This window comes from Anguilla rostrata, chromosome 7, assembly GCF_018555375.3.
Source record: "Anguilla rostrata isolate EN2019 chromosome 7, ASM1855537v3, whole genome shotgun sequence".
NCBI classification, from domain to species: domain Eukaryota; kingdom Metazoa; phylum Chordata; class Actinopteri; order Anguilliformes; family Anguillidae; genus Anguilla; species Anguilla rostrata.
In genome coordinates, this window is record NC_057939.1 from 45,162,084 (window position 1) to 45,264,721 (window position 102,638).

The window sequence follows — 102,638 nt, forward strand, 5'->3', positions numbered from 1 at the left end:
AGCTACTCTGCAGAAAAGAAATCATACCAGCAAATTGACATAAATTACTGCAGTGGGGTATAGGTAGGAGTCATTACCACACCACACACACACACAGTGAGATGTAGGCATAATATATACCACACACACACACACACATAGACACACATGCACGAAAATACACACACACAGTGAAATGTGGACACAATATATACCACCACACACACACACACAAAGTGTAGTGAGATACGGCAACTATTTACAGTATACACCTGTACAGGATTGTCGAATGTGGAATTGTGTAAGATGCACTTAAAAATTCTTCTGAAGAACATTGTAGGCCTTCAAATAACATCCTCAGCATTCCCAATAAAGTCACTTTCAGCTTTTTTCTTTTTTTCATCACTAATTAGCAAAAAAACTGAGCCTCACATAAGCCTTCCTTATGGACAAATTATAGGAAATAAGTAGCCAATGGCTGCCAGCACATCGCACACTCACACACGTACCGTATTATTGTGACACATCCGTGTTAAAGAAACCTTAAATACGAACTGCAGTCATTTAAACTGGTCACTGCCTGCACGATGCAATCTGTTTTATTTACTGTGTGTTGAATTAGCTTGGGTGCTAATTTTAGCTTTTCCTGCTGCAGTGTTGATGTTCTTCTTGTTAGGCAGGTCACTTACTTATAAATTATATCTTCACAGTTTTCAAAAAGTTAATTAAATAATGTTTGTGACACAGAATATTAGTTAGTGGACAAAATAATGTAGTAGCTGCTTTACTGTAAATGTTTATATTTAAATAAATCTAATCTTGCATTTCTTCCATGCTCAGAAAACCTTCATATTAACAAGCAATATTTAGAATTCTGAGGGATTGAACAGTCTGTCAGGCAGTAGTGGTACTGAATGAATAGTAGCTTTGGAACAGTACAAATTTTACCTAGCCTTCCTATTCTCACGTCATAGCAAAAATACCACAGTGATTGATTAATTTTTTTCTGTCACCTGTCAAATATTTTGACAGATGACTAGAAGCATTGAGATTGTTTAATTGGACATACCTCCACTGCCCCCCGCCCCCCCAACCTTCCACCCCGTTCCAGAATAAAAGTCCCCAATTGAAATTGTTTTGCACTCTCAAGTGAAAAAAACCCAAGTCCTTCTCTCAACCTTCAGCCTCATTGCTTGTAGTTCTGAAAAATGTTCATTCACAGAGTAAAATTCAAAGCCTGCTGTGACAAATTAAAAACTATGGTTAAAAATAGGCAGTGTCGTTTTTTTTGGTTCCACTGATGTTGAAACGAATTCTACGAGGAGGAGTGGGATTCTGAGGGACATCTGCTTCAGCACATTGCTTTCCCTGCTGTTAAAGGCAGGATCTCATCAGCGTGCTAATAATACATTTTTACTTAAAATGGAAGCTCAGTCGCACTTCTGTTACACAACCAGCTCATGAATTACAAATGAAAATACCATCTAAATGCTACATTTGGCACAGAATAAATACAATTACAAGACCTCACCACTTCTCCATCTGTTGTTGACTACTCCAATGAAGTTGAAAAATCCCAACATTTATCACTAATTATGGTGCCCTGAAATGGGTGGACAATAATGTGTAAAATCGAGAATTGTGGAGTACAGAAACCAAATCAAGAAAAAAAAGTCTTCATCCCAAATATTATGGAGGGCACAGTATATAGTGTTTGTTTGTTTTTCGTCTGATGGGCTTTTTGCCTTGAAAATGTCTCACATTGCATCACAGGAGTCATGAGCTTATCTCCCCTTCTAACAAGGAGGAGTGTTGCATGTCCTGCTTAACAAGACAAAAAAGCAAAACACTTCTGTCTGTCTTCTGTGGCTTTTCCTGAAAAACTGCAACCGGTGATAAATATGTGGAACGGGAATTTGACTGTGTTAGTGAGGGCAATCACAGTAAGTGCTGGCAGGGCTCAGTAGGCAGCACATCACAGGCTCAAGCTACAGCTACATCATTAGCTCGCTGTGACTGTGAATCTGAAGCAGCAGGATATAGTTAGCTTCATCCCTCCCCCCGCCCCCCCACCCAATGCTCCAGTAAGCCAGTGTCGGATACCGCCGCATTAGTTCCTTACAACAAACACAGGGCTCCCATAAACCACTATTGTCAAGTCAACAAGTAGAGATATGCCTACCCATCAACACTGCAGACTCTCCCATAATCCTTTGCGGCATGTGTTCTGGAAGGCCCTCTGCTGTGGAAGAGAGCCTGCTTCAAAGAGCAGTTGACCCTTGCGAGGAGCAAGAGGGATAATCGGCAATTAAAGCGAGCACAACAAAAGAGGAACAAAGAATTATTTCCCCAAAACTTTTAATGGAGAGACAATAACAAAGGAAATAATGAGTATTGCAGTAGCAACTGTACCACTCTTGGAGCACAGAACACTCAGTGTAACATAACTAAGCTGTTTGCAAAGCACACGATCCTCAAAAATGTGACGATGCCTTCAGTGTCAGCCATATTCTGACAGAGTTAGCTTTAGGAAGGCCTGCAGGTAGAAAGGAACAGTATAACAGTGAGTGGGTGTCCTTAGCATTGGCACTTTTGTCTTCGCCTCCACATCAAAAGTCACTGGTGCATTGTAGCATGAAACTAAGAGTGGTTCAGTCGGAAAAGCCTGAAACATTTTGCGAGGGGTCAGTACATGGTGCTTAGGGGTGCATGGGATGATGGAACTAATAGGGTACCCCGGCTGCCACCGTAAGCCATTATTCCCCCCAGAGATCCGGCTGCCGGGTCCCGGTCTTCCCCCAAATTTGCTTCGGTGTGCCTGACCCAAACCCACTCCCTGCGCATGATATTTCAGTCCTGAGCCCGCCGAGCGGACTTAGCCCTGTCCTGTCATCGTGGCTGCGCACGGTAATTAGACAGATGCAGCTCAGAAGCGAGTACCGGTCACTCCTCGCCGATACAACATCCTGACGCGTGCGACTGCCGAACATCTCGCGCTCCGCTAGAGTTAAGAGTATTAGTCGATGCAAATTGGGGACATTTTGTGCGACGTGCCCAGACAAGGGGGACGCTAAGAAACACATGACAGGTGTCAATCAATTCACGGTGGCTCGGAGAAGGCGAGATAACGATGTTCGGTGGCTGGGCCCCGGCCTATTGTCACAGAGGGGGTTTAATGGGCCGCTAATGGGGTTTTAATTGAAGGGGGTGTAGGCTTATCCCCCCACCCCCTCCACCCCATATACACCAGCAGCCAATGCCGCAATTAGCTCTAAGTGTAATCAGGCCGTTCCCCGCTGATTGGTAAGTCAATTACACAGGGCTTGGCTCTGCCTCAAGAGGAGAATGCAGCTAACGGGTTGCGCAGATGCCGCAGAGCGCAGTCCAGTCGCCACACGCTGGGCATGCAGATGCCTGTGTGCATTAATGCGCCGTTGTAGCCCCAGGGGGGCGAGGGAGGCGAGGGGGGGTTGGGGGGGGGGGGGACTAAGTGCCAGTGATCTGAGAGCCAAGTGGATAAGAGAACACGAAAGGACAGCACATCAAAGGATCTATCAAAGGAAAATAAATTAGCCATGCGAAAACACAAGCAGGACCAGAAAAATGCTAATTGGGCTGTGTATACTGTATGTACGAGATTAAAAAAGAAAGGACCTCATGCTGGTAATGTTTTCAAATCTTCAAAAAGATAACAAGTATACAAGTGTATGGTCTATTATAGATACAACTCACATTTCACTCAAAGCATATTATCCTCAAGCCTTAAACAGATAAACAGCTAAGCTGGGCATCAAAGCATAGCATCAATCAATATAATTAATATGTCATAGCATTTATTATAAACAATTGTCCTCTAATACATACGGTAACATGTGTTTACAAAAACGCAAAAATTGTATTCTGAATATATATGGGTTCTAGTATGACTGTTTTTCTCTGGAAGAATTACAGTAATATGCCTTTGATTATGAGTGAATCACACCAGAATCTCCTGAAAATTTTTTTTTTACTTTTTCTTTTTGTTCTCAACACATTATTTTTACATGCAACAGGGACATTGAGTATACATACTGTACGTTGGCAAATGGAAAAAAATGTACTGTACATTTTATACAGCTTGGCCATTTGTAATCCTTTCTCACGTTATACATCAAATTGCCAGCAAATTCATGGTCGTAGCTCTGAACCCACTCTATCAGGCAGAGCTTGCAGCTGTGGGTAAAATATAGCGGTTTTCACACGGCCTGTGAGTCGGACGCGGCTGTTTGGCTGGAAGCGGCTTCAGTAAACGCAGCTCTTTGGCGGCTTCCCCCTCTGCAGCGGCGGGAAGAGCTTCCGGCGCTCTGACACGCGGTGATCCCCTGAGCTGAGTGGTACTGCTCTACCTCCGCCTCGGCGTGTCCATCTCGCTCGCTCCCTCTTCCAGTGCACAGGACTGTTTCCCACGGTGGACAGAAACAGCCAGATGCAGCCCAGGACTGATGCGCTGCTTCGGTAACGGACTGAATTCTCCTCCCTCACACTCGTGGTTCAGTCCATCAGGGCTGTTTTCATATTTATTGAATATAGAAACGTTCTTATCTAGAGCAAGTTACACAGATCATTACAAACAATATTTTTATGGAGCTAGATATCTACTGGAGCAATTTGGGTTGAGGACCTTGCTCAAGAGTACAGCTGTGCCCCACCTGGGAATTAAACCTGCAACCTCGGAGTTTCAAGCTTACATCCCAAACCACTGTGCTACAGTCCATGCCACCGCATGGGCACACACCGAAGACAACAGTATAAATGTACTCAATCCCAATGTCAAGCCAGGGAGGACAGCAGATGCACCTATGCTGCTTCTAAAAGCAGATTTATAAAACAAGCAAAAAAATCAATTGCCAGGTCAACTGGAGGTCGCTTCTTTCAAGTGAACCATCTTCTGTATAAAGCATTGTGCTGGTCTCCACTCTCTTCATTGGCTGAAACAACATGGTCTTGTAGCCAGAGAAAATAATGTCCTTTGGGGACGTGTTAGGTTTGGTGGATTGCACGTTGTGTAATATACGGACCAAGAAGGAGCAGGTGCGGGGTGGGGTGGGGTGGGGTGTCAAGCTCTGTTTTCAATTTAGGCTCAGTGTTACAATGTACATGTCATCAATAAGGGTTTTTGTCATGGCATTGTCTGCTGGCCCAGTGTGTTTCTCCACATTGTAAAACGCAATCATTTTTTCCAGTTTAATCAAGGATGCTTGTGGTTGCAGTGTATATCCTGACACCTCTATGACCAGAGGCAGGACTTGCACCAAACATTTTGATGTGCATCAGCAATTCATGATATTCCATGAAATTCACAGGTCGGCATTTTCTCTTTACCCAGCCACAAGATGTCATTGACAATAATATGTAGTCCATAAAAATGTTAATTAATGACCCTGACTTATGGTCACTAGAATGAGGGGTTGGTGAGATGTGACAAATGTGATTCTTGGATCACGTAGCCGCACTCCATCAAACGTCACGGGAGATAAATCCGGAAAATTTTACTGTAACTTATACTCAGCAGATGAAATACATGAGCCGTAAAACAGGACCCTTGTTCGAAATTGAGATCGCAGACTGAAGCAAAAATCGCGAGCAGGTGGGAGTGGCTTAGCTGTTTTTTACCTCAGCTCGTTAGTCACAAACATTTTCGCTACAATTGAAAACAAAGTACCAGGAATATAATTGTATACCTTCTAATTCTGTTGATGTACGCCGCACCGAAAGCAGAATTATGTGCTAATGTGCGCTGAAGCGGGGCTAATTGTTAAGGATGCATTAGAGCATTTTACAATGCGTGCGAAAAGAAGCCAAGCCAAAAAAAACGATGCATTCTGTACCCGTCAGGAATAGTAATGTGCATCTGAGTGCTGGCGTGCACCGCACAGCATGGCAGGGTGTTGGAGTGATTAGTGAACCCACCTCCCGCACCTCCTAGGCTAAAATCCCTCAGGGGGCATGGCTGTTGCCCTCATGAATAAGGCCGCTTAACCTGAATTCCTTCAGCAAAACACCTCTGGATTCACCAGCGGTATGTTCATTTTCTGCTCTGCAGGTTGCCGTGGATACGGTTGTCTGGTAAGCAAATAATCACTGCTAAGTGGGATTTCTGCTGTCCCAGAGTTTGGGGGGGGGGGACTGGGGGGTGAACGGAGCCTGATTAATCAGCCTGGCGGGGCGTCCTGACGGGTCGCTCCCTCTCAAACGACCGTGGGCGGCAAGGCGTCTCCAAAAACCCGAACCCAGGGGAGGCAGATCACTGACTCACTCCAGAACGCTCCCGGGCCATCCATCTCCCGCCTCTCAGGGCCAGGTGGCAGCCTCTCTCTCTCCGAACGCCTGACACCTCGGCAGGAGCATTAGTCACGTCAGGCCTGGTCTTTTTAGCCGCCCGCCGAAACCGCCCTAAAAAATAGTTTGAGTGATACCGAGACATAAATCATCGGCCAAAGTGTTTAAGTACACTGTATGTTTCCAATTTTTTTTTGGCCAGCTCAGGACCAATGCATCACAACTAGGGTCTGGTTATTAAAATGTCGCCTTTGCTTCTGAGACATTTTCATGTCCTACTGTGATCCAGCAGAAAAAAAAGTTTGAGTATCTTGAAGGACAAAATCATGTTACAGTGAAAATATTTGGAAAAATATTATTCATTTTTATTGAATGTTCCTTGTAGTGTAGGTTTCTGCATTGTAGAACATATCGTTCTTGAGACTAAGAGCAGAGATTCATGCCCCCTACAGGGGACAAAAATTAATTGCTGGGCCTATGGATTTTCCACAACATACATTCAGGTTGGGTGGTGGGATATGAAACTGGTTTGTCTACTCAGATACTTATTACATAATCGATATGGTTTGCTGTTAATTGGCTTAGAAGCGGGTAAATTAATTATGCAATTCATTTGTTTGTACTACTACGGAACATTTTTCACACAATGGTTACAGTTTGTTTTTAATTCTAAAATATGGAAATGTAATGCTAATTTGCCAAATCAAAAAATGTATCTGCTTCGTCTAATTCACAAAACATGTTGGTCTATTCTTAGCATGCTACGGTTCAGGCTGCAGTAATGGCTCTGGAATTTACAATTCTATCATTCTACAATTCTTATGGGATGGGGAGAGGGAAAATCAATTGGAATCCCGTTGTGAACAGGTAGAATCTTGTGTAAATTAGGCCTGTCTTATTAAGCACCTATCCAACACAAGTTTTCCATTCCTTTCACTGCAATGCACATATGACTGAGGCGCCTCTAACGAACAGATAGGGGGTCTTGCGATCGATCCTGGAGCCCCTTTACACTTCAGTGATTCGCTCACTATCGGATAAAGAGCCCGGAGCTCCCTGTCTCTTACCTGCCCCGTAAATCATTGACATCTTTCCCCATCATCGTGAGATGATTCCACAACCAGGCCTCTGGATGGATTTAGTTCCAACCAGCAGACTCTGTGTTAAGGGCCTGGTGTGTGAGGGAACTTCATGTTTCACTGTGACGTGGAGCCTATCTCTTCTATCCCAGATACCCAAGCCGGGAAATAAGAACAGCTTCTGAAACAGGGTAAAACCATTCATTAAGACATTGAGGAAAAAGGAGAAATCAGCCAATGGGGATCATCAAATACAGAATCACACTCCCTGTCCTTACAAACTGCATGGTTCCCTTATTCCCTTACTTCTTATCATCGGATGTTGCATTTGAGCAAATATTCTTTCTCGAGACACACTTAGCACATTAACATGACAATTCCAAATGGTGTACAAAGTGTACAAATGTGTAGAGTTGGATAATAGAATAAAACTGTGGGTTGATCATTCAGTTGCAATGTTCCAGGTGTGGAATATATGTACACAGTTGGGGTACATGTGCTATGGGGCTTATGGGAGTGCTAATGCCTCTAAACTAGCCAACAGGCCTATGCACTGGGCTGCATACCTGTTGAGCTGTCAGTGTGCTCATACTGTACAATAACACACTGCTATGCTCCAGTGGAGGAAGGTGAGGAAAAATAATGTAATTGTAACCAGCTTGTAGATAATTAGATTATATAGAGATAATTAGCTGTAGTAAGTCAGTGTGGCTTGGGGGTAGGGGTTGAGGGTGGAGGTGGACAGTAAAGTGGGTTTAGTACTTTATTAATACTGACAGACCATTAGCATTAGTAATTATTTGCAGCAAGCGTACTTTAATTTCTTCTTGGGATGTATCGCACCACATCGTAACGTATGGTGAATGCAGCCAGTTAAAAAATCTAGTTCCTGGTTGTGTGATCATTTCTAGTTCCAGAATGTGCAGACAGGTTTACTGCCACTTCCTGTCCTTACATGAACCAGAGTCTCTCAGCGATTTAAAAAAATAAAAATAAAAAAAAACAGCTGTGAAGTGATGAAAAACCGAATGTAATCCAAAAGCAATGCCTTCTGTTAACAGGTGTGGTTGTGTATATGGTTCGGGCAGCTTATGTTGTCCTAGCGGAACCACTAGACTCTGGGTCTGCAGGAAGTGGACTTTGAATCCTGAATGAGACATGGCGTACCCCTAAGGAAAGTGCTTTACCTGAACTGACCCAGTGTAAATCCAGCTGCATGTATGTATTGCATAACTCAAATTAGGCCCTGGATAAGCCTACTGAGAAACTAGATAATGTAAATGGCATTGAGCATGCACTGGCAACTTTAAGATGTAAAAACATTGTGTAAAAACAATATATAACATTGGGATAAGGAGAAGTGTAAATCTTGTTGCAATATTTACCTCTAAGGTCATGTCTAGGAGTACAACCATTGAAATGTTTACTGTAACTCTGATAAGGTGATGTGTAGATGTAAAGCCGGTGAAATATTTGACTTTAAGGTGATGTCTAGGTATAAACCTGGTGAAATATTTTACTTTAAGGTGATTTCTAGGTGTTAACTCGTTGGAATATTTAACGCTGGTAAGGTGTTGTCTAGGTGTAAAGCCGTTAGAATATTTAACTCTAAGGTGATGACGTCTCAGCGTAAAGATGTTAGAATATTTAGCTCTAAGGTGATGTCTAGGTGTAAATCCGCTGGAATATTTCATTCTGATAAGGCAAAATCTCGGCGTAAAGCCATTAAGAACGTCCTTGTCCTCTCGTGTCAGTCCTTTGTCAGCGGGCCAGGTAACTGCACAGCACAACATAATTTAACGCCGTCATTTCCTCTAATTAGCGCTTTTTAATTAAGGCTGGAGAATGGATGGCGTTCTGGGGACCGCGCGAGACCACGCCCGCATCCGCTATAAATCAGCGCCGGGCGAAAGCAGCGAGCCGCGGCGTAAACATCGAGACGAAGTCCACTTATTCAGTCCGGTCACACCTCCCGCCAAAATCACATCCCTTATTAGAGCTGGGCCCTGTGTCCGCAGCTTAAATCAGCCCGGGCTGTGGGTGTGCAGCTTCCTCGCCAGCTGACTATGATCTGCCAGCAGGAGAAAAGGACCCCAGCAGGGGGTGGCTTCCTCAAACGCCCGAAACCCTCTTCTCACTCCCCACCGACAAGCACGCCATGCAAAGATGACGATGGTGATGGTGATGGTGATGATGATGATGAATTGGAGGTTATATATCACCTTTAATTTCTTTCAGGGATTTCAACTCATGTCACCATGAAGGGAGATTCATTAGTTATCTGGAATTAAACCAATTGCAAGGAAAAGGGGGATAATTAGCCAACTGAGGATTTCACCATTACACAAAAGAACACCCAGAATTCTTAAATATACTATCTGTGTCGTGTTTAATAACCAGAGGAAATCACTTTATTAACATTCTCATTCATAAGACCATTTCTCCCATAGCACTGTGTCCCCAACATTGCACTGGGGTGATGAATAGTTTCCCCGAATTGGATATGAACCCTCCGTCCTAACTTCATTTTCCTGGGAAGTCTCCCAAGTATCCAATTGCTAATGAAGTTCATTCATATATTTGGCAGGACTATGTTGCCATACAGAGCAGTGTGGCAGCTGTCAAGTAAATCTTTCACTTTTGCAAATTGAGTAGCAAACTGTGCTACAAGACACAAAACAGGTGGCGGTGTCACAGCAAAAGTAATTAGCAAACGACTTGTCAATGTCTCTTCTGACTCCTCTAATGACAGCTGGAAAAATCTGTGTAGCAGTCACCTGTCCTATGGCACTTGCTAGTTTCCTTCAGTGCATCTTTTCATTTCCACTTAGTTTGATTATTTTCTCTCGATTTCGAAATTTCGATTTCGTAATTCACTCAGTTTGAGATCCCTTTGACTCAGCACTTGATTATAGGGCTATGTGGATCAGCTGTTGATCAGCGTCTTGGAGGCTTGCAGTTAATTGGTCATTGAGAGCAGCTGTGGTGCATTTTCACTTGTCCAATGAGGGTGTGACAAAACACTTCCTGTCGGCATCAAAAGAGGCAGGAAATGTGTGCTCGGGTTCATTTTCTGATCCTTCAAACTTTAACTATATTCTACATGTCTGCAGTGCTTTTGACATTTAGCTTGACATTGGTTTTTTAAGGATATTTTAGGTGTAATTTTCATTGTGTTTGTTGTCAGAATAATGGAAGATAGTCTGTTACAGAAGCCCAGCTGCTTTCAAGTATGCTGGGTTGCCTGCACTAGGGTGGCTAGCAGATCTAGACATTGCTAATCATTGCAAGTCTATAGTTCTTGCCTAAATGATTGTCTGGCCCTGCAGGGTTTACGATTCACTTTGTTATTAAATTTAAGCTCTAAAAAAACCCACTCCTATCCACACAATTCCTTTTGGTATTTCCAATTCTATTAAACTGAAGAGGTTGGAAAATGAAATTTGTGCATTGAAGAGGTATTTGTGTATTATAGTACATTGAAGAGGCTTTTTTCATTAATGTATAGTGAAGGAGCATTACTTTTTATACATGCATTTTTACTCTATAAAGTTATTCCTCCTTTCTTTTGTGTGTGTTTGGAACTGGTACTCCAGCTCGAACTTCCTGATAATCTGGGGTTTGGGGATAACTACCACCTCAGTCGAATCTTCTCCTCTGCTTGTGACTCAATAGGCATTGATTGACGGGCGGAAGACCCAAATCCTTCACCAGTCTCTTTAGTTTCTGGTGTAAAAGTACAACAACACCCTAGCCTGATTTAAAAACACATTATTATTCATTGGTATTGCCTCAAATTCATTTTCTGAGAAGTCAGTAGTGGCCTACCTGCCAGACTGGTGTGAATTTCTCAGAATTGTTTTACCGAATCGAACAAAGTAAATAGATGGGTGATTACGCTTTGTGTGATTACACATTTTGACTAGAATCTAGTGTGGCAGAATATTCTGTCTGCCAGCATTAGGGACTGAATTCAGCACAGATATACCTACTTTTTATTTTTTGTCACGTAAATGCATAATAAATGGTATTATTTTTCTTCATCAGGATTTCATCAAGACATAATTCATTATTTGCCATACCACCATAATTTATCTGAATAAGATTGAATTATGGTTAATAATGCTGTTAATGTACTGTAAAACAGTTATATTTTACAGCTGATCTACATGAGAGATGTTCATGTTGTGTTTAAAAAATGTGAGACGCAGTAGCAGTAATTTCACCAAGAAATAACTGCTTTATACATATTTAACATTACGGCAAAGTAGGAGTGGGGTTGTATCCAGAAGACAATCTATAAAAAATTCTTATATATGCCTATGCAGTGTAGAACTTACTATACTCAAGCACAGTGTGGTATGCAGTAATAAAACACATTTTCTGTCAGATTTAAAAATTGAGATTGAACTTGTTTGTTGGTTCTACTCCCGGGGAGATTTCGCCAGTTTCCCTTCCATTCCCCCACGATATTCCCCGTTCAAGGATTTACTTTCTCTAAAATGCACGCCATAAAAATCTGTACTTCTCCAGCCAAAGCATCTTAGCTTAAACTAAAGGCTTAGGGCTTAATATTTACTTCTGTAGTTAAATACTAACAGAGCTCCCTCAATCAAACGACAGAGATTTATATAATACTCGTTATACATTATCCTGCAAGGTGACGTTATGTTTCATTTCCAGAACAGCAAGAGGCAAGGAGCTTGAAGGCTACAGTGAATTAAAGGTGTACCTCCTTGTCCTGTGTCTTTCTGTGCATTAGCCTGTACACAGTTCCATGGCGGTTAAACGCCTTACGTAGTCCCATTTATCCTGCAACATCTCTTGATGGGAATACTTCAATGACACGTATATCCTCTGAATAATTTTCAGGAAAACTGTCAGCGGTCCTCTAAAGGATGTCAGCCCATGCATCACAACTCACTACCACCAACACATGCGCTACCCATTTATCCTTCATACTGTATATTGGATATGAGAAAAGAGTGTTCTATGAGTCCACTATGAGAGGCTTGTGCACATACTGTACAGTTGAAGAGCAGACGGTGTCAAGAGCTTCAGTAAATATTACACACAACCCAGCCCTACAGTGGCTCTTTATCAACCCGTGTTTGGCAGCCAGGCCCATGGAGTCCCTTTCTTAGCCCTACAGTTGGCACACTCATTCCACTGTCATCCGCCCTCCTGAAACAATTAAGTTCTGTGCATTCCACAGCCTGCGCGGGTCCCCGGGGACTTTGCAGATGCCAATCATAAGGTAGCATTAGCATGAAAGTGCATTTCAGTCCTATTCCAAAAAGCACATTGTAGGGTTCCTGCAGTGCATTCCAGTTTGGCCGTGCAGTATGTGCATCTCATTAAATGAGTCCCTGTGTTTGTTTGGATCACCCTGAGTCTCTGCCAGACATGGGAAATAACCTCTTCAGAGATGTGTTTTGTGGCAAGCACACGGGTCATGATAAAATTTTTGGCGAGCTAACGACTCAGGATGAAGTAACCATCGGGTGGCACTGTCGCCTCACAGCAAGAAGGTCCAGGGTTCGAGTCCCAACCTGGGCCTTTCTGTGTGGACTTTGTTTATACTCCCTGTGTCCACATGGGTTTCCTCCGGGTACTCCAGTTTCCTCCCACAGTCCAAAGACATGCAGGTAGGCCAATTAGAGACTCTAAATTGCCCCTAGGTATGAGTGTGTGAGTGAACGGTGTGTGCGATAGATTGGTGGCCTGTTCAGGGTGTAGTCCTGCCCCTCTCACCCAATGCATGTTGGGATAGGCTCCAGCACCCCCTGAGACCCTGCCCAGGATAAGCGGGTATAGATAACGGATGGATGGATGGATGGATGACACGTGTTTTGGGCTAGCTAGCAGATCAGGATTCATTTTTGGGCAAGCTCATGACTCTGAATACCAAGCTACTCAATGAAATGAAGAGACTATTTTCAGACCTGCTTTTCACAGCACGATTTAGTCTGGGGACTTGATTGAACACGATAAATCGCCAAAACAGGAGTTGCTCTCACATTTAGTGTGGATATGCTTCAGTTGCAAAGTGGAAGTCGTCCATGGCTTTTCTCGCCATAAATAATTATGCCTCTGGCAATATTGGCCTTGGCAGGCATTTTGCGATACTTAGACATAATGTACATTTTATCACAAAGAACTTTTTCTTTTCTGACATTAAACTGTGGAATACTTTTAAACACAATACTGAGTGAACACATTGTGCACTCACCTGTTATTTGATGAATCAATATCCATTAAATATAATTGCTAGGATAACAGAGAGAGAGAAATGGCATAGAAATTAAAAGTAATTGCAGAAATGGCAAAAGTGAATGTAGCAGACTTCCTAACTCAAACCTCTTAGAAGTCACTCTTAGAAGAATGGACTGCGTCTGTGAATTAAAGGAATATTAATGTGTTTCTGATGGGTCTGTAATAACGTGGCATACCTTATCTTGGCTGGGTTGGGTGCAATCATGCTTCCGGAAGGCCAGGTTGACATTAGTCATTGCTTAGTGGTGGCGAATGGTTTTGAGGATCTCCAGTGGTTTGAGGATCGTAAAATGGATGTTAGCTATTTGTCATCGTCTTTTCAGTCACTAGAGCTGAGCCCAATCTGGTTTTTATGGGACATTCAGGAACAACGGCTGAGACAGCCTTTCCACTTTCCTTCAGCATCGCTTTCCTCCAAAATAACAAAAGGTTGTGGATTCTAGCAGGTGGCATTGGCCAGTACTGAGTATTGGCCCTATTAAGTTACTTTAGTGTTTCCATTTTTTGTTTACCTTCATGCGTACACACCATTTTAGAAAAAGAACTCATGCATTTTTGAGCAGTAGAAAATTTGACAGGCCTGACACTTAATTAAATTCAGCTGAACGTAGACCATTTTGAAACAGACAAACAAGAAATAATTTGAAGAATAATTGCAAAAATAACTCAGGCCATCACCAAACTGCAAAAGAAATCACGCTTTTTTTCCTCTCTTTTCCCCTCCTTCTGTGAATAGAGATGGGAACACCAAACATTTTTCCCATAATTATATTCAGTGCTTTGTTTCAAGGAGTGCTGGCAACATGAATCTTACCATCATGTCTGTGGCTTTCGCTCATGTTTCCAGAAGCTACATGCATCATGTCTGGCATGAGGCAGTCCAGGCTTTTTAACGTTCTAGAGCACTGAAGTCTTTGCTTGTGACAGAGGAAATTGCATGGGCAACGTCTTTTACGACACCATTTCAAACCGGGACACAATATTTATGTCGCTGATTGGCCCCTTGGCTCTCCTTGGTATTATTTCTGTTATTTGGCAGAGCCCTTTATCCTTGGAAAAATGATAGCGCGATTCACTGTACGAAAAGCTACGGACTAAAGCACTGATATAAATTCCAAGGGGCGAGTGCAGAAAACATAATAGTATGAATTACTTTTATGGTCGCGATTATGATTTCTACATACGGTTTATCGTAAAAGCCGGCGCGTGACAGGATTACAGCGGAGGAGTGCTCCTTGCCGAACGTTTTTTCGCGGTCGAGAGTCGTGCAATTTCACGAGAGGCTGCCTCCGGCGCATCTCAGTCGAGGTGACCCTTCCGGGAGACCGGCGGAGGAATTTAATGACTGCCAATCTGATGGCGGTGGGAGTGCTGTTATGCCGCCGAGGGACTAGGGACCGGGATCTCTGGCCTTGCCTTGAGGCAGTGTTTCACAGAGACGGGAGGCGGCGTTTTAGTGATGGGGAAGCGGAGAGTTCCCCGGTGGTGGAAATCTTTGGGTGCCGACCTTTGACCCCAGTATCCTGGAATGAGAGCATGTTGATGTGACCCTGGCTCTCTGTTGCCTGGGAGAAAGGTGAACGTGGTGGAGCCCGGGAGGAGGGAAGCCATTGTGAATACGGAGCCAAAATGGAGACCGAAGCAGCCGGAAATTAGCTGGTGCGTAGCCGTGCGAGAGGAGAGCTCCACCAAACTCAGTGCATATTTGAGGGAGAGAGAAAATCGAATAATCTTCCTGACAGTGTTACAACAAACAATGAGAGGCTATGGCTTTTAGCAGTCCCAGTTACAGACTGAATGCTTAATGGTCATGTGAGCCAAGACATAATTACAGTTCAAGTCCCCTTACATGTGACGAGGTTTGGGATCTGTTCTGTCCACGTTCCAAATACACCCAGGGCCTTTGTTTGTTTGCTGAGCAGCATAACAGCCAATGCTGTAATTTCTATTATAATTTGCCAGATATTTAATTGCAGCATGAAATGAATTTTACGCTTGATGGAAAAAGTCAATAAATATTCACAAATTGAATCCAAGCAAAGCGCACAAGAAGGACTTGGTCCATGGGTCACATTTGCAAACTCCTCCCACTAGGAGAGCGTGCTGAGAGCACTGATCTCTGATCAGTCAAAGTCAGATCAGTGAGTGCTGATCGGATTTAAAGCATATGCTCCATATGCTAAATATTAATATGCTATGTATACTATTTAGTCATACTATACTATGTGTGTGTGTGTGTGTGTGTGTGCGCATTTATATATTTATACATAGACTTATTCACACCATTGATAAATATGAGCGAAGTCTGCATAAAATATTCAATATAGGCAATGAGCTATATTCAACTATATATTTTTTTCAAACAGCCATATTACAATACAGAATATCCTATAAAGTCATATGGAGAATGTAAACCAATTATAATTTGCAAAGACATAAATGTCATTAACTAGCTCTAGTGAGGGCAGCCATCCCACCACTGGCAGAAAAAATTGAATAATTGTGTGATTTCTCAGGCAAGGTTCTTGAGTGCCAAAGTAATTCTTGGCACTATCATCATTATGGAGGATGATTTTTCCCCCTAAAATACTCAAAAAGCTTTTAGCCAAGCACTGAAATTAATGGAAAGGGATGTCAGAAAGGTTTGAATAGTTGAAGTGAAAGTCTTCTCTTGACTTTTTAAAACGAGGGTGGAGGTGGGTGTGGGTTAAAATGACTCTGATGGTTTTAAAGCTCTGTAATTATAAAGGGCCAGTTTATAATTATAATTATATCAAATGCTGCCTTGGATTCCTGCCTGGTTTGGACACCATTTCAGCTTTATCCACAGTAGAGTGTTCTGAGCACGCTCTATGCAAAATCTACACCATATTTCCTTGTGCCAGCTCGTGTTGCATTGCACGTGTGTAATAATTCATAAAGTTTATTAGCCAGCAGCCCCTATTGTACCTTGAAAGCATCTGTTTCTTTTTATCTCCTTGTATTCTATCTGAAACACTTCAGTCTTTTATATGCACATCAGACAGATTTAGGTTGCGCCTGAGGACGGAATATTATCTGAAAGCTTTTACCGGGCTAAAGGTGACGATTGCTCAAAATTTATTTGGACGCTCCCATTGACACTAATGAAAACGAGCAGCCAAAAAGAGCCAGATATTAGTCTGCAGGAGCAGCTGTCAGACCCTGGGTTCTTTTCTCTATGGCGCCCCTCACCGTACTCTCTCTGACACTTGTTTTCGATTCACGTTTAATTTGAGCAGCAAATGCTGGTTCTTTGGAGAATATTACTGTCAGACAAATCCATAATTTATCATCATGTCTGAGCACAGGAGTGGATAGCACAGTCAGTCTCGTTGAATGATTGGCAGATGATAGCTCTGCCCAATTCACAATTGAGACCAACAGCCCTTCCCCTTGACCTCCCTACGGCAGTGGTAACCAGCCCTGTTCCTGCAGATCAGCTGTTCTATTTTCACTCTAACCCGGCCAAAGCACTCCTCATTTAACAGCTAGAGATCTCTCTGAGATTCTAATTAGTAGAATCAAGTGTGCCAAATCAGGGTTGAAATGAAAACCTACAGGAGGGTAGATTTGGTTACCACTGCTCTACAGGAACCTTGTAGTGTTTCTTTTTCTCTCAGACAATGTTGCATGTTCATCCATCAAATTTCCGAAGAATTTTTCAGCAATGCAACAGGCCTACAAGTACAATCTGGCATTCCAAAATGAGAAAACGATAAGAAACAGGATGGGGAAAATGGGAACTATAGCGTATGTGTATTTTCAACCTCCACGAGGAAAAAAAAACCTCCCAAACTCTTCAACCTCAAATTAACTGGCTGCAGAGGATTTAAGATGGAACAACAAGCCATGGATAATGGCCTTTGTCTCGAGAGACTTTTGGAAGAGTTGCAAGGAGAAGCATTGTGTTTTGATCACCAGCAAGAGACCTGAAAATATACAGCAGATCTAGGTGGCATTAGCTGTTGAGATTGACAGACTGGCTTTTTACTGTCCTCGGTGAGAGAGTGAAAGCTGATCATAGTTATTAAACTCTCCACGCTCGAGCCATTTAACGCCTGACACAGGTGTTCTTCGTGGAGTGTAAATGATGAGTAAAGATGAATTTCTCTTCCTCGTGTGCCACTTTCCGCTCTCTGCAATGGAGCCGGTACTTTCCAAACACTCAACGAGAACATTATTGGCATAGTAGGACTTTCTGACGTGTCAGCATGGATTCCCTGATTTGACGCAGTTGTTTTTTTTTTTTTTTTTGAGTGGTGTTTTTAGTTATGAGGACATTGGGATGAATTGGCAGTTGTATTCAGAATGTCCCAATTTTGACTGGAACCCACATTAAATCTTTCATCTGAAAATATTTCATCACCTTAAATATATTCTTTCAAGCCATACTGTGCACAGGTCATACCATTATAATTAACTGATGACAGATACTTAATGTATAAAATATGTCATGTGGAAACTGGGCCTCTGACATATGGTGCAGATCACGTAGGTCCTCTTTGTTAGTCAGTCCTATTCACAAGGAAAATTACGCAACTGCATTCAAACAACCTCTAATCAGCCATAGACAAAGCCAGGCACTTGCTGAAGCAGTCAAGTACCTTGCACACCAGGTGCTTAAGGATCACACTTAATCCTCTGAAGAGTCGTTTTTTATAGAATTTCTTCTTTTAATATTCTATGTCAGTGTTCTAGAACTCTATTGCTTCCAATTGCCTGTAGTGATTGTTACATCAGCATTAGAATGTTCAGTTAAGAACAATCTAATTACATATGCGAGACCCATAAATGGTTATCGATTCCGCCTGGCTGTACTGAGAGTAAGTTGGATGAAAATTCTTGTCAGTTAACTTGGGCTGGGCAGGTGAGTGCGTTTCTGCATTGACTCTACGTTGCGATCTGTGTCCTGTGCACCTAAGCAACCTCTTCTCAAAGTGGCGCATATGAATTCAACAACCAGCTTTTATGTACGGAGTAACGTCTGGAAGCCTTTGAAGCGAGCAGAAGGAAAGATCCATTTTGTAATTCAAAAAGAGCAAGCATTACAGGTAAATGCAGTACTTTAAATAGAAGTGGAACGGGGGTTGATTGTCGCAGGACTTGGGGAATTGAGAAGATGTTTTGTATAATTCATTCCGCTGAGCCGCTTCGAGGATCCGGTCTCCATGGCTCCCTTGGACCGAAACAGCGAAGTAACGGCTAAGCCCTTGGCTGAGGGCAGTGGGGGCCGGACCTCGTTGTGTGTTGGACTCGTTTGTGCGCTCACTCGGTATCTACGCCAAATCAATCTACCTACGGCCAATCCCAAGTCCCCCTGTAAGCATCTGAGCCGGCCGGTTCGGCCCCACTCTCCTCCGCTTTATTTCATGGGGAATTTTCAAGTGGGAAAAGAACTCCCACCAGCTCCGTCTTCTCTCCCTCCTCCCTCCTCCCTCTTCTTCTCTCCCTCCTCCCTCCTCCTCTCTCCCGCTTCCCTCCTCTTCTCTTGCCAGCGATCCCCGTGGCGAGGCTGTCAGACGCACGCGTCTGTGGCTTGTGGTTTCCGTCGGTCGAATACTGATCGCTGTCTCCTTACGCTTGGCTGGAATTAACACCCCCCATAGCCCCCCCTACACCCCACACACACACACACACATGCACCCCTGACTGTGCTCCTGACAGATCTCTCATTAGATGTAAGGGAGTCGCAGAGCGGTGCACTCGACACCTCGGATTAGGGGGAGGGAGGCGAGGGGGAAGGTAAGGGAGTGAGGGAGAGTGGTGTGGGCCACTCAGACCAGGTCAGGTAAGTGGGTGAGCAGTGTCTTCAGTGGAACTCCACTGGGTTCCAATTAACTGAGCAAGGAAAGCAGAGAAAGAGACACACACACACACACACAGAAATGGCTTTTTGTTACTGACTGCAAATTGTGTTGCTACAAACGCCACGCAGGTAGAGAAACACAGGAAGAGGCGAAGAACTGCAGCACACAGACATGCAACGGCCCTACTCCCACATGTCATGAACAAAGCGTTAAACATCAATGGTGTATTCATGTTCAAAGATGAATAACTTTAAAGAGATGATCTCTTTAAAAATTAAACATTGATTTAAAATGTACACAGCCTAGCAGCAGAATATTTGAATGGGATCAGGGGCACTACACATTGCTGAGATACTGTAAGGAAAACATGAATTAAGATGCATTGATAGTATTTTGGCTGTCCTCGGTAAACAGATTGTGATTCCAATGCCTTTCAGTTGTTAAGATACAGTATGATCTGATTGGCTGTTTCCCACATTCTTGTTTGTGTCATGCCTTCTGTTACACTAATTGCCACAATGATCAAAATTGCTTCTCAGACACAGCCCAATACAAAGAGACATTCAACTCTTGAATAGTGTGTCCTTCAACCTCAGCTGGCAAATAGTAGAGTAATATTTTTTGCACTCCATCTAAGAGAGTATTGTACAAAAGAACTGGGGAAAAAAATCAAGATGACTTGTTCCACCTCGTTGTTTGCTTGTCAGAGTGAACACATGAGACTCCTTCAGTCTAGTAAAATTGGCCAGATTTTCCTCATGGCACAGATACCAACATCAATATTGTTGTGATTGATTGATTCAGAATATCAGTGTAAACACACAGGCAGTATTCATCAATGCATCTGTATCATTACAAGCTCACACTTCTGGGATCCAGGTAAATGTCATACTGCCTGTCTCTCAGGGCACAGATATCATATATAAAATGAATGTTCGCACGCATTAACCAAGCGACTCTGTCCGGATTTGAGTAGAGGCAATCAGGGTTTCCTGAGCACAAAGGTAGCCTTGTATCACCTATATTCACTGGGTGTGAAAGCACCACTGGAGAGATACTGGAGCAGCACAGAAGACTCCGGAAAATCATCTCCACATTTTCACTGCACGTCGAAGGGCTGGACAACCAATGATCTTTCCTTACACAAAAAACTACAGGTGGACTGTCAATGAGCAAATGGCACTTTTTGAAATCTTGTGTGGGCATCATCACTGATTCTCATAGTGTTATTAATGCCAGGTAAGGCATAGGAAACCCAGGTTTGAGCTTGCCCCATTTGTAAGTCGTAGGTGTGGCTAGCTGTTGGCCTGGAGGGATGCAATCCAGCAGGTTGTTTGCCACCCCATTTAAAAATGCTCTCAAGGCTACAGGGAGAAGCAAATTTAGTTCAACCAAGACTGTGCTTATTGGCATTGAGTTATTTAAAGCCCAGAAGAAGGAAGGGAGCTGACACACTCTGCAGTCAACTTCCAATGCAAAGCATGAACTATAACCAATATAAGAGGACGGAGTGTAGCACAGTGGGTAAGGAACTGGGCTTGTAACCGAAACGTTGCAGGTTTGATTCCCGGGTAGGACACTGCCGTTGTACCCTTGAGCAACGTATTTAACCGAAATTGCTTCAGTATATATCCCGCTGTATAAATGGATACAATGTAAAAATGCTATGTAAAAGTTGTATAAGTCGCTCTGGATAAGAGCGTCTGCTAAATGCCTGTAATGTAATATATTCTGCTGTACATTTACATTTTAGGCTTTTAGCAGACGCTCTTATTAAGAGCAACTTACACAGCTCATATTCTTCGCATACAGTCCATTTATACAGCTATATTTACTGAAGCAGTCCAGACTAAGTACCTTGCTCAAGGTGCAACTCCATTCTCACCCCTGGGGACTGAACATAGTTATGAGTGGTGATCCCAGGCCCCATACCATTATGGTGTCCTGTACATCCCACACAGCACTGACAGGCACAATAAAGTGACTGTGGGAAGAATCACAACACCATCATCAGAAGTTCTGCTTCCTTCAGAATGCAGTAAGACTGATTCACCTGCATCAAGTCCTTATTATCCTACCCCTGGCCTGAACTTGTACCTCTAACCATATGGGAATATTCAGTATAAATTATACTGTTTTATAATGTTATTCGTTATCAATTTTATATATTTAAAAAAAAAAGATTTGACTCATTCCAGTAAGCACATCCTGATTCTGAACAAGGTTCTTCCCATTCTTTGAAAAGAGTACATAGAACTTGACTGAATCTAGGCCAGACCAAAGGATTCATTAGGCAGTATTTTTGGATTCGGATCATTATGCGTTTCCACAGATGGCATGCCCTTGTCAAAAAAGCAGGGTTTTAATGAAGCGTTGCTGAAGTTAGCATTAATACATTGTTTTCTTTGTTCGTTTATTTGTTTGGCTGATTGTCATGGCAGCTTAATCCAGTTTGCACATATTAGCACAATTAGAAGAAATATGTAACCAGAAATAATGATGCAGAATTAAACAAATTTCACTTTTTTTCAGATGGCGTCATAAACCAAACGCTGAATTATTTCATTGCTCTCATGCTCATCCATTATCTCCCTCTCTCCCTCTCCTTTAATCACTTTAACTTTTCAACTAAAAAACCGTATGCGCGTTCATGCGCGCATGTGCATTTGTGCATGTGAGACCGCAAGTGAGGGCTCCCCCTGGTGGCAAAGCATTTCAAATTAAAGTCACAGCTCTCTTGGCAGACGTGGTTTCCACAGCAACGGCAGTACATAGCAACAACATCCTTGAACACTCCATTGAGAATGGTCTGCTCCTAACTGAAAAGAGACACAATCAATGGCTTTGTCCCAGATGAACGAAATGTAAAAAATCGGGACAGAAAATTGAAAATCTAAGAGTAATTCTTCACGCTCTACCACAGAGCATCCACAATACAACATTTAACTTATACTGCACGCCTAAGCCCTTCTCCAAAGAAGTCAAGGCCAAAACAGAGTACTGACAACTTAACACATTGTTTGGTGAGGAGGGAAATCTCTTAAAGTCACCCTCACAATATTACACAGTATCTTTTATTAATATCTTGTGGAACCAAATGATTATGCTTTTTGTCCCATAGATAATAAGTTGCTAAAAAAAAAATAGAATTTATTTTAATCTGATGCAACAGATCTGAATTTCCACTCTAAAATGTGATTAAATTCCAGGCATAAATATGCAATAATAAATAAATAAATAATAAAGATTGTCAGTGCTGTTCTTCTGTTTCCCATTTTCAAGATGTCTCATTTTACTTCAGGCTTCAACATGAGAGTACTTTTCCTATTAATCCAATTATGCACCCAGCATGAAATCCTGATTCCCATCAGTGTAATCTGCAGTGTTTAAGTATGACATTGTCGCACTGCCCTTGAGCAGAGCTTGGCTGTCGTCTTTAGAGAAGAATGTGCTGTTCTTGGTGCATGTGCGTCGGAACACTAAGCTTCAGACCCCGTGGTATCTTGCATAGCCCTCTCCTGCAATCTTGTACTTCCAGAGTATGAGGGGGGTCAGTGTTCATTCTCATTTCTGTTACATAGATGATGCTCAATGTTCAGTGCATGCATCCCAGTGTCAAACCATCTCTGCAAGCTGACACTTTTGAATGTCCACTCCAGATTGTGCCTGACATGGACGATGGAGACAAATAACATGTAAATAAAAACTAATTGTGAAATAAATGTTTGAAACCTGCATTTCTGCAAAGTAAAAAAAAAGGCTTGGGAGAATGAGAAACAACCTATATAAATACATATTGCAGCAAATCAAACCTGCATAAATAAATAAAAAATCCTCACCTTGTCTGCATTAAAAAATCAATTTTCACCTGCAACTACTTTACAAACTGTAATACACGGGGCGAATAGCTGATATTACTTTTTCCTAGAAAAGGGGGGGAGGAAGGAAATTTGGTGTCTTAGTGGATGTTTTGTGCTCAAATAGACGTTCCTTTCTTTAACATTCAAAAGTCATTGCGAGTGTCGAATGACAACAGAGCAACAGAGATCTGTTTTACAAGAATGAGCCCAACCTCAGAACATCCAAACCTGCAGAACATCTCAAACTGTAGGATACCACCTCCCCAAAAGCAAATACTGGGGAGATAAATGGCCAATTCGATACGTCCTGCTGTCCTTCAATTTACAATTTGTAGGGCTCACTCCAAGCCCCCCCACCCCCCCAAAAAAAACACACCCCGAGAGAGCCAGTCCCTGTTTGCTGTGTTTATTAATCTGGAAATGACACCGTCAAAGGTCAGTGATTCAGACCACGTCCGATCTTTACCGGGTCGATTATGGCATTAAGCCTGTTTCCTTCACGGATCAAGCAGAAAGTTTGAAACTGTCAGTCACACACATACGCAAAACACAAAGACCAGCAGATAAATAATGGCTGTTTGTCACCAGATGTTACTACTATTACACCAGATATAAGAGGATATAAATCAGAAGAAACATTATGAGTACCAGTACTTCTCCAGTTTGATTAGTATTTTAGTTCTGAAGAAGTTGAGACAAAGTTGCAGAGTTTCAGGTAGTGCTTTGCAATCAACCTTATTTCTAAAGTGTATAATTAATTTGTAGTCTTACTTGTGTCTTTTTTGTTTCTTTTCTCTCTGAATTGACTGTAGCTTTTTTAAAAACTTTGCTCACAAAAAAAATTAAAGGAGGAGAACTTCAGAGTCTGCAGGTCAGCCAGCCCCAGGGGCCATGCCTAATCAGGCTTCTCTCTCTCCGGTGTTCTGCTTTACATTCTGCTGTGCTAATAGCACATGACCCACACAGGAGCTTCTCTTCCTAGAATTCCTATTACCAATTTCAAATAAAAGTGTATACCCCATGTATTCCCCACTTTGAATTGGACCCTGTAACTTTCTATCTACAGGTATTCCCCACTTTGGATTGGACCGTGTAACTTTGGCTCTCCGATCCACCCTGTTGCCCATCTGTGAAGCACATGGCAGTTGGGTTCACAGTCACTAGAAAAGGTTGCAGTTAGTTTGTGCTTAAGACCTACCAAGCAGAATCTTACTCTCTTTTTTTTTACAGTGAAATAGAAGAGAAGCAAAGCAGCTACATGCTTTCTGTGTTATAGACCAAGGCTGCTGCCACTGCTGTACTATGGAAGGCATTGGGGCAGAGCATGTTCAAATGATTTTGACGCTCACTGCACTACACAACTTCTCAAATTCTGTTTGTCCAGGTAGTGCTGTAAGGCATGGTAGATTTTTTTTGATTAGGCAGCTGTGAGGAAATCAATACACATCATGGCTGTGGGATTGAATGTAGTTGTATTCAAATAAAACTCAGCAATGCCCCAATTAAGTCTTTCTCACTAAGGCTCTTCAGCGTGCAACGCTGAAGTATAGATGGGTGCCCTGCTAAATCTGCCTGGCAGCCTGCCAGGTCAGCACTGGTTATCCTGTGGAATTAAAAAGTGTGTGCTTGTTCATCTGCGTATTGGCAGGTTGTGTTTTTGTCTTGTTTCTTTGTGATGGAAACAGGCCAAAATTGTTATCCCAGCCCACAAATGTAACAGTGTCCTGTACGTCAGTTCAGTACAACGCACAACACGCAACGCGCAACACGCAACACAAGTCATGTCACCTGGTCTGCATTACATTAGAATTCTTGAAAGAGTTTTGTCCTTGTTATGTTGGTTTTGATATTTAGATGAACTGAGCCCTGATTGGCCTGGAGGCGGTCCAGGGCTCTGGAACGGAGCGAGGCCACAGCAGGTGTCTCCTGAATGCACGCCCATCACCGCGCTGGCACCATGTCCCAATAAGAATGGCAAATGCCTCCAAACAAACACACACACACACACACAAAAAAGATTCATTATAGACAGAGATCTCACAGCAGGAACTTAATCTGATTTCCAACGTCTCCCGGAGAGTTTCTCACTAATCTGCATCATCCTCTAATGAAAACCAGCCTCTGCTTCCTTTCTCTCGCAGGAAGACATGTTATTGGATTCAATTAAAGATTCAAATTAGCATTCTAAAAAAAAACCTGATTTGCAGTGGGTGGGTTCGTAAATTAAGTGAAAGCTTAAATCCTCTTTAAGTGTTTTTGTTTTTTTTTTCTTTGAGCTTTTGGCATCCATTTATGTGGTCATCTGATTCAAAGGGAGGTGTCCAGTACGTGGCATTACACCAAAAAGATATACACACTAGAGTTTAAAGCATTCTCCCTGAACCAAAGTTGCATCCAATCAGATGTTACTCTGGTTTCAACATGTCATGCCTTTTGACAATCAACTCCGGACATTTACAGGGCACAGTGGTGCATTTTCAAAAGGGAGTCATTATCGTGACCACGCTTCGAATTTGACATCCCGCCGGAGAGTTCATCCCGTCAGCTGAAATAAACATGTGAATGATTGATTTAAAAAATCAATCTGCAATCACAGACTCCTGAAAAGATATGTGAACTGAATATATCCGCTCAATCACCGAGTGTACACACAACATCCATTATGCAGCAGAACATTTCCTTCAGAACATTTATGTTGTGCCAAAGTATTCATCAAAGGTTAAATGAATTTCCTTTAATTGTAAATGAATTTAACTTAATTTGGGTTGCCACTACAGAGGAAAATGTTTAGTACAGTATTAACGTTTAATCTCTTTCATTCTCAAATAAACTTCAGCAGAGGAGAATTAACATTGAACATTTTGCCATGTATGAACAGAAATGAAGATTATTTGGTCACAGAACACTGCTTTTGAATCTAGCAATTATTCCATACAGCAATAAAAGATTCCTGATGACCTCCTGGGATATTTCCAACCATGTTGTCTATACATAAGACCGGGAACGTGTTTTCCAAACATGAGTAATACTGCCCATCCCATTTGAAATGTACAACATAATGCAATCAAGAGCCTGTTATATGATCAGTGCTTTGGATGGCTTTTAAAAATGATAATGAAAAAGAAAACTGACCATAGCCTTGTGTTGTACAGTGTGCTATATCCATTACAGAGCTGGTCATACTCCAAATACTGTTGATAATGTGAAGTTTTCAATTAAGAAAATGACTTTTAAATAAAATTAGCTTCCACAATATTGCAAAATGCTGCTCAGCAATATTGCAATTATAATTACCGAAGTTATATCTATATTTCACAGATGGTAAAGCAATCCTGGCCTTTGGTTCATCTGTATTCCCAGAGCGCATGGCAATGCTTCCTATAAAAACTTGCTGAAGCTCAAACTTTGATAAGACACAGCGGCTATTATTAGTGTCTCTGCAAGTACAATGAATGCAAGTACATACTGCTGATGACTTCTGCATGACCGCTGCAGAGATTTCTGTTTCTAAGGGCATACCCTTCTCACTGGTCACAGGTGCACTTGGCTACAAATTGATGCTGTTCACAAACCTAAAGGCCCAAAACCCCAGAACCCAGGCATTTCAGTGCTAATTCAGCTTTACACAGGGAAGTAAAGCTGCCTCTAGACCTGAGGGAGACGCAGATAAACCAGGTCAGGTTTTCAGTGGGGGTCAGCACTTTATTCAGCGCCGTGGCCTGTTTACGATCTCTTTGTAATAGCGCCCTTTGCGTGAGCTGGACCGAGCCCCGATTCAGGGTTGGCTCCTTTTAAAGAAGTGGTTCGGGTGTCCTTGAATTGATTGGCTGTGGCGAGCCACTGTCCGGTGGCACTTGGGACGGCGTGATGGGCAGTGATCGTGTCATCAGAACTCTGGGCACATATCTCACCCTGCTCCTGTTGAAAATGCATGTGCACTCCCCACCTCACCTCCCCAGCTCCAGTGACCGCCCTTCAATATTCTCTTTCACCGTACGCCCCCCCCACCCCACCCGGGGCACCCTCCACACCAAGAGCCCCGGGGCGTCCCCCCCAGGCTGGTCACCCGGATCAGAGGTCATTTCCTGGGCAGACGCAGGCCCATGAGTGTCCGAGTGAGCCCGCTAGTGTCGCTAATAGGCAGCCTCAAGTTCCCAGGCCCACCTGCAGAAGCTGCTCTGTGAAGCTCTGTGCACAAACAGAGATGGAGATGGATGGACGGTGATCGAGCATTAGCTTGAGGCCGATGCCATCTGCAGCCGCAGCTGTTGCCAAGGGCAGGTGTTAGCTGAAGGTTTGTCGTGATGAAGACCGAAAGGCTACGCCTTCTCTATGCTCTGCTGTCCGTCAGGTATGCTGCACAGGAGTTTGCACCCTGGTGCGCTCGGAGTTAACCTCATGTTCCGCTTCCACAGGCAGACTGCGGTTGCTTTGGCGACCGGAAGATTCCACCAGAAGAACCCCACTGACAGGAACCCTCCATCCGTGGGCTAAGCTACAAGAAATCCTACACCCTCCGTGCGGCGGCTGTGTCACAGTCCACAGACAGTCAACGTTAAATAACAGGACACTGAAAGCCAGAGCATTAGCATTGGATGGGTTACCCAGCAGTCCAAGAAGAGAGTTTTATTCAGCCCCTACGGGGCTGGTGACTGCTGGCTTTTGAAATCTGCAAAGCCTGCTCAACAGTGTTATCTAACAAGAGACCGCAATCCCACTGAGCTGCCTATGGTTGTCCTTGCTTCTGGCCAATGTCTGCGTTATCATTTGAGGGAAAGCGCAGCTTTCTCTGGTGCAGCGCCACGCACACAAAGGGTCAAAGCTGACTCCGTGAAGCAGTAACGCAGACAGACTCTGGAGCCTTCTGGTAAAATAGATCACTTTGACTGGGGTACTTTAAAAAATCTTTTAAACACCAGCAAGAATATTCTGAAGAGTACCGCAATTCACACAGCTCATAAATGCTTTGTGGGGATGTTAGTCTAGGAATATTTCATCACAGAGAGAAAAGAAAAACATTTTATCAATCACATATTTTTTATTCCTTTTCTTTTTTAATTCATCGGTGTTGCATGTAAATGTTTGAGGGCTGGAAAAAGAAAGCTAAAACTACATGTCTTCATTGCACATGAGTTGGAGCATGAAGCTACTCCAAACATTGCTCTCTCTCCCTCTCTCCAACCCTCTCTCTCCCATTCTTTCTCTCTTGCTCTCTCTCTCTCTCACTCTCTCAGCAGGATAACCCTCACAATGTCAGCAGCCTCTTTAGGCTGTTTACTGCATCATCACATAAATGGCACGCACACCTTCAGCTAGCTCAGAAACTCTTCTTATGGGTATATATTTATATACTCGCTGCTGCTCCTCGACAGGTTCACTAACACAGTTATACTTTTCCAAAGGCTGTAGATTAAATCCTAGTACGTTCGTATGTTTCGCTGTTCTGTTGCCTCAAGCTGTTTGTTTGACAAATATTGCAGTGTTTCTGCTTCAGCGCAACTGAGATGGGTCTTCTGCAGGTATCTCTATCTACACAAAGCACTGCAGATTAAAGTGAATCACCAGCCAAGGTCCAATATTGAAGACAATAAGTTTATTCTTGCTCTGAGTATAGGCGGTGCTGCACCCACAAACTCCAGAGTATAGCTGAATTTGCAAAGGTGACTGCCGCATTCATTGTCAAGAATTAGGTATCTTTTGCTCCTCAGAGATTCTATTGAAGTCACAGCTACAAACAAAGATTATTCACTGCACTAGACGTTCACAGACCTTTCATTCACTAGGCTTTTGCTAATCACTATTTCCTGTGAACCACTCCTTATTAAGATGCAGACTGACATTATGTTATTACAGAATGACAAAATAACTGCACAAACAGGTTTTGTTTGAGTATGACTGTTTGTGGATTGGGTGTAACGTGTTGTGATACACATATGCATAACACTTGCATGTACATCACATCTCCTCTGATTCCTCTTACAATCCACAGTTTGAGATGAGAACCAATGCCTTACTGCAATGCTTGCTCACTGTGTGGTCTCCATATGGTGACTAGAGGATGTATAGGATTCACAGGTGATCAGAAATCATGTTTGGGTTTACTGTAATGGGTCAAGAAAACAGCTGTTTTGTCTATAACTTTCTGGGCTTTTCCTTTTTGGAATGTTGAGAGCAGCCCTTTCTGTAGGCCACGGTTTTGGTTTCTCTGACAGATAGATGGTGTTACACTGGCTTAGGAATTTGAAATATTCCTGGTGTAACCCTGTAATGTGAAGTCAGACAAGGTTGGTGGTTAGTGGAGTGTGTAGCACGGTATAATTCCATACGATATTGGCATGCTAACATTTAATTCAGTGGCTTCACAGCATATTAAGTATGCTGTAAAGTTAACACTGGAAGTTCAGAAGGTGAATTTTCCCCCTTCTGAATTTACCAAACATAAAAATGAATGAATATAATTACAAACACAATAAGGTATAATATGCTAATGAAGGAATTTCACTGTGAATGCACAGTTTCACTTGCAGAATATAGCTAAGGCATATGTACAGCTTCCTGTGAGTCCAGAGAAATGACTCCTGTGCCGGATTCTGTCTGTTATTGTGCAGATAATTAATTTGTTGATCAGGCAAAACACACAGATGGTTACGGTTAATTGCTTACTTTTTCATATTTTCTCTTTGCCTCGTGCCAATAACTCTGATTAATGCTCCGGTTCTTCTGGCGTGATCGCCATGGCAACGCATGAAGTGCCGGGGCGCTTTGAGCGGCTCTCGCAAATTTGAGATGATTAAATATTTATCAGCTTCCCTTTCGCTGTTTTTGAACTTCGGACAAAGTGTCAATACTCCGAGGGTGGATTAATTACCGCGAGTGCCATACCTGTAGGCTGTCCCAGCGCGCTCCCTGAATGAGAAGCATTAAACGTAGATCAATTCTATTTCATTACACTTCCCATTACACAGTGGAGCTGGAAGGCTCAGAGGAGCTGCTTAGCAAGTCGCACCGAAGAAACCGTGCCTGAAATATATGTAAAACAGAAATGAAAAGGAATTCCGCTGCCAATCTCAGCCTGCGCGTTCCGTTATTTCCTTTCATTTTATTTGACTGCTGTATCTCTTCTGTTAGCCACTTTATTAATTCTGGGACCGCTACTCAATCAGCTCAGAATGTGTTTTTCTCTTTCAGCCGCCGCTTAAACAAACACATCTTTCATGTTCATTTTTATGCAGCTTTTCCCCCATAATTTCTGTGATCATCGGAATCGTAGCAGATTGCATGAAAAAGGCATTTATTCGTTACTCTAAGTGAAGGACAACGTGCACATGTCACACAGAAGGGCCACAGGACATGGAAGCCTGTTATTTACGGCCTACTTTGGCTCAAGTCCTCCACACATTATCTGAGATTCTGCTATACAGGGGTTAAAGAAAGAGGACAAGCTAATCCAAGCATAAATAGTATATATACATATATATATATAGAGAGAGAGTATATAAATGCAGGCATGGTCTTTTATTGATCTGCGAGTGGGTTTCACAGAAACTTCAGCAGATGCAGAAGTCTGATTGGCTGATGCCTGGCGTGTAGCCAAACCTCAGCAGAGAGAGACCTGCCTGCCAGTGTCCAACGGAAGCCCTGCAGCGAGACGCTGCTCCCCGCTTATCTCCCCCCAGCTGATAGGGCTACCTCATTTTCCTTCTCCCCTGCGCATACAAGTTAGCGGGTAAACCCACCGTTCCCTGATGGCAGTTTACAGCAGGGGGGGCCATTTATCCCCAGAAGGTGGTTGTCAACGATTGGGGAGAGGCTGCTAAATGTGACAGGACCACTCCTTGTAGTCTGAGGTACGGGTGCAAATATTTCTACTTGTTGTTGCCCTGGGTGTCCTTTCAGCATGGTGGGATACAAAACAAAATGGCTGCTGGAAGCGGAATGTCCTGTCATTTATGGAAAATTTTCCAGCAATGTTTAACCCCCTGATTTATGTTTTTCCCCCAATTTGGAACGCACAGTTGTGTTCATGCGGCTTTCTCATCACTGTACCGTCCTTCGTCAGCTTGGAAGAGCGCAGACGAGTACACACTCTCCCCGAAGCATATGAGCCAGCCCACCAGCTGAGCTGCATAATTAGTGCATCAAAGAAGTAAAGGAGCTAGAGAACGATGTATAGCACAGTATGTGACGGAAAGAACGAGGAAAATCCCACCCACTCCTGCTCCTCTCTCAGCAGTGCCCTTAATGGTGCGCTGTGTGGGGCAGGAGGTCCATGTTCAAATTTTAGGGGATTCTCTTTCAGTTTTGGAGCTTTGGACTGTCCCTGTTCATGATTAGTTCTGATCTGGTGCTATTTCATTGATTGACAGCAAGTGGGTCTCAGAACTGACTTGATCAACCGGTCATTAACTTTTTTTCGTAATGGAAGCTGAATACTTGAAATGGACTGAACTGCTTTTAACTGCTATTCATTGTTTCAGTAAGAATAATGGAATGTAAATGGCACTGCTTTAGATTCCTTTCTGAATAAGAATTACATTTGATCTCTTAATTGGACCTCTAAAGCTATGATTCACATGTTGCCTGAAAAGGCAATTCAAGGACCACATTAGAGGGCACTTAAAATTGACTAACTTGAACACAGATTTAGTGATGGTTGTTAGTCTGCACACAGTGATTTTGACCGGAACCTTGTTTGAACATAATTTGTGGGCATGACGAATTGGCAAATGTGACCGCGATAAAGCTTGTGGCAGAGCTCCCAAGTGGCACAGTTAGGAAAGGCACTCACCTCAGTTTCGGGTATAATAGCTTAGATATCGCAGTTTGAGCCTGGTCTATGTCATTAGCATCTTGATCCTCTAGCACTTTCATATTAACACTTGTTTCTTTATCCAGCGCTTACATTGCACTTGTATCGTTATCTTGAAGTCGTAGATCTATCATCTTGTCTTTGTGCTTCATTTTAGTTTGACTTGTCATAACCTTCTGGCCGAGCCTTACTGTGCTTACTGTGTGAACTGGAATTGATGTCCAGGGCTATGGATAACTAGCTTATCGGATTCGTTTTGTAGGTACTCAGTTTACGTTACCTTTTAAAGCCATTTAATTTCCTCAAAAGTAATGTGGTATTAAGAACGTAGCGCCCTCTTGGCATTATATGATGACATGATCTGTAAGTCACATATGTCTTACATTTTACAATGGCTGCGATCTCCACCATGTAAACGTGGTTTTGATCTCATTGTTAATCAGGATCAGTTTTGTTTGTGTGTCTACACATGTGCAGAAGGCTTGTTTTCTCCACAGACATATAATTGAAATTCGTCCAAAGAATCCTAACTAGAATTGAGCATGCAGTTTAATTCATCTGACACAATGAGGCTTCAGGAATCAGCAGGTTGCATCCATAATCAATCAAATGTTGGTGAGGAGCAAGCCCAACTCAGTGGTGCTACAATTCGCAATGTGTCCTTTTGCATCATTTCCATGTCACTGCACTTCAGCTTCTGGTCAGCAGAGGGCACTCAATCGCAAACAAGCACTTAACTTCATAATTACAGTAATAAAGATTCCTGGGCCCTGTTTTATGAAGCAGGATTACTGAAGTTACCTGGATAACTGGTATTGAGTAAAACCCAGAACCCTCTCAAATCTGGAACATGGACTGAGGTAAAAAGAGCTGTTCAGGGTTTAACTAAGCGCAGTTATCTGGCTATTTCAGTAGTCAAGCCCTACGCACAATCAGCAGCATTACTTTGAAGGCCCAGATCTCGGGAGGAGTAGAGAGGTTCGAACATGGATGTGTCAGCCTGTGACAGAAAGATGGCAGGATCATTTAAGGCTACTGGCTGGGTGATGATGGACCTGTACAGGCCGCCTGTCAGCCAGAGAAGTCTCCCACTCACTGGATAAAAGACCGGCCTCTAAACTACTGTATGAGCCAATCAAAATACAGAGCAAGGTCAATGAGTCAATCAAAATACTGCTCAAGGTCATTCAAACATGTCTGTGAAGGACAAATAAACTCACTTACGACAGTCACACATGTTCAACAGCATAACCCCATCTCATATTAGTTTTTGACAGCACGAATCAAAGGAAATGTTTTATTTAACATTTGTGACACCCGTTCTCAATTTAGGACTGTTCTCTTTTTCTTGGTGACTGCTGCTTTTGCAGAGAAATTTTCAGCAGCAGGAAGTGCTTCGCTTTTTTTAACGTTTAACACAAAGGAGCTGGAACAAAGGGTTATTTTTGTTGTGGACTGGGGTAGTTGTTTGCTTTGTCCTTTTTAAGTGAATTGCATATTGACTGTGTGTGTGTGTGTGTGTTTGGGTGGCAGTTTGGGGGGGCAGTTAGTGCTGGGGGTGCCTGACTCACTGAGCCGAGACAGCTCTGATTATCACTGTTTTACTCCTCCGCGCGCTGACATTGAGGTGCTCTGCCAAATTGCCTCTCATTATTTGGGAGAGGTGTTCAGCAGCCAGCTGAAGGCCTTAATGAGTTGTCCATTGCATTGTCTTTCGGGCACTCTCTCCATCCACGCACACTCTGGCCACAGTATTTTCTCCTGATGCTGAGAGACAGTGGGAGAGAGAGAGACAGAGCGAGAGATAGAGAGAAAGTGAGGCAGAAGGAGAAAGAGACAGAGAGAGAGAGAGAGGGGCGGGATTAAGAGACTGAGAGACAGAGGGAGAGAAACAGAGAAAGAGAGCAGGGAGTCACCAGGCAGAAATGGGTGAGGCTCTTTGTCTTCATTTTTTTACTGAGTTGTTTTACTGCGCACAAGTGCATTTTGTCACTTATATCTCACTCATTCCACCTCTAACTCACCCTCAGTTACACCTCGCTCCTGTCTGCATTTAAACGCCTCTCACTCTCACAACCCAATTTTCACTCGCTCACTCCACATCACGCCCTTTGCCTTCCCCCAGTGAGCGTGTAATCCAAACACTTATTGGCTGTCCAACTTCTGGAGTAGTTCCTTTCACCCTCCTGCAGGGGGCAGACATGACACACGGATAAGCCCATTGCACAGTGACTCTCAGTGATGTCCATGTTGATTTACATACATGAACAAGCATAGAAGAAAACCTTATTGAAAGTGGTGTTTAGAAAGCATGCAGGCCTTTGAAATGCAGCGTGGGTATTCTTCCTTTTTTACTTCATTGTTGCATGTGGTAAAATATAAATTTTGACTTTAAAAAAGGAAATACTGGGGTAGAGAGATGCTTCGTGTGAGGGCATTCAGTGAACTGACAGTAAAATAGCAGGTTACTGTTCCTGCCAAAGAAGCAAAACTGTTGTTGAAATGCATCTCCTGCTTTTGTAAAGAACACAGGGATGGAAGAAAACAATCTTGACAATAAATGTTTGCTTCAAGCAACCCTTGTCACCTCTGTTCCCTTCAATAGCTTCTGTTAGTTTAGAGTTGATTTCAAAGAGCCTCGCCTATTTCTGCCTGGTGAGTCCCTGCTCTCTCTCTCCCCCCACCCCAATCCCTCTCTCTCTCTCCCTCCCTCTCTTTCTCCCTCTGTCTCCCCCATCCTCCCCCCCGCCACCCCCACCCCCTCCCTCTCTCTCTGAGAACTGGATTGAAACAAATCAGGACTGGTGGCCCCAAGTGAGCTCCCTCAGTCCAAAAAAGAAGGGAGATTTTTCCCAACATGATTTCCAATTTGCTTTCTTACTGAGCAGATATATACACCATAATTTCTTTAGGTACACTACAACCCATCACAAGGGCACATAGCTCAAAAAATGAACTGATCTTTATCTGCTCAATGGAGTAATTACTGTCCTCATTTCGCTGCTTTGTTGTGCCAGGGGTGCGAGAAAGGGATCCATAACAGAATCCTTATTTCTTCGGCGCTCTGTCATTGTTTGTCATTGTGGAGGAGCAGTTCTGCTGGCGGGCTCCCAATAGCATTGCGGCTACGCCTTCTCCATCATCGCTAATTAGAGTTTTCAGATAAGCCCCAGCTGTCTTCCGCAGTTCATACTCCACAGAACGGAGCATAACACAAACACAGATATTATTTCTTGTTTTGGGACGTTGCAGCACACAGATCAAGCAAATTATCACTCAATGCAGACTGCACGCACATGACATTGATTGCAGCAAGAATGGAACTGGTTGCAGAGCACCACCTTGTGGCCAAGATATGTACATACTGCAGTACAACCATGAATAACATAGGAGGCAAGTATGTTGCACTTTGATTTCCAGGGCCTGTATAATTTTCTGTTGTCATGTTGCAGGCATGAATTACATGGTATGAATTACAACAGTTTTATGTACCCATAATTCCCCAACACATACAGTTATCCAATAGCTAACATACATTTGACCATGTAGTATACACAGGGCTATTTGTATCTTCGAGTCCAATGAAGAGTCTACAGGCCATAAGGATGTAAAACATAAAATAACTTTATTGATCAAGAAATCACTCACTATGCAAGCACCTGTGCCAAGTTACAAACTAGGAACATTAGGAACATGAAAAAGGAATCCGAGGAGTTCTCGGTTTATCACTGTCAAAAATACGTATTTGTGAGACTGCAGAGGAGAGAGGAAGTAGAACTCTTTGGGAGGAATCTCGTCCGCTTCCGTTAAGTCCTCAGAAACTTTGTTTCAAGGCGAACACTGCCATTTGCTTGCGGAAGCATCCATTTTCAAATGAGCAGACAGGCATGTACAGGAAGTGATCTCACTGTTCACCACAAACAGAGAAAAGAATGAAAGACACCTTGTCAAAGGAGCACAGGACAACATGCACCACGTAAGCAGTCTTCTCTTTCTCCAGCCCCTGGTTTATGTACTCTACTTTCCTGGGTGGCTGGAAGTTGTACAGAAACCAACCTGACTGCAACAAACTTCATCCTCAGGAGAGAGTGGACAGTAGGCAGCAAGAGGAAATAAGTTCACCCAAATTTAGGCACAACTTTCATCATTAAAATTGTGATAACGATGCCCTACCAATCAATTCAATAGCGGCACGCCCTTGTAGTTGCAAAGTATATCTTCTTCAATTATGAAATTGACATTAAAGATAATACAGTTATAAATATATATTTCCATTATAATCAAGGCAACAAATTTGACCCAATCAGGGCATCTCCGTTGATAGCCATGTGTGGGGTGTACTGGTAGAAGCTGGACACCTGTTGCTCTGGCCTGGGGTAAGTTCATCAGGCACAGCACTACAGAGAAACTGATGGACAGAGAAGTACAGAGTTATTGCAATATTATCCCCTGACCCGCAGTACACCTCTACCTCTGAACTCCATCTCCCATAAACACCGCTGCTGAAAATATTTCTGTGTGTTTGTTGGAATTCCCAAGTTTCGTCAGGGGTCCTCTTTCCCAACAGAATTCTTACATGCTTATGCGTGACAAACGTAGAGGAAGAAGGAAATCAAACATTTTCATAGTGCAAATTCCATGTAAAAACACACATAAAAATATTATTGCTCTCAAGGAAAATAAAAATACCATTTTACCCCCTCCCCATCTGAGAAAATGTTCATTTTTCATATTTATTCTAACTTGCATAGAATCTTTTCCTTCAAACTAATATACACAAGTGCAAGCGGCACTGAATTAAGGCTTTAAAATATAGTATGACACCGCAGAGGCAAAAACAAGAGAAGACGTTTTAACTTTTCTTTAAAAAAAAAAAAATCGCCATTTTCCAAAGCTCAACTTGCGCAGCTTTCCCGAGGTTACCCGAGCCACTCTGACAGACTGACTGAGCCCTCTCCCCCCACCCCCACCCTCACCCCAATTTTTTTTACAGCTGGCAGAATGAAAGGGTGGGGTGAAAGGCGGCTGCTCGCTCCATGCACAGGAAAGCGCCACCTTTGGTAGACATGGAGACGGAGCCCTTCGCTAGCCTGGTGCAACTCACATTCAGCCATTGAGAGCTACGCTAGATATCAAGGAGCACAGAAAATAGCTCCCTGTGGTGAAACGACAAAGTAGAGCTTCAGATAACGGACAACAGGGTTGTTCAAACATTTACACGGTATTTATAAATCCCACCAATTACAATGCCGATTTTGGAGTTTGAAACCTGATCACAAACCCTTTTTCTGACATGAAATCGAACACTTATTATAAGCAGTAGCCTTTGAACCCATAGGATATTAAAGATAAATTTTGTCTTTGAGGTTTTCAGGGATAATGACAACCTTGATTTACTAGTTACAAGTTTTGACAGGGGACACACATTTGAATATTATGTACACTTCTTCAGGACACCCTCAGGAGTGAAAGCTTCATTGCAGTACTGGGTACATTCACCTCATTCACGAAACATGCATACAATCACATTTGATCGTAAACTGTGTGTAAGAACATTTCCAAGAACATTTCGTCATTCATCATTGTTTTTCTGTAACTGTATTTGCTCAAGGCTGTTTCCTTATGCAAATCACATAAACAGGATTGCACATAGAATTAACAGTCAGCATTTATCGTCTCATACACCTGGGATACGCACAAAAACAAAGGTCTGCACATGTGTCATGAATCCCATATTGGTTTTTCATTGGAACATCGTTAAAAACAAAAATAAGAATCATTTAAGAAAAGTTTTGTGAATGAGGCCCATTGTCTCAATAAAGTTCCAGTCTGCTGTATTAAAGCAATTCCCAAATTATTTTAAGTTCCTAAGATCCAACAACACTCTGAAAGGTGAAGGTGTGACTCTTGGCTAAAAATACAATTCCCAGCTTTCTCAACTTGGCTATGAACAGACTGACAAGTTCTACTACCCTTCCCCAGTTTCCCAGGCTATGACTGTGAATGACACAAGGATTCTCACACGACCACGACAGCCACGAAACCGTTGTGCAATAGTTGCCCCCTGGCGAATTCCAGACCAGTTAGTCCACATTGAGTAAATCCAGCAATCCGGAAGAAAGATACCGGTAAACAAAACAGTCAGGGCATCCCACGGGTCTTAAGGGTTAAACGTGAGTTAAGAGAGCGCTTGTTCCACGTTTGAATCATACCGCACAAAGACATGCCTTTGATCGCGTTACCGTCATCGATTACTTAGGATTATACAATCGATGCTCAGGGGGCTAGGCGCTGCTGTTCATACGCTGTGCTGGATAAATATGTTATCAACCTTGACCTTGAGCATGTGAGCGCCACCGCTCAAAAAGTGTAAGGCCACAGATTTATAGCAGAATCTAAAAATGAGTCTGTTTCGTGTCAATCGTAGCATAACAAGCTTCACGTTCCCGGCATTGACAATCAGGAAGATTTCACGTATAACTAAGTGATTAAAGAGATTACTTTAATTAAATACTGAGGCCTCAGACCTTTAACCACTTCTTTGGTCATCAAACCTGTGGTATTACTAACAAATACAGATTTGCTGAAAAAAAAACTGAAAGCATGTGATCAGATTAATTGCAATAAAGGGATTCTTTGCAGGAGGATTGTTGACTATTTCACTGTTCCGTAACATTTTAAAGGGCTTTCCAAAGTCATTGTAGAGCACTGAGCATTTAACCCTGTGTAACAGGGGGCATTGTTGACAACACAGATCACTTTGACCTACTACTGCTGCACAGTGAATATTCTGGAAATCAAAAACTTTGAGGATTTGCAGCAGTTATTACCCTACGGAAGGCTCTGAATTTTTTTGTAAACGCGCTTTATTACTAGTTGTGAAAATACTAACAGAAGTGATCTTGAGAAACAGTATTTTCATTAGGTTGAGATCACATTCTCAACAGGATTTATTTTGATGCAACCTGCCTTATCCCCTGGCTCATCTGTAGTGAATAAGAAGCAATACATTGACACTTGTGCTCTTGTGCTTGTATAATGCATAATAATTAAATGCACTCAAAAAATGAGGAAAAACCCGAAACAGTTTTAAGGGTAGTGTTGAATAATGGCTTTTCCTGACCTGGTGCATTTGGACAGGAGTGGTCTAGACAGTTCAAGGAAGGACATTCACCCAATATAAATCCCTTTTTAAAATCTGAAAACCCGCATGAACTATGTAATGTGTGATACGGAATGATACCTTAAACATTGTCTTCCATTTGCCATAGATAACTGAATTTTATATATTGTGTTTAAAAATCTTTTAGTTCCTCCCCACTTGCCTTGCCTTGTTCCTTTATGTGCTGAGGAACTGAACACAACTGCTGGTCTACAGTGATCTTATTTTAACCTTGTGAAAATCAAATAAAAATATAATTGAAAAAAAACTTTTTGAAGACAGAAAATAGAAGTTCACCAAAGAGGTATCTTTGTAATCAAGTAGTGCCAGGAACATGAGATAAAAAATATATATTTCAAAAGTCTTTTAAAAAATATTCAGATATCCAGAGATTAAAAAGTAAAAGTAACAGAGACACACACGCACGCACACACACACACACACACACACACACACACACACGGATTAGAGCTCTAGTCCTCCTGGTGCGTGTGTGTGAGTATAGAGTGCTCCTGAGCAAAGGCTGCCAGCTCTTTGAGGAACTCCGCGAAGAGGACCGTGGCGAACACCCCGTTCCGGAGCTGGGGAGGGATCTTGGGAGGGGGAGGCAGGTTTTTCGTGACCCTGCTGCCGACGAGTGGCGTCCTGTCCTCCGGTCCGTTGGGAAGCCAGTCTCCGTTCGAGAGCAGCACCTCTGCAAATAAAAAAACAACAGATCACAGAACATTCTAGAAACATGTACAGTGTTCTAATGCCCTAGAGCTTCCTTTGGAAATGAACAAAGTCAGTTTTCCACTAAAATAAAAAACATTTAGGGCCGGTTTTCCAGCCACAGATTGAGCTTAGTCCTGGACTAAGTTTAGTCCTGGAGAATCTCCATTCAAAATCATATTTAGTCCAGGACTAGGCTTGAATCTGTCTCTTCAAAACTGGCCCTTGATAGCTCATTTAAGAAACGGATGAGCTACTCTCTTGGTGGTTCTGGTGGCTGTGAGCCCCAGCCCCCACAGTAAGGTTCCTGGCCCAAGGTTCGAGTAGCGCTAGCTCACCTCGGCTGCGGAGGGCATCGTCTCGGGCCAGCATGTGCTGCCGCACACCCCTCACCAGCTCTGGGAAGTCTTTCTTCGCTGCAGCCCTCTGCTCGATCTGGTTCTTCACAGACGCAAGAACCTACGCAGGGAATCCCATTGAGCTACACCCACACCAGCGTCCTCACATTTTAAAAAATCATTTCCATAAATGGGCCACATGAGCCTATGACTATGCTGGCAGATTCAGCTCATAACCTGGAAGATGAAGCAGTCATCTTTTTTTTGTTAATTTGTTTGTTTTTTAAACATTTAGAGCAAAGGTGTGCTGAAAATGACTTTTTAGCTTGAACGTACTTGTGTTCTAACAGCTAATTGGGTTGATGTGTGCTTCTCTTATGTAAACAGACAGCCTGTGTGACTGAAACCATTTATCATAACAGCAGGTTTTGAGGGCCCACCTCCGATGTGCCAATCATGTCTCTACATTCTCTCTACTGGTGTGTTCATTTGACAGGCATCTGCTGAAATAACACACCCTGTTAATGACAGGGGTCAGGGGGACCAATCAGTGCCTGCTGGGGAAATCTGTGCTCTGGCAGCTGCGAGCACATGCAGAACACACACGCACACGCACGCACGCACACACACACACATAAACACAAATACACACACAATCCAACACGCACACGTACACGTACATGGACACACACTCACACAGTCACAAACACACACACACACACACGCACACACACACATATTAGGAGGCAGCTCAGTACCTGGTAGAGCGAGCGAACGCTCGGCTGCAGCACCATGTTGGTGTTGAGCAGGTAGGAGTGCAGCAGAGGCTGGGGGTACGCGGCTAGCTGCGCCAGGATGCCCGTCAGAAGCAGGTTCACGTGGATGGAGTTTTCCAGCATGTTCTCTAGCCGGGACAGCAGCACGCTGATGAACGGCCCTGTAGGGGAAGAGGACACAAATATCTGTCTCAGTTTTTTTTACTCCAGAGAGCTGAGAAAATGTTACATTGAGCAATATTTCCCACATTTATATTCGCACCATCTCCCGGCGACAGTAATTCATCATAGTTTTACAGCTCAGGCTGTATAAATATGATTCATAAGTGTACTGGTGAATGCTTGTGGAATAGAGGGAAGGTCAACGGAGGACCCACTTCTCACCTGTGAAAGGTACGCCCTGAATCCAGGTCCCGCTCTGGTTTTTTGACCCAAATGGCGAGGGAGTTTTCTCTAGCTCTGGCGAGTCGATGTCGAACGATGTAAAGTCCACCTCGTCCTCTTCCGCAGGGCTGACTGGCTTACGGAACTGCCTCTCTCCTTTCACCGGGCTGGTTGGGTCTGCCCCCAAAGCGCGGATGAGCTCGTAGTACTGGGACATGAAGTCATCTCTGGTCTGGCTTGCCCGAATGTGCAGCTTGGAATTGTGGTCAAAGGCATTGTTGTTCTGCTCTTTCGCCACTGGGGGGTGCTGTGGAGAGCTCAGACCATTGCTTAGCGGCTGGGTGGGCTGATCCTGAGTCAGCCGCTCGTCCTGCTGGTGGTCTTTAACTGGCCCTGTGCTCTGGGCCTTTGGCAGGCTGCGTTCCACTAAATCCCTGGTGTCCTTTTGTGCGATGAGGTTGTAGACCAGTACATCATCCTGGAAGTCGGATTCCTCAATGTAGGAGCCCTTGATGAGCATGATGGCGTTCTTCCTCATCTCCTGGATGTGTTTTGGGGGCTCAGCAGGAACTGGGGGCCTGGTCTCCTCATCGGGGGGCAGGACGGCATCGTAACTGTCGTCCCACTCCAGCTCCAGGTGGTTGACCTGCTCCCCGGAGGAGCCCAGGTCCGAGGAGGGGCGGGCTCTCTGCGTCCTCCTGGACGGCTTTCCCGACTCGTCCAGGGGGTTGCCCTGGCAAAGTTCGGGGGGAGGGTCCACGCCGTCGTACGGGGCTGACCACACGTGACACGCCTTGACGCAGACGGTGATGCAGATACGGGCATCATGCAGATACCGAAGGTAGCTAACGTCCGTGAGAATCTCAGGCCCAATGACACAGGAGAACCCAGAGCCATCCTCATCTGAGTGCAGCTTCTCCGTGCCTGAAATATAAATATAATTATCTCACACTGAATGCCACACCTGGGAACCCAGAGAAACAAATTCACGGTGCAATAATACCAGTGTCCATAACCACCCAAAGGATACTCCACACAAAACAGTGCTGTTTAACCGTAATAAACATTTAAATAACTGCTCTAATTATGTAAATACAGAGGCTTTACAACCAGCAGAAGACATTATAAGTAGATTATCATTTTGCATAATCCCCATCAGCCTATAGAAATAAAAAAGCATATCCACTGTGGACAAAACCCTTTCGAATGTGATTAAAAATGAAAGCACAATCGTTGACTTTGAAGTGTAGCGTAACTGTTACAGAAGCAAAATATAAAATATTACCCCAATTAGAGAAAATAGTGTGCAAAGGTTATTGCAAACTATCATGGACGCAACACATGGATTTGCGGTGACACCCTTACAACCGGGCCTGCCTCACATTTGGATCAGTCCGGTCACCATGACGGAGAACCAACTCCTCTCTCTCGAAGAATTACACTCAAATCAAATTACAACTATATTTATACAGCGCACTTTACAAAGAATTTGTCGCAACGTGCTTCATAGCATAGTTTGTTCAATCAAGTCAATACTGGTTGCATGAAAGAATTTTGAGATGACAACCCAGGAGTCTGATGGACTACCACCTTCAAATGCCCTCATGCAACCAGTACCCCACACAACACTCCACTGTATAGCTACGGTACTTCAGCTAGCTTTATCCTATGAGGTATAATCAAAGCAGCTTAAAGTGTCAGCCATTTAAATGTGTAACCACTACCAACAGGTAATTAGCTAGGGAGCTAAAACAGATTGCACGAATTGTCCCAGCTCTTTGCTCAGCTAAACTGCAACATCCATTAGATTCACGCAGACAGGTGAGTGTGACTTTAATTAGATCGCAGCGCTTTAATTACACCTCATTTTGTTCTCCTGAATGTGCATATGTTTTATAGCATGGTCAACCGTGACCGTTGCTAAGGGAGCGTGTTTTTTTGCGGGGAAACCCTATCCGAAATGCACCCTTTGAACAGAGTGTGTTGCGTATTGGAACAGTGAGGGGCGTACCCGTATTTCCTGGGAGGGGGCCATCCGGGCTTTTCGACCAGTGGATGCGGTCCAGCTGGAGTTCCGGGGCGCAGCAGGAGGGGGAGAGGCTCAGGATTTTGGCGGCGGACGTGGAGTAGCAGTCCCTCTCCTGCAGCACCCGGCGCTGGCTCAGCATCATGTGACTGCAGGGGATCAGGTACCTGGAGGACCAGAGCTTATCCCATTAGTCACGTACCCAAGAGAACCTGGCCCAGATGGCTTTGTTAGGAGGGGAAAGTTCAGCTGAACAGGTGTAGAGACAAACAGCACACTGTAAATCACAATCCCTGTCTTCCTAAAATAATTCCACACACCATGTATGATGTCATAAAGACATTCTGGTCCTCCAGCTCTTGCAAGAGACTGACCCTTTTGGAAACAGAATATCCCTTAGTAAAATATTACAAGATCTGAAGCATAAAACAGTGTATATTTGCCCACATATTGTAAAGAGTGGTGATATATTGATAAAATATTTTATTTCAATATATTTCCATATTCCATGACTTTTCCTTTTCTTCTCAGCAATTGTGAGAAAAAGAAAATTCTCACCTCAAGACAAGCTGCAGCATCACGTCCTCGCAGTTTAAACCAATCAGAGTGCGGAACAGGGCCAATGACACGGTGCCCAGCTGTAATAAGCAGACCCACATTCACATTTCACCTTCATGCAACAACACCATTCACAGCACGTCCATGCAAGATGGAGTATTGTCATCAATAATTAACTGACAACCTTAATTTGTTCATTTTATGATGTGTGGACAGCTTTGATGTACCTTTGCATATTCTTTTAACAACATAAGCCAAACAACTCATAAAATTACGACTCATTTAATTCCAATGTTTCAGTTCTGGGGACTCACGATCCAACATGTTTTTTTGTTTCAGTTGAGCCGTCATTTAATTAGGTTTTAATTAACTGTCAAAAAAGTCCTTAAAACTAAGTCCCGAAGGAACAGCAGCTGGAGAGGGGTTTGCAATAATATAAAAGCAAATAATGTTGTTGAATCAATCTTTTTGTGTTAATATCTGGCCTTTAAACACATTTGGTAGAGCTGCCTGAAGCTTGTTCATCGTTCAATAAATTTTCCCAAGCCCATCTTAAACATTAAAACTCGATGCCAAATCATCAGCTGCTGAATTATTTAAAGGGCTAAATTATTAATGACACCTTTACTTGAGTCATTCAGTAATACTAAATCCCTATCTCTACCCAGGAATAGTGCAAGTGTATTAGATGGGTATGCTATGACTGCAATGTTCTTTGCAGCGATAGTCATGAACACTGGCGTCATGGCTACCGGACCCCTCCCCTTGGCGACCGACCTGGAAGGGGGTGTTGATGCGGCTGACCAGCGTGTCCAGGATGTGCACGTTCTCGTGCCGGTGCAGCAGGACGAAGCTGAGGAAGGTCTGCAGCAGGGCGGGCTCGGTCACGCTGCGCAGGAAGAGGTCCAGGTACGCCGTGGTGGTCATTACCTCCTCCACCGTCAGCTGGGGCACATGAGGGCACGGGCGGTGAGCGGTCAGCAGAACAGAGCACAGCGCTCTGGAGCTTAGCTAATGAAGCTAGCTTACTCAGCACATTGTACACTCGCTTGCATTGCTGACTGAACCGCAATGGACCCAGCTTCTTTGCTTGCTCAGAAAAGCTTTTCACTGCCAATACATTATTCTGCTCCTACTAACGGGTAAGCAGGCTGTTTTAGTTTAATGCATGAAAAAGATACCGTATGTCCTGAGCTTAGTAAATGTGCAAATGCTGTTTTTCCCAGCACCATAGTGTGATAAGTGTGCCACTGTGTGTGCGTGCGTGTACGTGTGTGTGTGTGTATAGAAACTTATAGTCTGATTGTCCATTCGGGTCCATCATCGTTTTGAGCTTTTTGGGCCTAATCAGCAGCTGAGACCAGCGATTGCAGACTGACCTTGTGCAGAGCCGGGGCCAGTACAGGCACAAGGAATCCGTTATAAATGTACCCCACCAGCTGGTTTTTGATCGAGGAATGGGCTACCTGGGAACACACGGAAGGGTTGTGAATCTCTACACACCGGTGAATGCGGCATCCATAAGCATAACCAGGCGATTTCAGATTCTCTTTCTGTGGTGATAAAAGAAAATCCTTTTTTATGAGAAAACTGGGACATGCTCTGATAGCTGTTACAACTTTTTCCGGCCCTCTAGTGGTAAAAAGTGGTAAACCGTTTCTGCTGCATTAAACTGCAGATGGACCCAGGGAAGGCAGCCAAAGGCTCCTGAAAGGGGGAGCTTTAGGAGCCACTCGGGTCTGGAGGATGAGGCCTGGAGCCCGTGCTGATTGGTCGATCCTCACCTGGATGACAGTGCTGCAGAACTCCAGGGAGTTGAGGAACTGCACCAGAGCGGGAATCTGCTGCCAGTCTTCCACCTGGAGGCAGTGCCAGTCCTCACCCCGCACTGCCAGCCTGGTGGGCAGGGACGAGTACAGACCGCTCAGCCCTGTCGCCAGCACCTGGACACACACACACACACACACACACACACACAACACACACACACACACACACACAGACAGGGACACACATACACACACACACACACACACACACACACACACAGACAGGGACATACATACACACACACAGAGACACAGAATCAAACCAGCATTGATCACTGTGACCATGCTGACCCATGTATGGGTCATTGACATGCACAGGTATATTGACAACAGAGCACACAGCCGATTTTATTGAATGTCCCCTGCAGTGTAGATTTCATCACAGTAGAATATATGGTTCTTGAGATTAAGACCAGAGACACGTGTCCTCTACAGGGGACAAAAATGAATTGCTGGGTGGCTTAGGAGGAAATGAAAACCACTTCTACTGTTGATGACACTACTTTGGAAGTACTTCTACATTGACAGTGGATTAATCTGCTATTAGCCTCCCCGAAGCTACATACAGGAATCTAGTGGGAGCAGGAAGCATTTGAACATAACACACTGTCAGTGTGTATCCTGTAGAAAAAAATGATACAGGGAAGAACATGGATCAACGGGCGAGAAACAGAGAAGCAGGCAATCACATGACCTGCTGCTGCAGAACAGTGCCCCTTTCCTAAATCTCTCAGTTTGCAATTCCCCCCCAACCACTGCCGGTCACACAGGAGACCTACAGCTACTACCACACTACCCTCCCCTGATTATGTAAGAGGCGGCCGCCATTACCGCCAAAACAACGAGAACAACAGCATTGTGGGACGAGCAGGGAGCTCGGCGCCGAAGCGTTTTCCAATCAGCGAACATCTCTCCTTAATCCGCCTCGCTCGAATGAGGTCAGCTCCGCTCCTGCCTGGCCTGGATTTACACTGAGGCCTGTCGCGAAATATCTGACCAAGGACGGGGGAAGGGGGAGGAAAGGATACCCCCAGGAGGGAAATACATTGGCCAAATATATTTAGAAAATCATGTTAGGTCAAAGTGGTTTTTTTTTCAAGCCCACAACCTGGGAATATACTGTAAAAACCTGTAAATAATGTAAGCTGCCCGTGTTAAGCCTTAATACTATGGAGGGAGATATAATGGTACTCTCGCACTGGTTACTGTAGCGTCCACTGGACCTTATGTGATTTCTTTCTTGGTTTCACTGGTATTCAGTGACGAGCTGAGATAAGGTATTAAATCAGCAACTAACCTGGAGAGCTACTTTCTCTCAGCATACTGAAATCCTCGAGCTAACAAAATGAAATGCTCAATCTGATTGCACTGAAATGCTCAGCACAAGTAGAAATATTCTCTCCGGACAGCCTGCTAAAAGCCCTCATACCGCTTTAGCCCCGATTTCAGCTGGGCTCTAATCTAATAATCTTTATTAACGCTGGAAGGGAGAAGATTGTAGAATCATATCAAACAGCAGAAACCCCTGCAGAAGTGCAGTACAGTGAAACCCAGACAGAGCTGAACTGCGGGGCTGAACTGGCTCTGCTTAAGGAGCTGGGCCTGTAACCCAAGCGTCAGATTTGATTAACACATTCAGTAAACAGCCTGCAGTGTAAATGGATCACATGCTTTGTAAATAATGCCGTCACAAGATCCTGAATTAGCATCTGCTCGGCAAGCAGTAAAATGCAAATAACATAACATAACACAGAAAGCAAGACGGAACGTGTGCGTTGGATTATTTTGGAAAACCAGAGAGTTGGGTGTGTCGGTAACTACCCTGAATAGAGGATACAAGGTGCTTTACCTGCACAGAGCTTTTACACCTGCAGTCACCTCTATTGCGGGAAACAGACACCAGGCCAGTAATTCTGCAGCGTTGGGCTGTTTTCTCCCATGTGGCTTAATCACATTAACGGCCATTACATAAGACATAATCAGCTAAGCCATATCTCCCTCACTCATCACGTTACAGGTAGTGGCCTCTCTAAATGATGATGTGTGAGGTCCCATCGGTACAATGTCTGTTTTCCCTTCAGCAGTACTAGATGTTGAGATGTTTCAGAGGAAGTGGCAAAACACATCACATAACTAATCCACATCAATGTACACATCTTCAGGTTGACCTTTTTGAAAAATAATGCACTGTTGCTTATTTTTAGAAGGCACACTCTCTCTTTTGCCTACCCTTTCAAATTAGCAAATGATGGGTTCGGAGGTTTGTTCTGCATGCATAGTTAAACATGGGTGTATCAATCAGTGATTTAGTATAGCAGGTGATGCCTGGTCATAGGTTGTAAATTGTGTGGCTGAAGGTCAGAGGGCAGGGTGAGATGGGTCTATGTCTGCAATGAGTGGACACTGGGGTGCCATAAGGTATCGGGCAAGACTAACAGCGTGTGCTGTTGATGAACAAATCGCGTCATTCTGGAACAAAGAGAGAGGCCATCACAGATAAGATGGACATGGGTGCCAAGTCAAGGCCTCAAAGGGTATTTAAGGCTGGTCAGACGACCAGTGTGTTGTAGGTTGCCCTACCGCAAAGGTGTTTGCTATGTTGGTGAGTTCCTGCATTGTCTTGACTTTGATTCCACAGAGGCAAGCTGGGTCTTAACCAATTCTGCTGAAGTTCCAAAACCAGAATTACTGGTGACACAATAAGTGCAAATTTCCAAGTATCTGCAGTTTGTACCAGGGAAGACGACTATGACTTATAGCTACAAACAAGTCCTTGGACAGACAAGCAGGCTAATTGTGTGAAGACACTCTCATATTGACAACAAGCAGGGCCTGATTAGATGAATTATGTCACAGTGGCAACCACTTACTGTAAGAACTATTGGCCTCCAGCAGTTTGTTTTTCACTGAAGTAATTTGGCCTCTTCATCAGCTCCCGTCCCATAAACAGAAAGCGAGTCCCTCCTTATGGTGCCAAGGAGACTAAATTTACCACGCCACATCAGAGTGGAATTTACTTTCACCTCTCTATTAGCAATTAACGCCAGATCCACGGCGAGACTTGAAATTTATTAACCGGTTGGTTCAATTATAAAGTGATATTTCAATGTCTGCACTCATTCTTCACGCTCCAAGCTGTGTTTTATTCCATTTTGCATTGCAGTAGTATTACTGTGTGTGAATTTCTCTTTCTCCACAAAGATCTGCATACAAATTTGATCGAGTACACAGGGAAAACACAGCCTTTATAACCAAACATATCATAACAATTAATTGTAAAATATAAGGAAAAATCAGTGAAGTAAATGTACAGATGAAAATGGGCACTTCTAACAACCAATTCAAACTGACGAAACTCAAAGAGAACTAGTGCGTTCCATACTTCCAGACTAGTGTGTGATCCAGTGCAGCAGATATTGATTTGTAATTATCAGTCAAGAGCATCACACTGAGAAGAGAACAGTGTGTTGCCATATTTCACGAGTAATTACTGAAGAATCTTAGAGTTCCCTGCTGCGAGACTCGCTTGACGATTGAAAGCAGTATTGTGAAAACACAGCAGAACCTGAAGGGTAACACATAAAGTGAAGATAACACTACGGGTGAGGCAATATGGATGACTTTTTTTTTTTTTTAACGCTCTTTGGTATTACAAAAGTGTTTAACTTAAAAAAGATTCCATTTGTAACATTTTGAGGTCATGTGACTGCATACGATGCAACTGAGTAAAAAAAAAAACGTTTCACAAAAAAAAAACTGAAAAACAACAGCAGAACTAGATCAATGCTTAATATCTTGCGGTGTTACAAAAGCAATTGTCCACAATGCAGTCCTCTGAACTGCAGAAACTGCTGCTGGGAGAGTGTTGACAGTAATGTACTTTAATACCAGTGTATTAACGTACTACCAGGGTAGCAATGTACGTTAAATCAGTGTTTTTCTTGTTAGAATGGAGGTTGAAACATTGACAGAGAGAGAGTGGGGGGGGGAGCAAGAGAGAGGAGAGAGTGGAGAGAAAAAGAGAGAGAGGGGGAGGAGAGGGTGAGAGAAGGGGGGACAGCGACAAAGAGGAAAAGAGACAGAAGGAAGGGGGAGACTGGAGAAAAGGGTTAGAGCAGGGGGGAGGGAGAGAGAGTGAAAGAACAGGGACTCACCGGGCAGAAGTAGGTGTTCTCCACGATGTGCTTGGCCACCACCTGGTTTTCGGCCGATAGGGCCATGATGAAGAGGAGGGCTTCTCGCGCCTGCCGCCCCACCCGGCCCTCGCGGTGGGTGAAGGGGATGAGCAGGGAGAAGATGAGGAAGTTGGCGGCGCCCTGGTCCTCGCTGGTGTGGAAGAAGAGCTCCAGGACCGAGGGGTCCTTGGCCAGGATGGAGCAGAGCTGGTTGAGCAGGAGCACCAGCTCGGCCTCCACGGCGGGGGCCCCGGCCCCGGCGCAGGAGCCCAGGAGCATCATGAGGGGCCGCAGGATGGGCTTGTGGTGCAGGAGGGGCTGCCGGGACTGGCCCACCAGCATCTCGTACATCTTGAGCTGCTCCACCTTCATGTCGTCGGTGAACTCCCGCCTCAGGCTCCAGAGGAAGAGCTGCTCCATCACGTTCTCCGTCACCACGAACTCCAGGATGGGGCCCATGGCGCCCGCCTGCCCGCTGTCCTCCTCCATCAGGAGGAAGAGCATGTGCTCCACGTAGTTCTGCACCGCGCTGGCCTCGTCGCCCGGGATGGGCCCGAAACGCATCCCCCCGCCGAACCCCATCCCGCTGCGCAGTGGGTCGTGCTTCTCCAGGATCTTCACCACCTGAGGAGAAGAACACTGAGCTAAACTCACTGCATAGAGAGCCCACAGATTCACTATACAGAGAGCACACTGATACTACAGACTCACTGTACAGAGGACACACTGATACCACAGACTCACTGTACAGCGAGCACACTGATACCAGAGACTCACTGCACACAGAGCACACTAATACCACAGACTCACTGTACAGAGAACACACTGATACTACAGACTCACTGCACACAGAGCACACTGATACCACAGACTCACTGTACAGAGAGCACACTGATACCAGACTCACTGTACAGAGAACACACTGATACCACAGACTCACTGTACAGAGAGCACACTGATACCAAAGACTCACTGTACAGGGAGCACACTGATACTACAGACTCACTGCACAGAGACTCACTGCACAGAAAGCACAGACAGAATTGCGACTGAGACCCAGATAAACACAAAAAGCACATCTCCAGGCTCCAAATGCACTTCTCTACTGCAACACAGTGCCACTTAAGTGGAGAGACACTTAGACACCTCAGCAATGTGACCTCCCAACAGAAAACTGAAGATTAAGTGGCTTTCTTAAGACTGGCTATCTTAAACAAATGATTGGCTAAATGTCAGTGACTAGCAGGTGGCCCCATTCCTTTTGAAATGTGATTTAGAGTGCTATGAAAAGCTGGATGGTAATTTTTAAGAAGGGAAGCGTTGAGAACACCACACTAATGTCTGTGATTTACTGATGGATTTAATGTAGGAAGTAGTCCATGAGAAAAACTATCAGTGACTGACAAGTGACAGAAATTTAGGTCCTCAAGAAGCACCCTGTTGTTTTTAATGAGGCAACACATAACCACAATATCCTAATTCATTTGGGAAAATATTGGTACAAAATCTTGCTCAGCAAACAAAGTTAGCCATGGTTGTGATTTCATATTGCTTATTTTCAGCTAAGTATGCTTTTCATTCTCTCTGTTTCAGTAATGCATTTGAGACAAACAGATGATAAATGTCAAACTCTTAATTTGTCTTTACAGTAAATATATCCAATTTTGATCAAACTGATTGTAATACATTTACAAAATGAAATGCTCTATTGCAGCAAGTGGAAACATAAATGTGCCACTTCGGAGCCATAAAAATCATACATTTTCTTGCTATCTTGCTGCATGGTCTTCTTCCCCTTCGCAAAAAGCACTCTCTCAAGCTCCCCTCCTGAACATTCTGGAATGTGGCATCCTCTCCACCCCCAACTGGACTAAAGGTCCCGTCCCACGGCAAGCAAAGGAATTTCCTTCAAAGCCGCCTCTACCCCCTTCACTACACATGCGGGATTTACCTCAAAACATCTGATTAAAGCACATCTGCACACCAGCAGAGAGCAGCCTTTTGCAAGGTGCCCAATCAGCAGTTCCACCCACACCTCTCTCCACACTTCAGCACTGCTAAACCTCAGAGAGCCCAGCAGTCCGCCTCCAAACTCAACCGTCCGGCTCGGCAAACAAAGCCCAAGTTTGTTCTTTCAGGAGCATGAAGAAAAGCTTTCAAACTGCTTGTGTTCCAAAGCCAACTGCTAGACAGTAGCCCTGTGAAAATTTGACAGTAGGCCTTCTGCCAATTATTATGAGAGTGAAAGATGGACGAACAGCACAGTCCAGAGAAATCAGAATATCTCTAAAAAGGCAAGGCTTAGTTACACAACCTCCACCCCTGGGTCAGCTGGAGTGGCCTGTGGTCTGACTGACAGGAAATCAGTTACCTGGGCCCAGTGGTTCTTGAACACGATCATGCAGGTCTCTGGATCCACCCCCCTCAGGATGGGCGACTGCCGGTCCCGGTTGCCGCCGGCGATGACGGAGGCCATCATCTTGACTGCGCTGCTTTCCGGCTACACCATGCTGCGGGGGAACGTGGGGTCGTCACTCTCGCCCCTGGCCCAGGGCGGCCGCGGGGGTGTGTTCGAGCTCCAAAGACCTGAGGACACCACAGACATCACACAACTTCAGATCCAAAAACAAGAGACTCTCATAACAGGAGTGGATATCACCTAAATCAAAAGGGCTATGTGGCTGAGTGACTCTGAAGTGCTCTAAAAAAGTTATTTTGCTCCCTCCCTCTTTCCCTCCCTCTCTCTCTGTTTTCCCTCCACCTTCTTTCCAAACACAGACCCAGGATGCAGGGTACTAAATATTATTACAATTCTGATGGCCTCAAGGCTGATCTTCATTGGCCTAATCATGTTCATTCAATTTCAAACCAATCACCCGTATGATAGTCTACTCTAGATTTAAAAAAAACTGTTTACCTTTTGAACTGACACATGCCCAGAAAAAAAAAACTTTACAATACTTAAACCATTTCATTTTTTTCCATTAACCTTATTACCACCACTGGGCAGAGAAATTCTCATCTCTGAATACTGACCGAGGATATAAAAGTTAAGGCAGACTTCCCACAGGATTTCAAAGTTCTACGAAGAGACATAAAATTCCCCAAAATCTTCTGTGCTTTTCCAGCTCAACTCACATGGTAAATCACCACAGCACTCTAAATGTATCAGTGAAACGATTTAAGAAACACAAGAATGGCTTTCTCCATTCTTAAAATGCTGCTGCATTCCAATGTCCTTCCTTTCAGATTTCAGTTTGTCCTTGCATACTATACAAAAACTTAAAATCTGGACCAGCCCAGCATGCCACGAGAACAGCATGCTGTTGCAGCTGCCAATGGCAGTCCAATGAGAATACACAGTCTTTGTGAGTCATGTGATTTACAGGGTAGTCCTTAGCCAATCAGACCAGTGCTTCTTCCGTGTGAAACGGTTCAAATTACTCACATTAAAGAGGACGCATGTAATTATGACTGCCAGGCAAGAGGACAAAAAAACGTTAGCTTAAAATATTGACATCTGTTTTACATTTGAAAACAGCCGACCTGAACAATCTCACGAGAATGGGCACGGCAGTTCTGGGACACCGTTTACGCATCATTAAAATTCCTACCTTTCCTGGACCATCGTCCAATCTAGACAGCGCTTCCTGACTCTGCGAGGTGTACCATCACAATGAGGTCTGCGTTCTCCGAGAGTCGGATGGACCAATCCCTGCGGAGAAAGAAAGTAAACTTTCAGATGAAGCTCACGGGGAAACACTCACTGAACCCTTTTCACAACGGCTGCTCCGTGACTTCTCTGACTTCTGGAACTGGGGGTGGAAATAAGCAGTGTGCCATTTCCAAACACAAACCACAGGCTCTCAGTGCGCTTTCAGCTGTAACATGAGTAAGAGGAAACCAGAGGCGAGCAAGAGAGCCTTTCTTATGGGTAAACCACTCAGACAGATATGAACAGTCTCTTATTAATCACACCTTTCCCACAATGGAGTGCAAATAGTGGCACTGCAAAGGGCAAGAACATTGCTGTCCACTCCAATTACTGAAGTCAGCGCAGTGGCTCTGTCAGCCTGAATAATTTCTGCTCAGAGTTCGCAGGTTCTCACGTACTTTTTATCCTGCAGAGTACCTCCAGGTGACAAGCTGAATAAATGTCCTACCGGTCAGAGCAGGACAACGTTCCACGGAGTGAGACATCATGTCGCCGAGAGACCAGAAAGTAACAGGTCCATTAGATTTCTCTCATCCTCTGTGAGTTCGGAGCTGTCTGTGACCCCCCCCCTCCCCCCCCGGGGGCCCTGTTTGGCACACTCTACCGCTGTAATGTTATTCATGGGCCTCTCTCTCCTGTCACGCCCCCCTGCCCTCTGACACCGCGCCGCACGGCACCATGGGAAACCCGTCAAACTCCATTACAGCAGAGGCACCGGAGAATCCCCTGTGTCCTCTCAGCTGAGAGGGGAATCCTCTAAGATCCTTCACAGAACGGAGTCTGAAGCTCACGGCCGTTAATTAACAATGACATGTACAGCATGCCTATGTTTCTCTATGGACAAACGAGAGATGTTTTCCAAACATAGGCTACTTGCAGCGAATGTATATTTAAATATGCGCATATATAATATATATTACAAGTTGCAGTCGTTACATTACAGTTTATAGCCCTATAGATTTTCTATTGTTTCATCATTAGAACCCCCCCCACCCCACAGTTAATGAGGGTGTGCTGTCAGAGTCCTGGGCGGCAGTCATTTGAACTCCCCCAGCCTCCCCCGCTAAGCTCTTTCCGGCTGAATTCACTTAGTGCGCGCTCAATTACCACAGACCCTCCCCTCCGGACACACCCGACCCACGCCGCCGTCCCATCTGGCATTCACTCCCGAATAACGGTCGCCTCACAGGACCGTGGCACGCGGGACGCGTGGGGCCCAGCTGCTGGGACAAGCCTGCTAGGGGAGGGGAAGTACCCGAAGTGGGGCAGCCCCAGTATAACTGCCCTGGGAGGGATTGTGCATTCTCTGGTGCTGCTGAATTTCACACACTTTACCACAGCGCTGAAATTCAGCGACTTCACACAAGTGCAAATTCTGCATTTGGTAGTTTTACTCTTGATATGCGGTCTGGAAAGGGGAAATCGTGGTACAAAGGAAAATTTTTAAATAAACCACTTATTTTGCAGTTTCCATTGTTGTTTTATGAGGAAATGGTATGGTTTCTATATAAGTCTCTTTTGCTCACTGCAACCACAAATGTTTAATAAGAATTGAGGACCTTGTGTGGTGTTGACAGATCATATCGCACCAACACTGTATATAAGTGACAACAAGCTAGAGACAAGATAGAGACTTTTTCTCTCTACTGCAAAAAATAAAAATAAAAATGTAAAAAAAGAAATCCACTTAGGCCATCTGTGACCAGGCCTTTCCTAATCCAGCAGTGCCGGAGCCAATAGAATGAGATGGGTTCCTCCTATTGGCCAGGACTGACTGAGCTGTACTTTAATACCTTCATTAATCTGACAGTTTTTCCAGTCATCAGACAGCAGAAACCATAACACATGACCGAGTTTCGCCGGTCGTTCCCATAGAGGCGTGGCCTGCGACCCTGCTGCTCACGCAATGCTGAGCCTGCCACGCGATCTGGCCAATCACACGGGAGCATCTCTTCACGGGCACTCGATTGAAGCCTGCTCGGGATGATGGGTCCTGTGTCGGAACGCGTTTGGTAGTTGAAAACACTCGGGATTTTAAAAACAGTCATTTGACTAATTGGAGAATTTCACACCACTTACACTGCAATTTAGGTAATACATAGGGAATGCCTAGGCAAGAACAGGGGAAGTCGAGGCAGGGGATTAAAACATCACACTGCTAGAAAAACAATCTCTGTGCTAACAAATGCTGTTTGCCTTTTCACATTTTCATAGCAAAGTGAGGGCAAGCGAGTTATCATTGATTTTGATTATCTGTTGATAAAGGGCCATGTTGCTATTTTAAGAGGTCCAAACCCAACACGTTACTTAACATGTTAAAGATGTTTAACTTAAAAGTTAAACATCCCAGTGAGATATAGATCTAATGAATCGACCAATCTTTCTTTACATATCATCTACACCAATCACAGAAAGGGGAAAGTCACAAGGGGTGTGCACAGGTCCCCTGTAAGGAAAATCAAGAACTACCACGAGACACAATGTGCTACTTACCAAAATAGATCTCTGTGACATACTCACTTAGTGTGATCTAATACAGCATGCAGTGAAGCTCAGAGCAGGGCTTTTCCAGGAAAAACCTTATTTCTCACAGTGTGGGAAAGTAAATTTTCAAAAGCTAAAGTAGATCACCACTAATTTCTCATTGTGTGGGAGAGTAAATCTTCAAAGACTAAAGTAGATCAACACAGCTACCACCTCAAAGAGCCAGCCCAAGAATTCAGATCAGGTGGAAACCACATGCACATTCCCAGGACAGATACGGAATGTGTGTGTGTGTGCGTGTGTGTGTGTCTGTGTGTATGTGCATGTGTGTGTGTGTGTGTGTGTGTGTGTGTGTGTAGGTGGGGGATTATTATTGAGGATATTTGTTTAAATATCTCTAAAACAAACTACTTATACAAATACTTTTTGGAAAAAGGTAGTTATGCTTATTTATTACTACTGTACCGACTTATGAAAGACAAAATAAATCAAACCAAAAAAATCCAAAATTATTATTACTTGTGTGCCAATAAGTTTTAACCGAAATTTCCTATATAAAGTATTGCAATATTTTAAGAATATACTAACAGACTACTTAAGAGTGAATGTGTACACACATTGAACAAATAGCCTGACATGAAACAGGTTCCACCCATCCTTTCAAAAACAGGTCACCAGTCGCAGTATATGGGATTGCCCATATGGTCCAGATACCAGCCACACCTGCATTCTGTCAGAACCTGCCAGAGAGCGAGCTCAGCACAAACAGACCTCCCTCCACCCTCTCTGAAGTCTGACTGCTCCAACACAAACACGCGCTCTCCCATGAAACCGTACACTCACGGCTCAGACAGGGAGAAGTCTGGAAACTTCCACAGCTACTGCACTTTGAGCCAATCATTAGGCTAGACAGCATCCTGACTTTCATACAATAACCAGAAGTTTCTGACGCTACATTGTCAGAAACACATTTAGCTGTGTGGCTATGCTGTCTATTGTCTCCTGTCTCTTGTCTTGCTAATATGCGTATACTATACTATGTGTTTTTGTGACAGCTCTCTGTAAAAAGCGCCATGCAAATAAAATTTGAATTGAACTGAACTGAACTGAACTGAACAGAAGGAATGGAATTGAATTGAACTGAATTGAATTGAATTGAATTGAATTCTGTCTTTACTTTCTAATTATCGGAAACGTCAGAAAGCTCTGGAACATTACGCCTCAAGTTCATTCAGAAGGGAAACTCTCCAGAAGCTACTGCCTCAGTCAACGCTGAAGTGACGCCACATGATCTGCACAGTAATCGTGTGACAACAGGGAAATTTACAGCGTCCAAGGTTTCCGTGGAAACGCGGTGATGTAATGGCCACTGATGCGCTGTCAGCTCCTGAAATATTTAAAGGTGGCACAGGACAGAGCCTGATTACACTGGGTATTATTAGCCACATACAACACAGAGTGGAAGTAGAACAAAAGCCAGAGGAAATACTGCAGCCTTATCCTGTGGCACACTGACTCCTAACGAGTCCCCTAAATCCTGCTAATTGTGATTAGAGCTCCCTGAGGTTCGGGTGATGTGTGCCCACTCCTTAAGCACTAAGAGCCGCTGTGGTAAGGAAAAAAATAAGTTACAAAACCTTTGTGCGATGCCAAATATAGCATTGAAAAGAGCGTCATTCTTGTTATTCATTAATTTATTTATTTCATTTTTTTTAAATTCCAGAATAAAGTAGCATGATAGTTTCCACATCAGAAGGGTGTAGTGAACAAAATTCAATTCCAGAATGAACAAAATGATGTGGTGGTTCTGGCTCAAATTGAATACTCTTTTGCACTGCCATGAAGCCACAAATACTCCACTGTTCAAACAAACCTTAAAAGAGAGGGATTTTACCCGAGGAAGGATAGGGATTTTACTTCCCATACCCTACAGACCTCTACAATCTGTACTGATTTGAGACCATTTCAAAAACAGACATTACATAGGGCTGGGAGACTAATAGCAGAGTGCAGATTGTTGACAACTGAGGTTCCCATTTATTTACAGGTTTCACTCTGCTGCTGATTTGTTCTTGTTACTAACAGCAGCTATTTGTGTAAGAATGGGACTACAGACAATGGAATCTGCCTGACAACCAGACCAGGGGTAACTCACCAGTCCACACACTGCACCACCTTGTTCACTTCCTAATTCCAAATCCCCTGGCCCAGAGCCTCATTCCCCCTACCCTGCCCCACAGACAGAACACACAGCCAGTCTGTTACTAATGAAAATCCTGCCAAAGATCACAAAGTAAAGGCATCCACACCCTGGCTTTATATAACCATATGACCGTACATGCAAGCCATACGAACACACACAATCACGTGAAGACACATCCAACAGAAGAGCAGACATACAGGGTGCATAACCTCACATCCTGGCTCCATGAACCCAAGATCAAATAAGTAAACATAAAGCATGTGAAAACATGAACCAGTCATACAGTAGGCACACCTTAAACATAAACATATACATAATGTACACAAGCGTAAGCACACACACACACACACACACACTCACACACACAGAAATAGCAAAACACCTTCAAATCTTCAAATCACATAGCAAGAACAGTCCCATGCAATCAATCAGTTTTCTGAGCAGACTGCTAAAATCAGGGTTTCAGTTGATTGTGTTCAATAACACAGAGAACGCGAAAAGATGACTTCCAGACACACGCAATACACAGCCCCGAGATTAATGTTTAAAATCCATTCAGGTTTATTCTTATTGCTGCTTATTATTCTGGTCTGGAACTAAGCTAAGAAAGATTCATTGATGTATTCTCATGCAAATCTATGTTGGTCCTGTTATAATCACAAGGGTTTCACCTTCTACAAAGAAATATGATTATTGCTTGGACTCGGATATGCTTCTTGCCGCCTGGAGAAATTATGACTAGAGTGGAACGGTTAACCCAGATGCAGCCATGCAGGGACAATGGAAATGAAAGTTGTAAAACTACTGATTACATTTTTTGTCTGATGCTTGAACCCTGACGCTTTATATTTCACAGGGTCCCAATAACCCAATTACAACTCAATTTTTGCTTGTGTAATTCAAGTGGGTCCACAATCTTGCACTCAAGCCACTTGAATTTCAAATGCCCTATGAAAAATTAAACAAATAATTATTTTTTAAATAATTAACCAATAATGGATGGATTTTACTGGAATGACAGAGGTGATGTAGCTTGCTCAGGGGTACAACACATCATCTGAGATTTAAGCTCATAGCCAGAGATCCCATCTGGTCTAATCACTGTACCAGGCTGTACACTCACCTCCTGGGGTCAAAACAAAAAGATTGACATTAATCTTCATTCTGACCTTCTAAAATCAAAATTAAATGATACAATAACCAATCAAGAACATACGGTAATACAATCATGTGGCTTCTACTATGCAATGGTCACGGTCGATATAAATACTGTGAATCAAATCCCAGAGCCAGTTTGTGGCGTTGAATCCGAGGTGTGACAGTGGCTATTGCGGCCAGTAGCCCAACAAGCCGATGCATGATTGGTGTATCACTCAGGGTAGGAAGGGCCTCAGTCAGCTGGTATGACAGTGTCTCATCATGTACCAATGACCCTCACCCGCCCCACACACACACACACACACACGCTCATAAAGTGTCCACCTGTGCCTCACGTCTGTGTGACAGTTGTGAATTGTGATGTACTGAGAAGTAGCAGCTGGCATTACATGCTTCAGAGGAGAGCACACGATTGAGCACTTCAAACTGGAAGGGAAAAAAAGGGGGCAGAAAGCATTTTTTTAATGTCACTTTGGGTGAAGGTCTTAGGGAATTCAAGAGAACATTCTGTTGATCAATTAATACAGCCTGAGGGCTCCCTGTATCATTTCAATACACGCAATCTACAACACAAGACTGCGCTCCTGTCCTTCCCATGAAGCTGCCAATGCAGAGGCATTACTGTCTGCGTTTCTCATCCCCCACAGAGCGTGCACTCTCAGTGTACTCCAGCCTTAACAGCCCAAAGCCTCATTTCCTATAGATTTAAAATGTTCTCATTCCAGCATAAAGAGGATTGCATTTTTCATTTCACTCCGGCAAGGGAAGGTCACACAGAGAGTGTCGTGCACAGAAGAGGGCTGATTTCAATCGGTTCACAGAGGCAAATTCGCTCCAGGACCGCCGTTAATCTGCTTGGTGACAGCCTGTCCACCGGACAATTTCAACAGAGACAAGTTAAAATGCTTCACCCTTCTCACGGGCCAGTTGAAGGACAACCAGCGCTGATTTCCAGAACTTTCGCTCTCAGAGAGAAATTGACATAAAATCAGCGAGGCACATTCGGGGAAGGTGGAATAAAAACACAGCATTTTACAACTTAAAAGTATGCAGTGAATTTGCAAGCTGTCAGGTAACAATATTTGTTCGTTCACTTCATCTCTGAACAATCTGTTGACAAAAGTGTGAGGAAGAATCTATCTCATTCACTCATTATTGTGCAACAGCAACATCACTATAATAATACAGTTTGCTGATATGTAGGTGTAGGTTTGATTGTGTACACTGCAGCTTTGATAGTGGAGACAAAAATAAGGGAGAGTTTGCACTTATTACAACTGAGGGAAAATGGCAGGACTGCCCCATGGTATAGGGGAATAAGTCGCTTGGATGCCGCTAGTAGAAAAATGTATGGCCAACATCCACTTTGGTGTGTACCTGTAAACACCATCGTGTTTGAATTCACACGTGGTCAACTCTTAACTTTGACCATACCTTACCACCAACGTCCAAGACTAGTACATCAGTCAATAAATCAATCAACTACTATTTGTGCACTACTATTTACAAATGGGTTGTCCTTCAACAATTCACCATGGACATCTTCCAGAGGAAGAATTAAAAACAAAAATTTTTTAGAGTGGGGAAAACTAGAAAATTACACCCTGAAAAGGCATTGAAAGCTGGACTATATCTGAGAGAGAACAACATCCAGAGAACAACAGACACACATGGACCTAGGTGTAGTCATGTGACTTCCCACAGTAAGATGTATCTCCAGAATGTGGCCTTGAGGACTGTGCACCATACGCATGTAGGCTTGGTGCTTAACAGCCGGCTTTGGACCATATGTCCAGCCTGGAGCCATTCCAGGAGCAACTGGTGCAACGTTCAGTGACGAGTCGGAGTTCAATCTGTTCCAGCTGATGTAAGGAGAGGCACTATCAATGTTTACTTACACCGGTGCTGGAGGTGTGATGTCACAGGCTGCCATACAGCATGGATAGAGATCACATTCAGTGTTTGTTGATGCCAGGTTTAAAGCACACAGCTACACTGTATATAATTCTGGGATGTAATCTTGTCATGAACACATTGTGACCAGACCGTGACCATGAGTAGGATAGAGTAACGCGTGCCGATTTTTCCGCAGCACTGTAGAGAAATAACTGCTCTACTGTGAAGCAGGCAGCTGGTCATGAAGCGAGACTTGTCCGGAAGTAACGACTAAGACAGAAAGTATAAACACTTCTCAACAAGAGAGTAGATGCTCTGCACGAATGACTGCTTTGCCTACGGCCCCTCCCAGAACTGCATTTCCCACACACGATTTGCCTACTCCTTTACCATCCTCTCCCCTCACTGGTGGAGCTGTCTAGGAGGGGGTCGGCCACGCTATAGCTATTTCCCTACCCATCCTCCACCAGTCTATAATCAGGCTATCGGCCCGGCCCATCTGTCTCTTCATCACACCCCTTAATGCCAGAGCCAAAGGATCATGGAAGGATTTCTGTCTAAGCTCTGAGTGCAATGCAACAGCTACAGACTAGCTTCACTGCAGAAAAATATATATAATAATAATAACAATAATGACAATACTAATAATAATAATAAAAGTCTATCATTGTTATGTTCAATTCATTCAAGCTGTTTTTACTACCAGGTGAGCCAGGAAATGTTCTTTCACTTTCCTGTGAAAACTGCCCTGTTCAATATGGTTATGGCAGTTCTCCCCAGACTCAACTCCCCCCTATTCATTCCTCCCACATGGTTGTGAATTGAAGGCAAATTAAACATCATAAAAAGGTAACAGGGCACTCTTCATACCACCTGCTGGTACACTGTCTGCTGAACTGTTTATACATATTTGCATTCATTCCCTTGGCAGACATTTTTGTCCAAAGCAACTTATAAGGCCATTACCATAAATGACAGAGAATGAATCCAAAAGGGTAAGATTGATTTACTGGTCAATTGCAGCATTTGTAAAACAATCATTCAGTTCAATAAATGCCAGCCTCCATCATCTAGGCTCAATAATAATGTTGATTTTAATCAAATTATCTAATATATAATAAAATGTCAATTTCGATGGTTCTACATCTCCCAGCACTCCACTGCAAAGGGCAAAGTACTCCACAGAAGTGTGTGTGTCTTATGGAAGGCCCCTTTCATTTTCATAAGCTCATAATTATGGCCCTGTGCAACAATATGGCATGTAATAAAGAGAAAGCATTACTGATTACTTTAATAATCTGTTAATGAATCCCGCAAACAGCCCCATGCTCCATCCCAGTGATAATCAGGTCAGCAGAGCTGGGGTAATTCAGAGCACAGGGCAGAGCTTAGCTGAGCTCAACTACCCCCATCCCCCCCACCCCCAGCTAGAGCAGCCCACACATAGCTACCACACGTTGCATAGGAAACGGTGAGAATTTCACACCTGTCCCTCCCGGCATTGTCATCCAACGACGCCAAACCCCCACGCCGCTCTGGCCACTGTGCGTTCTCCTGCTAACAACACCTTCGTTTGCTATCGTCTGGCCTTTTCTCCTTTCCAAAAAAAGCTAACGGCGAAAAGCAAACAGAGTGGATAAATTCGACAGGAGGTAACCGCCCACACCAAATCTATTTATGAATGGCGCAGTTGGTTTATGGGACTTCTGCGGCAGCGGGATAAGAGAAGCTCCATGCCAGAACAGAGACAGCCTATTCTGGTGTGTATGTGGCTGTTCACCCTGCCATGTCTGGCTGGCTCTGAGCTGCCCTGTTGCCGATGCTGCTCACCATCACATTTTTGGTCTGTACGCACGAAAGGCTCCTCCACAAGTCAGCAATTCGCCATTTTCTCCACTGCCTACTCAAAACATGTTCTTTCTCAGCACGCTTCTTGCCGGTGTGCTGTACATCTTCTAGGAATTCTCTTTTAGATCCACCATTTCAATATTGTTTTCAAGCTAATTACATTTAAAATGAACCCATGGGGGCTTCAACGACCAAATAAAACCAAGGGGAAAGTGCTTGGACTTACCAATAGTGTATGAATCTGTGTCTGAAGGGTTATAGAATTTGTCTGTGTTCAGCATATTCGCCTAAAAGCTTTGCCCAGTGAAAACACACTGACTTTCCTAGAAACTGAACTGAAAAGTATTCAGTATACATAAAAGTATATTTGATGTTGACTTAGCAGTAACTGCAAGAGTAAATACCGACAGAATAGCCTGGGGTTCCATTTGAAAGGAGAGAGTGTGATTATATATTCCTATGGAATAAAACTGTACCAATAGTTTGTAGTTAGAAAAACAACAAATGCAGTTTTATATTTATGAATGTATTTGTATGTATTCATAAATGCAGATTTACATCTACTCATGAGATATACATGATATACAGTATTTTACTGGCAACTGCTAAATTCATACCCTGCGAATATAGCATTGATGGAGAGTTGGACATTGGCTAAAGTTTTTGGTCGCTGTTCACAGGAAAACCTGCTGCACAACATCTTGTATGTCATCAAGGGTTATATTGACATATTCAATCAATGCAGATGAGTTAGAATAAGCACGTAATATGCTTTTAATGCAGGTGTCTAAGTAGCATTTATGAAGGAGTTACATTGCCTGCATCAATGATCATTCACACAAAGTTTGACCAGAGCAAGTCCAGGTGACTTTTTCTTGTATTAATGCGCTGCCATTGGACCAGAAAATCACTTGCTACTTAAGCCTCAACTAGAAAGAGCTCCTCCAGTATTAGCGAAGGTGTGCGCTTGTTTACAAGAGACGCTTTGGTCCTCCTGGAACAGTTTGTCACGGCGGTACTGTGGGGCCGGTCGACGCGGTATTTGCTCAAGTCGCAGCCTGTAGCCGGGAGATGAATCACATGACACGTGTGCCCACGTGCGGACGGGAGGTGGCAGGAGACCAGGCGGGCTCTGGGAAAACAAGGCAGGTGTTTACCCGCCACGAGAGGAACAAAGTAGCTCTGATGCCCCTCCGTAATCCTCTCAGTCTGATACCGCATTAAAGGCCAGAGCCTGCCGCCTGTCAGAAAACAACATCTCTAATGGACTTGTGCACTTAAAAGACCACTGTTACAAGCCTGATTTTTTTTTTTTAAATATGATCCTTATGTAAGAATCGGTTTTGCGAAGACACGCATGGCTTTGTGAAAGATTATGGTCATTAGAAGTATGCCCCACAGCTGAGACCAGAAAATGAAATCAATCAGACAAGGAAACCGATAGCTCTAAATGCGTAAGTGATGACAACTGACATACTGTATGTCCAAGGGACCACAGGTCTAAAATCTAAGGAATCTGTTTCCATTCATTTCCTTGACAACCCATTTAACATCAGTTATAATCATCATAAATTATGAACTGGACAACCCCGCGTAAAAAATGACTTGGGCAGGGGGCCGCTGCCTGATGAACAGCAAATAAACTGAGCAGCGAGTCCCCTGAGCTCTTTCAATCGGTTCAATCAGATTCAGTGAGTTGTGAAGTTTACTCCCCAGCAGGAGAGATAATTACAACACAGAGATACAGAGTGAGAATAAGCTGGAACAGAGGAAGCCAGCGCCAGAGATGTGTTGGCTGTAGGCTCCTTAAGTTCAATAAACAAATTCTAATTGAAGCTTTCCCAATACCGCTTTCTTCAAAGCATCTGACTGCTTTGCAAGTAAAGAGCTTTAGACTGGAGGAACTAAGGAACTTGTGAAGGAAGTAGTCCTAATAAAAACAACTTTGAAAAGACAGCACTACACACAGTCTCAGTACACTGTGTAATGAAACATATTTCTTGGATTAAACGTGTCATGTACATATTGTGATAAATAATTCAGCTTTACAGGAAAAAACTTGCCTCACAAACTAGAATTTTAAAATGAAGGGCTTATAGGAATCACAGCCGAACTGTTTTATCAGCACACTTCTGCTGTGAAAATAAGCACGGTTGAAGTCAGGAACCAGCAGGGCCCTGTTCATATAAAATTCTGTGAAATTTTAACTGTTGCATGAGCAGATTAAACCTCTTAAAATAGCTGAATTAGTTATATGTTTATACTGTATTTATGTGTACGTTTATACTTAAAAATTTAAATTCAATATACTTGTCTTTGTAAGTATTTGCATTTCCTGTATTATGAAAATCACTTTTAACTTTACCATTATTGGACAATCAAATATACCTTCCAATGCTTCATATTTAGCTGACATCCAATACTTGCACACACACTGGCATAGCCTCAATCTCTTCATCTTAGTTTTATATTTAAGGTCAGCTCCCCTCCAGATGCAAACGGCTTTAAGCAATCTCTTTCTGTCCAGCTTTTTGCCGTTAATCATTCATGTCTGAGATAAGGTAACTGCTCTGTTTAATGAATTTAATCATGCAATGTGTTGGTCTTAGTTGCCCCATTAACTTTTAATACATGGGGTGTCAGATTAAGTTCAAAGTGGAGGACAGGTAATCCAGTGCAGGTGTCTACTGTTCCATAAAACAGTCACCAACACTGTAGAGGTATACGGTAGAACACGCACAGCATCATTTACCTCCCGTAGGGGACATCATCACCAAATATCAATCAAATATTGGGGGTGTTCTCACATTAAACATGGTCAATAAAGAACTGCCATGGCAACATATACTGTAGGACGGGAAAGATAAAGATATATAAGTGTGCTTCTTCAAGGATTGAATGAATCTTGATAGTGTTCTTTGAAGTGGGTAAAATCAACAGAGATGCACACACACGGACCGGAGCTGTCAAACGCATCGGAGAGAAACTTATGGGGGGTCTGGGTGTAGATTGAATTACAAAAAATAGCAATACCTGTTACGCACAGGTAAGAATAGGTGCTACCAAGACTGCGCCATGCTACACACGCTCTTCATATTTAATTTAGTATTGCAGTCTACTGAAATCAGCCCCAGCCGCTCCGTTCCCATTGCACCATAGAAGCTTTCATACTTGTTTAGCGCTGCATGCTCGGACACAATAATTATGAATGCAGGATTCATAAGAAAGCCGCGGAATGTTAAATGGTTCTTTATTGCGATAGACAGAAAATTATTATTCAAACTGCTGGAACTGTCAAAAACACCTAAACGGACTCCACACCAAGTCCGCGACAAGATGTGACAGCTATAAAAACATCACATTCTCTGTCCGATCTAAATCTGACAAAGAGGCAGCAATTACGCATTTTAGTTATGAACTACGACAAAGTAGACCACAATTGAATTATAAAAGCACAACAGCGCGGTAAGCAAAGTAAAGAATCTTACTGTATAGATTCCCAAAATGTTTATTGTCGACCACGGTATCGTTTCTGGAGTTGTAGCCCAGAAATTATATTCCAGGGTGTTCCAACTGTTCGCTGCCGTTTGCTGATATATTCCGATTCCTTCGTGTAACGCTGTAAATCCTACAGTGTTCCCTCCAAGGTAGTCAAACTGTCTAACTCTTTCGAAAGTTCTAAGGTGTTTATTTTACCAAAGGCAGTTTTACTATAGTCTAACCTGGGCTGCGCTGTGGATGGTGAGCTCTGAAACCAGCTTTACGCCCCCTTTCTCTCCACAGTAGTCTCTACAGAATAGGAGATTAATGGCCCGTAAAAAGCTTCTTTCAATTGGTCCCGTCGCGTGAAAACGTCCTGTTGTCACATCATGCACTGGTCTGACCCGCTCAGTTGAGGCCAGCCTATTTCTTTTCAATGTGCGCGTAGCATTCACCGTGGTTTTCAAACTCATTCTTCTATCATTCGAATTATTTTTTATTTACAGAAACTAGAGGTTTTCTTTGTTTGTAGCCTTTCAAGTGCAGGCATTGAGCTGATGCATGTTTTCGAACGTTGTAGTACGGCTGTGTTTTACTAGATCATACGGGAGTCCTCTATTATTGTTCATGTCCTCTTTATTTCATAAATTATTTGGTGATTTTATAGACCTTTGGTGAGCCATAAATGAAATGGGACAAATCCGAATATATGTTGCCTAGGCTACAGTCGGGCTGTATTTTTACATTGTATTAGCATATGTTCATGACCATTTTCTTTCTAGCCACTTTCGCGCTTAACCCGAATAGTTTCGATTTAGAAGATCTTGATTTAATGACTTACGTAGTGAGAGATGTTTTATCAAATGTCACACAGCTTTCAGTACATACTATTCACCAGGGCTCGTACGATTTGCATTGCAAAGTGCATTGTATCTATGGCTAGGTAAGAGGAGGGCAACACCCACCCGTTTTTATTGTCTCATATGAGATGCACTTGAATAGTGATAGGCTACTTGAATGTTTGTTGTGTGGCTGATACTCAGAAAGGTCATTGAAAATAAAACGAATGCTTAAAAGAGTGTGATCAGGTTTTCTACATTTGTAGGTTTAGGCAGAATGACTCAAATAGCAGTTTGAATATTCAAAAAACTTGGCAAACCTATTCACCTATGATTTACATATTTATTTACATGCACATTTGCTGTCTTTGTTATAAGGATTGCAACTTAAATCTCTTCATGAGACATGGGTCCATTCTCATTCAGTGGTCTTCTGGGCAGTAGAATATCCAGTAGGACAGTATCATTTCACACTCTGAGTCAGGTGCCACATCTGAAATCATTCATAAAAAGCTTTCGCCTGTATAAATGAGCACAAAGTAAAATGTGAGTGAAATAAGGACCTCTACCTACACTAAGTGGACTGTGATGTCATAATATATTGTGATGCTGCAGCTCAGCAGAGGGGCACTGTGAGTATGGTGTGCTGGGGTACAGGCCAGCTGCCACCTGTCTGTCGTTTCCCACCACCCCAGGGGGGGTGGGCAGATCAACAGGTGGGACGACTCCCGTGTGTGAATTGACTGGGGACAGCAGAGTTCTGTTAACACTGCCTTTCCAGTTGCCTCAGTGAGGAATTTAAGCTCAGCACGGTGAAGTGAACTGCTCCTGCCTCATGTCAAACCTTATCATTAATCTTCAAAAATAATACGAGGCCACTGGTATAGCTGACCTAGAAACTGTGAATGACTGTTGAGCCAAAATATATATTTTTTTAAAATAATTTATGCGTATGAGCATTATGCATTATGCGTAGAGAGTACCCTACATCTTGTTCTATGGAAGTAAACATGCCAATTTCCTAATGGCCATCTATAATCAGCTTTCAAGTGAGAGACAAGAAAAGTGCTTGCACATATTGTGTCTATAATGCTGATATGCTGGGGAAAAATACACTGGAATCAATGCATCTTGGACCAGGCTGGTCAGTGAAGATTTTGGACCCATTTTATATTGAAATGTGTATCAATAAGGTGTATAGTGACCTCTAGTGTTACAAAGTTGTACTTGACTTTTTCATTTTCAGACAACTATGAAAATATTCTGCTAGCTTTTGAAATGGTGAGATGGGACATGCTTTTATAAAGGACTGACCACGGGACTTTACCACAAAGTAGGATTATTGCGTTTGCTGGATAACTGCATTGAGTAAAACCCCCCAGAACCCTCCTAACTCTGGAACATGGACTGAAGTAGAAAGAGCTGTTCCAGGTTTTACTGCTAATGCAGTAATCCTGCTTTGTGAAACAGGCCCCAAATAAATTAATATTTTTTAAATACAAGTAAGAAAGCAAAAGCTTATCTCATATTAATAATGAATCTCTCACTTTCAGAAACTAATATTGGGAGTTTTATGTTCATGCACTCAACACAAGCATTGGTGTACATACACTAGTCTCAAATGCACATCATGTTAGTAAGCACTCCAGACTTATAGAGACATCTGACTGAAGGGGAAGCTTTTCATGCTGGCAGCCCCAAATTTCACAGACTGACAGACACTAAGTTGATGGCTGAATATTATTATTTCATCACAAATGTTTGTATTAATGATTTTCGCTAACAAAATATGCTTTGAAAGACGACATCTTCCCAACACATAGTTATTAGCAATCTCTTTCCCCAGTTTTCGTGATTGAATCATAGACATGCTGGGGTAACACCATTGCCATCACTGATCTTCTCATTTCAGTCTATTTACTTATTTCAATCTACTCTTCAAGCTCGATTTTGAAACAAGGTGTGGTCTAACACGAACATAATACCACTGTCTATTGCCTATTGGAAGAAGAGCTGTGTGAGGGGCAACTTATGAATCAGAGCACATTTTCAACCCATTTACACAGTAGATTTCCATAAGAACACTTTCACACATATTGACCCAGGGCTATAATGACATCACTTCAGGACACTCAGTATCATAACACTTTCAAGCAGCTCCCTGAGGCCAAAATTGTTCTGTTTTGCTCATTTCCTGGGCTACTCACTGAATGACTAATTTTTCAGGCAAATCATGAAAATGCTGATTTCAGGATAAAGATATGTTGTCAGAAATCCAACGACTTCATTTTTCTCAATATGACCAGACTCAAAAAGCTGGTTTGACAATTTGTAAGACTTGCTAAACAAGATTAGGATAACTCTCCGTTGAACTGGATTTACTCCCACAATAAAGCCAGCTGTTGCGAAGGGAAGTCATTCAATAAACTCCACACAGGTACAAGCACCACAACTGAGAACATGTCAGTCAATTCAAGAATACAGTTTCTGGGCTAAGCCAACATTTAAGCACACTTAAATAGTGAATCATCATAAAGATCTTCAGCAATATAATTGATAGATTATAGGCCTGTACACACATAGGCCTATATACCTATGATACAAATAGTGTATTGTAAAGAATCACCTATTCATCATAATATATGTGAATATCAGTGTGGGCTGTTTCATTCTAAATATGTTTTTAAAAATTATGTATATAGCCTGATAGAATGATGAGACTTAACAGTAGCCTATATGTAGCAACTCTGAATCATTGTCTTTCTCCTTTTCCTTTGCAAGTTAAAACATGTTTAACTATGAAAACACTCTGGGTGGTACCATGTAGTGGTTGTTATATTTCACAAAGTAGCCTATGTAGTATTAGAATTATTAAATGAAAACGCCTGGTACATTCAGATTTTTTATTCAAATGTTTTTGTTTTGTTTTGTTTTTACAAACCGGGCAAATGCACCTCGTGCAGCATGTAGTGCTATCGACAATCGGAAACAATGGAGTTGCCAGTAAGGAAGTGGGCTAACACAACATAACCATTGAATTTTCACCATCCACCGCGGATCATTTTATGATTTTGAACTTGGAAATTCAGTTACGGTGCAGGCTGTTGCATTGCGCTTGAGTGAAAGCCTCTTCTTACGTTCCAATGAGCCAATCGAAGTTTTTGTTGTGGTTTGTGAGCTCTGCCCACTGTGATCGCTTGTAGCGCCACCTTCATTTGATATGCAGCCTGTCTGCGCTTCCTGTAGACGTCGGGATGTGTGGGAACGGTCTGGAAAGGTAGCGATACTAAGTTAGCAAACTAACTTAGTATTTCGTTTTTACTGGATTTCTGTCAACTTCGAAGTTAAAGACGTAGCTAAAAAGGATACTGGGAACGCAGCGTTTGTCTAGAGTGAGTTATGCGAAGTTGTAGGCTACTTTCACCAACTTGAAGTACTTTTGCATGAAAAGCGCCTCCACAGCAATTGGGACCGAACGCGAGGCTAGTAGCAGCAATTTGGATTTTCCATAAACACTTCACGACACTATTCCCTGATGGCTGAAGCTAGGATTGATGAAGAGGAGGAAGAGTTGCGCGAGCTGAGGGAACCCGGCGTTCGGCGAAACTTGAGGCAGTCCAGTCCGGCCACAGGTAAACACAAAATGTATATCGAAACCATTCCTCGTTCTCGTGTCTCAGTTTGGTTTAGTTTGTTTGTTTTGCTTGAGTTTTAAAACCACCTTTTACACGGTTAAATGCTTTTTTAAACAGTTGTCGATCAAGGTAACTTTGAAGCTTCATCATTGTTTTTGTTTTTTTATTAAATTATGTAGGCTGTGTGTTTATTGCTTAGGCTGTGAATATACACATCACCTACACCTACATTGCATAGGCTACTAATAGAAAGCAACACAAAGTGGGTTGCTGAAATCTGAAAAAAAAAAAAAAAACATTATTCCAAACCTGTGAAGAACAATTTCTAATCGGCGTATTAAATCCAACCTTTGAAGTTAGTTGGCAAACATCGGCAGCGACATAGTTAATAGTTACCAGTTTGCTGGTCAATGAGACATTGTAACAGGTGTATTTGGCAGGGAGGGTTATAGGGTCAGAGCTTCATAATAATTTAGAGTAATCGGCTGTGAACTGAATACAAACGTTATCAAAAAGTAATATATATACAAAGAGTGATTTGGCAGTGATAGGTTAATCAAGCCAGCCAAATATATTGCAGTAGGCTACTGCTCTCATTTTAAGCCATATTTTATTATCTTGGAAGCGATGGCTGCTTAGGAAGTGCTGTTGCTTATACCATATGTGCAGATTATGAAAATATGAAAGTCTGTTTTACTCAAACCATTTCCACGTGTTAATCCGTCATATTAGCTACCTTGTTTCCCTGATACTATGACGTCATTTCAGAACACTGTGTATTCTGCATTGTCATGTTATCCCGAAATCGTTTTTTTCTGTTTATTTTGACTTAAATAGTTAACAGGTGTTGTGTTTATAGTGTTCAAAGGACACTATGAACACGGGGCAGTTTTCACATCCAATGAATTAAAAAAAAGGAATGAACATGTCTTTCTCGGTGAAGGAAGAAGCTATGGACTTGCTAATCATTTATCACTTGTGGTATTAACTCATTGATTTTAACAAAAAATTTTTATAGTATCACATTTTATTAGTTTTCCTAAGATAGACCTAAATGCAGTTAGCTTATTTCTAAGATTTGATAACCGTGGAATGTATGTTGGAATGTTGGTCTTCTCCTGCTGTGAAATTCAGATGCTCAGTGGTGATTGGGGGGCATAGTCATCCAGCAGGTTTGGACACCTACAGTACTGTGCAAAAGTCTTAGGCACCCTAGATTTTTAAATATAATATATAGTATATATTTGGTCTTAGATGTTTATTTTTTGTTTTTGCATTAGTGTGTCAGTAGAAAAGAGCAAATTTGAGATTTCCAAACATGAATTTTCCAAAAAATGACAGATAAATTTTTCTATTTTGTTAAATAAAGTAATATTTTAAGCAGTAGACTACTTTTCAGATAAAAACCTGATCAAGGGTCTCTGGGATTACCTGGAGAGCCAAGACAAGCGAAACAGCCAACATCTGCAGAAGAACTGTGGCAAGTTCTCCAAAATGCTTGGAACAATCTACCAGCCAATTTTCTTATAAAACTGCAGGACAGTGTACCTAAGAGAAGTGGTGTAGTTTTAAAGGTGAAGGGTGGTCACACCAAACATTGATTTTATTTAGTTTTTAACTATTTCCTGCTCTTTATATTATTTTTTCAATATTTGTAACCTTTCATTTCATTATTTTTGAAAGCATCTTAGCTGTACAGAATTTTTTTACAGACTTTTGCACAGTACTGTATAATAAACTGGTTCATGCTATGCTCTAGACTGAGGTTGAGTAAATTGTTTGCGTGTACCGACAGCATCATGACGAAAGCTGAGACATTAAGGTGTGTCATGCTTTGGCTTCTTCTTCAGACAGTGTCTTGCCATACCTAAGCATTGTAATTTGCTTGCCCTGACTCCGCTCTTAATCTCTCTCTGACATTATCAGCAGAAAACATGGTGATGCTCAGGGTGTTTCCAAAAGCAGCACAGCAATGCTTCTGGATCACAAATGGCATGCAGTATTATTGCAATGCTGAGACTGTGACTATTTAACCCGCAAGGCATTAATCAAAATAAAGAGTCAGTTTAAAGCCTTTAAAATACCGTTGATATGGTTTGTGCAGGTTTTTTTATCGTGCACATGAAGGTCTTTATTGATTTTAATGGATTTGCCAGGTGACGGTGAGACAGAGAACAGATTCTACTGACGGCAGACACAAACACACATGCTCTCACACACACACACACACACACACACACACACACACACACACACACACACACAAGCTCACACACACACACATGCATGCAGGCTCCATCCCAAGTCAGCAATGAAGAGAAACAGAATAATGAAACACAGGGTGGGTGATGACATGTGGCCAATCACGTCAGCAGATATTTTGAGAGTGATGTCACATAATCTGAAAGTTCTGTACACAAAAAATTCCCATCTCACTTTGCTAAATGATGACTTAACCTCATTTATTATTGCTCACCCACAGTTGAGAAACTTGTTAAAATAAAATGGCTGCTTTCCCAGCTAACTATATTTTCTGTCTTGGTGTTAAATATCCTAATATTTAATCTCATCATTGAAGTGTTCATATACACAGTTTTATTCATAGACAACATGGCTCTAAACCACTGTTAAACACAAACCTCAGTATTTCTGTTTGGTGTCTTTCTTTAATTCCTGAATTAGAGTAGAAAAGTGATTGAACTGAAGGCTGATTTTATGGAAAGAATCATTCTCTGTGTGGGTTGAAAGTTTATCCCTGGAGAATTGTAAAGAGCTTTGTCTTTGTCATTCAGGACAGCATAGTGCTTGTAAAGTTGCTGCTCCTAAATAGATAGGATGGGTCAAATGCAGAGGACAAATTAGCCCACAGGGTCAATAAATTTAAACTGAACTTCGCTTAGCTTAGCTTAATTTAGTTTAGCTGTAGTAAAGTTAAGTTAACTTAACTTAACTTAACTTAACTTAACTTAACTTAACTTAGCTTAGCTTAGCTTAGCTTAGCTTAGCTTAGTTTAGTTTAGTTTAGTTTAGTTTAGTTTAGTTTAGCTTAGCTTAGCTTAGCTTAATGTGCAATGGGTACAGGCCAGTCCGAGGTGTGATGTTTGGGGACACCCTGCCAGTAGTCTTTCTCCTTCCTTGAGTTTCACTATTGCCAGTTATGTACCTCCACATGAGTCTCTCAGCACCGACAAGGTCCAAGATCAGTCTGGACTAGGCATTGAAAACAAGTGCCTCCGTCGGATACGCCACTCATGCACCACATCTTACATCATCATACGCTTACGTATGTGTTTACATTGAGCCTGTCCTTGTATAATGCATTGTTGCAGTGTCGGATGAAATTGGCTGTGTTACGGATTTACCCCATAGTTGCGTTAATGCTTTATTTACCCTGACAAAGCGGATTTGGGTTCCTTGTTCCTTGAGCTTAGCTCGCCATCAGTGTCGTCAAGCAGCCTTTTCTGAAGCAAGCCAGGAAATACATTTAAAGAAATGACTGCATTGTCCCCCTTCATCCATGCAAAATGAGAGGTGTGAGGTAAGCTTTGTAATATTTTCTAAGCTAGGAGGGTGAAGCTTTCCTGGTGATTTAAGCCACGTTGTTGTGCTCTTTGTCATGAATGGAAGGTGCTCACTTTTTGCGTTCCTCAGCATTTCAGAACCAGAGAGTGTCAAGACAGAGCACAGGAGCGTCCACATCAAGTATATCAGCATCGCAATGTAATATTGAGTATGCCCACTGTGTATGCTAACATGGCTACTCTTGAATCAAAGCCAGTTAACCTGATGTCTCTATGAAAGCGTTCACTTTGTCAGGCAGGTGTATTAAGTTATCATTTTAAATGTGAGGCGGCTCATTAATTTAATGTGAAGCAGGACAATTACAGGGAATGGTATGGCATTGCATAGCAGCACTGCTGTTAGATTTTTACCTCTGTGAGTGAAATGACCCCCTCATGAGCTGATACTAATGACACTGTGTTTCGCAACGCAGGGTACCAGGTGGACATGACGCACAGTTTAAAAAAAAAAAAAAAAAAAAATCCATTTCTGTCAGATCTTAATTTATTTGGGACTTCTTTCACAACCTGCTTTTCTGTGAGTGCTTCTCGGAATAACGGAGCTATGCCGGGTACTCGTCGAAATAAACAGGAAACTGACAAATTCTTCTTTGTCAGTAGGCCTTACCCATTCTTTTTGTCCGACTGTTTGCAAATGCTCCTCTTTGCTTGCGCGTGCATCGGTCGATAGCTAATTGTCTTGCCGCCAGCCAATGGGGTTGGAGCAGGAAGCGGCAGGTAAAGAGCCCTTCACCAGAATAAGTGGCCACTGCCCTCCTCCCAGTGCTGCACTTGACCTGGTTGAGTTCACGGGAGGTCTGAAACGAGCTTCGTGTGTTAGGAGCTGCACCTCCCCGCTACAGCTATCTGTGGCAGGGCTACGTGCAGCAGTCCCACTCTGGAGTTGAGCTCCCTGGGGTTCTGCCGGCTTTTGGCCCTGCTGTTTGAAGTCGTCAGGGGGGAATAGCAGGACTCTGTTTTTTTTGTTTTAACCCCCCCCCCCTTTGCTTTGTGGGGTGGGGGGGGGTGTGAGAGAGAGGGGGGGGGTGTGGAGAGAGAGCAGGGGAAGTGTGGACAGAGTGCAGTTGAGAGGTTACAGAGAGGAAGGAGAGAGGGATGGTGTGTTTTGAGAGTGAAAGGATTGTGGGGGGGGGGGGGGTGAGACAGTCAGCGGGGAGCACGTGGTCCTGCTGTATTTGGAATGCAGCAGGAAGGTGCTGTTGGATCTGTGGTGAATTTCCCCGGAGTGATTTGCAACATTCCCTCACACAAGTCTTCCCAAACTCAGAAATCGAGTGTTTTTCCAACACTGCTCCACGTTTGACCCAATTCTCAGTTTAAAGCAACAAACGGCGCCCGTAATGAACAGGTACAGGCACGCTCACTCTGAAGGAATGCAGACTTTGTGAAGGTTTGGCTGAATGAAGCTTGTTTGCCTTACGTCCAGACTGCAGACTCTGGCTAACTCTCTCCCTTTGCTCCGAGGATCTTCTTGAATGCATTTCTTTCTCCAGAACAAACACTTGGAAGGAGTCCTAATTGACTAGTATCCAAGAAGAAGGAATGCGAGGTTAATGGTCCCTGCCTTTAAATGACTAGAAGCTGTGCTGTATGTGAGACTTTTGTTAAAGGGAATGACTGCTTGAAAGAATGCATTTCATTAGATTCGGTGGTTTTTACTGGTCAGCCGGGGCCTTAATTGGTTTTTGCATTAAATGAAAACCAGACTTGTGTTTTAGTTCATTGCCATTTGAAATAAGGGTCTTCACAACGCTAGAATTTTTATGCGAAGAAATATTGAACATATTTTGAAACCGGACCCATTTTATGTTGCGAGAATAACCGTGTCATCGAGCCATGGAATTTTCCACTGGAGGACAGAGCTTAAAAATGTCTACTCCAGCTGTTTTGTCCTTAGTCTTTATACGCGGTGGATATGCGTCTCTAACCCTATGTGCGGTTTCTCCTTTCGTTTTCATTCAGTCTTTCTTGCCAGTTCACTCTTCTGAATGAACGTCCTGTGTGTGAAACGTGACCTGTGCTATTATGAAGGGTTCACAGAAGGAAGCGGAGGTGAAATCATTAACAGCAGGTAGAATGTGTAACTTTGAAAGGTGTGGCCGTGGAAGGGGACTTTTCTCTCCAGGTCTGGCGCAGATCTGATTTGTCAGTGAGAATTCCCCGCGTTTACCCTCCTCCGTGGCGAAGCGACTTGAAAAGCAGAGGAATGCACCGACGGAGGCGTTCGTGTTAGCACAGGCCTCACGGAAAGCTACCACAGCTAACCTGTGAATTCCATAAATATACAGAGCCCAGACTGGACTTGTGAACCCAAGGCTACGAGTTCAAATCCTTTTTTGACGCTGCTAGGAGCTTTATCTGATTTTTTCAGTCAGTATTAAGTTGATATTAAACTGATATTATGGTGATATATCAAAAAGGATGTTACCGTGTGTAAGGGTATTTCTAGCTAAACTAATGAATTTACGTTTGCCACTGTGCCATCAGAGCTGAATGTGTTCAGAGTAAAGGCCACTGTGACATCACAACTGTACATTCATTTTTGTTACCGGGTTCTGTGACATCAGAGCTGAATACATCACATGCAGGCCATTGTGACCTCAAACCTGGTTCATTAAAGGTCTGAATGAGAACGCATCATTTGATGGCCACTGTGACATCCGAGCTTGGTATTTTCAGCCACTGGGATCAGAACAGATCAGAATATTGCACTCTAAGTATAGCCAAGGGCTTGTATATGTATTTCAGCAAACTCTAGTTTGTTACAGAAACAAAATTATATCAACCAGCATAAGAAAGTGAGTCAGGTGTTCCACTGCAAGGTCGCTTGTCCAGTACTTGTGAGGATGATCATGGATAATGTATTGTAAGGCCGTATTCACAAAAGTTCCAGACTTGCATTGGTTTTTCACCCTGTGATAACTAGGATAGAGGAGATGTCTCCAGATATGTGCTTCATAATCGCTGATTCACTGTTATTTACACAGGAAACACCCTTATCCGGGGTGACTAATGCCTTAAGCATCAATTCGGACGTACGGATTCAACACCTTTCCTCATGATCCAACTTCTGTGCCCTACCTGGAGATAAAAATGCATTTTCCTCCCAAGGATCCAGCTTATATGTTAACAACTGGATATTTACTGAGGCAATTCAGGTGGGGTGCCTTGCGCAAAAGCAGAAAGGCAGAAAGTATGACCCACCTGGCCATTACAGAAACCAGTCTCCTTACAGTAAACTCCCCCCAAACTGTATAGGTGTATGCCCCTATCACTACTGCTGTTCTAAAGATGTTTCAGGAAGAAACATGGAAAATGAATGAAAATGACCTATGAACCCTGGAGTTCTGTGAACCATTCGTATCATATTTCCTCTTTGATAAGACAGTGGTAGCCTTGAACCATTAAAAACTGTTTATGTCTTGTGTACTGAATCTTTTCTTTAACTGTTCTTTAACAAGCGAGCTGAGAACATGCCAGTGTGGTTTAGGCAGGACGCCAAACACAGCGATCAAGTTTAAAGCAGATCTCAGCTAAAACAGGCAAGTAAATACAGGACTGCAAGCTCGTAATGACATGAGAGAGGAAGAGTTACAGTCGGTCAAAGAAAGGACTGAGCAACTGCAGGAATCTGAATCTGAGAAAACGTTCGTTATTCGGCTGTTAAAAGCTAATCCAGAGAGAAAACTGAGAGTCTGTGAGAAGCATGCAATGCACAGACACAGTGACCTGGCAGTCAAGCCAATAGCATGTTATCATGTGGTTGAATGCAAATGTGGGACCGGCTTGTACACAGTTTGGACCTTTGTCTTGTGTAGCCACTTAAAATCTTCCTGAAATGGAGTGCACTGAATGGTAGAATGTTCTAGAGCTGCCACGCGCCTGAGAGTTTGATAATGAATGTTATTGGTTAACAGACACAGGTATGCTTTCTTCCACAGTTACGCTGCTGCTATAGCCCAGATTTGATGTGATGTTGTGCAGCTGCCAAACCTGTAAATACACCAAGAAGCTGGTTTAACAAGTTATTTTTTGATTAACATGTAAAGACTAGTTTCTTCTTTTTTCTCAATGAAATATCACACACTGATTCAGTAAATATGGCACAATACAATTTTTTAGTATGTACGGTACCCTCGACTGTTTTTTCTAGCTGTGATGTTTGTTTCATTATGTATGTGACCTTATCCAGGACAATTTGCATAGCATCAGTCAGTCTCACACGAAATCCTTGTGCAAACTATGGATTTCTCTGGAACTACACTGCTTTTATTCTAATTTACAAGCAGATGATTACGGTTTAGTCACACGCAGGTTTTCAACCCTGCTTAATTTGTAGAAATATTTTATCAAACGCATGAAGGTTTATTGTTCTGTTTGTGTTGCTGAATCTGCTGTGCTGTTTGATATGCATTCATAAGCTGCTTTGGTTTATTGTAGTTTTTATGAATTGTGACTTCTCAGCTGCACAAAAAAACTGAATCAGGTCAGTCAGACTCTTTCCGCGATGCACGAGGAGAGTGAGAGAGAGCGGTTTCTCCGAGCTGTTAATGTCCTCCATCACTGTCCTAACCTCCTTTCATGCATTAGCGCTTGGGTGTAACGTGCATCTCCACAATCCTACAATTAAACCTGATGTATCCCAGCTGGTGCTCTGCAGCACAATACCAAGTTCCCCATCTGGCTTTGCATAGCTTATCGGTCTTATCTGGAGAAAGCATCTCTCCCATTCAAATTTATCTCTGGCGTGTGCGTTTAGCTGCTTGGACAATGGTGTGCCAAATGCTTATAAAGAAATGCTCTTAATGTTCGGTGAGTCACTCTTTCAAGAGGAATATTTTCACGGGTCACTGCTTTCGTTTGATCAAAATTTTAAATTGTATTTAACAATAAAAATAAAAATAAATCAAGTGCACATATTTTTCATTCATGGAGTGTAAATGTAATGGAAGAAGTGCAATAAAAATGATATGTTTTTTTCTAAATCATACTGCCTCTCACTGCTCTCTGCCCCCCTACACTTTTTACAGCAGTTTTGCCCTTTCCTGTGTCCTTCTCAGACTTCTCTTTCCTTGACTGTGAGTACGCCAGTATAGGCGCACAGCTGTGGCGGTGTCGACCAAAAGAATTTCTGCCTGTCAGTAAAAATGTCCGATTAAGTACAATTCCAGACTCTGGTTTCCCACATGAATACTTGTTCAGCGTGGATTCACTGTTTCATATTTACAAACCAATCAGAATTGGAGAATCCAGGGGTTACGTGCGGTAGGTTTCCACATTTATATAAATGAAAGGTTTTTTTTTTTTGCCGAGGGGCAATTTCACTTTGTCCTTACGTAGGTCAATTTCGTCGGCAGCAGGAAAACGCCTCACTTTTAAAGCAGGAATAGAGGATATCTGCTGGGACACTGCTCTGTCTGGAGCAGAAGAGAACCATGGCTGAGTGAATCGCTGATGTTCTTTTCTTCTCCTCTGCAGGTCGGTCTGGGAGGAACAAACCAGATCGCCGTCTGTCCAGGTAAGGTCTCCCCTAGCCTCCGCTACATTTGAGCCTTTGGTTCCAGCACGGCAGGCAGAATGCAATAAGAACTCAAGTGGCAGAATTAGGAAACGGCAGCTGAAGCGCATGCGGTGCCAAATTGAAAAATACAGCTTTGGCAATGAGAAGAAAGGCTGAGAAGTTTGGTGGTGGTAGTGCAGAGTCACCGGATCTCAGTGCATTCCTTATGGGGCATTCTCACAGAATCTGGCTCTCCGCACGTTCTATTAATTTTCTATGGACAGGCATCACGGTGCATGTATTCACAATGAAGATAGTCCGTCCTTGTCCTGTGAAAACAAAGGCATTTGTAGTAGCTCACTCCGGCTCACAAAACTCAGATCAAACTTTCAAACTAGGCGCTGCAGATACAAAATGAATCAAGATTCAGCAACTGTATTGCCTGTTTCTTGCCTCAGGTGTTTTCAGAAATACATTTTAGTGGACCGTTTAGGTGGAATAATAGAAAGTTCATCAACGGTCCACCGTGTTGTTCTGTTTTGAAAATGGGGAGCCAAAACCAAGGACCGCCAGGGTCTATCCAATCCCCTGTCGGCAATGTTCCGTGGTAGGATGTGTCACTTGATCGTATTGCTCCCACAGGGGCACCTATTTGATGGAACCCGCCTACATTATTTACATAGTACCACCCATAAAACTGACAGTTTGAGGGTTCGGTGAAAGCACAGCATTAGACTGGCGTCACAGAACTGTTGCTGACTGGCTGCACTCTAGACTACCTCGAAGCACGTGTAGTGTGTGTCTCCCTGAGGGACCCTGAAGTTGGGCCATGACCTGCTGAATAGGGGGTTTGAGAAATCCACCTCTTCCTGTTTGCTTGGGTTAGCAGAACCAGGCCGGAGAAGCTCTTTTTGTTGGCTTCACTAGGAAAGCCAGTTAGGCTGTTCTATTTAGATTCTAAATTTTAATATTACTTGAATAGAATAGAACATTGGAGGATAGAATTTATGTCTAAGTAACAATTCTGTAAATTTAGCCAGAGATATTTGAATAATGAATTGTTATTGTTTGGAATATGATATTGAAATGTAATATTTTGATCAAATTGACAGCGAAACTGCATGTGGTTCAGGTATTATCTCACACCCCCTTCCCTCTACAAATAATTTCAAAAAAGAGACTTCCAACTTTCTAAATCTACACTGTACAAATAAAACCCACACTAGCGCACTCAAGGTTCTTAGTCGCTCTGTTTTGCTGAAATAAACTTGGTAACTAAGGCCTTGGTAAAGGGAGTTTTTAAAAGTGAACTTTACCCTCTTTCTGCACCGATCTGTCGAGGTGAATTTACACAAACATTAATTTCGCTGAGTGCTTTTTTTCCTCTCAGCTGCTGAGGACAGACTTCCTGAACCTACTTTTGTTTGGCTTACAGCAATTCCTGCTTTTTACATTTAGAAATTGATTTTTTTAAACAACCAAGCATCCCTTCATCAAAGTATTATCTCTCCTCTCTTAGACGGATACCATGCACCTCTGGCATTGGTGGGTCGGTTTTGAAGTTTAATGGGTCAAGTTCGGAGCTTAATCTGTTACTGGTGATCGACTGATGTGTAAGTCTGCTGGCAGACAGTGGAGGCTGTCCTGTAACTCAGTGTTTGAGAGAGCAGTCTGTATGTGAGTATAGAGTTTATCTGAGGAGAGGCTGTCCTGTAGCTCAGTGTTTGAGAGAGCAGTCTGTATGTGAGTATGGAGTATATCTGAGGAGAGGCTGTGCTGTAACTCAGTGTTTGAGAGAGCAGTCTGTATGTGAGTATAGAGTATATCTGAGGAGAGGCTGTCCTGTAACTCAGTGTTTGAGAGAGCAGTCTGTATGTGAGTATAGAGTTTATCTGAGTAGAGGCTGTCCTGTAGCTCAGTGTTTGAGAGAGCAGTCTGTATGTGAGTATAGAGTTAGAGTTTATCTGAGTGGAGGCTGTCCTGTAGCTCGGCATTTGAGAGCGTTGCGTGTGAGGGAGCGCCTCGGAGAGCTGAGCAGCAGCTCTTTTCCAGATGTTTTGCATCTGGAGGTGCGGCGAGGCTCTGTGACTATTTTCTGCCAGTGACACAGCGAGGCAGCTATTCGGCTGGGCCGTCCGCTGGCAGGGCAGGCCCGGGGACGTCAGCGCGAACGCGGCGCAGTCAGGAAGTCAGCCCGTCCAAATCGGCAAGTGGTTTTTATTTGTTTTTTAACCCCCCCCTCCGTTTTTGTTTTGTAGACGCGTACACGGTATCCATGTAGACGGCCAGTGCTGTCTAACAAAGAGCCCCCCCCCCCCCTTCTCGTTTTAAGAGGTCAGAAGACCTCTTTGTGTATGCAGAGAGGAGTAGGAAGGCTCCAGCTTTTTATCACTGAAGACGAAGGGAATATTTTACCGCATTAAGGGCCGGTGCTTGAGAATCCTTTGAGAATTTTCTTGTCGGAGTTTGTGAGTGCGGCTAGAGCAGCTGAGGTCTGTGTGCTGCTATCAGGAAGAGGAGCCACAGAACCGTTTTGTTCCTGGTTTGAAAGTAACAGTCGATTCTCTTTCATCTTTTATCGGGACTGGACGTGGAATTGTTTCTGCTACTTCATTTATTTAAAAGAAGAGAAAGAGGTAGGCATTTTCCATGTGATATTATTTCTGCCAGATCTGTTAATCTGACAATGCTGCTTTGCTTTATTGCATCAGTTTGTGGTGTTTGAATACATTTTATGTGTGCTTGTTGAAGTCCTGTACAGGCAGTCATGTAATACTTTTCTAAAGTCTTGAACATTTAAGCCTTAAACAGCTTTTTAGTTGGGAGGTAATGAGGCATAACTTCATTTCTATTTTAGTGTTTAGTGTTTTGCTAGTTTCAGGTAGAACAAAGGCAGTAGCATACTTAACTCACAGATGTGAGAGACATTTTATTGAAAACGAGCTTCGCGCACGATATTCAGACATTGACTTTTTTTGTTGCTGTGAAATGGTGTTTTAGGCAAGACGCATCTCTTACACTCTTCCGCCCAGATGAAGGATTTTCAACAATAGAAATTCCTTGGAATGGCTGTATAGATAATTAGTCCCATCTGTTTTGCTGCAGTTGTTTGGCCATTTGGCAGCAACATCTGTGTTGAGTCAGTGAATCGAAGAGAGAAAACCGTGATGTAGTGCATTGTGCAAAGAGCATGTCGGCGATGTTGCTCTTGGCGTCCCGCTCGCTGTTTACTCTCGGATAATTGAGTGGAATAAGCTCGAGAGAGACGCTCGGTCTCAACGTCTGCTGGGAGTCTGCCGTGTGTGAGGGGGACGGCGAACTGAAAGAGTGCCAAGAGCTCAAACTGCTGCCTCAGGAGTCATGTGACGTTGGAAGTGTGGAGGAAAAAAGGAAAAGGTGTAGCCTATCTAAGGATTCTGGAACCAATTCAGTAATTAAACATGCACAGCAATATGTTCCACGTCCAGCGGTACTTTCAAATTACCTTTGGGTTCTTCTGGAAACATCAAAAATCATCCATGCATACCAAATACAACACTTCCTCTGTCCTTGAGAACCTTCACTTGGTACAAAATCCCATTTTAATCTTAGGCTTAGATGAGGGATGAGGGGGGGTGGGAACATGAATCATGTTTTGATGTAATCAAAGGCTTCTACCTGAAGATACTGGTTTCTTGTGTGTTGACTTACTGTTGGGAAGCTACAATGTGTGGATGTTTTCTCTTTTTAACCGGTCAAAACTGCTTTATGCAGAGTCTTAATGACATTTGATCATAGTGGTAAATGTTTCCACCGATGTGATTTGTGCCAGGTATTTGGGCCTACATCACTCCTAATAACTGGGCTCCTACGGCTTGGCTTTTTCTGAGGAGGTGGGGTTTGGCGCACATTCAGAAGGTTGCTGGTTGCTTTTAAGAGGCGTCCTTTGTTACTTCATTTAGTAATTAACTTGAGAATTAAATAGGATTGCATGTGCATTAAAATGATTCTGAATCAATTTTTACAGCATTTAAATAGCAGCCCAGTCTCAATTTCTGTGGCCTGTGCTCTTTCTAAGCTAGAACCTGGGTCCTTTGTCTGGCAAAAAGAGTTTCATAGACTCAGTGCCCTAACCCTGTGAGCTCAAACTGCGAGACATGTATTGAGGTAGGAGCCTGTATAGAAAATGAATATACTGTCTGTGGCTATTTATAGTTCATTATGTCTATTCAGACGTAGATGAATATTGCTTTTGTTCTCCATCGTGGACAGTCATAGTGGCCCATGAAAGAAGCTTTGCTCCCCGGCCTTCAGATGTGGCCTTGGGGCTCCATCCCGTCTGGGGTAGAAATGGGGCTCTCACGTCTTTTAATCTTCACCCTTCCCGTTACTTCATCGCTTCCCTCCCACGTTATTTCTTTGGAAAATCGGAGAGACACGCCCTGCAGGCTAGCCCGGGGAACGTGTCGTCACAGACTGCGTAAACAGGAGCCCGGTCGAGTTTTCCGTAGAAAACGACCTGCCTTTAGGTCCAGTGGAAAAGCTGCTCAGAACACACTGGTCAATTTTTCCCCTGCTTCTTTCTTGCAGCCAAGGACCTCTCTCCTCCATACGATCTGCCATCAAGAGAAGTAGGTTTTTCACTTCATAATCCTGATTTATTATGCACGGTGCATCCACTCGATACTTACAGGAGGTGTTAAATGTGTTTAAACGAATTGTGCAGGCATAAGAAAATGATTTAATTATTTAAAAAATAATTTTCGGGAAAAGCTGAAATACGTAATGCTGAAAAGCTAGTGGATAAGAGGAGCATAAACAGAAAATTATGTTTAAAACTGGTTCCATAAGGTACTGTATGCAAATAACAGCGTGTCAGCTGACCTTATTGTAATAATACCTTTCGTGGCATTTCCATTAATAGAAATCTAGTCAGTTTTAATGACTGTGTTGGGCAATCCTGTTTACTGTACAATTTGTCCTGTTCAGAACAACTTGTTTTGCAGTCTGTTTTCATTACCTTAACTGCTATAAAAGTCAGTGAGGCATTGTGTATTAAAAAAAGTGGTTCTGCTTGGGAATTAAAGCAAATATATATTTCTCCCCCAGCTTCAACAAGGACAAATTCCCAGGGTGATCATTCTAGGGAACGGAGGTGAGCGGACCGACCGACCGACTATAGCAAAAACATACAATTTGAGTTTACACAAAAAAAAAAATCAGTTTTGTTCCAGTTCTGTATCCAGACAAAGAAAATCAGCTCTCAGCACTTTTGTCATTTTTGTGAACCCCTGATATGCTTGCACATTTCTACACGGTACACTGCTATTGAAATAAGAAAGCAACTTATGTCACAAATTAGGCTTTTGAAGCTTTGTTTGAATTTACATTTAGAAAAGGATTTATGACCGTGGGGAATGTATTTATAAGAGACTGCTGCTATTATAATGCAATGACACTGGGCGTATTATTAAATGTGTTCCTGTTCAGTTGTTCCTATTCAGACCATTGGTGTTGGCCATTAATGCTACTGATGTGTTCATTCTGACCAGCAGATGTAATATGTTTTTAGAATTTTGTAGCTGGTCATTCATAAACCTTTGCATTAATGGTGCCATTAACATGCTGGGTAATTGACCAGCTAGCAAACCTCTTTCCTGTAATGGTGTGGAATCCATTTGTGTGCTTGGAGTGAACTTAAATGACATTCAAGAGATGCAAAATTCTGCCATTTACAAGTTAGATTTGCAGTTAGATTCGTCTTAATTTCGTCAAATTTCTCTGCATTATTGTTTCCTTTTTTTGTTTTGAATTTACAAGTGCATAGGCTTGAATCATGTGAGTAGTGAGTGCTTGTCTTGTAATTTCCCCGCTATTATGAATATTATTTGGGATATGACATTTCCCATACCTTGACCAAGATTTAAATCAATGAATAAGCCAAGTTTTGATGTCTGATACTGTGAGCACATAAAATTTCACATTCCCAAAATTTGAAGTGTTTGGAATTGTGGCCCAGGATGCAGAACTCCACCGCTTGTTTGAAAGGTGCGGTGCTGTGTTCGGCTGGGCGTGGTCGTAAATGGCCGGTGTTTCCTTGTGTGGTAGGAGGCCAGAGATAACCATCCTGTCGGCGGAACCCCTGGCAACGAATGCCTGGTTTCCGGGGGCTGCAGCGGGATTTCCGCCTCCGCCACCCCCAACCGAACACATCTGGGGTGGGAGCATTCCACCAGCAGCTCAGGTGACGCCCGTTCCTGCCCACACCTGTACCTACGTCAGTTGTTGGGGTTCGTTGACCTGTGGACCAGTGCAATTCACTGCTTGAAGCTCCTCCGTCTCTCTGGGTCATCGAGGGTTTTAATAGAATTTTGTGTGGGTGCAGCCGCCGCCGTCTTATGACGAGGTGATCCGAGAGAAAACGCAGGAGCAGGCTCCGCCCCCTCCCCCAGCCAGCGCCCCCTCCAGGCTCTCCACCACCACCATCGCCACGCAGACCGACTTCGTGCCCGAGGAAGAGGCCGAGGCAGAGCCCTCCGAACCGCAGTGCAACGTGACGTCACAAGCCGTCGAGAAGAACGCGCCCGGTGGTGAGCTTCACGGGGGCTTATGGACAGGAACAGGGGGCGAGGCTTTGTATTCTAATGGTGTACTGACAGTTAGTTCATTTCTGCATCGTGTGCTTTGCCTGTGTGTTTTTCTCCTTCTCTACACTGAGGCCTTTTCAAGGTTTATTTGCTGTGTTTCAGGAGGAAAACGCCCCAAGCCACCAAGGCCATCCTTTCCGCTCAAGCCCAAAGCCCTGCCAAGTGACACGGCAGCGAATTCATCAGGCCCTCCGGGAACGTCCCTCGTTTCCCTGCCCGAGGAACAGACTGTGAGCAGCGTTCGCACAGCTGAGGCCATAAATAGCCTTCTGGATACCGGCTGTGAATTCCCGTCCTGCCCCTTAACCCCGGGGTCAGGTCTGCAAACAGAGCCCTGCGAACCCTTGTGTCTCATCTCCCTGGACTGTCCCCCGGCCTCGACCACGGCGTCTTCCGCTCCCCCGCCCGGTTCCGTACCCGCGGCCAACGGCCGGCCTCAGGAGAACGCGAGACGCCCCACCCCGCGCCCTCGTTCCAGGGCCGTCGCCAGAGACGTCAAAGTTCAGACCCTGGTCAGGTTGAAGGACTGCGGCGAGAGCGTCCAGGAGAGCCAGGGCGGCGGGGAGGTTCCGTCGGGTAAGTACCTGCAGGAACTCCTGGACGTTTTCGGCTCGGGCGACGAGTTCCTGGGCAACCGGAGCGATCGAAGCGGCGAGAGCGATCAGAGCGAGTCGAACGAGCAAAGCGAAGAGGACAGCATGAGCACCTTGCGCACCAAGATCCAGGCCTTCGAGAAGCAGGGCGGCGCGGACGACGCGGACGACGCGGACGCGGAGCCCGTGAAGAGGCCCGAACCGCGGCCCGAACCGCGACCCCGCGTCCAGCATTCCAAGCCCCCGCCGGTAGCCGCCAGGCCGGCCGTCCCGACCAAGCCGTCCCTCGCCCCGACGCCCTCGGACAAGCCGTCCCTCGCCCCGACGCCCTCGGACAAGCCGTCCCTCGCCCCGACGCCCTCGGACAAGCCGTCCCTCGCCCCGACGCCCTCGGACAAGCCGTCCCTCGCCCCGACGCCCTCGGACAAGGCTTTGGTGGAGAAGGGCTCCGCACCGTGCCCAAGGCCCGAAACGAACAACCACAAAGAGGGTGCCGGCGCCCCTACCCCCGCGCCACGGCCTCTCCTCCTGCCCAAAAAGCCCCCCGCTGAGAACGGGAAGAAGGAGGCGCTGCCCAACTTCACGCGCCCACCGCGACCCTTGGTAGCTGCTAGACCCAAAAACCTCGGGGCCCGGGACGAGGGCTGTGCTGCCAGTCGACCCGCCCCTCCGGTGCAGCCGAAAGTCCTCGTGGACCTCCTGGACCTCAGCAGCCCCCCTACAGTCACCGCGCCCACTGAAACGGGGCCAGACTGTGACATCATCAAAACTACTTCAGGTGAGTGCAACATATTTGGATCATAATTACCAATAAAGCTAGTGTTATTGGTTGCTGCTATGAATCCTGTTGTATAGTGTTCTAATAATGTAAATAAAATCTTATAGATAAAATTATAGGTAAAATTTCTCCACTCTCCACTCCATAACTATATTCTGTATTCTTGTGTGCTTGTTGTGCTTGTTTGTTTCACTTTTTGTTTGTTTTGCTTTTTTTTTTCTTTTCTTTTCTAGATGATGTACCAACCAAACCGGAGCAACCACTTGTCACCATTCCAGATCGCCCCAGCGTTCCTCAAAAGCCTACTGTGATCCGAGTTTCCAGCAAACCTGGCAAATGTGAGCATTGCTCCGGGCTTCGTAAAGCATAGTATTCCTTTCACCAGTCTCTGTAGAGCAGTGTGCTTAGTGCAACTGCTTATAATGCCCTGAGATCGTTTTCTTTGAGGAAAGAAATAAAAGTAATGATGAGAAAAGGCTATTCGCCCCATCTCAGTTTGTTGTTTAAATTTGCCAGTTGAATGATTCACTAGAAGAATCTGTTGGTGAATAATGTGGTTTTCTGGGGTCATTGCTCCGTGTGCTTGTGCATTTGTATGTTTTCTCCCACTGGAAATGACGGGAACAGCTGTACTCTTCTGCTGGTGTACGGGACCCAGAGCCAGGAAATGTTGAGGCGCTCTTCCTGCTTTTTTCCTGGCAGTGGAACTTGTGTAGTGTACTGTTGGGCGTATCAGTAGCAGATGCCCATATCTGCCCATAGGCATCTGGATAAGGGAAGATGCCTTGGATTACATTGCTTACATTTGAACCACTATCAATTTGCCCAGATGGATATTTGCTGAAGTGCTAAGCTCAAAGTTATAGAGATAGCATTGCCTCTGGGATTCAAACCTGCAACCTAGCTGTCACAGTTCATCGTCACCTGACGTGTTTTTTAGCGGGTGGAGATAGCTCTGCAGAACCTGCTCCGCCTCTTCCAGCACAAAACCCAGTCGGTGGACTGGCTCCTCAGGTGGTTCCGAAACCCAGTCTAGTTCCTAAATCCAACTCCCAGCCCCCAGCCCAGGTAAGCCAACCCTAAACATAGGTAAGATTCCTCTACCCCCCCCCCCCCCCTAAAAACAACCCCAAGCACAGGAGAGATTACCTGTAGAGTACCTAACACAGGCAAGTCTGCCTATCACAGATCCCGGTTGGGTCTTCATTGGGAGTCCTACTGCATACATGGTCTGAAACCCAGCATGACTTAATCTGGCTGCCCTTGTTAAGTAAAAAAAAACCTTTTTGAGACATCACAGTTTAATTTCCTTATTATATATTAATGAGACTACTCCAGATCTCACCCCCACATGGTCATAGAACTTCTGTAAAAATGGACCTCACTGTGGGCTTCTTGGTGGTACGTCCAGCTTAGTCACTTGTTGTTAGTGCAGCAGGTGGGGACACCAGCCTTTCAACCCAAGAGCACACCCTAAGACCGACGTCCAATCAGCTGAGCTTAGCAACATGCCCAAGTCTTTGTCTTTCGATGAATAAAAAGCCCTTTTCTGCATTCCCTGCTCTAGACTCCAGTCTCACACACTGGCCAGAAATCCAGCATAGTAAGGCATTTCCTTCTCTGTTTGACAGACAGGCCTATTCCCCTTTAACCCTGCTGAGTTCTGACCTCCATTTATGCTTTCCTGTTTACAATGGGACCATTGTCAGCCTGCCGCACTTGATATCGGTATTAAGATGCTGGGCTGTCGTCGAATGTAAAATAACAGTTTACAACCACAGACAAATGTGACAAAGTACAACTTTTTTTACTTTCTATTTTTTATTTTTAAATAGTCCTCCACATACTTGCCCCAGCCCGTTTCTGGCCACAAGGCTCTATACTGTCATGGAATCCATTTAACTGCTATACTTGTTCGTTCAATCTCAGCCTGTATATCATAAAATAACATAATGTAAAATCCCATTTCCTATGATATTTGAGGAGTTGTTATTTATCTCCATAGGAATGCACTAATACTGACAAGCCTGGAGGCTCCTTGCCACTTCCTCCTCGGTGAGTGTTCGTATTGCCTCGGGTGATGTAAGGAACAGGTCGTAATGAATGACACAGTGTAATAATCATTGTTCTTTAATGTGTCTGTCAAATAACTCTGTCCTTCCCCATTCCGGGCAATGTAAAAATCGTTGAATATTAATCCTGATACATATTATGCCATTGCTTTTCTCTGTTGTTAATGTATGCAAATGTTATTACTGTTTTTTTTTCTTGAATATATTCGAAGCGTGCCCATTGTTGGTAGGTGAAAAGGTTGTACACGTTTTTTTAAATAAGAGTAAATAAAAGCTGGAGATTGATAAGAGCTGAAACTGGAAGCTGGGACTGTACTTGCGTGAACATAAACAATGCAGAAGCCCGTCTTTGCTCTAGTTCCTGTTTTTGCTCCCAGTGATGTCACAGTGATGTCACAGTGTGTCGCTGTTCCCTGCCCTCCTGTTATTAACCACCATCAAACCCTTCCTGCCCCTCAGGCCCCCCGGGGGTAAACTGCTCCCCCCTCGCCCCCCACCCGCTAAAACGCCGCCAGGAAGGCCGCCCCCTCCCCAGACTGCAGGACACAAGCGCACCCAGAGCAGGGGGGCTCCGAAAAGAGGGCCCCCCCTGCCTCCAAGGCCCTGCCCTGGACACCCCCTGTACAGCAGCTACGCAGTAAGCATTCCATCACAGGCTTCTGGGCCTAGTCACCATTAGCCAAAACAAGTCAGCACAAATGGTAGAATATTGACATATCTAATCCTCACACATTCAGTTCCAAAGCTGTGGTATAACACCACCACACTGAGATCATTTTGGTTGACTGATTAAAATGGTTCTAGTGCATGGACTATCTTATTGATATTAGAAGCGGAAATTATCTCTGAAACCAAAAATTTCCCACACAAGTAAGCCTCAAGTCTACTGTATACTGAGTTTTACACTACAAGTAAGGGATGAGAGTGCCAGGTGTATACACTATGAACTGTAAACCACATTTTTAATGTTAGATTATTCGAAATTCCCATGTGAGAAAGGAGCCAAGAGTGGATGTTCCGAACATAGAACTGTGTCTCCATCTTATCTGTAGTTATGATTTGCCAAGGTTGTGACCTACTTGTCTGCATTTTACGGGATCTAATCTCTAGGAAAGGAAGGGGAACACTGCCCTCCCCTAGAGTGGTGAGGAATGATTAGAAATTACAAATATTTTTATAAAGTTTGGAGAATCGTATGAAATGTGGTTGCAGGTGTTGTCTCTTCAGCCAACACGTTGATTCTGTGTGAAGTGTGTGTCTGCATCCCTATGTGTCCTTGAATAAAGAGCCAAGAAGCCAAGACTGTGCTGGGCCTAATTGTGTCTGCTAAGCCGGCTCCACTTCCCAGTTCATTCCAAACGAGTGAATTCAGCATTGAAAATATATTCTATAATTTAGAAAATAGAGAAATGAGATGGGAAGTCCATAGCTGCCATAAATAAAGGTTGTGAAACATTTTCCGCCGCTATTCTACATACAGATGTTACATGTGATTATGTGTAAAAAAAGGTAAGATTAAAGGTTAAATATTTACGCTCTTTCTGCAGAAGAAAAATGAGGGCCAGGGGACGCCTGGAAAGCAAAACGGCGGCAGCCCTGAAGGCTACGCCGGAGACGCCCGCAGCCGAGCGCAGAATTCCTCCACGAAGACGGGCGCTCTTCTCGTAGATATCTCCAGCAGCTCAGAACCTCAGGTAATGCCCTGGAGCGGCGATCCGCGTTCCCGGTTCTGGAGAGCTGCAGAGTCTGCAGGTTTTTTGTTGCTACTCGGCACTTAATTGATCGATTAAAGCAGTCGATTACACGGATATCTCACCACACCTGGTTTCCTGGGTCTGAAAGGGTTGCTGGTATTAAGCTGAAAACAGAAACCAGCAGACCCCTGCGGCCCGCCCGGACCAGGAATGAAGATCACTGCCCTAGAGCCAAGAAAGGAAAATGCTCATGAAAACATAATTTACTCATCTCTCAGAATTTTCTAATGCTTTCCCCTTCAAAGAAATGTTCTTTTCACCACAATGTGAGCTAATTAACCTGTAGCTGCAGCACACATACTTGTTAGACCAGCAGTTTCTTGTCACATAATTCATCCCCCCCCCCCTTGTTTTCTTCTGTTTTAGACTTCTGGTCCCAAACAAGCTCGCAGGGAGAGCTGTGGGCTGCAGGTGCAGGTGCTGCATGACTTCACTCCAGGTAATTAGCACAGAAAAGCGCTATCCTGTGGCGACCCTGCCAGTGTAATACCTGTCATGGTTTAGATGGCTGGCGCATTCACCTGTTTACGCACGCGTGCGTGTATGTGTGTGTGTGTGTGTATGCCTGAGCATGCAAGTTTAAGCAAACACGCACACTGATGAAACAAAGTCAAGTATGTGTAACTCTCACACAGCTGGTTGTCTGCAAAAACATTATTTAGCCAGTTAGGTAAGCAAAATAAGCAGGAGCTCAGAACAGTAAACCCTGATAAATCTTTATTGTTTTCCCAGTTTTGTTTTATTGGCTGCTGCATGTTTGCAGAATAGATAAGCTTTTATCTACAGGACATACTCACTCACTGCTGCCTAGATGTCTGTGCATGCACATTTGTTTTAACTGAAACACCAATCCTGTTACATTAACTAAACTGAATGAATTAAATGATCATGAATTGCATACAGAGTGCTTTGGTTTCAGCAGTGAGGATTGACATTTGTCTCTGTTCTGTAAGAGGGTCCCGGTGAGCTGGCTCTGAGGGCGGGGGACATGGTGTCCATGGTGGAGAGGGTGGACGGCGACTGGTATCGCGGGACCTGCAGGGGCTCTTCCGGAATCTTCCCCGTCAATCACGTCAAGCCAACGGTGAGTGTCAGAGGCTGCGTTAGTCCTTCATAGAAGCTCACCGCTCAAACATGCCTTTGTGCTGAAAAGCAAGGGAGGAAAGCATTTTTCTTAATCCCCTTCTTTAAAGTTACTTTGTTTGCGTTTCTTCTGCTAGAGTCCGTCTCCAGCCAATGGAAAGAAAGAGGGTCCGGCGGCCGCAGCAGCGAGGTTGGTTTACAGAATCGAAATAAACTGAAATATCCCACCGTTTTCACCGTATGCATTTCTACTGTAGACGGCCTAGATGAGGGCATCTATAAGCGATATCATTTGTAATTTATAATACGCGGTGACTTGTGTACATTTCTAAATGTAACCCGTGTGTTTGCATGCGCGTAAACCACTTCGCCTTGCTCGGCAGCGGCCCGAGGTGCGTCGCGCGGTTTGACTACAGGGCGGAGCAGGGCGACGAGCTGTCCTTCCCCGAGGGCGCGGTGATCGGGCTGAAGGAGTACGTGGATCAGGAGTGGGCCCGCGGCGAGCTCGGCGGGCGCGCCGGGGTTTTCCCGCTCAACTTTGTGGAAGTTGTGGAGGACCTGCCAGCCTCAGGGGCGCAACAGTCGGGCCAGAAGAAGACGGAACCACCCGGTAGGATTTCGACGACCGCGCAGTCTGCTAACCGTAACTAAGCTATGGAAATGCTGGAAATGCTAAATTCCCCTTAGTTCTGTGACCTTGTAAGTTTCCCACACAGTATTGCCAGGAGAAGAATGCAAATGCCACCTAGATTTCTATCTGTGGATTGATTCCAAAATAAAGTGTTGTCGTTTGTCAAAGGGATGAACTGGTTTTCAGAAAATGGGGAACTCATTGACCAACACTATTTCTGATCTTTGTTCAATCAGGCCTGGCAGCTTCCCTTCAAAACCAAGAGGCGCCAAAGTCTTGTCAGGTACAGTTCTCAAACATCGGCTTCTACAGAGGAGTTGACTTTGGATGCTAAGGTTTATATGTGCACAAGGTTACTACCTGGTCTTGCATGAGAGCACAGCAGCCAGTAGCATCACAAACTAAGGATGTGCTCTTGGAGGTTCTGTTTTTCATATTATTGGTGGCATAATGGGGACCGTGTCATAACCACTGTCTTGAATGTAAATCACTAGATACGACGTACCATGTGTCGTCAGCAGTTGTTATTACAGGGTACGGCAAAAACATCAGGGGTACTGATGCCGTACTGATGCCTAGATTAACTTCTAATTACAGTTGTCATGGTGGTGAAGGGCAGTTACTTCAGTCATAGCATTCTGTGAGTCACACTGGGTGCTGGAATGGTCAGGGTGTTATTTTCGGCTGTTTTTGTCTGACCCCAGAGCGGCCCTTCGGAAGAGGAGTGGGCATTGGCCCTGTTTGATTTCACCGCCCAGGCGGGTGAGGACCTGTCCTTCAAGCAGGGGGCTCGGATCCTGATCACGGAGCATGTGGACTCGGACTGGTGCTGTGGGAGGCTCGACGGCAAGGAGGGCCTCTTCCCCAAGGCCTTCGTACAAATAAACTGCACAGGTAAGCTGTACTAATAAACTCCACAGGTAAACTGTACTAATAAACTGCACGAATAAATTGCACAGGTAAACTGCACTAATAAACTGCATAGGTAAACTGTACTAATAAACTGCACGAATAAACTGCATAGGTAAACTGTACTAATAAACTGCACGAATAAACTGCATAGGTAAACTGTACTAATAAACTTAACTGGTAAACTGCACTAATAAACTGCATAGGTAAACTGTACTAATAAACTGAACTGGTAAACTGCACTAATAAACTGCACAGGTAAACTGTACTACTAAACTGAACTGGTAAACTGTACTAATAAACTGCACTAATAAACTGAACTGGTAAACTGCACTAATAAACTGCACAGGTAAACTGTACTAATAAACTGAACTGGTAAACTGTACTAATAAACTGCACTAATAAACTGCATAGGTAAACTGTACTAATAAACTTAACTGGTAAACTGCACTAATAAACTGCATAGGTAAACTGTACTAATAAACTGAACTGGTAAACTGCACTAATAAACTGCACAGGTAAACTGTACTAATAAACTGAACTGGTAAACTGCACTAATAAACTGCACAAGTAAACTGTACTACTAAACTGCACAGGTAAACTATACTATAAACTGCACAGGTAAACTATACTATAAACTACACAGGCAAACTGTACTAATAAACTGCACAGGTAAACTGTACTACTAAACTGCGCAGGTAAACTACTAATAAACTGTACTAATAAACTGCACAAGTAAACTATACTAATAAACTTCACAGGTAAACTGTACAGGTAAGCTGCCAGTACAAGGAGGACCGCAGAGCAAATATGCATTATGGCTGTGTTATCCTTACCATATGGTGTCAGGGATATGTGTGATTCATTTTCATTATCAAATTCAGTTAATCGATCAATCAATCAATCAAACAACCAATCAACCAACCAATCAAAAAATCAATCAAATGGGTACAGCCCTTCATAACGGCGCACTCTTGTGTCCAGAGAGAGCACTGTATTCCTTGTTATAAGGTTGGGGTCACACTGCTTCTCCACAGCTCAGGCTGCAGAGAGACCTCACAGTGAGCCTGAGGGCGAAGCACGAGCCAAAGCCCTGTTCAACTTCACCTCTGAGTGTGAGGAAGAGCTGTCAGTCCAGGTGTGCCCAATAGCAACGACCTCATCATCGGAGTGGGAGGAGTTTTAATACACTACATCTCCTCTCTGCCCGGGTCACTAGAAACCCTGTTAAATTTGTCTTTATAAGATACTGTATTTTATTTAAGTGTATTCAGTGTTTCACTAGACTAGATCCTCATTAGGCCTGCCATAAATTTAAGTCACACATCCCTTTTACCAGTAATGGAACCGGTTCCTCTATTAAACTTACTTTGATGGGGGTATGAACATAATTCCTATGTAATATAATTTTTATTGTGTATTTCAATATTCTTATTCTTTTCAATGCTGGTTATGTTTTTGTTGGTCTAATTTTGCCTTCAGTATAAAGTTATTATGATTATTATAATTGGGTAGTTGGGTCATGCTGTGCGCTCTTCAGGATCGCTCAGTGATTATATCTCTCTCTCCCTCTCAGGTGGGGGATGTGATAACCAGCCTGGAGTCCATTGATGAAGAGTGGTTCTTTGGAGAACTGAGGGGGACGTGTGGCTTGATCCCCAAAAACTATGTTCAGGTGCTGCAGGATCCGTAGAGGAGCACTGGAGGGGAAGGGCTGACCTCAAGTGCTGCAGGTACTGGAGTCCATGTGGAGATGATTTTGTAGTTGGAAAAAGCTGGAATCGGGATCATAGCAATGGAAACTTGACATTGAAATGGGTGTCTGGTACACTCTTGTGAAATGTATGATGATGAGCATATTGTCTCTTGGACTGGAAGTTATCAACTGAATTACCTTCATCTCCGGACACTTTTCCCCACAGAGCTTCAGAATTTCTCACATCTTGACTGTAGATGCCAATTCTCCTTTTTTTCTCCTTCTCTGTAAAATCTGGAGGCTGTTCTTTCAGATGACTGTCATGTTTACAAAACTATCTATAGACTTTGAAGGTATCTGCCATTCAGTAGTTTTTGCAATACACAATGTAACACATCCTTTAGGCTACTTTTTCGATGTTAAATCTATTCAGCTTTTTCTACGTAGAAATGTATTTTATGGAAGGCCTTCATCTTGCTTGTCAAGAGCCAAGTGCCAACTGAATTAACTATCACGACTTGGGATGTGACTCCAGGCTGAAGAGAATGACTGTGCTATGCACTAGGTACTCTGGTTCACCATTTTATTGCTCTGATTTAAATGTGAATTGGACTGTGTGGATTTTTAAATTGGACTTAGTTTGCTTTTGTGTATCAGACTTAAGTTTTGAGTTTGTTTTGCGTGCAATACTTTTGACTTCATGCTAGTTTTCTATTCTTGTAGCGCCACCTGGTGTCTGTCAGTGCCTTTACAGTTCAACACAGATGGTGTACACTTGTTCAGTTAGCAACTTCATTTTTTTTCAGCTTTAATTGTGCATGGAAATAAAGGATATTTACTAATTACATGCTTTGTGTAAAAACTGAAAAACACTAGTGGGGAAGCTGCAAGCAAATGGCTTTCAATCAGGCCACTGCTTCAATTCTGAACATTGCCAGTTTGAACAGGTTTTAATCGCACCGTGTCACGAACACTTTTTGCGCCTGGATTGACACTAGTCAAATCAGTTTAAAACTCAGTCCACCTGCAGGCAGTTGATGACGCACAGGGTTAAGGATACTTTCTTAGAGAAAGGAACACTGATGGCCATCAGTCATGATCGGTTTTACAAACCACATCATGTACCAAAAATTGACAGCAGCATACCTCTCAAATTTACATTGTAAACCTCAGCCGATACCCTAGAACAACACTTTCAAACAAACCTCCAGAGAAGTACACTAAAGCAGTGTCAGGCTTGCGTGAGTTTAACCCAGCCAGGAGCAAGTTAAGCAGTCACTGAGGGTGGCCTTTCCCATGAACCTTGCTGAACCATTTAATTTGAAGCCCCGCAGCAGGTGGACCACATGACCAGTACATCCGACTGACACCATTTTCGTTAAACCCTTCCTCCTCACCACCCATTAAAATGGTGTGAGTCTCCTCCTTATAGACAATGAATTCAAACGGACAACATCCAGATTTACACTTGTGTTTATTGAACGTTTTGGCCAGTACGCCGGTGTCAGACGGTTTCCTGGATGGGAGGCTCGTAGCCGTCGGCCCTCTCCACCTTGGCGCCGGTGTCGTCCCCGGCAGGCTTCGCCGCGGTGCTGCTGCCGCCGCCCTCGCCGTGGAGCTCCATCAGTTTTCCCACTGTAACCAGACGGAGCGGGTCAGCGCGGGGCCTCCCCATGCAGGCTGCGGGCTTGACCGCTGCGTTACCGAGCAACGGCTCTTTACCCACGTCTGCTTATATACCAGTTACACCTGAAACGGTGGCCCTCACAGAATCCTGATGTACTGTAACCTTCTGCTAAAGCAGTGCTGCCCGTCCCGTAGATTTTCACTTCATCCCTAACCAAGCATGCATCGTTCAACAATTAGGCCGTGTCCGAAACCGCTTACTTTCCTACCATTAAGTATACAGGTTGCATACAAGATGTATACAGCTTGTATACTCAATAGTAGGCAAGTAAGCAATTTCTGACAGCCCTCGAGATCTCGCAGAGCCAATTAGTAGAACCAGGCATGTCAAATTAGGGTTGAAATAAACTACAGGAAGGGAGATCTCAAGGAACAGGGTTGGGCATTACATACTTAGCATGCAACACAGTGTAGTATAGTTTCAATTGGGCTTACACTCAAACTTGGGCTTTTTCAGCATCTTGACCTTCCTAACGAACACATCGTGCAGGGGGTAGATGGACTGACAGGCCTTCTCAATGTCCTTGCCCACACTGTCAGGGATCCTGTAAATAAAAATGTAAAAAACCAACAAAGATACTTATCAACCAATGGGAGAAATTTTAGTCAACGTATACAATTAATCAGTTAATCTCATACAGCAATCACTGTTCATTTGAGACCAAATCTTCTAGGTCTATGTTGAAATTACACCACACTTCCAAGCAAATGCATCTGCGACACCACAAATCTTATGCTGACCACAAATAGTGTCCAGGCAGCAGTTTTAACTTGGAATGAAAATAAGTATGTTCACCAGATTAAGCAGAAAAGGAAATGACAAGTCAACAGTAAGATTTTGAGAACGGAATGTGCATCTGTGCTATGGGAAAAACAGACATGCAGGTTCTGAGGTGGAATACAACTCATGTACCACTGAGCAGAAGTACAGCTTCATAAAATATACAATGTCAAATGAGCTAAAAAAAAAAAAAATCCATTGGATTGTCAAATTTGAGCTACACAAGTCACCCTAGTTTATGGGCATCAACGGAAATGCGGTGTAATACACCTACCAAAAACTTTCAAATTAAGCCACTAGCTCAAACCAAACATCTTAAAGGCAAGGCTGTACCAACACATGATGGCCAACAAGAACTCCCCTCCCACTTCCATCATGGCCGGATGGTATTGTACACAAACGGAAAGCGCAGGCAACGTACAGTTTGTTGACAACTTCCTTCAGGTCATTGGTCTGCACCTCGCGGGTCATGATCTCCATCATCTTCTTGCGGATCTGACGGACTTGCTGGTGCTGGGCGTAGGAGGTCTTCCTGATCTGGTTGGTGCGTTTCTTGGTGAAACCCACGCAGAAGAGGCGGAGCAGGTAACCGTCCGTGGTCTTGACATCAACGTGGGCCTCAATCATGGTCTGTAGGAGAGGTGCGTTGTGGGATTTACTTTGTGTGTAGCAACTACATTTAGATACACCAATCACTAAATGTTTGTGTTGTTACATGACCACCTTTTAATTAATATGCTTGGTGTTATTTCAACTGCCATGTTCTCATACATATTTATAGTTAACCATATTAATAAAAATGGCCTTAAAATCTCACCTGAATAAACTGTATGTACATTTACTTTTGTTCCTCCCGCACAGCCATCAAAAATTACTAATTTTACTGCACATTGCATCAAATATTCTTCCAAAAATGATTCGTTTGATGGCACAAGGTCCATTTACAGAACCAAGAACTTCAATTAGTGAATTTGCAGCCCTTCAACTCTCCAGATGATCTCCATTTATGCAGATCAGTGCATAGACTACTTATCACCGTTTCTTCCTTCGCTTCTTACACCAAGAGCCTTACCTGCCATTTCTTGACCATGGAGCACATTTTGTCGCGGGTCAGGTCCATGCCGTGGAAGTTGGTCAGGCAGTTCTTGCCCTGGACGTCCTCGGTGATCAGCTTGAACTTGCGGAAGGCCACCTCGTCGTTCTGCAGGTCTGCGAGGCTCACTTCGAACACGCGGCCCTTCAGACCGTCGGAGGCGATTTCTGGGAGGGGGTGGGGGGGGGGAGCGTTAGCCGCGCGGCCGAGGCGTCTCAGCACCCTAGCCGCCGCCGTTCCGGAAACATCAGATGATCTCATTCTAATCACAGTTCGTTCATTTGGGACCGAAACTGCTATCATCATACATTTCCGGATTAAAAAGCAAACTGGGCCATCGTCAGAATATAAATCATGTACTGGTTAAAATTTTTTTAAAAAGTAAAGCCAGGCATAAAGTTGGCTTGTTGAATAAAATAGGCCAGGGAACTCCCCCAAGGCAAGGATGTCAAACTCCAGTCCTAGATGGCCACAGTGTCTGCTGGAATTTTGTAGTCTCCTTTCAATCAGTAGCCAATTAAGGCCTAGCAATCGAAGGGTGGGGACCTTTTAGCCAAATGTTTTAAATCAAGCAATTAAGCACTGAAGCATAAAACCAGTCTGCACTGTCTCTCCAGGTTTCCAGTTTGATCCCAGGGTCTATGGGAATCTGTGGTGGATATATGGTCTGTTCAGTAACAATTTGGCCTTCAAGACCACGGGCACAAATTATGTGCAAATTAAAGTCAGACTTACTGGTTCCCTGCGTCCTGGTGACCAATGTCTTGCCCAGGTTGCGGATATTGAACATGGCAGGTGCCTTGACATCATACCAGTCCTTCTTGGAGAAAGGGTCCACGCTGTAGGTGAGAGAATTTGGGTGGTTGGCATACCAGGAACATGAGTTTCAAACCCAAGTCCCAGAGGGTCACGTGTCTGCAGGTATTTGTAGTTTACTTTCAAGTAGCAACTAATCAAGGCCTTGAGCCAAACAATCACTTGATGCTGCTGAAACTCACAGAAAACCAGAGACGTCACAGTACGCTCTGATACCTGTAGTTTAGAAGATGTTGACATGTAGGATAAAATTTGTTTTCTGAACAATCGACAGGCCGTCAAACGGTTCTGAACGGTTCAGCACCACGCGTAGGCACGTCAACGCAAACCGGGAAACACTTCGCTAAATTAAGGTAAAGTCAAATTGGCTAGTCTGCGGAGAAGCTACAGCGTACGTAAGAACAAGAACATTATATTAAAAACGAGGGTTGGCTAGCGAAACACTTAATAGCATGCCGTTAATATTTTCTATACATCTCTGCTGTACATACTTTCAGCTCGCAAAGTTTCAGCAACCAACATGAAAAGCGAAGGTTGACACGGGATAGCCATTATAGATGATACCTTAGCTAGATTTGATCGAAGGCGACAAACCGGTGTTCTAGCCACGAGACGAGACCACTTAATGGCAAACCAGTAACAACCAAATATACTGGTAAATCGGTTGCAGAAACCCTCCTGTATGCAATCACCGAGGTGAAAAGTAGCCCACTGTCGATATACGGTCTCTCGTTCGCAACGTCCACAGCTATATCATATGCGTAAAACCAGCCGTACAGGCCCAGGCATGGTCATAATTAGCAAGAAGTTCTAACGTTGCCTGGCTAACTAATTATACAGATAACGGTACCAAATGATGTGGTGCCTCATATTGCAACTTGGGCGATAAAACATTTGACAAAAACGATGCCAGGCAACTTGGAAATAATTTAAAACCCTGTAGCTAACATGTTCCTAACTAGACCTCGAACGGCGCGTACAGACAAGGGACGTACGAGTCGACTACATCCCATCAATATCATCATCATCCTTAACTTTTTTTAACCGGTAGCCCCGAATGTACACTAAAATGTATAAGCTAATTTGTTCAAGAAATGCATTGTGCAACTTACATCTTCTTCTTGGCACCCTTTTTGCCTCCTTTCGTCAGCCTCTTATTCTTGCCGACTGCCATGTTGGACACGGAAAGTGGAAAAGGAAGAGATCTTCGTTACCGCGAGAGTTATTACTCCGTGAACCTCGCTTTCACATCTCGCGGGATTTTCTCGCGCCCCCTACTGATTGTTGACAGCATCAGCTGTCATTACTACACTACTGCAAATGTTCATGTTGTAGCAACACTTATTTCAGGTAAGTTGTGCAAACAATTTTTGTTTGCTATTCATTTCTCTTCACGTTGATGCATCACTCTTCGGAGGAGATCTCTTTTTAGCACTGCACAAATTAAAGTCAGTCTTACTGGCTTCCCTTAATCATATTATGTTGAAATTTTGTTCTTTAAAGAAGGGGATCAATTTGGTTTCATGTCTTTAGCTGAAATTGGACAGGAGTTTACACTGAAATTTCCAGTAGCTGGTGTAGCACCAACAAGAAGTCAACCAATGCCAAATTCACTCATTGGCCAGTTGGAATACTCATCATGAACGTGCTATGGGGCGACATAGCTCAGGAGG

At 43.6% G+C, this 102,638-nt stretch overlaps 3 protein-coding genes and 1 non-coding gene across 6 annotated transcripts; 1 reads left to right on the forward strand and 3 right to left on the reverse strand.

The window, feature by feature from the left end:
* Positions 1-35,755: 35,755 nt before the first annotated feature.
* On the reverse strand, positions 35,756-67,266 carry LOC135259821 (FHF complex subunit HOOK-interacting protein 1A-like). 2 transcript variants are annotated; one of them, XM_064344589.1, is made up of 13 exons: positions 66,901-67,266; positions 53,723-53,823; positions 52,480-52,694; positions 50,088-50,732; positions 45,889-46,047; positions 45,484-45,570; positions 44,882-45,049; positions 44,105-44,184; positions 43,532-43,713; positions 41,521-42,444; positions 41,119-41,297; positions 40,361-40,481; positions 35,756-40,005 (listed from the first exon to the last, which is right to left on the reverse strand). In XM_064344589.1, exons 3-13 carry the CDS (start codon positions 52,585-52,587, stop codon positions 39,785-39,787), a joined length of 2,874 nt encoding a protein of 957 aa, XP_064200659.1. In that variant the 5' UTR covers positions 52,588-52,694; positions 53,723-53,823; positions 66,901-67,266; the 3' UTR covers positions 35,756-39,784. The 2 variants fall into 2 exon arrangements, with proteins under 2 accessions (XP_064200659.1, XP_064200660.1); XM_064344590.1 differs by lacking the exon at positions 66,901-67,266 and having other exon boundaries at positions 53,723-54,132.
* A 3,668-nt stretch (positions 67,267-70,934) lies between these two features.
* Positions 70,935-97,434, forward strand: LOC135259822 (SH3 domain-containing protein 19-like). 2 transcript variants are annotated; one of them, XM_064344592.1, is made up of 20 exons: positions 70,935-71,363; positions 80,426-80,465; positions 85,017-85,057; positions 85,536-85,581; positions 86,535-86,670; positions 86,812-87,016; positions 87,176-88,444; positions 88,678-88,782; positions 89,385-89,512; positions 90,450-90,499; positions 90,976-91,153; positions 92,064-92,210; positions 92,637-92,709; positions 93,224-93,354; positions 93,491-93,543; positions 93,737-93,963; positions 94,221-94,267; positions 94,689-94,878; positions 95,931-96,031; positions 96,470-97,434. In XM_064344592.1, the coding sequence occupies exons 1-20, from the start codon at positions 71,267-71,269 to the stop codon at positions 96,584-96,586; spliced, it is 3,381 nt and encodes a 1,126-aa protein (XP_064200662.1). In that variant the 5' UTR covers positions 70,935-71,266; the 3' UTR covers positions 96,587-97,434. The 2 variants fall into 2 exon arrangements, with proteins under 2 accessions (XP_064200662.1, XP_064200663.1); XM_064344593.1 differs by lacking the exon at positions 95,931-96,031 and having other exon boundaries at positions 70,937-71,363.
* Positions 97,435-98,046: 612 nt separating this feature from the next.
* On the reverse strand, positions 98,047-102,227 carry rps3a (ribosomal protein S3A). The gene is made up of 6 exons (XM_064344594.1): positions 102,078-102,227; positions 100,885-100,988; positions 100,129-100,316; positions 99,478-99,686; positions 98,711-98,820; positions 98,047-98,224 (listed from the first exon to the last, which is right to left on the reverse strand). The coding sequence occupies exons 1-6, from the start codon at positions 102,137-102,139 to the stop codon at positions 98,094-98,096; spliced, it is 804 nt and encodes a 267-aa protein (XP_064200664.1). The 5' UTR covers positions 102,140-102,227; the 3' UTR covers positions 98,047-98,093.
* On the reverse strand, positions 100,393-100,460 carry LOC135260159 (small nucleolar RNA SNORD73). Its single transcript, XR_010331496.1, has one exon. It is a non-coding gene; the product is annotated as a small nucleolar RNA SNORD73 (small nucleolar RNA).
* Positions 102,228-102,638: the final 411 nt, after the last annotated feature.

Bases quoted from the DNA above. Each gene is read 5' to 3' on its own strand.
- LOC135259821 (XM_064344589.1), bottom strand. From the start codon at position 52,587: ATGATGGCCTCCGTCATCGCCGGCGGCAACCGGGACCGGCAGTCGCCC. The intron at 45,050-45,483 runs GTCAGTCTGCAA...CATGTGCCCCAG, and splicing joins TGGCCCCGGCTCTGCACAAG to CTGACGGTGGAGGAGGTAAT. The intron at 42,445-43,531 runs GTACGCCCCTCA...TTTATATTTCAG, and splicing joins CCCCCTCCCAGGAAATACGG to GCACGGAGAAGCTGCACTCA.
- LOC135259822 (XM_064344592.1), top strand. From the start codon at position 71,267: ATGGCTGAAGCTAGGATTGATGAAGAGGAGGAAGAGTTGCGCGAGCTG. The intron at 85,058-85,535 runs GTAGGTTTTTCA...TTTCTCCCCCAG, and splicing joins ACGATCTGCCATCAAGAGAA to CTTCAACAAGGACAAATTCC. The intron at 94,879-95,930 runs GTAAGCTGTACT...GCTTCTCCACAG, and splicing joins CGTACAAATAAACTGCACAG to CTCAGGCTGCAGAGAGACCT.
- rps3a (XM_064344594.1), bottom strand. From the start codon at position 102,139: ATGGCAGTCGGCAAGAATAAGAGGCTGACGAAAGGAGGCAAAAAGGGT. The intron at 99,687-100,128 runs GTAAGGCTCTTG...CCTCTCCTACAG, and splicing joins CCATGGTCAAGAAATGGCAG to ACCATGATTGAGGCCCACGT. The intron at 98,821-99,477 runs GTACGTTGCCTG...TTTTATTTACAG, and splicing joins AAGGAAGTTGTCAACAAACT to GATCCCTGACAGTGTGGGCA.